This window comes from Ovis aries, chromosome 1 (assembly GCF_016772045.2).
Source record: "Ovis aries strain OAR_USU_Benz2616 breed Rambouillet chromosome 1, ARS-UI_Ramb_v3.0, whole genome shotgun sequence".
In the NCBI taxonomy this organism is placed as follows: Eukaryota; Metazoa; Chordata; class Mammalia; order Artiodactyla; family Bovidae; genus Ovis; species Ovis aries.
In genome coordinates this window covers 263,607,413-263,750,576 of record NC_056054.1, presented here as the reverse complement: position 1 = coordinate 263,750,576, position 143,164 = coordinate 263,607,413, and the positions used below count along the sequence as shown (strand labels likewise).

The following is a 143,164-nucleotide window of genomic DNA, read 5'->3' as shown; positions in this document are numbered from 1 at the left end:
GAGGTGACCTGCAGAGGGGTAAGGATTGTGGTGGTCCAGAGCTCAGATGTCATTTTTCTGAGACTGCAGCATGGAGACATGCAGAATGGAGGAGGATGCTCACATGAGGGCTGGCTGTCTGGTCTACGTCTGTTGTAAAGCTGACCATGTCTGCCTGAGCCCTTGCACCATCCAGATCCATGCACTGTCTGCCTGTGCCCTCTAATTGCGGAGCCAGTGAGCATCTGTGTCTCTCCTGGACCCCACTGGCAGCAAGGTTCACTAGCAGGTGTTCACCAGGAGTGCAGTGCTGGGATTCAGCCCTTTACACTGGGCTAAACGCTCTTAGCTTCAAGTCCAGAACAGCCTGTGCCTGTCAAATCCTGCTCACCAGCTCTTTCTACTCTTAGTTTTAACCTGAAGGCCAGTCTGTCACAGCAAGCTTGACTTCTCACCATCCCGGCCACCCATGTGGTCCACTCCAAAGCCAGAAGACAGCACGCCTGCAGCAGGGGGAGCCCCTTGCCCCTGAGTCTTCTTGCAGCCTCCCCTTCCACTCCCCCATCCACAACCCTGATTTCTAATACCATGGATTGCTTTGCCTTTTTTGAACTTGATGCGCATGGAATCCTTTCTTATGTTCTCAGTTGTGTCTGGCTTTTTCATTTTGCATCACGGCATGCAATTCATCATGTTGTTGGGAGGGTGCCTTGCCTTACAGCTGTGCTGGCTGGAGCACTGGGCCACTGCATCTGAGTCTCTGTGACTGTCCTTGTGTGTGTCCTTCCTGATGCACACCTATGTGTGTCCTTCCCAGCATGCAAGTGTGTCCACTGCAAGCATGGATGATTGAAAGAATCAATGATTGAGTGGACGATTGATTGAATGATGAATGGACAATTGAATGATCAAGTGGATGATTGATTGAATGGGCAAATGGATGACTGAAAGGATGAATGGACGATTGAATGAATGAATGTAGACCTGGGTTTAGAATTTCAGGTTTCAATGTTTTGGGTCTCCCCTTTAGTTCCTAAGTCTTACGTAACCTTGGGCATGTCTGGCTTGTCCCCTGGCAGGCATGGGGCATACCTCTGCCCAGGATCACAGCAGGCTAGAGCAATCTGTTCTGAGAGGTCACTCTTTTGATTTTGAAAATGGTTTCCCCTCTGAGATTTTCAGCTTTGGGGCAGAGTGAGTCTGAGGACTTTGAGGGCTGTTTCCATGGAGATAGGAAGAAAATGATTTCCTGAGTGCTGACCACCACAGGAGGTGCTCTCATGGGCCATTCTGCTGAATTTTCACAGCAGTTACTATCATCATGCTTTCTGGGTCAGGAGCCTGATACTCGGGACAAACAGAGCTGTGGATTCCAGGGTTACACAGCTGTAGGCACCAGAGCCAGGGGTTGCATCAGTTTTTCTGGCTCCAACGTCCAATCTCTCCCATGTCAGTGGTTGTCTTGAGACAAGATGCTGTTTCCTTCGTCTTGATGTCCCTGAACTTCGTCCATTCCCACATGCAGGAGGTGCTCAGAGTTATGAGGGAGGATTCTGGGAAGAGGCCAGAGTAGGAAGCTGCAGAATCCGTCTCCCCACTTGGACCACAGCTGCTGCTGCTGCTAAGTCGCTTGAGTCTTGTCCGACTCTTCACGACCCCATGGACTGCAGCCCACCAGGCTCCATGGGATTTTCCAGGCAAGAGTACTGGAGTGGGTTGCCATTGCCTTCTCCGTGGACCACAGCACTGGCCCTGAATAATGCAACTGCTTTTGAAATCGAGTCCGTTGAAGCCTTATAATTTCAAGGGGGAAGGGCTGGGTGGTAAAGAGCGGTCAATTTTGGTAAAATTAAGCTCTTGCACAGTGGCATCTACCGAACCCCCGTCTCTAGCCCAGAGCAGGTGGCTATGCCCAGCCTCCTGCAAAGACCCTGGGATTTGATATGCGGAGTAGGACCCTGTCCTGCAGATTTGGGGGATTTATGTTCTGATGGCAGGTTGCTGCTCCAGTCACAGAGGTGTACCTTTCCCATCGCTGCAAGTCCCTCCCCCTCAGGCTGAAGCGACTGCTGGGGACTTAAAGGGCTGACATCCCCTTAATATCCTCCTTCGTTTTTCGCTTTTTCCTTTTCTTAAAGGTTAGAGATTAGAACATCCAGAAACAACTACACATATGGGGAAAACTAGAAAGTAACATATCCAGGGAAATGCTCAGAAAGGACCTTAGAAGACTAAGTTTATGCCACAGGTATAGCACAGAAACAGCCTACAATAATTAAAAAAACAAAATCAATAAAACAATCAACAGCAAAACGCTGGAAAAGAGGGGAAAATCTGAAGGGAAAGAGGGGAGAATATAATTTTCAGAGCTAGGACATTAGATTCAAATGTCCAGTTTAAAAAAAAAAAATCACAAGGCATTCAAAGAAACAGGTATATATGGTCTATTCAAAGGAAAAAAAAAAAAAAAACCAAAACAATAGAAACTGTCCCTGACATTCAGGGCAGATCTACTAGGCAAAGACTTTAAATCAACTGCCTTAAAGATGAAAAGGACTAGAGGAGGATGTAGAGAGAGTCAAGAAAATGATATGAGAACAAAATGAAAATATCAAAACAGACCTAAATAAAGACCAATAAAGAAAACCTAAAAAGAAGCCAAAAAGAAATTCTGGAGCTTACAACTGAAATGAAAAGTTTGCTCGATGAATGCAGAGGCAGATTTGAGTGGGCAGAAGAATCAGTGCTATTTTGGATAAGACAGTTGAAGTTGCCAAGTTTGAGTAACAGAAAGAAAAAAAGATTGAAGAAAAAAGTGAAGACAGCCAGAGGGCCCTGTGGGACACAATGTATAAAGATGTAATTCCTTGAAATTGCCAAGGAGAAGGAGTAGGGGTGGAGCTGTCAGGGAGCAGAGGTCTTCTATGTTACTGAAGTCAAGCTGCTGGAAATTAAATTTAGAGTGCTATAACTTTTGGATGCTACCTGTAATCCTCATGGTAATTGCAAAGACAATAGCTACAGGATATATGCAAAAGGAGATGAGCCAGGCATTAAATATTTCCTGATGAGAAATCAACTAAGCACAAAAGAAGACAGTAATGCCTGAAATCAGGGATAAAAGGGAAGCCCAAGAGTGGTTGCCATTTCCTTCTCCAGGGGATCTTCCCAACCCAGGGATTGAACCCAGGTCTCCCACATTGTAGGCAGACGCTTTACCATCTGAGCCACCAGGGAAGTCCATACAGCATATAGAAAACATAAAAGTGGCAGAGGTCCCTCCTTACCAGTAATTACTTCAACAAATTGCTTTTGGCTGAGCTGGGTCTCTGTTGCTGCTCGTGGGCTTTTTCTAGTTGCAGAGAGCAAGGGCTCCTCTCTTTGTGGTGCGGGGGCTTCTCATTGTGGCAGCTTCTCTTGTTGCAGAACACAGACTCTAGAGCAGGCGGGCCTCAGTAGTGCGGCTCCAGGCACTGGAGCCCAGACTCAGTGGTTGCGGCACATGGACCTAATTGCCCTGCGGCACACGGAATATTCCCAGAACAGGGATCAGACCCGTGTCTCCCACACTGGCAAGTGGACTTTTATGCACTGGACCACCAGGGGAGTTCCGTCAATAATTACTTTCAAGGTGCATGCATTAAATTCTGCAGTCAAAAGAGAGCATGGCAGAGCAGATGAAAATAGCTATAGGCTGTCTACAGGAGACTTACTTTAGATTCAAAGATATAAATAGATTGAAAGTAAAAGGGTGGAAGAAGATACTCCATGCAAACAGTAACCAAAATACTACAGGCTGTACTAATTAAAAAAAAAAAAAACACTAAAAAAGACTGCAAGAGGAAAAGAAAGACATTATATATTAGTAAAATGTTCAATACAGCAAGAAGCTCTAACAGTTATAAACATTTGTATACCTAATAATAGACCAGCAAAAGGTATGAAGCAAAAACTGACAGAATTAAGGATAGCTATATGGTAAGATAACTATCTTATTATCTTACTATCTAAAAATAACTATCTTACTATAACTATCTCACCATGGGATTCCCTGGTGGCTCAGAGGTTAAATCATCTGCCTGCAATGCAGGAGACCTGGGTTTGATCCCTGGGTCGGGAAGATCCTCTGGAAAAGGAAATGGCAACCCACTCCAGTATTCTTGCCTGGAGAATCCCATGGACGGAGGAGCCTGGTGGGCTACAGTCCACAGGGTCCCAAAGAGTTAGACACGACTGAGTGACTTCACTTTCACATGGTAAGATAGACAGTTCTATGGTAATAGACTTCAAACCCCTACTCTCAATAGTGGATAAAACAACTAGATAGAAGATAAGTCAGGAAATAGGGGACTCAATGCAAAAAACCAGCTAGATGTTGCATACATATACGCAACACACAGCAGAACATACATTCAGGTGCACATGGGAAAGTCTCCAGGACAGACCATGTGTTAGGCCACAGATTAAGTCTCAATAGATATGAAAAGATAGATATAATACAATAAGACTGTCCCTGACTACAGTGGGATAATGTTAGAAATTAGTAACAGAAGGAAAAACTGGGAAGTTCATGAAATTGTGGAAATTAAACAGCTCACTCTTAATTAATGGATCAAAGTAGTCACGAGGGAGATTAGACTATAACTAGAGACAAATGAAAATGAAACCACCACGTACTAAAATTTATGGGATGCAGCGAAAAGCCAAGAGGGAAATTAATAGCTATAAAATGCTTACATTAAACAAGAAAGATATCAAGTCAACAACCTTTCTAACTTAAGGAACTAGGAAGAAGAACAAACTAAATCCAAAGCTACCAGAAAGAAGAAAGTAATAAAAAAAAATTAGAACAGGGATAAACTAAAATAGAGAATAGAAAAACAGAAAATTCGTTACACCAAGAGTTAGTTCTTCAAAAAGATCAACAAAAATGGACAAACCTTCAGTTTGATAGACTAAGAAAAAGAGAGGGAGGATTCGAATTACTAAAATCAGAAATGAAAGTGCGAACTTGACTACAATTCTACAGAAATGAAAAAGATTTTAAGAGAATATTGTGAATAATTGTATGCCAGCAAATTGGATAACTTAGATGAAGTAGACAATTCCTAGAAACACAAAACCTACCAAGACTACATCACAAAGAAATAGAAAATCTGAGTAGACCTGTAACTAGTAAGGAGATTGAATCAATAATCAAAAAATTCCAACAATGGAAAACCCTGGACCTATTGGCTTAACTGGTAATTTCAACTAAATATTCAAAGAAGTAATATCAGTCCTCAACCTTTTCCCAAAAAATTGTAGAGTAGGGAACACTTCCTAACTTCCTAACTTATAGAATAAGACCAGCATTACCCTGATGCGAAAGTCAGAAAAAAAGAAGCTGTAAGAGAAAACTACAGAGCAATATCCCTTTTGAAAATTGATGTAAAAATCCTTCACAAAATACTAGCAGACTGAATTCAGCAGCCTGTTAAAAGGATTGCGCACCATGACCAAGTTGGCTTTATTCCTGGAGAGCAAGATAGTTTAACATATGAAAATTGATCAATGTACTACACTACATTAACAGAATGAAGGAACCTCCCCCACCATAATCATCTCAATGCAGGAAAAATATTTAATTAAATAGCCTTTCATGATAAAACGCTCAACAAACTAGAGGGAAGCTACTTCAACATAATAAAAGCCATGTATGAAAAACCTATGGTGCAAACCACATTCAACGCTGAGAGAATGAAATCTTTTCCTCTAAGATCAGAAACAGGCAAGGGTACTTTTGCCACTGTTATTCAACTAGTACTAGAAGTTCTAAACAAAGCAATTAGGCAAGAAAAAGGTATTTGAAATGGAAAGGAAGAAGTAAAATTGTCTCTATTTGCAGATGTATGGTGTTATATGCCGAAATCCCTAAGGATTCCACAAAAAAAATCCCAAACTCCCCAAACAACTGTTGGAATTAATAAATGAACTCAACAGAGTAGCAGGATAAAAAGTCAGCACACAAAAATCTGTGGCATTTCTATACACTAACAACTAACAATCTGAAAAGAAAATTACAGAACAATTCCATTCATAATAGCATAAGAAAAAAATCCTCAGGAATTAACCCAGAAAGTGAGAGCATTACACAGTGAAAACTACAAAACATTTCTGAAAGAAATTAAAGAAGACATAAATAAATGGAAACACAGTCCATGTTCATGGATTGGAATGTTGAGTATTGCCAACATGTCAATATTACCCAAAGTGATAGATGCAATAACTGTCAAAATTCCAAGAAATCTGTGCTTCTTGCAGAAATAGAAAAACTCATTGTAAAATTCACATGGAATCTCAGGGAAGCCCAATTAGCTGAAATAATCTCAAAGAACAGAGCCAGAGGACTCACACTCCTTTATTTCAAAGCTACAGAAATCAAAATATTGTGGTACAGGCATAATGACAGACATATGGATTAATGGAATAGAATAACCCAGAAATAAACACTTGCACATATGGTCATATGATTCTGATAAGGGTGCCAAGACCATTCAATGAGGGAAGGACAGTTTTTTTTAACACGTGGATTCGGAAAAACTAGATACCCACATGCAAATGAATTAAGTTGGATCCTTGCCTAAACCATATATAAAAACCAACTCACCATGAAGCAAAGATCTACATTAAGACCTAAAACAATAAAACTCTCAGAAGGAAGCACAGGGGTAAAATTTCGTGACTTTAGATTTGGCAATGATTTCTTGGATATGACACCAGCAATAAGAGAAAAGACACGATCAACAAAATAGACAAATTTGACTTTGTGAAAATTTTGTGCATAAACAGCCCTTCAAATGAGAGAAATGTGAAGCAGGCTTTGCTATGAAGGATGGACTACAGGCACACACGGGACAACATGTGGCGATGGTGCCGTGTCATGTGTGTGGCGAGATGAGAGCTCAGCTTCTGTTTCGGGCCGCATGAAGGTGTACAGCCAGGGCCCTCACCATGTCTGAGAGCTCTGCAACAGAGTTACAGGTGAGGCCTGTCCAATGGCAGCGGCAGCCCCCCTGCCCATGGCTGTGGGCTCCCTCTCGGGGTGCCTGTGAGCTCTCGGCCACTTCCCTCCCAGACCTGGTGAGCTCCAGGTTGGGGAGGGTGGGGTGGGGGAGAGGGGAGAAGGGTCCCTGGGCACCATCTCTTCTTCACAGCAGCTCCTCACTACTTCCCCCACCAAGCAAGGAGCCTCCAGAAGGGAAAGGAGGAAGAAACGTTTTCTTAGTGGAATTCGCTAGGTTTTAACAATGCGTTTCTCCTGCCCCTCTCTCCTCCCTATTAGACCTGACCCCCAACATACCTGTCCCCATACCTGCCCCCTGGACAGTGGGCAGGGGCATCAGAGGACAGCAGTGGCCACTGGCCTCACCCCTCCCCTCCCTGTCACCCCTGCCCTGTCCTTCCAGGAGTTTGAGAGACTTCTCCCTTGAAGTCTGCTGCCCCTCCCTGGAGAGGCAGTGCTTTTTTTCCACTGCCCCCCGTCAGGGGGAGGGGAAGAGGAAGGAGGAAAATCAGAGATTATCCCACAGAGGGGAAAGGTGAGGACTGAGAAAGGGCAGAAACAGGGAAGGCCAAGGTTGTGCCTGCATCAGGTGGGGTTGTTTGGGGTCAGGCCCTGAACATCATCCTTCTTGAGCATCTGTCAGGGAAAACAAGTCAAAGGGATCAAAAGGAGGAGCCACTAGGGCCAGAGGTAGGTCAGGAGGTGGACTCTTAGAGGGTAGGTGAGGGGCAGTTCTGGGGACTAGAGGTACTTCCTGGGGGTGGGGGAATGCAGCCACAGTGTCTCCCCCTTTTCTCCCCCACCCCTGCCCCTAGCTCCAATCCTGGCCTTTTCTTCTCATCCCTCTCCTCCCAACAGAAGCCATGGCCCTAGCCTTGGCATTGTATTCCTGTGTCCCCTGAAAGTTCCCCTCCCTTCACCCTCTCCTTTTGCAATGGACCCCATTACAATAAGTTTTAAATAAAAACCTGAAAAAAAAATTGTGCAAATGACACTCTCAGAGTAAAAAGGCAATTACAGAATGGAAGAAGATATTTGCACATCATATCTGGTAAGGGATTAATATAAAACAACGTGATTCATTAATAGATGAAGGACTCGAGTAGACATTTCTCTAAGGATATGTAATGGCTAATAAGTACATGAAAAGATGCTCAACATTGCTGATTATTAAGGAAATGCACATCAAAACTGCAGTAAGATACCACCTCACACCCATTAGGATGGGCGTTATAACCAAAATGAGCAAACAAAACAAGTGTTGGTGAGATGTGGAGAAGCTGAAACTGTGCCTGATTTGGCCAGTGAGAGTGGCTTCGACCCACCTCCTGCATCTCTTTGGCTGTGTTCGATCATTCTTTGCACTCTCTCTTTCTGATACAAAAAGATTTCAGGCTCATCTTGCTCCTTTCTCCTAAGTCCTAGCATCAGCTATTTCTCCAAGGGGTGCTGGTTCCACATACTGGAGAGTGGTATTTGGAAACCAAGATCTGGGCGCTGGATGTGCTCATTGCTATAGAGGCCTCTCGGGACAGAGCAAGGAAATAGGTGCCTGAATATACACCATTCTACATGGGTGCATTTCTATATAAGTACATGTTGCATCTTGGAACTCTGCATCAGGGCCCTACAAGGACCACACCCCATGGCTGCATCCTCATTTTGCTGGACTCCAAAATCCTGTGCCAGGTTGCTGACACCATGGGCTCACCAGCACAGACCCCTCCTCTCCCCGGCTGGTCCCCAGGTGCCCTCCTGTGCCCCTCAGTGTTGCCCTTCATGCAGCCCCCCACCCACACTCTGGGCTCCACCACTGCCTTGCCCAGTCTGGCTTTCAGACTTAATTATTAAGTGAGGGAGGGGAAGTAGCTGAGGACCTATTAATTTCATCCATGTATTTGGGCTTTTTATACTTTGAAAACATTTACCCAGCAGCTCACAAAGTTTGTCTTCCCTAAGGAATTGTTCCTTTTACTAACAAACAAGGACCTTCGTTATCTCTATTTAGTGTCTTTGCTGCAAAGCCACTTGGTATCAACACTGCGGTATCAGCTTTCTTTCTTGGTCTATTTCCAACTCTTCCCTTAATCCTTTTCTTCATTATATTTTAGGTAAGTCTCTTATAAACAGCAGATGGCGGTATTTTTTCTACTCTAAGAAACCTGTCTTATAGCTGACAAGCCCACTATATTTACAAGAAGTGTAATTACTGGACCCTTAGCACTAAGGCTGTCCATCTTGTTTGGTGTTTTCTATCTAATGCATCCATTTTCACTGGCGTCTCCTTTCGCGCCCCTCCCCCCCGCCCCTTTCCTTTAGATTGATTGGCTTTTTACCCATCTCTCCTCTCCCATACAGACACACCATTTCCCTCTTTCCAATATTCTATTTCTTTTCTTTTAGTACCACAGTTTGATAAAACACAGGATATTTGTTACAGAAGGAAAACCACGGTGGAATAACTACCTCTTCCTCGCAATGAATCACTCAGTCATGAAGGTGGGAAGGACAGGAGTGGTCAGGCTCAGCATCGGTCCAGCCTCTCCCACCAGGTGTGCCCCCTCCGAGTGGGCTGGGGGCTGGGGGTGTGTTTCTTCTGCTTCCCCTAAAGTCATTCATGGAAACTGAGCTACAGAGGGTGGGGTGGGCTTTTCCAGGGAGCCTGAGGTAGTGTGTGGGATGCGGATGAACACACTTGATTGTTTCTCTGGCATAATGTCCTAAGGAGAGAAGGAACAAATGACTCAGGTAGAAAGATCCTATTAAAATGAAGATGGGGATTTGTCATTAAAGAAAAATGACATTATTTAGTGTGATGAATGCTCAGCAGCATATGATGAAAATGACTGTCTCTCCTCCATGATAGAATCCTGATTTAGCTGGGCATGTGGCTGCCTAGCCAGAGGACTGCATTTCCCAAAAGTGAGAGGAAATGTTGTGTCCTAGCTTCCTTTCTGGCATGCAGTCGTGATGGCTGGTGCTCCAGCAGCCATTTTGGCCCACGAGGCACTGCACCAAGGATAACAGCAGGAAGATGCTTATTTAATAAACATATAAAAAATTATATGTCAAACCTTGCTCTAAATGTTTTACAAATATTAACTCATTTTGTCCTCATAGCAACCACACAAGGTCTACTGTTCTTAGGTCCACTTGCCCCAGCCCCAGAGTAACTCAGCAAGCCACAGATAAGAGGAACAGAGCAAGAAAAACCAATGAACAATTCATTCCCCACTGGCTTTCCATTCATCATACTCCTCCCATACCACCTCTTTTTAAATTTTTTCTTGCTCCAGCCCATCTTCAGATGTGAAAATTAAGTTTATTTTATACTTGGGTTCATTTTAAATTCCTCTTGCCTGATCTCTGCCTCATTCCTCTCTGTGGCTTTCCCACCATGCTCAGGTACTCATTTTAAAGCACACAGAGAGAAAAGCTAAATGACCCTGATGGTAATGATGGACTAACAGTTGACGTCTCAACAGCAAAGGTTTTTGTGTTAGTCACTCAGTCGTGTCCGACTCTTTGCAACCCCATGGACAATAGCCCGCCAGGCTCCTCTGTTCACAGAATTCTCCAGGCAAGAAGACTGGAGTGGGTAGCCATTCCCTTCTCCAGGGGATCTTCCCGACCCAGGGATGGAACCTCCGTCTCCTACATTGCAGGCAGATTCTTTACCATCAGAGCCACCAGGGAAGCCCAAATTATTTCACAAGTTTGCAGGGAAAAAAAGGACATTTTCAAATGAAAACAAAGGGAGTTAACCATCAAAGGAGCTAGACAGCCAGAGGAAGAATGCTCAGATGCAGAGAGAGACGAAAGGAGTGGTGTATGTACAGAGTAATGACTGTGAAAAGTAACAATGGTCACAGTCGACTTTGGGCTGTTAAAACGCCAGAGTAGATTCCAAGACACTGGGCAAAAATAACACACAAATGAAAGGCGACAACTGGAGCAAAAGACCCCGAGGTGTTCACATTTTGCAGGAGGGCAGAGTTAGTAATTTGAGATTTTGTTAATCTGAGTGTACGGTTAAAAACACAATGGCACCACTGAGAAACTAGAGCAGGGTTAAGTATGTACCTCTCAAAGAGTAGAGGAAAAAGAAATGGAGCAAAAAACCTAAACCCAGAGAATAAGGAAAAGCACATACCTGCAAGCAGGCCCTGGGAAAGAGCTGGGTCAGGGTGGGCACCTCGGCAGGCTGTCCTCAGCCAATCTTAGAACTGAAGTGACCGGAGAGGTCGGGCCAAACGGAGGGACCGAGGCTGCACCTGAGGATGGGCTGGGGTTGTTCTCTTCATTGCTTCCCGCAGGAACAGACTGTGTGCTGAGTCAATGCTTTTTCTTCTCAAGTAGATTGAGTCTTGAGAGCAGAGACCACAACTCACTGAAAATATACATAGCAATTAACCACAGGAATGAGTACAGTCACATTTAGTCCATTCAGTGTTGAGCAAATACCACCTTCTCTAGTTGCAAACATCTCACTGCCCAGAAGGGACCCCCGCACCCACTAAGAGTCACTCCCTGTCCCCCAGCCCTAGCCCGTCACCAGGCTGCTTCCAGTCTCTACGTACTGACTCCCGTCAGTACTCCCGTTTTTGACTCCCCACTCCTCACTCTGACGCCAAAAAATGTGGGTTTTTCCCCATTTCAACCAATTCTCCAGCTCTGACATGAGCTGTGCCACAGTTTAACTCAGGTCTGACAGCACACAGCATTAGCTAAGACCCCACAGATTAATGGCTCAGCCTCAAGAGATGAGCCCCACTGTGGATGCCAACCCCAAGGAGTGGGTCCCCAGGGGCCCACACTTTGACCTGGCTATAAATCAGGGGGTCCTACCACCCCCTCCTTGGTTTCAATCATTTCCTAGAACAGCTCACAGAACTCAGGAAGCACTTTACTCACATCTGCCAGTTTTTCATAAGGGCTACAGATGAACTGCCAGGGGAGGAGGTTCCCACGGTGAGGTCCAGAGGGGTCCTGAGCGCAGGAGTCTCTTCCCCTGTGGAGGTGAGTTACGTCACCTTCCCGTTGTTTGGTCAGGTCTACCTGGAAGATCTCCAACTCCTTCCGTGGGTTTTTTTAGTCTGGCTTCGTCACTGAAGCATGATTGACTAAATCATTGGCCGTTGGAGATTCACTTGCTCAATTCTGATGACCAGATGGATGCAATTCTGTTCCCTCCTTTAAAGCAGGGCAGCTGAGGCCCTGGAGGTTAGCAATGCAGGCTAAGTCGCTTCAGTCACGTCTGACTCTGTGAGACCCTATGGACTGTAGTCCTCTGTCCATGGGATTCTCCAGGCAAGAATACTGGAGTGGGTTGCCATGTCTTCTTCCAGGGGATCTTCCCCACCCAGGGATCAAACCTGTATCTCATGTCTCCTGCATTGGCAGGCAGGTGGGAAGCGCCACCTGGGAAGCAATAATCGATCCTGAATTTGGACCTGGCTATTTGGCTTCCCAGGCAAAACCCATAATCTCAGCAGAAATCACTGCCCTGTGGCCGGTGCCCTGGGAGCCCATCTTCACTGCCTCCCTCCCCAGCGCCTTCCTTCCACCCCCTTGAGGCCTCTTTTTCTCCAAGTCAGCGGTTTTCCAAGGACATCACCACAAGGTCATGCAAGAGAGATGTGCTTTGTGGCTCTCTCCAGCCTGCACTGGGACTCGATCTCTTCCTCCCAAAGCTCTCTCATCAGTGTTGTGCTGTGTGGCTAGTTGTGTCCGACTCTTTGTGACCCCAGAGACTGTAGCCCACCAGGCTCCTCTATCCATGGGATTCTCCAGGCAAGAATACTGGAGGGGGTTGCCCTGCCCTTCTCCAGGGGATCTTCCCAACCCAGGGACTGAACCCAGGTGTGATTAGAAGACTGATTCCCAGCGAGCTGTCAATGATGCATCAACTCACCAACTCTTTTTTTTTTTTTTTCCGTTAAAAAGCTTCCAATCCAATACTCTCCTATTCTGCCTTCTTAATATTCATGCCTCCAACTCTTGCATCAGATCAGGACCAGGCAAGACTTCTTTCTGCCCTGAGGTTTTCCATTTTCCCTTCTCCCAGGATCAGAGGCAGTTTTGATTTTTTTCTTGATTGGAAGTTACTGCTTGCACCCTCCTTCTTTCCATTTTGCATTTTAATGATGGATGTTTCCTTAATGGGAAAAATAAGTTTCTGATGAAAGACTGCAAACAATCTTTTTTTCTGTGAGAGACTTGGTGGCAGGAGGACCCCAAGTATTCCCTGAGTCGGGTGGGAACCTGCATCTCACATGGAAGGAGCGGGCTCTGCAGATGGGGCTGCACTGAGGAAAGTGCAGAACAGATCACACCAAGCAGAACCAGAGAGCACCTCCTAATCCAGTCCCAGCAGGCGAGAAAATGGAAAACCCCAGGGAAGGACGGCGAGTGGCGCGCACGTGTGTGTGCATACATGTGGCACACGTGTGACTGGGTGGGTGCACAAGTGCACGTGTGCATGTAGCATCTGGCCCCCTCACAGGGGAGGGAAGTGCATGCAGTGGGCGCTCTCACTTCCCAAGACGGTGGTTGCAACGGACAGAAAGCTGCCTGCCCCAGAGGCCGGGGGAGAGGGGCTGCCGAGAAGGCTGTGACGCCCTTTCCCGGCCTCTTTCCTCCCATAAGTGTTTTCCCCAGTGAAGTTCATCCTGCTTTTCTGGCTGCCAAGGGGCCCCATTTAACAGCACACTCAGTCTCAAAAGTGCAAAGGACACATTTTCTTGCATTTCTTCAGAATTTGCTGTCTCTCCTGAACTCAGGTTTTTCAGCTTGAATTTCATTTCCTTGTTTTCAGAAGGACGTACATTGCCCACCTCAAAGAGAGCGATCGCTGTTCAGTGGAGCCAACCTTCCAGCCCTGGGACTCCCCCTGAGTGTGGGCAGGACCCTCTGAGCTGCAGGGAAGCCCCGGAAGTCGCGGACAGACCCCGCCCCCTCCTCTGCACCCCCCAACCACCATGATGTTCTCTTCTGCTTGAACTCACTTCTTGCTCTTGGGCAATTGCTAAAAGCCAGTTCTCTGAAGAGTCAATTTGCCAAATGACCAAATCCCTGAATTTATGGTTTCTTTGAACTATTCTGTTTTAGCTGAGCAGTTTTCAATTTGTGTTCATATCAGTATACTCAGATTGTTCTTCTATCTTTGCCTCAGTGCCCTGGGGATAGAAGGATTTAAGAGATGGAGGGCTTTGGAGGAGACCCTGGGGAGTGTTTATAGCCTGTGACCTTGACTAGGAAGAGTTATGATCAACCAGCTCTTTATTAACATAATTGTTGTAAAACTGTTTATACTGAAGAATACATTCAAGACTCTGTTCAGTGATGCATTTTTCATAAATACACTTTTAAAGAGAGATTTATTCTTCCATTTTTTCAGTCTGACGGTATAAAAGAGGTTGCCATTTGCCTGTCCTGTATCCATTCTCATTTTATTTCCTTCAGCAGGTCTCATTTTGGAGGAGCACTCTTGGGCCAAGTAAACAACCCCATTTCCCTGCCTCCCTGATGGTGGGGAGTACTGGAAAAATCTAAGCAAATGTATCTGGGAGGAACCTCATGATGAAAAGTCCTGCAAAGAGACTCACCCAGGAGACATGCTCTTTGACCTTCAGCTTATTTTCTTTCTGCCTAGAATGTGGTCCCAATGGCTGGATCTGCTGTCCCCATATTGGGGCCATGAGATGACCTTGACGATGAATGCTGAGAGGCTGAATATATAAACAGACAACGGCCAGATCATATACAGAAAAGAACTCTGACCCACAAACTATAGGAACCAATCCTTTTATCTTACAACCGGCCTGCTATAAGTCAGACAGGTAGTGACTCAGACTGATATCTCTAGTAACCCATTATAGTCATGTTTCTAGAATGAAGCTGCTCAGTTGCTTCTACCTTGGTGACTGGAGGCAGGATTTGTGATGTGGAGCTGGGTGCCAACTGAGGCTTGGGTGTCTCTCCTCCTAGGAAACTGTAAGATGGTATATTATCCTCCTTGATGATGACTGCATTTCAAAGAGTCACCACTGGGGCCTTGAGGAGTTGTGAGACTGGCAAGAGGCTTATCTCATGTCTGACCCACAACTGCCAATCTGCAGACTTCTTCTTTTAAGAGATTTGTTTGTATTTGCCTGTACTGGATCTTAATTGCGGCATGCAAGATCTTCATTGAGGCATGTGGGGTCTTAGTTCCCTGGTCAGGGATTGAACCTGGGTCCCCTGCATTGCAAGTGTAGAGTCTTAGCCATTGGACCACCAGGGAAGTCCCCAGATTTCTTAACATGACAGAAAACAATCCTCTATTAACTTTAATCCACTCCTATAACCAGCTTGTAATGCAATATCCAACAGAAGTGCAGTTTCGTGCAGTTTTTCCAAGTCTAAAAAATTCTCGTCTTTGAATATTGCCTCTTCCTTACCCTCTTAGAAAATGTGTTAGAGCCTCTCATTGTATCTGCCTTGTCTAAAGTTTTCTTTAATAATTTTTAACCATTATCTGCCTATGTTATAGATCTAGCCTCCAGTTCATTAATTCTCTCTTCAGCTGTGTCTGGTTTGTTGTATAATCATTGTGTTAATTTTTTATTTCAATAAATCATAACAAATAGATCTAAAATTTTTGTTAGCTTTTAAAAAACATTCGGTTCCATGTGTTATGAGTGCTATTCTCTATACGCTATCTAGAAGAAGTCATTTTAAGTATAAGGACAGATTGAAAAAAGAAAGTGTTAGTTGCTCCATTATGTCTGACTCTTTGCAACCCCATGGACTGTTGCCCACCAGGCTCCTCCGTCCATGGGATTCTCCAGGCAGGAATACTGGAGTGGGTTGCCATGCCCTTCTCCAGGGGATCTTCCCAACCCAGGGATCGAGCCTGGGTCTCCTGCACTGCAGGCAGATTCCACCGTCTGAACCACCAGGGAAGCTCTAAGGACAGAACAAGATATACTGTGTAGATTAAAAAACAAAAAAAAGGCTGGAGTGCTTTTTGTTTTTTGACCCTGAGAAAGGTTTATTGCAGGACCAACCAAGGAGAACAGGTAGCTTGTGCTCAGGAAGCCCAGACTCCATGAAGCATTTCAGGGAAGAGTTTTTATGAACAGTTGGAGGAAGGGCTGCAGTGTGTGTGACCTTCCTCTGCCTGGTTGGTGGGGAGGGAACAGGGTGGTGTTCCATGCACCTCAATTATCAGGCTTCTGGTTCCAACCAGTCTGGTGTCTACACGCTTGTTAAGTCACTTGGTTGTGCCCAACTCTTTGTGACCCCATGGATTGCAGCATGCCAAGCTTCCCCCTCCTTCACCATCTCCTGGAGTTTGCTCAGACTCATGTCCATTGAGTTGGTGATGCCATCCAACCATGTTATTCACATGCTTGTGCTCAACCTGCAGTCACCGTCCTCCACCTGGGTGGAGGCCTTCGTTCAGTTTTAGATGCTATCAATTCCAAGGTTGTCTCCCAACGAAGTGTTGCTGCTGCTGCTGCTGCTAAGTCACTTCAGTCATGTCCGACTCTGTGCGACCCCATAGATGGCAGCTCACCAGGCTCCTCCATCCCTGGGATTCTCCAGGCAAGAACACTGGAGTGGGTTGCCATTTCCTTCTCCAATGTATGAAAGTAAAACGTGAAAGTAAAGTCCCTCAGTTGTGTCTGACTCTTTGAGATCCCATGGACTGCAGCCCACCAGGCTCCTCCGTCCATGGGATTTTCCAGGCAAGAGTACTGGAGTGGGGTGCCATCGATTTCTCCTGTTAGTACCAAAAAAAAAAAAAAAAATTGTCACAAAGAAATGGCACAGAAGATGTCCCCAGTGGTGTTGATGATGAGCAGGAGTTAGCGTAGCTGATTTCAGGACCTAATGAAACTCAGGTTCTTGATGTCTCATTGCAGAAAGAATTCAGAGACACAGTGATAGGTAAGAAGTAGATTTATTTAGAGAGAAAAACACTCCACAGACAGAGTATGGACTGTTGCAAAGGCCAAGCGTGGCCTGGAGTGTTAATATCAGACAGTGTCGATTTCAGTACAAGGACTATTACTAGAGATAAAGAGAAACATTACACAAATATGAAGGGGTCAAGTTATCAAGAAGATATCACATTCCTAAATGTGTCAGTCCTAACATCAGAGCTTCAAAACACATGAAGAAAAGCCTGAAAGACCTGAACCTTGAAATAAACCACAATTACAGCTAGAGATTTCTGCGCCTCTTGCTGAGTAACCAACAGAATAAGTAGACAGAACTTCCTAGGCCTGGAAATTACAAGGCTCTGAGGTAACCATGGCAACAACACACCCCAACCAGCCAGGCTCCTGGCCAGATGGCCCATGCCCCACACCAAGGTCTGCAGGAGGTGGTACGGTAAGGATGTCAGGTTTCCCCACGTTGAAGTATATGTTTAATACAATTCTTATCAAAATACGGACAGTATTTTATAGATACAGAAAATATGATTCTAAAATTTATATAGAAAGGTAAAAAAAACGAGAAGAGCCAACTCACTGGAAAAGATCCTGATGCTGGAAAAGATTGAGGGCAGGAGGAAAAGAGGGCAACAGAAGATGAGATGGTTGGATGGCATCACCGACTCAATGGACATGAGTTTGAGTAAACTCTAGGAGATCATGGAGGACAGAGGAGCCTGGCATGCTGCAGCCCATGGTGTCGCAAAGAGTTGGCCATGACTTAGCCACCAAGAAACAGCAAGAAAACTAACATAAGTGGGTGTGTGTGCTCAGACACTCAGTTATGTCTGAGTGACCCTGTGGCCTGTAGCCCGGCAAGCTCCTCTGTCCTTGGAATTTCCCAGGCAAAAATACTGGAGTGGGTTGCCATTTACTCTTCCAGGGGATATTCCCAACCCAGGGATTGAACCTGTGTCTCTTGCATCTCCTGCCTTGGCAGGCAGATTCTTTACCACTGCCCCATCTGGGAAGTATTTCAAAAAGCTAAACAGCTAAATATTTTTGAAAAAGAATGTAAGATGAGAGGAATCAGTCCATCTGATTTTAAGACTTTTAGTTACAGTAATTGAGATTGTGATATTGGTGAAGGCATAGATGCAGAGATCAAAGGAATGGAACAGAAAACCCAGAGATAGACCCCACACGAATATGCCCAACTGACTTATGACAAAGAGTAAAAGCAATTTCTTGGAGGAACAATAACCTGGTCAACAAATGGTGCTAGAGCAATTGGACATCCGTGGGGGAGAAAAGCAAGCCTCAGACTAAGCCTCACATTTCATGGGAAAGGGAACCCCAAATGGACTGGATTAAAATGTAAAGCCATATGATTTTCAGGAAAAAAATAAAAAAAGAAAACTTTCAGCATCTGGGGATAGGCAGAGAGTTCCTAGACTTTATATCAAAAGTAACATTAGTGATAGGAAAAATGGATAATTTGGACTTAATCAAAATTAAAAATATTTGGGGACTTCCCTTGGTCCAGTGGCTAAGACTACACTCCCAGTGCAGGGCCTGGATTCAATCACTGGTTGGGGAACTAGATCCCACATGCCACAACTAAGTGTTTGCATACTGGAATGAGAGATCCTGCATGCTGCAACCAAGACCTGTACAGCCAAATAAATTAAAAAAAATATTTAAAAAAATATTTGCTCTGTGAAAGATGCTGTCAAGAGGATGAAAAGATTGGCTGCAGATGGGAGAGAATATTTGTATACTGCGTATCTGACAGAATCTAGAATATACAGAGAACTCCCCAAACTCAGCAATAAAAACAGTAAAGCCACAACAATACCCAAACAGCTTTGAAAGTGAGCCAAAGACATAACACACATTTTGCTAATGAGCATACACGGAGCACATCTTTGCAGATGTGCTTAGCCATCACGGGCATGCAGACTAGAGCCACAGTGGCCTCTCACCAAAGCAAAACTGCACAGTGACAACACCAGATACTAAAGAAAGTCCGGAGGAACTGGGCCACTTGGCCATTGCTAGTGGAAAGGTGTAGGTATAACCGTTCTGGAAAATGATTTGACTACTTCTTATAAAAGCAAACATACACTCGGCACATGATCTAATAAATACACTCCTGGGCATTCATCCTAGAGAGATGAAATATCATATTCATGCACAGTATGTTGGTGAATGTCTGAGGCAGCTTTATTCATAACAGCCAAAAACTGGAATCAGCCCAGATGCCCTTCAACAGGCAAACAGTTAAACTGTGACATACTCAGTTTGTGGAGCACGACTCAGCCATAAAAAGGAACAAATTCCTGGGCTTCCCTGGTGGCTCAGCGGTAAAGAATCCGCCTGCTAATGCAGGAGACACGGGTTCGATCCCTGGTAGTGGTCTAATGAGATCCCACATGCCGTGGAGCAACTAAGCCCGGGCACCACAACTATTGAGCTGAATGTCTAGATCTTGGGAGCCACAGCTGCTGAGGCCCGTGTGTCCTAGAGCCCGTCCTCCACAACAAGAGAAGCCACTGCAATGAGAAGCCTGCACTCTGCAGCTAGAGAATAGCCCCTGCTCCCTGCAACTAGAGGAAGTCCACACGCAGCAACGGAGACCAGCACACACAAAAGTAGGTACACAAAAATCTCTTAAAGAGGAAGATATTCCTGTTGCACACAAGCACCTGGATTAACCTGCAGGGAATGATGCTGAGTTAACTAAGTCAACCCCCAAAGACCACGTACTGTGTGACTTCATTTATAGAACACTCATGACGCAATTATAGAGATGGAGAACGGACTACGTGTTGTCAGGGGGTGGGGGCGAGGTGGAAGGAAAGAGGGTGAGGCTGTGAAAGGGCAGCAGAAGGCTCCTCATGGGGGTGGAATGCTGCTTGTCTGGACTGTGTTGGTCAACAGGTCGACAGCTGGGTGGTGATTCGGTACAGATTTCTGTAAGATGTTACCACATCAGGGGGATCTGGGTAAAGGCCACATGGCAGCCCTGTGTGTTCTTTCTTACAGCTGCAGGGGAACTCACAATTGCCTCAAAATAAAAAGTTTAATTAAAAAAAAGTTCTTTTGGGGACGTCCTTTTGGGGCGATCCAGTGGTTGGGATTCTGCTCTCTCTGCCAAGGGCACAGGTTCAATCCCTGGTCGGGGAACTTAGGTCCCACAAGCTGTGTGGTGTGGTTAAAAAAAAAAAAAAAAAGTAATTTTTCTTGGTTGTAACATCAGAGAGAAGCTAATCTCATGGAGTGCACATGGTTCCTCAGCGTCCCAGAAATGGGAGAACTCTCAGTGAGGCAGACCAATTCTGCATCCCTTTGACCTCGCGGGGGCACCGGCTGACCCAGTCGGGTCCTGTCTCTCTGTCGACACTTGGCTGAACCCAGGGTAGACAAGGCACAGGTGGGGAAGCTGGAAGAAAACGCAAGGAACCTCAGGAACTTGCAGACGTGTTGATTCTCTCCTGGCTGGTGCAGCAGATGCAGCTGTAACTCGGACACACTTTACTCTCTAACGGCTAACATAGCACTAGGCTCGTCTCTCCTACTAGAGCGTCCCAGATGGCGCTTATATGGGGCCACACCACCATGCACGTGAGTAGCGCTGTAAATGATCTCAGCTGTTACATCACTATTTACAAAACGTGGGGCAAGAGAGCCTGACCACTGCCATCTTGGCTAATTTGCTCTCTCCCTCTAGGCCCTCAGCAATTCAGGCTGGATCAGTCTGGGGCATGAACATGCGAGCCCAGCAAGGCTCCCTGCAGAGAAAATCTTTCACCTGTTGGCTGTGAATGCTGCTTCTGGGGGCAGCCCACGGGCTGGGAGGGTGTCCCAGGGTGAGGACAGGCCTTGAGCTGGAAAGAGTCTTCGGGACTTTGGACATAGCCTGTGTACTGACTGGTCACTGAACCCTCGGCTGTGATGACAAGGGCCTCCTGTTCTGGTCACCACTGACTCCACTGGTATGGCATTCAAAGGGACCGAAGGAGATCCTGGGCTTCCCGGGTGGCTCAGTGGCAAAGAACCTGCCTGCCAATGCAGGAGACATAAGAGAGGCAGGTTCGATCCCGGGTGGGGAAGATCCCCTGGAAGAGGGCATGGCAACCCACTCCAGTATTCTTGCCTGGAGAATCCCATGAACAGAGGAGCCTGGTGGGCTACAGTCCATAGGGTCGCAAAGAGTCGGACAAGACTGAAGCAACTTAGCACACACACACAGGAGACTCAGCTGGAGGGGCTGGTGGGGGCCAGGCCCACCCCATGGAGGCCCCAAGAGCTACGGTGCTGTGTCCATAGCCTTAACTGGACCCCAGAAAGACCAGACCCAGGTGCCTCACCTTGAGTGGGGGGGGCTCCCTCCAGGAATTGGGGGTCTTCCTTCCCCAGGAAGCAGCACTCGGTGAAAGTGACCAACTGCCCCGGCAGCAAGGGGTCTTACCCCATAAGCCTGTGGATGCAGGCAGTGATGGACGACAAGGGGTCTTCCCCCATAAGCCTGTGGATGCAGGCAGTGATGGACGATGACTCACAGGCCAGCTTCAGTCAGAAAGGATGATACCCTGATAAAGACAGAAGCTCAGACCTCATGGGTTTACATCATCTTGCCCCTCTCCCTGGGGGCTGCTTGACTCTGTGGCAGCAGAGTTGTCCCCTCGGTTGTCAGCAGCCAGGTTTGGGATGCAGTGGCCTGAGCGGAGGCAGAGGAAGGTCCATTTCTGTTGAAACCGCCTGCAGCAGCGAGAGCAGCTTTTGCCACTGAGAGAAACCTTTATGAACAGGGGGAAACACGCTTTTTGGTCTTTCTGCAGTCATGTGTGCCTTCTTTATACCCCTTCATTTCTGAACAAAAGCAGACGTGTTTTTCCTAAAGACAAACACGTGGAGAATCTGTTCAGTTGGAGCAGCAGATAGCCCATCACAGCAGATCAAGAAAACTCCATGAGTTTTTTCCAGGGGGTTTTGTGAAGTCCTATCAGAAATGAGTGTCTCATCTTCAGGGAGATCCACGCATCTCTATTCCCACTCGCCCTTCCAAGCTTTCTTTAAGCCAGTATTAATGCTGTGCTAGTAACAGTTTCAGAGGAAAGCTTGACCAGTAGACCCGATGATTCCACTAGCTTAGCTGCATAAATAACATCCCTAGAATCTGCCTCTCAATTGTTCATCATTCACTCCCTCACTCGTGTTCATCAAACATCCTGGCACATCTCACCTGCCCAGGTTGGGTACCATCAAGGAGCAGAGAATTTGCCTCCCTTGCATTTCCTGGTTGCGGTCCTCACCCCTGCCCCAGAACTCAGGTGTTTTCTTGAGATACCAGTGAGGACAGCTCACTCGTCAGAGATTAGCTTCGGAGAATGAGATTTCTAAAAAAGGTTCCTAAGGCTTATTGGATTTTTTCTTGCAATTCTAATAAAAGGGCTGACCTGACCTGACCTAGAAGGTCCTGGTGGAATGAGGGTTCTGACCACCTGCTTGTATCAGGCAGGTGCCACGTAGGTGCAGAAGGTCATGAGCAAGTTTAGACTTCTAATGTGCCCAAGAGAATAAAAATAAATACGAGGCAGTTATTTAAGAAGCAGACTCAACCCTCATGTTTATTCCCACAGACTTCACACTTACCTCACTCATTTCAAGTTTGCATGACTGATTCTGGGCAGTTAAACCTCTAACTATGCACCAGCGATTCTCAGTAGAATTAAGCCCTCAACACCCGCTCCATAATCACGCTCTCATCTGGGGAGTCCTGGGGGACACCCCTTGTCTGCAGTCCCAGTGGGGAGTTCGGACTCCATGGCCTGCAGGGTGTCCAGGGTGGGGCTCCTGACCTGAGAGTGGGGCCGCTTTTACCTTTATGGGGCTGGGTTTCTCAGACAATAAAGAAAACCATTACCACCTACTTAGAGGCTTGGAGATGCCCCTGCTGACAGCTTGGGCTCTGGGTTCCATGTACAGGGGCTGTGATCCAGTCTTGCCAGCTTCTTACCTACCATCTGCCCAGCCCCTGAGTCTTGGCCAAGTTACCCCATCAACATATAGAATTGTTCATGGCTATCTGCTGATGAAAAAGTGATACACGTTCATTGTAGAAAATGAGGAAAGTGAGCTAGAAAAATATCGCTTGTCATTTCACCCAGAAGTAAGGTGTGAAATACCTTTTAACATTTTTCTTCAACACAATAGGGATTGGAATGTACAAACCATTTGTATCTGCCTTGCCCAATCTAACACTCTCTAATAAACACTTTCCAGTAAAACGAAATGCCCTGGAGACACAATTGTTCGGCTGCAGCATGTCAAAGCCTATAGATGTTTCCTGGTTTACTTGAAGTTTCTCCCTCTCTTAAGATGCTATTATCTGCTTGTCTTACGGCTGCCTGAAAACTCTAAATTTTTGAACTTCCCAGTCACCTTGCCCTCCCACCATTTGAAAGGCCAAATATGGCACTTTTTGTGAGCCTTTAGGGGTTCAATATAAAACCTTACATTCATTTTTAAGAATCCCTTGATTACAGGCTTTTGTTGCAGGATAATGTCTTAAAATCCTTTACACTTTAATTAAGTACCCCTGGTGGCTCAGTGGAATAAACAAACATGTATAAATTCTGGTGAGATGAAATAGTACTAGGCTTCCCTGATGGCTCAGACAGTAAAGAATCAGCTTGCAATGCAGGAGACCTGTGTTCAATCCCTGGGTCAGGAAGATCTCCTGGAGGAGGAAATGGCAACCCACTTCAAGTACTCTTGCTTGGGAAATCCCATGGACAGAGAGGGGCCTGGCAGGCTAAGGTCTATGGGGTTGCAAAAATCGGACACGAATGAGCAACTAACACACACACAAAATAGTACCAGTTGTAGCCTGCTCACAGGCTTGGCCAGCTGGGTGTAAGTCTTACCTGATTCTCATAGTTGGGACAAACAGACCCATCATTACTGGGGGCACACTGATAGCAGAGCCCACAGTGGGCCTGGGGCAGTCACTCCAAGGACCACAGGGAAGCTTTCAAGAGCTTTATTAGTTGAATCTCCTCAATGGACAATCTAGAATCACAGCCCTGGGATGTGACGATAACTTCTCAGCTGCTCTCCATAGGACTGGTCTTGTGCCTTCACACCTGAAATCAAGTAACTTGTGGGAGGGTTAGTAAAACTGATGGGGTGGGGAGCTTGGCGGTCGAGGAGGAAACAGGTGTCCAGAGGAGCCTGGAGAATAAGGCCAGCTGTGTTCTACACCACAGTCGTCCCCGCTCTGGTGGACGGCAAAAGGCCTTGTGTTCTTGGCAGCTCTGTCATGAAGAAAAATCTAGTTTTCCACCCCTTAAATCCAGGCATGGCCAAGTGACTTGCTGTGGCTAAGGGGACAGGGTGACTGTGAGGCTTGATCAGATTTGGAAAGTACTTGGGTCCTGGGGTTCACGCTCTCTCACTGCTGGGACCACATTGCTGCCATATCAACAAACCACACTTTGTTAACCTGCAACACCATGACAGACACGTGTGGCTACAACTTCAGCTGATGCCAAGCACTGCCAGATGTGTGAGCAAGGCCATGTACACCCAGCCAGCTCCAGCTGAGCTGGGACAGACCAACCATCCTGGCTGGTCAGCCCACGAAGCCCTGAGAAATATTAATAATAAATGCTGTTGCTTCTCCTTTTCTCCTTTTATAAACTATTTATTTATGTATTTGGCTGCACCAGGTGCAGCATGAGGGGTCTTCCCTGCTGTATGTGAGACCTTAGTTCCCAGATCTGAGTCCCCTGCATTGGGAGCATGGAGTCTTAGCCACTGGACCACCGGGGAAGTCCGAACATTGTTTCAAGCCATCAAATTTTAGGGCGTTTGTTACACAGCTAGATCTAACTGACACACTTCCCATTTGTATCCAGTTGGTTGAAGGTGACATTTCAGGTTTGAGTTTGATCTAGCAGAGGGTCATTATTTATTTTCCTGGATTTTTATGTCCCATCCATCCTTTTCATTCTGACCTGTTGCAATCAGTTCTCCTCTTTTGAGTCACGCTTTACTCAGTGCCCAGTCCTCTCAGAGAGACCCCACTGGCCCACCCCTGCTTCTGCCCTGGATCTGCTGGTCTCCTTTCCTTACAGGCACTTGCCTTTTACCTTCTTTGGATCCTAGCTCTTCTGAGGGAGCCTGATCAAGAGAAGATTCCCCCGAGTAACAGAGCTACCCCCTGCTAGGGGGTAACATCACTGATGGCCTTTTGCAGTGATGCCTTAAGCCATGAGAGGCAGGGCAGGCAGCTCCTGAGGGTACCTGACGCTCAAGGAGAGCTGGATACCACCCTCTGCAGAGCGCTTGGCACAGGCTGTTGAGTTAATTCTCACAACGAGCCAGAGAGGTGGAAATGGACAGATGGGAAAGCTCAGACTGTGAGGGCGTAGGGGGTGGAATTGTGTCTCCCCTCAAAGATCAAAACCGCTTATACCTGTGAGTGTGACCTGATTTGGAAATATCTTCACAGATGCCATAAGTGAAGGTGAGGTCAACCTGGGTTGGGCTGGGCCCTCATCCAAGGGCTGGTGTCCTCAGAAGGAGAAGGAAAGTTGGGTGTGGAGACCAGAGGAGAAGGCCATGTGACGGGGAGACAGATACTGGGGTGTTTGTCGCCCCATGAGCCAGGGACTAGCGAGGACTGCTGGCAGCTGCCGACCTGGGAAGAGCTGACGGAGGGTTCTCCCCTACAGTCTGCAGATCGACTGACCACAGCTTGATTTTGGACTTATGGCTGCCTCAACTGTGAGAGAATCAACTCTTTTTTTTTTTTTTCTTCTTCTTTTTTTGGGCAGTGCTGGTGGAGAAGGCAATGGCACCCCACTTCAGTCCTTTTGCCTGGAAAATCCCATGGACGGCCTGGTAGGCTGCAGTCCATGGGGTCGCGAACAGTCGGACATGACTGAGCGACTTCACTTTCACTTTTCACTTTCATGCATTGGAGAAGGAAATGGCAACCCATTCCAGTGTTCTTGCTTGGAGAATCCCCGGGACGGGGGAGCCTGGTGGGCTGCCGTCTTTGGGGTCGCATAGAGTCAGACACGACTGAAGTGACTTAGCAGCAGCAGCAGCAGTGCATCTTGAAGCTTTCGTAGAATTATTAATACTATTAAGGAAAACAGTAGAAATTAGTTGAGAGTTCTCATGACCACAAATCATTGCTGGACACTGCCCGGGAGGGACCATGTCCCCCTCTACTGCCTCTCTTCACACCTGTCCCTTTGTTCCTGAATGAAACCCAGATGTTCCTGTTTTTGCCCCGTTCACTGCCAGGTCTGAAAACTGTGCCAAGAGTGGATGTGTGCCATCGTTCCATCTTTGGGGCACTGTTCTTCTCAGCTGGAAGTGGGTTCAACATATGCTCACAGATGTGTGCACATACACATACTAACCGCCCCCCCCCACACATGTGCCTGTAAGTGTACCTTGCCCCCTCACGCTCACACACACAGTCACACACATGCTTACACAAACATACATGCCTGCAAGAGTGCGCTTCCCCCCACCACTCACACACACACACCTCGAAGCACTTTTCCTCTTAGTGATTGTCTAGGTGAACGACCACAATCTCAAAATTCATTCCTTCGATTGGTGTCTGAGACCGTAATCTGTTAGTGGTCACCAGAGTCGCCCCAGAGTGTGTGGGGTCTTGGCAAACCATTTTAGAACAATGATTAAAGGTCATTGCACACAACATGAGTCACCCCAAATCACTGGGGGCAGCAGGACCATGGGTTCCAGCCACCCTGTGTGCCACAAGCCGTGTATGGACCCCGGGGCTGCTGGACATGGCTCCTCTCTGGTTTCTCTGCTGGCCCAGAGCGCCGAGGGGGTAGACACCAAGGGGCCTCAGCGCACGTGAAGGGTGGGGGAGTGAGAGAAGGGCAGGGTGGTGCCTGCAGCGGGGGCCAAGCCTGTCCTGCTGGTGCTGCCATGAGGGGGTCCTGTTTTTTCAAAAGGAAGAGCCAGAACATAATCAGGGGAAGGAATTTCTTCCTACCTGTGTATGTGAAGGTTTGGAAAATACAGTTTGGTCCCCAAACCCTGGGCACGTCTGTCACCGAGAACCCGGGGCCACTATTTGGCTTTGGGGTCACTGAGAGTCCCGGGGTGTGAGGCACTGGGCATGTGTGCAGAGATTGAGATGGGAAAGTCCCTCTGCCCCTTATACCTCCCACCTCGGGCACCAAAATTTCCCCCATGGTGAGTCCTGCCTTTTCCATGCCCCATTTAATAAATAAAATTTATTTATTTAGAATAGTAAAACCAGTCGCTGTAGAAAATTTGGAAACTACAGGAAAAATAAGAAGACGTCTACCTGTCTGCCCGTTTCAGCCGGAACCTAAATCGGCTTCTGCAGCAGAGGCTCTGAGGCGGGGATTCGGTTTGGGCTCCTTGGCTGAGGACGAGTCAGGGGCCCCTGAGCAAGGAGGCCCAGCAGGGTGGACATGGCCTTGACTCCTGGGCATCTCCAAAGGGCCTCCTTCATCTCAGCACGTCCACTCTTGTCCTGATGCCCTCAGTCCTGTCTCCCGGCTCTCAGGGCCCCTCGGGGCTGGGGAAGCCTGGCCAGGTGTCTCTGGGGGGTGCAGCTGATGCCTCTGCCCAAGCGGACACCTCTGTGGAGACCACTGGTGCTGGACAGGCCTCTCGATGGACAAGCAGTGATCCGGAGAGAGGAGGGGAGGCTGCAGGGCTGCAGCACGTTCTGGGGCTGCCCAGGGTCCCCGTTTCACTCTGTCTTGAGTTCTCCAGTGTGCTGGCCCCATGCTGGCCGCCAGGACACAGTGATGGGAGCTGTGTGGGAAGGTTACAAGGTCAAGGCGTGGGCGGAGCTGATCCTCCAAGGCCTCTCTCCTGGGCATGTGGAGACCATCTCCTCCTGCGTCCCCACATGTCCATCTGTCCATCCGTGTCCCTCTGTGCGCGTTGGTGTGGTGATCCCTGCCTCTTATACAGACACAGCTGTCGTGGATTAGGATATACGCCAATGACCTCATTTTAACATAATTACCTCTTTATCCATCCTACCTCCAAATGCAGCCACTTTCTGAGGTGCTGGGGAGTGAGGGTTTCGGATGATAAATTTCATGGGACATAACTCAGCCTATGACAAGGGGACTCACCCCCCACCCTCCACCAGAAGCTGTCTCCTACCGGAGACACCCACCCCCGAGCTCCCGAGACTCTGTGGGACCCACTGGCCCTCTGTCTTCCCCGAGGTGGGTGGGAAACCCAGCCTGCCTCCGGGAAAAACTGCCTGAAGACACAGGGGACCCCAAATCCCTAGCACCCTTGCTAGACCCTCCTTTCCTAATGGAGAATGTCCCCCTCAAAATCCAGAGCGACGGGTTCACCTGCCCTCTAGACAAATTACAGTTAAATTCTTCCGGTTTGAATTGTAAAAACTCCCCTCACGGTGACACTGGAGGAGCAATAAGAGTGAAGTTTCATGTCTGGGGCCCTCTCCTGAGTGGAGGTGGGGAACCGGTGCCTCCGCTGCCCTGGGGTGAGGAAGGATGCAGCAATTCCTGTGGCCACTGACCCACCGGGCGGGGCAGCTCCGTGATGCCTGGCCCCGGAGAGCAGCCGCTCTTCTCGCCAGAGGAAACCTGTGAGCCCACAGTTCCCACCGGTGGCTGTTTATCTTCCTCTAATGGCTGTTTATTCAGGATGAAGTACTGTGTGTGTTTAGTGTTCATTCAACCCTCACGCTGAATGGATGTTCCCATGTGATTTAGCTAAAGACGTCATTCTGGCTTCAGATATCATGGGTGGAGGAGCCCACGGATGGGTGAGCCCACAGATGGAGAAGCCCACGGATGGATGATCCCATAAATGGAGGAGCCCACGGATAGAGGAGCCCACAGGAGATGTCCGTGGTCTGAGAGATGGGGTGGGGGTATTCAGCCACAGGGACACCATGCAGACAGACATCTCTCCTTTCTCCCTTCTTGGTGGCAAGGTCACAGCTGAACTCACAAGCAGCTGCATGGCCTTTCTGACGGCATGAGCTGGGTTCCCAGGGCAGAGCGCTCTCAGAACCAAGCCCCAGTGTTTGACCCATGCTCGGGGAAGTTCTTGGGGAGAGATACAGTAGAAAATAGCACTGTGTTGTCCCCTTGTATGAACACACTGTGGCGGAGCTGTGACTGGGGAGCAGGACGGGCCGGTTGTCTCGCTGTACGTGCTGCGTGCAGGTCAGGACACTGCTGTGTCTCCGCCACCTGCTCCCTGTGAGGCTCAGCTTTATCCTCCACTGAGATCAGAGGGAGGCCACCTCCTCCTCTCACCCTGCACTTGGTACGTGGTCTCTCGGCCAGCATGTGGGGTGTCCCTGGGCAGGAGGCCTTCCGGGTCCCGGTATGCAGGCTGACCTGGGTGGACAGGGCTCGTGGGCTCTGGGGCTGGTCTGTGCAGTGGGGCGCTGGCTGGCAGCTTCTCTGCAATTTAAAGCGGGGGACGTCTCCATGTGAGAGGCGACTCAGGAAGGGGCCTCAGCAATCCCATGGCTCAGCTCATGGCGTAGGATCTACCTGCGGTGTGGAAGCACTTCTGAAGCAGAAGGCTGGGAACAGCATCCAGTGGGCCCCTGATGCCCTAAGGCAGTGGTCCCCAACCCTTTTGGCACCAGGATGGGTTTCATGAAAGACGATTTTTCCCCGGACTGGGGAAGGCAAGGACGATGGTTCTGTCTACCCACCACTCGCCTTCTGCTGTGCAGCCTGGCCCCCTGGCCTGGGGGTTGGGGCAGCCGTTAAGGCATCCCATTAAGGAAGCCAGGCTGTTGACACAAACACCTGGACTGTCGCAGGCGCTGCCAGGAGTCTCTCCTCTTCTTTCTTGATTTCCCTGTTCCAGGACTTGGTGTAACCTACACCCAGTAAGGCAGAGGAAGTGTGTTAGTGTGTATACACGCAAGTGCACATGCGATTGTATGAATATGTGTATATGTGTACATATACACACGTGTACAACATGTATGACCACATGTGTCCATGGACATCTGTGATTATGTATATGCACATGTGTGTGGACATATGCCTTAATATGATCACATGTCCACGTATGCACAAGTGATCATGTTTACATTGCACACCTAAGCATTATGTGTGTGAGCACCTGTGCATGACTGTACATGCATGCTTATGTGTGTATGCATGGATCATACATGTGATTGGATGGCTATGTAAGCATGTGTATTGTGTTGTGTATATGCTACACATGTACGTAAGCACGTATGTATGAGGCCTCAGTGTACATGTAAGCATATGTGTATGGGGCGTCAGTGCATATGTATGTATGTTGCACATATCCTACATGTATATGTAAGCATGTGTGTACAGGGCTCAGTGTATATGTAAGCAATGTATGTATGCTGCATGTATACGTAAACATGTGTATGGGGCCTCAGTGTCCATATGTGGACACATGTATACATGTATGCAAGCACATGTATGCTTATGTAGCCATGTGTGTGGACCCATGCGTGATTGTGTGCAGATGTGCATGTGTGTGCACAAGTGTTAAATTCAGTAATCACCGTGGGAAACTTGATTGAGGCAGAGTTTGGTGAGCCAGGTATTCAGCACGCAGCAGACAGAAGGTGCTGTTCAGAGCACAGCCTCACCGATGGGGACAGCAGATGATAAAATGCCGGTACCCGAGGACACACAGGCTGAAGGCATCTTATCTAAACACCTGCTAAGTTTGGGTTGTAGTTTAACCTAAGCTGTGGTGGCTTTAGCAACATTAAAATGATAAACAAAACTAAGAAGAGATGTGGAACCCAAGGTCCCTCTCTGGTACAGAACTGAACTCAAGAAGAGATGGAACATTTCACAGCCCAAAAATGAATTATTCAAATAAGTAATATTCTGGAGTTCACCAGAGGGAACAGATGCTCCAAGGAAACTGAACCAACACACAAATGAAATGTTCACAGAGCTCAGACTATGCCAATGGCCCCTAAAGTCAGTTTTTAGAGCAGATGTTATCAGGGGGACAGAGATGGAACCCCCACCTCTGGGGAGAACTGAGGGGTCTAAATGCACAAGGGGAGGGGGTGGGCTGTGAACTAGATGGGGCTGGGTCTCCCCTTGTGGGCACCAGTCCACCCAGAACATCCTCAGTGCTTGTCCCTAAAACAGAAGCAGCAGCAGAAGGACCTGAGATGGGGCCCATCGTTCCCTGAGACAGGGATCCTGAAATGTGCTGAGTAAATAGGCTCCTTGTCCTACCTGCCCATTTTGATGTGGAATCCCCACCCCTGGAAACAGGCTCAAGCCTGTGGTTGTCTGTGTCCCACATGGATTTCTTGGCTCACACTGCCTGCAGCCTGACCAAGCCACCTCCAGTCCCGTGTCCCCGAGCACAGCCTCCAACATCCCCCTGGCAACTCACAAGGACAGGCATGTCCCCAATGCTCCGGGCACTGAGCTAACATCTAATGCCGAATTACATGGAGGCACTCAGCAAGTCACTCAGGCCATCGCTCTAAGACACACAGGTGAGGAGAGCACAGTGTCCTTGTCTCACGTGGGCACTGGGGAGATTCCTGAAGCAGCCCAGGATACCCAACTCCACCAAAAAAAAAAATCAGACCCATTTCTGTATAAGAATATATTATTTAAAAGACAGTTTAAAAATAAAAATTCTGTACAGCTTGTGAAGTCCTGTTTTTTTTTTTTTTTTTGTATCAGTGAACAAAATGTTCTTAGAAAACGATCTCGTGGTGGCAGGCACTCAGGACCACTTTTTCCTGCACGGACGATCCTGCGAAGCTCGGCCGGCTGGGTCCAGAGCAGCAGTCTGCAGCCCTCTGCTTTCTTCAGGCATGGTCTGCTTGGAAAAGGGAAAAGATGCTGGTTTGTGTTGGTGGGATCAAAAATGCTCTGGCAACACCACAAATCTCACGGCATCACACACAGTGAGCAATTTTTCTGTATCAGATTCTCTGCTCGTTGAACAGCTAAAACAAGAAGAATGGGATTATTACCTCTAGTTTAGAGATTGGGGCTCTGCGGCTCAGAGAGGTTGAGACACCTGTGGGTGTCACTCAGCTGGTAATGAGCAAAGCCTGGACTCATATGGTGTGACCAGACCCCATGGCAACTGAGTGAAGTGGTTTGCCTTCTGCCTGGACTGAATGAATAGCCAGGACCCAGGAGTGCAGAGGATGTGCTTGTAGTGACATAAGCAAAGACCTTATTTCTGAGAAGCTTTGAAAAATGTTTTCTCTTATAAGTGGTACCTAAGCTAATCGGATGAGATGGTTGGATGGCATCACCGACTTGATGGACATGAGTTTGAGCAAGCTCCAGGAGTTGGTGATGGACAGGGAAGCCTGGTGTGCTGCAGTCCACGGGGTTGCAAAGAGTCAGACATGACTGAGCGACTGAACTGACTGATGCTAATCATTGATCATTTTCCGCTAACTAAGGCATGACTCCTTTCAGAGCCTAATTGTAACGATTATATGCTAGGAAGAGATGTTCCATTTAAAAACATTTGTACATACAGATTTCTTCCCTTCCTTCCCTTCCTCTGTCCTTCCCAGCTTTTCACGCTGTCCCCGTTTCAGTCTGAAAACTAGTCAATCCTAAAGGGAATCAACCCTGAATATTCATGGGAAGGACTGAGATTTAGCTATTCATGCTGAAGCTGAAGCTCCAATACTTTGGCCACCTGATGTGAAGAGCCAACTCACTGGAAAAGACTCTGATGCTGGGTAAGACTGAAGGCAGGAGGAGAAGGGGATGACAGAGGACGAGATGGCTGGATGGCATCACCGACTCCATGGACATGAGTTTGAGCAAGCTCCAGGAGAGAGTAAAGGACAGGGAAGCCAGGTCTGCTGCAGCCCATGAGGTCTCATGGACCTGGACACAACTGAGTGACTGAACAGCAACCAAGACATCATTCAGAACAGCGTTACCTTCGCTCTGTCTTCCGAGGTCTCTGCTTTTCTCTCTTGACATGGCGCTCCCAGACATCAGGCTCTCAGCCTTCTGCTATGACCAGGACAGAGCACACAGGAGGTGACGGACAGTGAATGAGTGACTGCCTGTCTGCTCAAAAGCTTCCTGGGACAGGAGGTGCTAAGACATGTGAGCAGACGTGCCCTGGGGGCGCTTCCCAGCCACAGCTCTGCACGGTCCCCCTTCCCGGCCGTGGAGCCTCACCACGTGGCCTCCGTCCGGTCTTGGACAGTGAGCTCTCGCCGGCTGCAGGGGCAGCCCCAGAGCACTGGCTGGATGCTGAGTCCATGGCCCTGTCACCTCTTTGGTGGGTCAGCTCTTTCTGGGGGCAGGAAGGGGCCGTGGAGGGTCCTAGTGGCCTTCTGGGCAGCCAGCCTGGGACCTGGAGGCTGAGGCGTTTGCAGTGTCGGCTCGAGGCTGGACCAGGGGGACCAGGACCATCAGCCCTCCTGTCAGAGGCCGTGGCTGGGGGACGTCTCCTCTTACATCTGTTCTCTGCATCATATACTCTTAGGCTTTGGGGGTTTTGTCACTTCCTGGGAGGATAATCCGACTAGAGAAATTGGTTGCCGGCTGGGATTGCCCATCGACCCAAAAGCACCACGGTGCGTCTGGCATCGTACACAAAGGAGGTTGAGAGTAGAGCCACCTGGAGGCTCAGCAAGGCACTGTGGGAGTTCCTGGCTGAAAGGCAGGGTAGGGGCCCTGCCTGCAGCGAGTATGAAGAACAAATGGCATGGGAGGGGGCCCTCGGTGTGGGTGGGGTGTGCCAGGCAAGGCCCAGTGGGGACCAAGCCCACAGCAGCAGGGAGGTGGATCCCACTGCACTGGGCACCCGAGAGAAAGGGGGAGGGAGGGTGGATGGAGGGGAGGCCAGACTTGAGTGACTGGATGTCACAGGGGCAGGTCCCAGGGGTCCCAAGTGGGAGGGGGCCCTGAAGCAGGCTTCTCTGAAAGCCTCCACCCCAGCTCTGAGCCTCCCTGAAACACAGGACCAACCCCAGCAGCCAACTAGAGCCACACTGGGTCTTTCGATCCTCAAGGTGCTAGCAGAGTCCATGGCTGGGTGTGGTGGTGGCTTTTCCAGAGACAGGGAGTCTCTTCCATGGCCTTGCTTCTGAACAAAGTCGGCCCTGGGAGGAGGGGAGGGACTGCATGGGGCCAGAAACCTGCTCTGAGGGGATGCAGGTGGCAGAGGCTGTGATGTCCTCAAACCCCTGTGGACCACCACAGACTCCTCCCAAGGCTCTGTGTCTCCCATGCTGTGAGCTCCCTGAGGACAGAACACCTCTGCATCGGGCCTGGAGTCTCTGTGGGACAGATGCGCTCCGTTGGAGGCCCCCTGGGTGGTGTGGCCGAGCGGGGTGGGGCCTGTGGAGCCCAGGCCCTCACAGAGGCGACTCACCTCCCTAACGGCATCGTCCATCTGCTTCAGTTCCTCGTAGCGATCTCGGGACTCCCACAGAGGCTGCAGCATGAGCTCCTCAACCACAGGGAAGAGCTGTGAGAGAAAAGATGGCTGTCAACAGGCCGTCATCCTCGCAGGAAATGCATCGCAGGAAACCAGCCACCTGGGAGACGAGCTTCCATCAGGGTCACGGTGGGGGCAGAATCCAAGGTGCTCGAGGCTGGCTGCTCAATGGCTCCTGGGAGCCTGCGGGGACAGAGCTGTCGGGGACAGAGCACCCCACCTGCCTGTTCTGAGCCCCGCTGTTTCCTGTTCTCACACTTTCCAAGAGGACCAGCAGAAGCCGCTCCCTCCTTCTGCCTCCCAGAACCCCGAGATCCCACCGCGGACTCTCTTCTCCCAAATGCCAGCCTCGCCAACCTCACCCAGCAGACTCCGGGTAGCCATGGGTGGGTGGAGTGAAGGCACCCTGCACGTGGCCCGGGACCCCCTCTGCCCGCACCACGCTGGGGCCTGGCCCCGCCTGCAGCTCTGCCTCCCTCCTGCAGTGCCCATGGCCCTGGGTCCACCTGGTGAGCATGCTTTGTCTTTGAGACTCAGCTCTGAGGGGGCTGCCTCTCCCTCTGAGTGGCACCTCCTCAGTGCCAGGAGGCACATACCCTGCCTCCCTGCCCCCCGGGGCCCTGTGCACACAGCCCCCAGCCCCAACCTGCTCCTGCAAGGGAGGAGGGCAGGCCCACCATCGCCACTGCTGGCCGGCACCTGCTGCCTGTGGGATAAGGGTGTTGTGGGGCTTCAAGAAGGGTACGCTGAGGTAGTTCTGGAAGGTTGCTGAGAACAGCACGGCGGGGCCAGGCCAAGGCAGGCTGGGCTCAGAGGTGGAGGCTTGAAGAAGGTGGGACCAGGAGCCACGGGGCTCTCCGGTAAGGCCGAAGTGCCTAAGAGGATGGGCGACTGTCCAGCAAGGCGGGTGGTTTGCCCTGTGCTGGGGGCAGTGGGGAGCCATGGAAGATTCAGGAGAGAGGCAGAGACTGCTTCCTTACTGAGGATTAAAGTGGTGATCGCTGTGGGCGTGGGGCAGACGGGGGCGGGCAGGTCAGAAAGTCCTTCTGAAGGCAGAGATGAGAGGCGCTGACAAGGCCCTGCTGGTGCCCTGGGCGGGGGGGTTGGGGTGGCTCCAGAGACATGGTGGAGGAGGGCCGCCTGGCCCAGGGAGGGGCAGTGAGAGGCTCTGTGGTTTTGCGGCTTGGGCTGGGGGTTGGGCACAGAGGCCAGGAGGGGTGGCGGGTGGTCTGTTTGAACTTGCGGGTGTTAGGTGTGGTGGGCTTCAGGTGAGTGTCAGGTAGGCGGCTACGGCATATGTGTGTGTGTTTGAGTGTGTGTCCGTGTGAGTGTGTCCATGTGCCTGTGTGAGTGTGTGTCTGTGTGAGTGTGTGTCCATGGGAGTGTGTTTGTGTGTCCATGGGAGTGTGTGAATGTGTGTCCATGGGAGTGTGTGTCCAAGGGAGTATATGTGTGTGTGTGTTGTGTGAGCGTATGTCGTGGGTCTGTGTGTGTCCCTTTGTGTGTGTCCATGTGAGTGCACGTCTGTGAGTGTGTCCGTGTGTGTGTGTGTCCATGTGAATGCACACGTGTATTTTTCCCTGCTGGGCCAGCAGCTCGTGGAGGTGGTCATTCACCTTGGTCACTGTCTCAAACATCGGGATCAGGACGAACTTGATGAAGCCGATCTGGGCTGTGGCTTTGGTCACTTTGTCCCGGTCCATGAATGGGGCCACGGGGAGGCCCTCTGACTTCTCGCGGTCACTCTGCAGGGAAGGTACCGAACATGATGTTAAAGAAAGAAACACTCGTGGAATCTGGGAGCTTCAGGGATCACTGCTCTCAGAGGAAGAGAAAAACAGCTAACATGCTAGCAGAATCACCCGCATCACAGAAGGTAGTGACTACGTGGAAGATGAGGAGGCTCTAAGTGCCAGCCAGGGGCCCCTGAGCCTGCATGGTGTGTCCAGGGGAGGGGAGAACGGCTCCAGGCCCTGCTGGCTGCTCAGCAGCAGAGCAGCTTGTAGACCAGCACCCCCCAGCCTGCGACCCCTCATCCTGACCCCAGACTCATCAAGCTGCTCTAGAGAGAGGTTTATTGTCCCTTCTGACATTTTCCGTCTTAGGCTGGCTTTGCTTCCTGTCCCAGAGTGTCCCCAGCCATAACTGTTTGGTCTCATGCACCCAGGGGCTCCAGTCCCTGCAGGAGCCTCCCATCGGGTGGGGGGAGTTAATCAGTGGTAACAGGGTTGCTAACATGGTGACAATTTGACATCAGCTTTTCCTGCTCATCCCTGTCTTGTGTGTTTCAGATTACAACCCCACGCGTTTCTGGCGTGCCCCTGCTGTGAAGGCTTCTAGAAGCGCTGACACTGGCCACCTTGGTGCCTCTGTCACATTTCAAACAGGAACCCTGGGGCTAAAGAGCCCCGGGAGGTGTGGCCTGTGCAACACTCTTACCTGCATGAAATATTCCTCCAACAAACAGTCCACCCACGGTTCTGCCACCTCCATGGGGCGGACCTCGTTAGAGATGTCGCAGCATTTGATCAATATCATCTTCAGCTGAAAGAAGAGACCTGGACTCAGCTGTGCAGCATGGGACACACGTTGCTTGGCTCTGGGTCTGGGCTTGTCATCACAGGCCGGCAGGGAGGAAGGTGGGCAATGCAGGTGGAGAGGAACTGAGCTTTGCTGTGCCCCCTTCCCCCTGCAAGGGCACACTTCCCACTGTAAGGGGAGGAGAACGGGGCATCACCACACCCCCACAGATCAGACTCTTTCCTGGAGGGGCTTGAGTAGCAGGAAAGCGCCTTTAACACACGGACATTTTGTCTTATGAACCACATTCTGCAAAGCTCAGAAGTATCTCTTTGATCTTGACAATACATAAAAAATATAGACAGATAGCGCTGTCAGGAGGCAGAGGTTTAAACGGTAATGAGAAGAAACCCAGTGGGCCTTCTGAGCACTGAAGAAGTGCGTTATAAACATGGGGTGAAGGGGACCCTCACACAGCAGCAGGGAGTGTGCCCACCGGCCTCGGTGATAGGGACAGAGTAAAGGGAAAAGTTGTGATTAAATAGTTAATTCCCAGGGGGCTCAAGTGCTAAAGAATCCATCTGCCAGTGCAGGAGATGCAAGAGACATGGGTTAGATCCCTGGGTCGGGAAGATCCCCTGGAGAAGGAAATGACAACCCACTCCAGTATGCCTGGAGAATCCCATGGACAGAGGAGCCTGGCGGGCTACGGTCCATGGGGTCGCAGAGTCAGATATGACCGAACATACACATGCGTGCGCACACACACACACACACACACACACACACACGCTCTAATGGATTATACGTAGAGAAAAAAAATACGCGAGACCCCTGTAAGTTAATGATCACCCAAGAAAGTGAGTTTTCTTAACCACAAAACCAAGCAAGCTTGCTTAGCAAGAAAACCATGCTACAGAAGCTTGGGGACATACCCTCAAACAAAAAACAACGGTGGCGTGCGACCCACATCCTGCCCAGTGAGCTGAGTAAGTTAATGCCTCCTAGGACATACTCTGCACACATAAAAGACAATAATTTATGGAAAGGTGACATCTCAAAGTGAAAGGCCCTCACTGTACTGTGACCTGAGATCATTCTTCTGTGCTGCATGACCGTCCTGGCTTAAGCGTGTAGGGACAAGAAAACTCCCCCACCCCACCTGACGTGGAGGAGGAGCTCATGCTGGAAGCATGATGTCCATTCCAGAACGAGGAAGAAGGTGGTCTTTTCTGCTCTCCCTACGTTTCCTTTGACTATAGAACCGAGCCCACCAAGTTCTCAGGGGGTGGCATCCTCTCATCCACCCACTTGTAAGCCTCACAAGCATCTTGTCCGAATCTCTCATCTATAACTTTGCCTCTCATTGAATTCTTTCTATGCTGAGACATAAAGGACCAAGGCTACTTGGAGCCCCCAGAAACACCACCGGGGGGTTTCATCGGCACCCCATGGTCTGAACACCACAGGGGAGGCAGGGGTGGGAACCACAGCCCTGCTGGTTAAAGGGGGTGTGGTGGGCCTGTGAGAGCACAGTCACACAAAGGTCAGGGTGGCCCTGGATTCTGCCCTCTGTTCCCAAGCCTGGCACTCCCCCGTGTTGGCTGGGCCCCATTTGGGGCTGCCTTCGCCCACTTATCACATTCAAATCTGAAGGAGATGGAAGGATGGGAAAGGAATTCCTTTAATCAGGAGAAGGGGTCCTACTGGGGGTTGGGGGGCTTTCCCTGCTAAGCACTGGGACTTTGAAAATTGGTGTTGCTGATACCTAATACCTCACTCCAGGCGAGGGTATGCATTTTCCTTTGGTTTCTTGGCCCCCAGTCTGAGCTGGGGGGTGGGGCTCACCCACCAGCCCCCAGAGAAGGAAGAAAAGCCCACTCACAAGGGTCATGTGCTCCTTGTTGCTGTAGTCAAAATTCTCCATTTTTTCTTTGAAAGAGTCCATGATTTCTGCATGCCTCGCCATGTCAGTGGCCAAGATTAACGTGATCATTCCCTGAGAAGTGGAAGCAAAGAGTTAACACGGGGCATGATCCCAATAATTAGTGAGCACCCACTGTATGAGGAGCCCTCTGCTCACATCACTTTATTCAGACCTCATGCCAGTGCCAGGGGCGGGTACTGTCCTCGTTTTTATAAAGAAACTGAGACCCAGAGAGGCTAAGGAGCTTGCCCAGGTCACAGCTGGCGAGTGGAAGGCTGGGGTTTGAGCCCAAGGGTGCCTGATGCAGGCTGTGCCCCCAGAGAAGGCTGCGAGTCCAGGCCCACTAGGAGCATTCAGCTGCAGAGAAGAGGCTCAGCGTGTCTCCTTGTGAAGTCCAGACGGTTTTAGCCAAGGACAAATGTTTCCTGCCAGTTCACTAATCTAGATATACGGTTTGTTCCTCCTAGAACTTGTTGCTGGAGGTCAATGACCCATTTTCCAAGAGTATTTTTTTCTTATTATCTAATCTGTGTGTGGCTGTATGTGCATATCTTGCTTGGGAACAGTCTGATGATAAATAATAGCATTCTTCTATTAACAAGTTTGTAAGCAAAAGTGAAATGTTTTTAATACAAATATTTTATGATCTTGTTAACCAAATGTTAGTTTCGTAGAAGTAATTAGAAACCATGACCATCCATCAACCTACTCATCCACCCATTAATTTATCTGTCTACCCATCCATCCACTTGTTCACTCATCCAACATCCATTCATTTGTTCACTTATTTATCCATCCATCTATCCATCCAAGTGTCCATCCATCCATCCGTCCACCCACTTGTTCATCCACCATCCATCCATTCACTCATCTATCCGTCCATCCATCCATTCGCCCACTTGTCCATCCATCCATTCATCCATCCATCCCACAAATATTTACAGAGCACACCTCTGTGCTGGGTATGATCTATTTCTCCAAGAAAACAACACCAGAAACATCAAGTACGGAACTCAAATCAGTCAGTACAGATAAACAGTGTACTTGGGGAGGGGCCATCACTGGCTTTCTGAATTGTGCCATTTCTTGGTAAGGATTTAATTGTTATTAGTGAAGGATCTACTCTTGCGATGAGTTATCCCTCAAGATACTCAAGGACAAAACATTACTGAAAATTGGGACAATGGATTTTACCCCCAGAAAGCGTTAAAGTCAGTAAGGTGTCCGGGGCAGGAGCAGCAGTGTGTCCCTGTGTGGGCGGCAGGAGGCAGGGCACCTCCCTGGGGGCGTGTCCCCTCCTGCTCTGACTGCTCCTCACACGAAGGGAGGGGGCCAGCTGCCTGGATGCCCTGGGCTGAGTTCCTGGCAGGGCTCCTCACCTGGCAGTCATCAGGGGCAGCACACAGGAGGGCCCTGCACCAGGAATCGGTGACTCAGCAAGGCCTGTCGTTAAGCCCTGGCTGAGCACCGATGTCCTGGAAGTGAAAGGATGGGAATAGGCCTGCAGCTGTCTGCTAAGGCGAGGTTGTCGGTCTCCAGGAGGAGGGAGCGTGTCCTGCCCTGGGCTCTAGTGTGTCTTTATCAAGTGTGTCTGGAAGCCAGGCCACTGAGACACTGTGTGGACTCCCACAAGGAGGACGTGGCTCCCACCTGTCCGAGTCCCTGGGCTGCCGTGCAAAGTGCTACACGCGGGGGACAGAGCAGCAGGGAGGCATCTCTTCATGACTCTGGAGGCCACAAGTCTAGGAACCAAGGTGCCCCCTCTGAAGGCTCCGGGGATGGTCCACTCCCTGCCTCTTGCTTCTGGTAGCCCCTGGGCTCCGCGGTTTGTGTCCACACCCTCCCGTCTTCACCTCTGCTGTCACACGGCCTCTGTGTCTCTCCGTGTGTCCCTTACACAGACACTTGCCATTGGATTTAGGGTCCATGTGGATAATCTGAGCTAACCTCTAAAGATCCTAGTTTAATTATAGCTACATAGATTTATTCAAATAAGGTCACATTCGCAGCTCCTCGGGGGTCAGGAGGTGGACTTGACTAATTTTTTAGTGGGGGTGGCTATCATTCAACCCACCTCATCCCTCCAGGATCGCTCTGACATTGCCCTTCCTCTGAACATGCCAGAGGGTGGGGCACAGGGCTGTGCTCAGTGAGACCTGCTGTGTGTGTACGGGCAGTGTATGTGTGACTTTGGTGACTTGGAAGCCTCTGTCTCTGGACAGGTGGCCGCCACCATTCCCCGCCCCATGTGCACCCAGGAGCAGAAAGGTCTCTTCTCTGAAGTGGGATGCGAGGCTGGTTGGTCAGGGGCAGTGGGGGAAAAGGGCAGGGCCTAGGGGCAGTGGTTGGGGTTCTGCCGGGCTGGATGTCCCAGACGTGTCCGTCCAGGACCTGCTTTCTTGGGCAAGTGACCTTGTCTGTGTCAGCCTCAGTTTCCTGGGCTGCGAGATGAGAAAGGACGTATCTCAAAGGGTTAAATTAAATGGTAGTCATGACTTGAAGGTCCGTGAAACACTGCCCATGCAGGCCAAGCACACACCTCTTCCTGGGGCATTGTCACCTGGCCTTGGAGAAGGCGTGGAAGCAGGGCCGGCCCCCCAGGATCCTTGTGGGAGACTGGGAGCTCCTGGGAGCCTCAGGCACAGGGAGAGAGGGCATCTCCTCTCTGGTGGGGCTCACTGTCCCCCAGGGACCTCCACTCCCCAGTGGGCGCGGCATCACCCCACACACCTGCCTGATTTGCTTGAAGCCCTCTGGCGACACGTTGGAGAAGATGTTGCATTCGGGTTGGTTGAGAATCTGGAAGGCCACGGCGCAGTGATGGTTCTCTAGGGGCGAGATGTCGTTGTAGCGGACAGCCAGCTCCGTGCGGGCGTTGATCTGGTACCTGGGGTTGGAGAGCGAAAGAACCTTCGGGTACTTGCATTCACATGTGAGTGGGCGCAGTGGTGCAGGGGCATGCGTGCTGGCGCAGAGGCTGGAGGCGATGGGGCTGCTGGAGAGGATCCCACTTTGCTTGTGCCGGGAACTTACTCCTCCCGGCTCTCCTGGGTCTCAGCTGCCCCTTTGACTAGATACTCCCAAGTTGTTACAGTCTAACGGTGGACACCACCAATGAGCCTCAGGTCCTCCCTGAGGAGGTGCCCTTGAGGTGGTCAGGCCTTTGCCAAGGCACCCTGCAGACACCGTAGGATGTGGGAGGAAGGCTAGATGTTGTGGGCAAGGCCTGTGGCTGGCTTGTGCGTAGCATAGCATCTGAGTGTGAACTGAGGGAGTGGATGCCCATGGGGATACCTCCTCCTCTTCCGGGCAGGGACGTCCGTATTCTGGAATCTGCTCTGGTCCTGAGTAGCAATAGCATGCTTCCCAGACATGTTGGGCATCATTGCCCACATGGTAAAATTCGACACACAAACACACAAACTCCATAGAACAACCAATGTATCACTATGAACACAAACCAGCAGCACCCAGCCTGGATTCTGGCAGGGACATGGGGGGGGACTCTGCCTTCACCCCGAGGCAGGAGTGGATCAATGTTCCAGCAAAGCCTGGCCCATCTTCCTGGCCCCATGGCCTGCCCTGGACCCTCCCTGCCTCCTCGCGTCCATACCCTGTTCTTGCTGTCACTGCCCTTGTTCTGTCTCATTCCTGCTGGAAGCAGGCTGGTGGGGCTGCCCTCAGGGTAGTGAGATCCAGAGACTGGGCCGGGGTCCGCCCTTCCCGGTCCACGGGTGTGTGAACGTCCTTCCCTGCTGCAGGGGGCAGGGAGCTCTGCTGCTGCCAGGCTCTGCTGTGTAGACACAGAGGACCACAACGGGCTGAGGCAGCCTCCTGGGGTCTGGGGATCTCTAGGCATCTTTCCGGGAAGGCCCGGCTCTGGACAAAGTCCTCGGCAGGAAGGCCGAGTCCTACAGTGGTGGAGTGGAGCTGTGGGCTCAGGAGTGCTTCACTGACAGCTCCTGCTGGGAACTGGCAGGGGGCTGAGCTGAAAAGCTCAACTCTGACACCCAGAGTGCCCTTGATAAGAGAAAAGGACCATGTACATACGTGTTATTGTAGCCTGGATGATCCAAGTCATGGCAGATGGCTGCAGTCATCAGGACCAGGATGTCCATTTGCGAAAACTTCTCCTGGATCGGAGAGAGGATTTGGTGGGTGAGGAGGGGCTGGCAGGGGGGTGGGGCAATGACACAGGGAGATGAAGCTCCCCCAGCTCTGGCCTGGTGGTGGAGAATGCGCCTCTCCTTGGGGTGGAGGGCGGGCACCCACTTGTTCACTGATAAACTGGAGGGGCAGTGCTTCCTCAGGTGTTGGAGGAGCTGCTGCCCCAAGCTCCCCTCCAGGTGGGATGCCCCCCAGACCTACCCTAAGCTCCCTGCAGGCAGGATGCCCCCCAGGCCCGCCCTAAGCTCCCCACCAGGAGGGATGCCCCCCAGACCTGCCCTAAGCTCCCACCAGTAGGGATGCCCCCCAGACCTACCCTAAGCTCCCCACCAGCAGGGATGCCCCGCAGAACTGCCCTAAGCTACCCACCAGGAGGAATGCCCCCCAGACCCGCCCTAAGCTCCCCTCTAGGTGGGAAGCCTCCAAGACCCACCCTAAGCTCCCCACCAGGAGGGATGCCCCCAGACCGGCCCTAAGCTCCCCACCAGAAGGGATGCCCCCCAGCCCCACCCTAAGCTCCCCACCAGGAGGGATGCCCCCAGACCCGCCCTAAGCTCCCCTCCAGGAGGGAGGCCCCAGCCCCGCCCTAAGCTCCCTCCAGGAGGGACGCCCCCCGACCCGCCCTAAGCTCCCTCCAGGGGAGATGCCCCCGACCCGCCCTAAGCTCCCTCCAGGGGGGGACGCCCGCAGACCCACCTGCAGCCCGCAGCACCAGATCATGCTGTACATCATCTGGGCGACGCAGAAGCAGTGCCGGAAGTTGTGGAAAGGGTTGTTCCGGTAGTTGTCGTGCACGCACAGCTGCGGGATGAGACGGTCCGCCCTGTGCCCACCGCCCACCCTCCCCAAGCTCCCCGCACCTTCTCCCCGATGCCAACTCTCGACTCCCACCCGGTCCTCATCCAACTGCATTCCCGCTTCCTGGGGGTGAGGATGAGGGGCCCAGGGGTGTCCAAGGGCCACACAGGGGAAGGTGTCCCCAGGGGACCCACAGTGGGGTGTGAAGCTGGGGGGACGGCAAGGGGGCTGCGTGTGGGGTGCCAGGTCCCCAGCCACCTCAAACCTTCCACAGGTTTTTTAAAAACCTATTTGTTTATTTGGCTGTGTCGGTAGTTGTAGCATGCAGGATCTAGTTCCCCGACCAGGTATGGAACCCGGATCTCCTGCACTGGGAGCAGGGTCACAGCCACTGGACCACAGGGAAGTCCCTTTCCACAGCCTTCTAACATTTGGCTCTGAGCAGCATTTTATTAAAAGGAAAGATCTGCTGATAAACACACACACAGTTGCACATGCACACCCCTCCCCCACATGCACACCTCACACACACGCACACACACACTTACACATGGACACACGCACAGCCCCCCATGATGCAGGCACCAGCACTCACACACGTACTCCATACACACTGGCACACACATGTATACACCTGCATAGCACCCCCTCCCCCCACACACATGCTGCTTAGAACACACTCTTCACCTGACTCTCCCTGGTTCCTACTATTTTCTCGCTCACAGACAGAAGCTTAGGAGCAGAGAGTGTCTGGTGGGGGATGGGTCCCTGCAGGATTCTCACAGGAGTGTGGCCTTTGTCTGTAGGAAGCCCAGGCCCAAAGGAAGGTCCCCACGGTCCATTCCCGGGAAACTCGATGAAACTGTATTCAGGGGCCAGCAGGGGCCCACACTCACCAGCCACCTCTTGAGCGTGATGGGGTTGATGCTGAAGTCCCTGACCAGGCCCAGGTCGTGGTACATGTGCTCCAGGCAGCTCAGCATCTGCGGGCGCAGGGGCAGAAGGATGGTCAGCAGCATGGCAGGCTGGGCCCCAGGGGAGTCCTCCCCTCCCGGGGGCCCAGGACCAAAGCCTGTTGACTAGGCGGTTTCAGGACCCCCAGAAGGGGTGTGGGGGCTTTGAAAGAGCAGTCGGGGTTAGAAGTCAATGGCATTCTCTACAGGAGGGACAGTGACCAGATGAAATGACGCTATCTCCAAATAACCACACTGGAAGTGACTTGACTTATATACACAAGCACCCAACTCGGTGGGTCAGAATCCTGGCCTGAGGTTCTGAGAGACACCTCCAATTCCCGCAGACCCTGCACGAGCCGGAGGCTGGGAGCTGAGGAGCCGAGGAGCAGCACTGACAGAAACTCATCCATCCCAAACCCGTCTCTTTGGGCCCCCAGAGCCCCCGCTGGGACGACGCACTTTCTTATGCATGAACTGAAGTGTCTGGAAGGCGAGCTTCCTTCTGGGGAGCACTCCTTCCCAAACCTCATTTCACTGAGCCGACTTCTACAGAAATCCCTGTTCAACTTGATGTTGATTTTGCTTCCAGGCCCAGAGAGGATTTACTGTCACTGTTGCAATCTATTTAAATGCCACTCAGAACTTTGAAGCTTAATCAAGCCAAGAAGAAGATTAAATGATCTTTAAAAAGTGAGAGCTTGACAAAGTGGGCTCTGCTTTCTGAGAGAAGAGCCCAGGGAGATGGGAGGTCTCAGAGTGGGGCTGACTTAGGATCACCTTAGCAGGACACCAGCCCCTGTCCCCCAGCTCCCCGCCCTGGGACCCACACCTGTGCCCTTCAGCCCCAGTGCCTGCCCTGCCCTGGTGTCTGCACAGACTTCCCATCTGCTCTGTTCACCAGGCAACCTTCTCTTCCCAAAAAGGGTGTGTTAAGGACTGAATCGTGACCCTCCAATCAAGCTGTCGAGGCCCTGAGTCCCTCTGTGACTGTGTTTGGAGAGAGGACCATTAGGGATGTAATTAAGGTTATGCAAGGTCACCAGGGCAGGCGCTAACCTGCTAGGACAGGTGTCTTTATGAGAAGAGATCAGGACACAGACACGCACAGAGGGATGTCCCTATGAGGACATAGGATGAGACAGCTGTCGACACGCGGAGGAGAAAGGCCTCGGGAGGGACCATCCTGCCCACACCTGGATCTCGGAGGTCGAGCTTCCAGACTGTGAGAAAATAGCTTTCTATTTAACCCCCGACTCTGCGGCATTTGCTATGGCAGCCCCAGCAGACCTATTCAGGGAGTGCAGCTGAAAAAACACTTTTTCTTGTTACAAAATATATGAGAACTACAAACACTGCAATTCAGGGGAAGTTTTGCAAAGCCAGTCCTACAATGAAGGGTCAATGAGCTGGCCGTGGAAGGAACACCTCTGGGAGCAAAGACTTGTGTGGCATCACAAAGAACCCACTTGGGAAACTGGAAAACACTCCAGCCCTGCAGTGGGGGCCCAGGAGGATGTCCAGATGGAAAGTCCTTGAAGGGGCCACATGCTGGTCTTCCTTGAGGGGACAGCCCAGACACAGACTGGGTGCCAAGGTTTGGAAACCGGGGCTTTAAAGGAGCCCTTGACAGAGCGTGGGGAGTGCAGGGTTGTGGCGCGAGGGCTGGCGTCCAGGCTGGTGGCCAGGTCACCCCAGCTTGGCTGGCAGCATGAGCACCTAGTCAGGGTCTAGCCGTCCAGAGCTGCTCATGCCCCCACCGTCCTGGACCAGCGGGGCTGCGGCTCTCACACCCCTGCTCCCTGCCACACTGGCCCACTCGCGGCTGCAGGCAACCCTGCAGAGCTGAAATGTTTGCTGTGAAATCAGAGTCAAGAGGCGGAGGTGATCGGCAGACAAAACCATCTGGCGCCACTTATGTGGTGGCTTCGGAGCAGGAGGGACACGTCTGTACATCTGCTCCCATGACGGCAGCTGTGGACGCTGCGGCGGGTCCTGGGCTGGCAGCTGGGTGATGGTGAGCGTGGAGGACGCATGAGATGACTACGAGGTCCCGCCTTCAAGGTGGGGCTGGGCAGATGCAGCGCTGTGGGGAGCGCTCAGAGGCTGGTCCTCTCGAGAGTGGAGCAGCATGGGGTCATCTCCCAGTCTGGTCTGTGATCAGAGGATGCTGGGCTGGGCCCTGGGTGATGCAGGGCACATCACCCCTGCATAGAGGGGAGGAAGTGAACCACTGCCACCCGGGAGCTCTGATTTCTCGGGGGGTGGCCAGATGCAGTGCTGGGGGCCACTCGGTCTGCTGAAGCTTTGAGATGTGTCCTTGTACCTGTTCATCTTTGCTGCTCATACTCCAAAATTCATGGCACCCCCAGAGGCAGTGAGCACTTCTGGTTTGCCACTTTGGGCTGGGAGACACTTAACAGAAGCAATGGAACCCTCCCAAGGCTCCCTGGGGTCGTGGAGGTGTACTGGTGAAACCCTGGGGCTAGACGACGGCCACTCAGGCCAAGCACACCTGCAGGGGGGCTGCCTCCCTCCCCTTAGCCCTGCCCTGCCAACACCTGCTCATACATCCCACAGGTGGAGTGACGAGGGCAGAGAGGCTGCCTCCCCATGGTGGATGCGGGGATCCTTCCACCTCTGACACAAAGGTGGAGCGTTCCCTCTCTGGCCACAAGCAGCCTGTGTTCTGTGGAGACAGGAATGGCAGGCTTCTGCCATCAGGGCCCCAGCTTTGCTCTTTCTCCCTGTGGGCTGAGGTCGCCATGACTACAGGGAGCGTGAGATGTGCTCAAAGCGCACTTGCCCACTTGCTGAACACAGGGGTGCGTGTTCTAAGCTCCCATGGGCCCACTTGCTCATGGACAGGCCAGCAGGGTCCCCTCTTCAGCGGAAGCTACTGGGATAAGAGGTCGTCATGCTTCTCCCGGAACACCTGACTCTTCTCTTCCTGCCCTGCTCCACGTCCATCTTCGATCAAGCACTGATCCGGCAGGTGACACTTGGAAGAGCCCCTCCTCACTGACCTCCCAGCTCCGGTCCTGCGTGCTGGTTGGTTGGATGTTTTGGAGCACCCGTGCCATCCAGCTGCTCTTCTCAGGGTGGACCAGATGGGGTGGAGGTGAGATCTGTGCTTCCCCGCCCCTCTTGCTGGGGCTCTTCTTACCCCAGGAGACCACACGAGTGACAGTGGTTCACGCAGGAGAGTCTGGGGTACACGATCATTTCCCGGACCTGCAGGGAAGTCGCTCTGCCGCTCTTGTCCAACAGCGTGAGCCTTTCTGTGCTCCTGTGTGACCGAAAAGCTGGCGAGAATCCGCTGCTTTCGGTGGCCTGAGATCTATGCGGCTTTGTGATTTCTTGGGGTTCAGAGAGAAGAGGGTGTATCTGACATTATTAGGTAATAGACTAAACAAACAACCGTTGCCATGCTTGTGTTTTCTCAGCAAAAGGGAAATTTAAAAGAACTGTCGTACTGTAAGATGTTACTCTGAGTCCTTGAAGATTTCCCTGGTGCCTCACACAATAAAGAATTCACCTGCCAATTCAGGAGACCCAGGTTCGATCCCTGGCTTGGGACAATACCCTGGACAGAGGAGCCTGGCAGGCTGCAGTCCATGGGTCACAGAGTCAGACATGACGGAGCGACACAGCATGGGTCCTCAAGTCCTCACAGCTCCCCAGGCTGACCACTCTCAGCGGGACCTCAAGTGGAAGCCCCCTCCTGAAATAATCCCGAAGCCTGGAGGCTCACTCCCACGGGAGCTCGGCAGCTGCCCTGGGGGATCAGGATGTGGCCCGGTGGTGGGGTATGGGGGCGCTTCTGAGCAGCCAGATCTTGGTGTGAGGCTCCGCTGCTCACATTCTGGCTCAGGGCCTTCCCGAGCCCAAGGGGCACCTGGCTGCAAAACTGGGGAAGCAAGTTAAAAGGAAGAGAAGAGAAAGGAGAAGAGGGATGGGGATGCCTCCCGTCCGGTCCCCGAGGCTGGCGCCCATTCCAATGACTCACTCACCTCATTGGGCTCCCAGAGCCAGACGTCGAAGGTGGGCTTCCGCAGGGCATCTATGGTCTCAGGGGACAGCAGGTACTGGAGGGACAGGCAGTAGTGTGAGCTGGCTCCGGCCTCTATGCTGCACAAAGGCCTGCCACGCCTTCTCCACGTCGTCCCGACCCCTCTCAGGACACCTCAAAGTCCATTCTCGAGACCATACCCATGAGTTCTGGAGGGGGCAACACTAGAGGGACGGACCCCCCACTGGTGGGGGCTGGGGCTGGGGGAGCGCTTCAGGACTGAGCAGGGGCTGAGGGGGCGTCTGGGGGAGACACGGTGTTCACCCCTGATCGTGGTGGAGGGCATGTGGCCGTGTAAGCCTGTCACACTTGACAGTGCCCCACACCTGCAGAGGGTGACCCTTACTGTGTGCTAGTGACACCCCGAGAAACCTGACTTTAAAAAATACAATAAAGGGAAATCGAGGGGAAAGAGTCTGGCATGCATTCAAACGCTGGCTAAGAAGCTATTTTGAGGTTTGTGTTCGGAACCTGTCACTAGTTCAGCCGTGGGCTAACAGCACAGCTTCTGGGTTCTATGGAACACCGGAGTTTAGGTTACGCTGTCAGAGGAAACAGAAGATTGTGGACACAAGACAGTCACGGTGTTTGGAATTAAATCCAGTCATCTCCTAGGTCTTTCTGTCTGTGTTTTTAGAAGGAACCTCTTTGGAAGATGGGTGCCTTCTGTTCGGGACCCAGGCTGGGCCTTGTGACTCCCAGGGCAGGGTCCCAAGGGGTGCGCCGTGTATTCCTGTGGGAAAGGGCACTTGGGTCCACGTGATGACCTTGGACAATATTCAGTGTGTCTTTCATATCCGAGTCAGGGAGACCCCTTGCAACTCTGGAAGGCTCTCTGCTGCTGTGGGAACGGTGGCGAGTTGGGGGTTCGGCCTTGTGCATGGCCAGCAACCCCAGCCCCCTGCCCCCGTCTGGAGGATCTTGGTCTTGGCAAAGCCCAGATCTTAGTGGGCAAATATATAAAACTCAGTTGGGCCAGCATCCCGCTCAGTCTCCAGTTGAAGGCATTGTGAGATGGAGGACCACAGTCATGGGACTCGTCTTTTGTAGCTGTCTGAAGACCCTCCCAACTCCCAGGGCATTGCCTGCTCTAACAAGGGCCTCTCTCCTGTAACTGATACATCCTCTGTGACCCAAAACTAAAACTTCTCGTGATAATCACCTATTCTTCAGGGACGGGAGATGCAATGAAGCAGATTATAAATAATTTAGTTGAAAATGAAAGTTCTTTCAAGTAACATTTGAGCGTCAGAACCGTTTGTTCACCGAGGTGGCGATGGGGGTTGAGTGGATACCAGCGAGGAGCTATGATCTCCTGGCAGTGAGCTGTGGTCTGGGACCACTTCTGCTAAACAAACGTCAACGAGAAAATATATTCTGCCTAAGAATAACAGAAGCATGCCACGGCCAGGGCCCTGGCGAGAGCTGGCTTTGCAAACACGCAGACTGCAGTGGGGCTGGGAGGCCAGGGAGGCCCTGGGTGGGGCCAGAGGTGGGTGGGGGTGTGTGCCCTGAGGCTCTGGACACAGATGGTGGTTTCTTCACAGGCAGGCTGTCATCTTACCTTGGGGTAAGAGGGGACATCGCGTCGAGGCGTCAACTTCTTGTTGTTATCCAAAAAACTGTACTTGCAGGGACAGCTGGTCCTGAAGAGAAAAGCAAAGATTACTTCTGGCACCGCCACCTTGGGCTTGGTGTAGTCTGGGCAGCTAACTGTGGGGACCTCATTGGAGCCCAAACAACAAGCCCCAGAGGTGATGGGCATGTACACACTGCTATATTTAAAATGAGTAAGGAACAAGGTCCTACTGTATAGCACAGGGGACTCTGCTCAATGTTACACGGCAGCCTGGATGGGAGAGGGAGGGAGAATGGATATATATATGTATGGCTGAGTCCATTCGCTGTTCACCTGAAACCATCACAACACTGTTAATCGGCTCTACCCCAACACAAAACAAAACGTTTAAAATACATAAAAAAAGAGTTAGTCCATGAAGAAAACCTAGCACACTGCCCGCATGTAGTAGATAATAAATAACATAATTGACACTGCTAAGAAACACCCCAAACTCAATCCAACCTGAACCCCACAAACTGCTTTCGTCTTATTTGTTCCAGAAAGATAAGCCACAGAGCCAGAGATGTCTCACTACTAAACCCCAAGGACCCCTGCTGGACCTCCTGAGATGATACTGAGCTCTCAGAAAATACATCATCTTCACTTTAGAGAGGCTTCTAAAAATCTTTTTCTCATGATGTGGGTAAGACACGTTTACTCTAAAAAGTTAAAAAACCATAGAAGTTAAAAAACTAGTAAGTCCCATTTTACCCACTTCTTTCCTCTAAATCTCACGCCTGGAAATGCCTTCTGTTAAGTTCGGGGCATCCTTCCAGAACCTTCCTCGGCATGGACACACATGGGCAGCCCCCAGTCCTTCTCAACAAGGATGGAATTGTACGGAGCTCGCTCTCTGGCAGCTTGCCTTTTCCACTAATGTGTCACAAACGCAATGCCGATGCTTCAGAGAGCTCAACCTCTTCCAAAAGCACATGCTCCTTGGGTGCCAGGGTGCGGTGGACCACAGGCCATCAACCCCCTCCTGTGACGGACTCTGAGGACACCCCACCTTACACACACGCTAAATTTGCTGTCTGACTTCGTTTCACCGTTTAACATCGAGCAACAAGAACGGAACAAACGGAGCCCGCTGGTTTTGGAGGGAAGCCCCCTTCTAACGTCAGGGCCGAGTGCTGGCCTGTGGGGACACATCTGGGGGCTGCAGGTGGGCGCTGCTCCAGGAGTCTGGGCATCTTAACTCCTTGTGAAGGAACTCCCAGTCCCCTCAAAACAGGGAACCCCAGGGGTGTCTAAACTCTGCCCCCTCCTGCCTTGTGTGAGATTCCCAGATAGGGGACGGGGCCAACACAGAAACCCGTGCAGGTCTGTAAATAACGTTTCATCTCCTGGGAGAGCAATTCATATCGTATTGTAAAAGCCATAAAGAAACTCATATCCTTTAAGCCGCAAGCCTCCGCTGGGGAATTTACCTTAAGAAAAGAATTAGATGCAAGCAAACGGCTCAAAAGTATTTACCACAGCGTTATCTACTGCTGCAAAAACCAGAGTAGAAGCTACCTGAATGTCCCCCAGTGGGAAATAATTTAAATCATTATGGTATTGCGACAGGGAGGTCTGTTATATCATCTCTAATTACAAGTATTATATGTAGCTAGGGAATGTGGGGTGAAAAGGGAAAAAGAAACGTTGCCTACAGTATATCCTGAAAAGGAATAGAGAACAATTTACCAAGAAAAGAACCCATTCATTTGGTGAGTGAGAATGAGAGTTGGACCACAGCCTTCAGAATGTCTGAGGCTGCATTTTGATCTATTGATTGTTTACAATTCTGTAAGTGTAAAAAAGGTTACAACACGGTATTTCATACTTGTTTTTCAAAACTGGGCCTCTGTACACAGAAGAACATCTGGGAAGCTCTGGACTGGATTTCAGCTGGAAGCACTGTGGTTGCTGCAGTTATTATCGACTCTTCCCCACCACCAGTATTGTCTGCAGGTTAGAGGAGGAGGCTATACCACGTGCAAACTCAGAATAACACACCTGCTCCTTTTTGGAAAAAGGAGCTCAGTGTGATCTTCTCAGTGTGCCACGTCTTCCCTCCACCCGATGCCTGGGAGACTCATCCGAGGTGCTTGGGACAGCTTCGCGTGTGGAGGGAGATTTTAAGACAGCCGGAGCAAAAGAGGAACAAAGCGAACCAGGAAAACGCGCCAACCAGATGATGTCTGGGGTCGCCCTTGTACATGAGAACTTCCATTGACACACAGCTAAGCAGTGAGAACTTGTCTATGCTCTGAAGATCACACGCAGCATTGTCATTATTCTTCCCGTACTTTTAACCTCTTCTGAACCAACATCCGCACGCATGCTGGGCAGGCTGGTTGTGCACCTTTCCCAGGAGGGCTGCGTGAGCTTCTGCCACCCAGGATGGTTTGACTGCTGGGATCTCTCTGCTTGCTCAAAAACCCCAGCGTTGGGAGGTCCTGCCAGGGCCTGCCCACGTTGTCCAGGTGCCCCTGCCAGCTCCATCTGTGCCCGTTGCCACGGGAACCAGCATCCTCCAGCTGACAGAGCCTCTGGCATGGTGTCTCTCCTTTTCTATTTGGGGCTGGCTTTTGCTTTTGTGTTCTGCGCTCCCAGCCCTCCCTCTCCTGGGGCTCAGCCCAGTGGTCAAGGCCAGTGTTTGGGACAGAAGCAGAGATGGTAGGCTCCAGGGTCCTTGGATGCTGCCCTGAGGGTTCTCGCAGAGCCCCATTGGGATGAACCTTCCGGCTCCACTCTGTGGACAAGTGCTCAGTGGGGTCGGACCTTGCCCTACAGCTGGGTGGGCAATTCGCCTTCTTTCCTCTTGGGGAAAAGCCAAGAGAAACTCAAGGCCTGAGTCTCAGGGGACTCTTGCCCGCTCTGAGGGTGTCTGTGGGTCTGAGTCTGATCCAACCCAACCACTATCCTGTTATTCCCTGGGGGAAGATGGTTTTGGTCCATGCTGACCCTTGGCTCCAAGGCCACACTGTGGTGTGCTCATGGGTGGGTGAAGGTGGTCATCACTTCAGACTCACTGACCACCTGAGCGGGTACAGAGCTGGGCTCACCCAGATTGGGACCTTTGTTCCTCTCTCAGCCCCACCATAGGCAGGACCACCGCCCAGCTGGGCTGACATCGTCAGAAACAGCTGCTCAGCTGTGTGATCCCAAGTAACAAAGCTGGTCCCAGGTAACAAGCCAGGTCCCGGGATGCTGAATGGCCTGACCATCTGTGTGATTAGTTAGGATGGAACCCTGACATCAACAGAGACTGAGGGCAATGCAAAGGACTTACCCTCCGTCTGAGTCCATTTCTCCATATAGAAAAGGGCAGGGCTGCTTGTATGGGGCACAGGGGGCTGCCAGACTCCTGGGCCAGGGTCCCAGGTGGGTGATGCTGCTGCGGATCAGACCTATGCCCAGGAGGCTAGATTTCCTTTTTCCGATTGTGTCGGCAATGTTTGAGACTTCACGCTACTCTATTTTTGAACGAACAGTTACAATTACTCGTCTCTCACCTACATGGCTGCTGTGAAAACTGCTGGCTGAGATGACATCGCTCTAGACTTGGTTACGACACAGGGAGGGCGCCTCTTTGGATTACCGCGGCACTGTGAGCTCCAAGAATGCACTTCTGGCAGGGGCAGCATATGGAAGGGGCTTCAACACTTGGATGAGCCCAGCTGCCTCTGCCCCAGAGGAGCACCTGCAGGGGACATCTCATCTCCCCTGTGCTCTGAGATCAGGCAGGTCTTCTCCACGCGGTGTGTTATGTCCCCTATGTGTCCTCATACCCTGAGGTCCTAACAGCACCTCTGACTGTGACCTCATTTGGAACAGGGCTGTCACAGACGTAATGAGTTCAGATCGGCCATGCTGGAGGAAGGTGACCCCTCACCCAGTATGACTGCTGCTGTTCAGTTGCCAAGTCATATCTGATTCTTTGCCCCCACCCTCAGCCCCAACCTCCCCACCGACTGAGGCACACCAGGGTTCCCTGTCCTTCATTATCTCATGGAGTTTGCCCAAGTTCACATCCTCTGAATTGGTGATGCCATCCAACCAACTCATCCACTGTCCTCCCCTTCTCCTCTTGCACTCAATCTTTCCCAGCATCAGGGTCCTTTCCAATCAGTCAGCTCTTCGCATCAGGTTGCGCATCAGGTATTGGAGCTTCAGCTTCAGCATCGGTCCTTCCAGTGAATATTCAGGGTTGATCTCCTTTAGGATTTACTGGTTTGATCTCCTTGCAGTCCAAGGGACGCTCAAGAGTCTTCTCCAGCACCACAGTTTAAAAGCATCCATTCTTCGGGACTCAGCCTTCTTTACTGTCCAGCTCTCACATCCGTGTGAGTTGACTGGCAATAGGGGACACTTGGACGCAGAGATAGACACACAGAGAGAGGCCATGTGGAGACAGAGGCAGACCCTGGAGTGATGCTCTGCAAGCCAAGGAGCCCCAGGAATCACCAACACCCCCAGAAGCTGGAAGAGAGGCCTGGAACAGGTCCCCTGAGAGCCTTCCCGGGGAGCCCGGCCTTCCTGACACCTTTGTTTCAGACTTCTAACGCTCACAACTGTGGGAAATAAACTACTGTTTTCAGCCCTCCGTTAGTGGTACTTCGTTATAGCAGCCGCAGGAAACTAACACAACCTGGGTGAAATTCTGATTTTTCTCTTGCGATCCTAACGGCCAGTACCAGAGACCATACCGGAAGCACTGCCTCGCCCCTGCCCGCAGCGGGCTCTGTACAGACGAGGGCGCCTGCAGCCTGGCGGGGGCAGGCCTGGCTGGTGGGGGCTCATGACTCACCCTGGCTGTTCCGGGAAGGTGGCAGGAGTCAGTTATTTGAGAAGGGCTGAGAGGCTGCATTATAAACCCCTTCCTACTGCGCGCACCTTCAGCTAACCTGTGTGCCCAGTTGCTACATCACGTCTGACTCTGCAACCTCACGGACTACAGCCCGCCAGGCTCCTCTGTCGATGGGGTTTCCCAGGCAAGGATGCTGGAGCCAGTTGTCAGTTCCTTTTCCAGGGGATCTAGTTTGGATCTTCCCGACCCAGGGATCAAACCCGCATCTCCTGCGGTGCAGGCAGACTCTTTACCACCGCGCCACCTGGGAACCAACTACACCTCACAAAAGCCAACCTGTCTCCCACAAGTGCTCTGTGGGCTCCATGGATGCAACATGTTTGTGAGTGAGGCGATTCCACAGACGGAAGGTGCCGGATGGGGCCCAGAGTGCACCCCTGTCCCCTCTCGCTGCAGCAGACATGGCACTGGGCCACAGGCAGCCAGTCCCAGGCTGGTCTCAGAGAATCCAAACTAGATGACAAGTATGACGTGAACATGGCATGGTCCTGGGAAGACATGCCAATGCGGCTCTGAGCCCATCAGGCTAGTCCTGAGCCCACCCCAAGGCTGCCAGCCTCACTCTCTGTCAGGACCACCAGCTTCCCTGTCCCCTCCTGGCCCAAAGGCCCCGCACTCAGCCACCCTCCCCACTAAGCAGGTTGCCCTCGATTTTGAAAATTCCGGGAATGACCTTCAGGGTGTGAGGTGGCCTTGTAAGATGATCCAGTGTGTTTGCACAGGGCTGTGAGTGGGCCCAGGAGTCCTGCTAAGTCCCATTAGGCCCAACGTAAACTCAGCCACCTTAGTGGCATGGGGTTCTGGGGGTGACAGGCCACATTGTCACCACATGGGCTCTGGCTGGCTGACCGTGGGCATGAAGCAACCCCAGAGGGCAGACAGGCGGAGCTGGTCGCTTCAGAGAGCACCCATCACAGCCCTGCACACAGTCAGTGCCCCACACATGCACCATGTCCCACGTCATCTCAGCCAACGGGGCATCTCCACCCCCAACCTGAACCTCTGCTTTGACCCCAGTTTGGCCAGGGGTCCAGCTGCACCCGAAACCCCACTCTCCAAGAAGTGCTTGGGGTGTTTTTTTCATGGATTTCGGCAGCCTGGGCACCTCACCCTGGCTCCCCAGGGGCACGCATGGAGGGACGCTCGTTCTGAGGGACAAGTGACTTCTGTGTCTAGATTGTGGTATTGCTCCCCCAACTGGCCACTCTGCGCTGTTGCTAAGGCGCTTCAGTCGTGTCCAACTCTGTGCAACCCCCTAGATGTCAGCCCACCAGGCTCCCCTGTCCCTGGGATTCTCCAGGCAAGAACACTGGAGTGGGTTGCCATTTCCTTCTCCAATGCATGATAATGAAAAGTGAAAGTGAAGTCGCTCAGTCATGTCCGACTCTTCGCGACCCCATGGACTGCAGCCTACCAGGCTCCTCTGTCCATGGGATTTTCCAGGCAAGAGTACTGAAGTGGGTTGCCATTGCCTTCTCTGACTCTGCACTGTGAGGACGTCCATATGGAAGCGGGGCCTCTGAGGCCCCAGGACATGCGTCCTCTGGAAGCCAAAGGTCCTTCTCCTTTAATTGATCCCTTTTTCAAAATAATTGATGTCGACTTTGTTCAAGCCGAGGGTGTGAATCTTAACCATTTTCTGTAGGATGCTTCCTCTCTTCTTGTGTGACGTCATCCTCCCCGCCTCCCACAGCCATATCCTCTCTTTTATGAGAAGAAAGCTGTGTAACTAAAAAGCAGATCCCAGACAGTGCCCACTCAAGCCCAGCTGAACCAGATTCTTCAGCCTCGCTTCTGGGGAAAAAAAAGCCCAAGGCCCCCTCCGCCCCATATGGCTACGCAGTGCTCTCCCCGAGTCGTCTGCCTGCGCCTCCCCCGGTGCACACCTTACCTGTTGCTTCTGGCTGCCAGCTCCTCCCTCATCTTTTTAATGTCACTCTTGCATTTCTCAATCTCCACCACTTTTAGTCCTTCCACTGGGGACCAAGAGAAACAAGGAGGTTACCATGGATACACGCGAAGGATGGGGAGGCTGGTAACTGGGGGTTACCACGGCTCCCATGTCCACTACGCGGTGGGAAGGAGGGGAGGCTGGCTCAGACACTGGTTCCCACTCCCGCCCACCCTGCTGGTTCTCTGGCCTCCCACTCACTCAGCTGAAACAGCTGCCCCCAAACACACGCCTGTTCATCGCATTCAGGCCCATTGTCCCTCTAGGATGGAAGCCCCTCCCCCGCCCCACTCCATGAATCTCCACTCTGCCCTCACCCACTTCTTGCTTTCTCTCCATACCCCTAAGCACCAGCTGAGGATCTGGGACAGAGCGTCTTTTATCCCCCAAAGAAAAGGGGGGTTAAGTGTTCCCAGGGTATTAAAATGCAACGGAAGTTTCAGGGGGCAAAATCACAGCTTCCCAGCAAGAATGGAAATTTCATTAAGATAAGGAGCTCTGCACTTTAAGATCCTGTAGAGCAGTTAACCAGGCGAAGTCCAGACCTGAAATGGTGAGAAATGAACAGGCCAGGAGAAGGGCCCCAGGCTTGATCATACTTCCGGGGTGCTGGGGCGAGGGGGGGTCCCCTTAAGTCAGCACACTACTATTTTGTTTTCCATCAGAGGATGAACTGGCGCTTACACCCACAAGCGAGTATTCAACTTCAAAACGTACACACTTGGCAGGTGCATATTTAGCCCAGAAATGCTGCCAGCTTTGGAAAGGCTTTCTGACTAGAGTCAGTTCATAAGAAATAAAAAAGATGAGCTTTGTTACTTTGTAATCACACCTCGATTTTTATGCAAAAAGATACTACCCACGATGCCACGCATCCCCCTTTTCATCCAGCGTGGCTCTGAATATGGCTAAAAATAAAATGCAGATGATTTCTGAAAGAAAAACAAAGCAGAGCAGCTCGGTGACTTCCGCTGGTTTCCATTAATCCCCTCCCGCCGGGAGGAGCTGTCAGCAGCTCTGGAGCTCATGGCGGTGGAAATTTTCCCAGCACCGCCCTGGGCTCTGGGCAGACAGGCAGGAACTAGAACCTCCCTGGGCGGGTTTTCTAAACATTTCAGGGTCAGGGGCCGAGCGGGGGCCAGGCTTTGTGAAACCACGGCATCCTTCCGTCTGTGTGGCAGGAATCTGGAGGATGTGATCTTTGAATCTGGTCCTGGTGACTCTGCCATGTGGGATGCCAAGGCAGAGGCTCAAAAACCACCTCCTCCCTTCGGTACCAGGACGCGGGGCAGTGAGCTGGAGGGGTGGAGGAAATGACATAGGTACTCCAAGCTCCTGCTGGGACCCCACATCCTCCTCTGGGGTCGGAGGCTCTCAGCCTTCTCTTGCACCACCCTGTTACGAGGTGGACGGACTGGGTCCACTCCCAAGAAGGAGTGCAGCAACACACATCGTAAAGGTTTGCACTGGGGCCAGGAGTGTGCACGCCTCACACTCAGGGCATGCCTCAGCCTCGGTCCCACTGCAGATGCTCACCCCTCGGAGGAGGGGACTACGTTGCAGCCGTGTCTGTCACTGGGACATACAGTGGAGTCAACATCAGTGGCAGGAAGGGGCCCAGGAAAGGGCTGCTAACACGTGAAGGGCAGAACATTTCACAAAGGGGAATACAGCTGGAGAAGGGACCTGGCATGTGGCATAGACTTGGATCCAAAAAGGGAATCCATGTGGGGAAAAGACAGACCATGCTGTACAGTCCAAACCGGGCAGCGGTGCCCTGCCAGGCAGGGTCCACGGTTACACTCATTATGTTTCCAGCATCACTTTTCTGAATACAAAATAACCTATGACTACTACAGAAAATGGAGCAAATACAGGGCCTATCAAAGAAGAGTATTTAAAAATCTATCCATGAGCCCACTGGGCCAGAAGGGAATTCATTTACTATTATATGGTGTTGGAGAAGACTCTTGAGAGTTCCTTGGACTGCAAGGAGATCAAACCAGTCAATCTTAGGAAATTAATCCTGAATATTCATTGGAGGAACTGATGCTGAGGCTGAAGCTCCAATACTTTGGCCACCTGATGCCAAGAGCAAACTCAGTGGAAAAGACCCTGATGCTGGGAAAGACTGAAGGCATGAGGAGAAGGGGATGACAGAGGATAAGATGGTTGGATGGTGTCACCAGCTCGATGGAGATGAGTTTGAGCAAGCTCCAGGAGATAGTGAAGCACAGGGAAGCCTGGCGCGCCGCAGTCCATGGGATTGCAAAGAGTCAGACACGACTCAGCGACTGAACAATGTATTATATATATGTGTGTGTGTATCCCTCCAGGCATTTCTCTCCCACCCCCGTGCATTCTTAATATCTATCTATTTACTCTTATTTTTAAAAAGACAGAAGATTTTCCGGTCAATCCAGTGGTTAAGGCTTCGTCTTTCAATGCAGGGGGCCCAGGGTTCAATACCTGGTCGGGGAGCTAAGATCCAATATACCTTGAAGCCAAAAAACCAAAACGTAAGATAGAAACAATACTGTAACAAATTAGATAAAGACTTTAAAAATGATCCACATCAAAAAAAATTTCTTAAAAAAAAATTTGGGGATCATGCTGCTCTGTTTTCTCATTTGCTTTTTTCCATCATCAAGGTCAAGGATGCTCCTGTTAGCAGCTGCCCACTAGCTCACGGCTCTTGGTGGCTGCCTGATGTTTGATCGAGTGGATACTGGAATTGATGTAGATCAGATTCCTTGGCCATTTATTGGGGGTGATGTTAAGATTCAGTCTTTTGGGCTACATGGTATGATATCACTTATCTGAATCTCAGAGATCCAGAATTTACGGCAAAAATGTTTATGAAATGGAGTCTGGTTGCCAAGGAAATTGACGGTGAGCAATGAGGTGGCAAAAAGTGCATTCATCACTGGATGAGAAAACGTGCCATGGGATTAAAGCGCCAGAGCGCAGGGAGGAAGCCGGGAGGCACTGGGCGGATGCAGGCACGCACAGACCTGGGGCAGTCCCTCCCAGGCCTCGCTGGACACCAGGCTCCCTTTTGGAAAATCCTGGGGGAGCGAGAAGGCCGACTGTGCTGGCCCTCCCCCAAGTCCTGTGGCGACATAGTGAGGCCCCATGGTGGGGACGGATGTCAGCTGCCCATATCTCGGCCCACTCGTCAGTCCCAAACTTTAAACACAGCTGGGCACAGACCAGAGCCCCAGACTAGCGGCCTGAGCATCACATGGACTCTGCTGGCCTCTCTCGGACTTTAGAAGCGGTTCCATGGGCCTCTGCAGGTCACAGCCACCCTGGAGAAGAATGTTCAGGAATGATTCGCTAAGAGTGATGCTGGCTTCAGGAATGGGGCCTCAGTGGGCAGGAGCAAGAGGGTGGTCACGGAGGCAGCTCTGTCCTGTTCTCTCCCCCAACCAGCCCCATTGGGCTCTTCTGAGAGGCTACTGTGGGCAGGCCAGGCCCTGGTGGGGCTGCAGAGCTTTGGAAATGGTTTACAGACACGTAGGAATAGAGCCGTGTTTCAGCATTTCTGCCAAGAACTCTGCTAAGGAATCTGCATAAAGCACATTTCCCGAGCGACAAAAAGAAAAGCAAGGTTTGGTTTCAGTCTTTGGGGTCGTTTGCTCGACCTGGCTGTGAACTCAGGCCCCTGGGGCCAGCTCTCCAGTCTTTAGGTTTGGGGCCAGGCCTGGGCAGGGACTGTAGACCGCCAGGCTCCTCTGTCCATGGGGTTTTCAGGGCAAGAATACTGGAGTGGGTTGCCATGCCTTTTTCCAGGGGATCTTCCTGATCCAGGGATGGAACTCAGGTTCAGGTGGCGCTAGTGGTAAAGAATCCAGCTGTCGATGCAGGAGACTTAAGAGACACAGGTTTGATCCGGGGTCAGGAAATCCCCTGGAGAAGGTAACTGTTACCCATGCCAGTATTCTTGCCTGGAGAATCCCACGGAGAGAGGAGCCTGGTGGGCTACAGCCCATGAGGTCGCAAAGAGTCAGACATGACTGAGCGACTAAGCAGGTGGCACGCATGGGCAAGGACAAAGGCTGGATGGGAGCAGGGCTGCCCTGTGCCTGCAGGATGCCCGGGCCTGTCCTGCAAACAAGAAGAAAGGGAGGGAGGGAGGTGGGGGTGCCCTGGACGGTTCACCTCCAGCCGGGAAGCTAGAGGAGGCCCGGGGTGTCCTGTGTTTAAAACAGCCTTCCATCTAAGTGAGACCCCAGCCTCCCGAAGAAGGAAAACATTCTGTAGAAAAGGAAGGAAAGCCTTTAAGGTGAATTAAGAGCCACAGAAAAATTTATATTTGACTCCAAAAAAACACTTGAGAAGGTTAAAAAAAAAAGCAGGAAATTCCATTCAAACACAAGTCAAACCAATGTAACGTGGTTTACAGATGGGCAGTTCTAGCTGGTGCCTCTCTGGACCTCAGAAGCAGAGAACAGTCAGTAGCAGCTCAGACACAGCAGACATAGCACGTATGCGCGTGAGCATGGCGCTCATGTCTGTTCATATGTGTATGTATGTAAGGGTTTGTGTATTTTTGAGTATATGTGCCCATGTTTCTGTGTGTGTCTACATGTATGGGTGTGTATGTGCCTCTGTGTGTGTGTGTCTGTGTGCGTGTCTCTGTGTGTCTGTGTGCATGCCTCTCTGTGTGTGTGTGTGTGTGTCTGTGTGCGTGTCTCTCTGTGTGCCTCTGTGTGTGTGCCTCTGTGTGTCTGTGTGCATGCCTCTGTGTGTGCGTGCCTCTGTGTGTGTCTCTGTGTGAGTGCCTCTGTGTGTGTGTCTGTGTGCGTGCCTCTGTATGTGTGTCTGTGTGTGTGCCTGCGTGCCTCTGTGTGTGTATCTGTGTGTGTGCCTCTGTAGCTCTGTATTTGTGTCCCTCTGAGTGTTTGTGTGTGTATGCCTCTGTGTGTGTGTCTCTGTGTGTGTGCCGCTCTGTGTGTGCCGCACTGTGTGTGTATTCCTCTGTGTCTGTGTGCATGCCTCTGCATGTGTGTCTGTGTGCGTGCCTCTGTGTGTGTGTCTGTGTGTGTGCCTCTGTGTGTGTATCTGTGTGTGTGCCTCTGTAGCTCTGTATGTGTGTCCCTCTGAGTGTCTGTGTGTGTATGCCTCTGTGTGTGTGTCTGTGTGTGTGTGCCGCTCTGTGTGTGCCGCACTGTGTGTGTATTCCTCTGTGTGTATGTGTGTGTGTGTGTGTCCACGTGTGGCCTAGTGGAGCAGCCTGGCAGCCTTCACAGGCTGACTTGATTCTGGCAGCAGTGCAGGGTTGGAACTGACCTTCTGAGAGGCTGGGGTGACTAGTTCCCCAAGTGACTGATGGCAGAGGTCTGACGGCCAGATCCCTGTCCAGAGGGCCTCCCCTGTCCAATTCCAGGGTCCCTGGGATGTCTTTGGGGGAGGCACAGATGCTACGTCTGGGCAGCTCTTTGGAACTCATACCCTCCTGCCCTGGGGGTTCAGCTCAGGTGAGGCAACTGTGGTCATTTCCGTGTTAACGGTGGAGCCTGGGGAGCCAGGGAGCGGTCAGCCACAAGCGCCAGGAGAGGACAGGCCTAAAGCCAAGTGGAGTTCAAGGGGCACAAGACCCACCTCCTGCAGTGTGTGAGCCCCCACATTCCTGTGCATGGTGGGCAGCCAGGAGGAGGTGGGGGTGCTGGGGGCTGACATGGGCAGAGGTACTAAAATGGGGCTGGGGGTAACCCAAAGCCCAGAGGGCCCCCCAACCCCAACGATCCAGCTGACCAAAGCGCCTGGAACCCTAACCCTGACCCTCTCCTCCCCCTGAGAAATGCAAGCCCCCTCCATCCCTCCCATTCAGGGCCCAGGTCTCCGGTGCCAGAATGAACACAACTAGTGAAAACATGAGTAACTGTGATCTCGAGAGCCTGGACTGAGTCTTCCAGGTAACCTATGTGCATGGGTGTGACTCCTGTGTTTCACACAAGAGCCCTAGGAGGAGATTCGAGCTAGTTCTGGAGGATTTGGGGCAAGGACAGGCCGGGGAGACGGTTACTGGGGCTCTGTCCTTTAACGGTCCTCAATCCACGAGCCACTTGAAGGCAAAATACAGACACTTCTCTGCCTGATTGCTGCTCTCATGGCCAGAGACCGGAAGCCCTCGGTCTCACAGCTCTCGGCAGGAGTTCTGAAAATTAATTAACGGCTTCTTTAACCCGCCTGTGTACAAAGAATGGAAGGCCTGGGGCTGGCTTCTGTACAGGGAGGGGCCAGTGGAGCTGGAGGAGAGGAGGATGAAGCAGGAGGCACCTGCCGCCCCCCTCCACCCGCCAGGCATCTGCTCCCCAGGTGGTGACTGGAAGACGGCTCTTCTCTTAAGTGTAGGCAGTGACTCAGCAGTGAACGCTTTTTGTGATCTCTGCCTGAACCACTTCCCACGTGTGGACAGTTCTACCCCATGGGGCTTGGTGGGAAGTGGGGCTTGCCTCCCACTGCAGAAGATGAAACAGCAAACGCTCACAGCAGTGGGTTGAATTGTGCCCCCGTAAGAGACAGGCAATGACATGGGGAAAAGCTATGATGAATCTAGAGAGTGTAATAAAAAGCAGAGACATCACTTTGCCAACAAAGGTCTATAGAGTCAAAGCTATGGTTTTCCAGTAGTTGTGTACGGATGTGAGAGCTGGAGCATAAAGAAGGCTGAGTGCTGAAGACCGATGCTTTTGAACTGTGGTGCTGGAGGAGACTCTTCAAGGTCCCTTGGACTGCAAGGAGATCAAACACAGTCAATCTTAAAGGAAATCAACTCTGAATATTCATTGGAAAGACTGATGCTGAAGCTGCTTCTCCAATCCTTTGGCCACCTGATGTGAAGAGCCAACTCATTGGAAAAGATCCTGATGCTGGCAAAGATTGAAGGCAGGAGGAGAAGGGGACGACAGAGGACGTGATGGCTGGATGGCATCACCGACTAAATGGACATGAGTTTAAACAAACTCCAGGAGATGGTGAAGGGCAGAGGAACCTGGCATTCAGCAGTCCATGGGCTGCAAAGAGTCGGACATGACTGAGCAACTGAAGAAGGGAGAGGCTCACATCCTGATCCCCAGAACGCAAGTGTGACTTGTTTAGGAGATGGATCCTGAGAGCGGATCGTCCTGGGTGAGGGTGGGCTCAAAATCCAGAGAGAGGTGCCTGATGCGGGAAGGTAGGGGAGACCTGAGTGCAAAGGAGGGCAGGGGGAGGCTGAGTGCAGTGACGGCCACACGCCAAGCCCCTGGGCAGCCTGGGAGCCACAGCAGGCTCGGGACAGGGTCCCTCCAGGAGGAACTGGCCCTGCGGCACCTTGACCTCGGCATCTGGCCTCCAGACTGTGGGAAAATTCATTTCTGTTGTTCCAACCACCTAGTTTGGGTGCTTTGACATGACAGCCACAGGAAACTAACATACTCAGTTTCTCTGGCCTTCCCTGCAGTGGGCAGGGGTAGGGCGCGGGGTGTGTGTGTGTTGTGTGTGGGCATGGGGTCCGTTCTGTCCAGACTCTGGACCTGCAGCTGATGTTTGCAATAGTGGCCACGAGCTGTGGGGGGGTCCCGACACTGATCTTGGGATGCTGGGGATACTGTACATCTGGGGCTCAGATCCGCCAGATCCGAGTCCTCACAACATCAGCTCTATGTGGGGTATGGGGCATTGCTCCTGCTGTACAGCTACTGAGGAGCCTCGTCCTGACACTCTCAGCACCCAGGGGACCCCCCCCCCCCACCCCTGCCTAATTCCTCAGAGGAAAAACCTCTTTTCTGCTCAATATGGCCACAACTGGTGTCTGTGGCAGTGGCTACAAGGCCAGCTGCTACAGCAGCTTTCTAAACTGCTCTTCCTTGAGCTTCCCCTCAAATCCCCAGCTTCTCATTGTGAAAGGTGCTGGTGAAAGCCCTAGGATGTCAGGGCTTGTTGTTCAGTCACTAAGTCTTGTTCAACTCTTTGCAACCCCATAGACTGCACAATGCCAGGCTTCCCTGTCCTTCACTATCTCCCGGAGTTTGCTCAAACTAATGTCCATTGAATTGATGACGCCATCCAGCCATCTCATCCTCTGTTGACTCCTTCCCCTCTTTCCCTCAATCTTTCCCAGCATCAGTCTTTTCCAGTGAGTCAGTTTTTCCTATCAGGTGGCCAAAATACTGGAGCTTCAGCTTCAACATCAGTCCTTCCAATGAATATTCAGGACTGATTTCCTTTAGGATTGACTGGTTTGATCTCCTTGCAGTCCAAGGGACTCTCAAGAGTCTTTTCTAACATCACAGTTCAAAAGCATCAATTCTTTGATGCTCAGCCTTCTTTACGGTATTTACTTTTCCAATTTGCTGAATGAACTCAAGCAGGTCGCTTAATCTCTTTGGCTCTTTCTCTGTCAATGGGGAAGGTAGAACTGTTTTTGCAGCTCTAATGACCAAATGGATTAAAAAACGCTGCTGCACTTTGAAAAGGGTGACTGTAAATCACGATTCAAGTTCTTTAGGCGAATTGGTTTTGGACACAATCGTGATTTTTTTTTTTTTCTTGGAAAAAACCAAGCAGTTCATACAAGGTATGAAAAGCGGACCTTCAATGAGTTAGCCAGGTAGAGGCTGCGATGCCATCCTGATAGCCTCACGTCTGGAGTCTGTTTACTCACACCGCAAGTCAGTAAATGCAGTGCCCAGGAGCCATTAACCTTGACATTAGCCTTGACACTGACAAAGAGCCATCTCTTTGTGCCCTGGGCGGGGAATTGTGGACCACAAGGAATTCAAGCACTGCCTCTTATTTTACGGATGGGACACAAAGGGTGACTGCCTGGAAGCTGTTATCTTCCGGAGTTTTAGCTACTTGATCACTGAGTCAGGCCTTGGTGGTCATTCAGTAGACATCTTCCCCTAAAACTGTGAAACCACAGAGTATGGGTTGCTGTGTTCTCATTTATGTAGAAAGGGACACACACAAGCTCTTCTGCAGAGGTTCCTCTCCGGGCGGGCCCGGTCTAGGAAGCCTCGTGGTTTCCTCTGCGCTCTTATTGCAAATTACTGTGTATTTCTAACATGTTGCGAGTTTCTGGGTTACTTTTAAAACAGAATAAAACGCTTAAGATTCATCACTCTTCTAACCTTTGTTAACTTCAAAGGTAAGTACTGAGTATTTCACAAAGACAAGACATTCGTTCTGAGCCTCACCTCCCCTGCCATCATCACGCACCATGGCTTAAGTGGCTTAATTTAAACTAGGGTTAAAAGACACATCAGCAAAAAGGCATCAACATGCCACTCACATTCGACGCGTTTCTCTAGCACTGCCAAGTGATTTGCAACTTCAGCTTTCAGCTCGTTGATTTTAAAAGCTCTGGGAAGGAAAAAAACAAAACAACATAACTCCTCAAATTCTCCAAGCTAAAGTGGGTTCAGTCAACATCTGCCGGCTCCTTGCCATGGTGAGGCCCACGGTGGGCTGGTGAGGGGTCCAAACAGAGGAGTTGCTTTTAAGGAACTCCTGGGAGTTGGAGACGGGCAGGGAGGAGGAAGAGGACACACTCTGGAATTATCTCGAAGGTGTATTTTTTAAGACCGGAACACAGAGTGGGCATGATTACTCCCCATACCTGGCTAGTGAGCAGATGCTCTCTGGGGAGGACCTGGGTTCTCTGCTCACCCCTGGCATGGACCAGCACTCACCCCCGCCCCACCCCTCAACCTCACCAACACACACCCTGTGCCACTGGGCAGAGAACACCTTAGGCAGCTGGTGTGCCCTTCTCTGGGATCCAACCCATTCAGTTCAACAACTCTTGGGCTTTAAGAAAATACCCTGTGCCTTCTCCCCATTTCAACTACCCGGGGGCAGTAAGGTGCCATAGGAGGTAACTGAGAAAACGCAAAGCATTGACTCCAGAACGGCAGAATAACTCAGAATGAAGAGTGAGCCAGAGATCCACACGGGATCTCTGCTGTCAGTTCCTGTAGGCTGAAGTCCTCGCCCCAGAAGAGCCAGCTGAGGACATTCTCAGCAACACGGGTTCTTACTCTGAAAGCACCAGCAGGAGAGCATCTCCTGGACCCCAGGCATGCTGGCTTAGTCACAGAATTCCCCAAAGGACCCCACCGGGCAGGTAGCTTCTCCGGGGAAGTGATGGCTGAGAGCCCGCCGGCTGAGATAGCCTCAAGGCAAAGGGCCCACCCACCAAGAAGAGAAAGAGAACCCAGCCCTGGAAAGGATGCATCCAGATTCTGTACCTTGAGAACTGCTCTGCCACCTGGGTCAGCACGTTCTGGATCAGTTCTTCTTTCTCTGCAGATGAGAAAAGAAAGACTGATGGAAAAGGGTGCACTCTGTGGACCATGGGCTGAACCCCAACACCGTGCCCAGGAGCTGCCTGGGTACCTGGGAGGAGGGGTGCTCTGGCCACTGGTCAGCAGCAGGGCCTCTCCTGGGCCTCAGGTTTCCCGTCCAGCTTCAGAGGCCCTTTCCCCTGGGACAGCTCTCAGTGGTGCCTCAGCAGAGTGGCCGGGGCTGTGAACCTCCTGCAGTCAGCACCAGCCATAAAAGCAGGCAGGACTGGTCTTTAAATACGGGACACTTTCATGCGGTGACCTGGTCCATTTTATGGGGGCAATTACTATGACGGAAAGTTCAAGGCATATTTTGAGTGCAACACACACTGTTCTCACGGTAGGTCCCAGAGAGAGGAAGCAGCTGGGGTGAGCGAGTTTGTCCCTCTGTTGCCTGGCACATAAAACTGGGCTGGGCGGCTGGGTTTACAAGGTTCAGACCCCAGGCTGTATGTAGCTGCCCATTTTCCTGTTTCCTGACCGGGCCCAGTTCAGGATGCCTCATAGAAAGGTGCGGAATGCATGGCACCATTCCAGCCACTCTATGCTCTTGGGAAGGGTGGGCTCTCCCCTTGGTTCCAGGTGACAGTTTAGTTCACACCCTAAAACTCTGGGGACCTAAACAAGGCTTCCTCCTGAACTCATGTAAGCTTCCATATAGCTTCTAAAACCGACACAAATCAAAACCAAGCCAAGCCTGTCCAGACAAACAAAATCCGCAATAATCCAATTTGGCAACAGGGCTCAAAAGCTAAAAATGTTCACGTGCTCTGATTTATTGTTTCCAATTCTAGGAAAAACCACATATATGGACACAAAAGATGTTCATCACGACGTTATTTAACACGGTGAAGACTGTAATGGCCTATATGTCCATCAAATGGACATCACTTATACCATTTAAATGTGGTATGGTGTATCTGTACTGTGGAAACATATTCTGCTACTAGGAATAATATCTTAGAAAAATGTTCATGCCTATTATAAAACTAAGAAAGTCATAATACAGTGTGATTCCATTTCTTAAAACTTGGGCGAGTATACTCCAAAATAATAATAGTAGTTACTTTTTGGTTGTAAGATTATATATAAGCTTTTTTCCTTATTTTTGTTTCTCTATATCTAATATACTTCTATAATAACTTATGTTAATTTCACAGAAGTATTTAAAAAAATAATCTAAAATAACCTCTAGGACCTGCCAAAGGAAAGAGTAGGCCAGATGACCCATGGTTTCCTCCGGCTTTAGCATCCTATGACTTGATGAGAAGAAGGAAAACGATGTCCCATCATATCTCTGGGAAATGCAAGGGTAAAAATGTCAGCCAGGAAACTTTATTGAGCCACATGTTGAGCTGATCAAAGTTCTATCCTTCAGAGAGGACCAGACCCCCCAGGGAAGAAAAATGGTGGCTCCATTGACAAGACCCACCAGTGAGAAGGCTTCACAGGCCTCCTTGGTGAACTTAGTAGTATTTTAGATCACTTACTCTGAAATCCTGGGCAAAAGTGTATCACATAACCTTGAAGAGTTAGTGGTCTGTCTCAGTCTTGAGATATATTTAAAAGTCCATCAACAGTTGCAGAATGCACATTCTTTTCAGGTGCCTCTGAAGTGAAGTCAAAGTCGCTCAGGTGTGTCTGACTCTTTGCGACTCCATGGACTCTACAGTCCATGAAATTCTCTAGGCCAGAATACTGGAGTGGGTAGCCTTTCCCTTTTCCATGGGATCTTCCCAACCCAGGGATCAAACCCAGGTCTCCTGCACTGCAGGCAGATTCTTTACCAGCTGAGGCACAAGGGAAGCCCTGTGCCTATGAAGCGTATACCAAAATAGACCATAGGTTGGTCTACACACACACACAAAACCCACAACAAATTTAAAAGAACCACAACCAAACAGAGTATGGTTTGTGACCTTTAAGAGAATCAAACTAGAAATCAGTAACAGAAAGATCTTCAAACACTTTGAAACTAAAGGACACACTTCTAAGTAATACATGGGTCAAAGAGGAAATCTTAGGGATACAAAAATAGACACCGAATGATAATTGCATTACAGAATTTTGTTGTTTTCTGCCAAGTAGAATGAGAACGAAAATACAACACATGAAAATTTAGCGGTGGGACACAGCTAAAGCAGTGCTGAGAGGAATGTTTATAGCACTGTATGCTTGCATTCTCAGAGAGGGAAACTCTTAATGCCATAATCTAAGAACCTAGAGAAAGAAAAGCAAAAATAAACCCCCAAGGACAGCAGAAGGAAGGATATAATAAAAAGCAGAAATCAGTGAAACAGAAAACAGAAAAGCAACACAGGAAATCAATGAAACAAAGGACTGGTTATTTAAAGATATCAACACATTGACAAATCTCTGGCAAGACTAAGAAACACAGAGAGAAGACACAGATCACCAGTGTCTGGGATGAAAGGGGAGACAGCACTACGGACCTTGCAGACCTCAAAAGGGGCAACAAGGAAACACGAGACATGACTCTAAACACAGAATCTTGATATCCTGGACAAAAATGGACCAGATCCGAGAAAAGTGTGACCCACCGCACTCCTCCAACATGAAGCACACGATGTGAACAGTCTGCAACTCATAAGGAAACTGTCCTTATTTTAAAAAAATCCCTCCAAAGAAATTTCCAGGCGCAAATGGTTTCACTGGAGAATTTTACCAAACATTTAGGGAAGAATGAATCAGTCCTTCAAGAATTCAACAATGTCTTCTAGACAACAGAAGAGAAGGGTACGTTTTTTGATTCACTTTATGAAGCTAGTATTAACCTGATACCAAATCTAACAAAGACAACAAAAAAAGAAAACTGCAAGTCAATATCCGCCATTAATATAAATGCAAAGATTCTTAACAAAATATCAGCAATTAGAATTCAGCAAAATATAAAAATAGAATAAGTGAGTTCAACATGGTCACAGTATACAAGATAAATATACAAATTGACTGTATTTATATACATTAGCAATGACCATGTAGACACTGAAATTAAAATCACAGCACCATTTATAAACACTTGAAAAAATTCAAATAACTTAAGTGTAAATAAAACATATGATGAAGCCGTGTGTTGAAAACTACAAAACTCTGGTAAAAGAAAGATATAAATGGTGAGACCTACCATTTTCATAAGAGTCTTGTGAGGGTGAAAGAGGAGAGAGAAATTGCTGGCTTAAAACTCAACATTCAGACTAAGATCACGGCATCTGGTCCCATCACTTCATGGCAAATAGATGGGGAAAAAGTGGAAGCAGTGACAGATTTTATTTTCTTGGACCCCAAAATCACTGTGGATGGTGACTGCAGGCATCTGTGGAGTTAAAAGACACTTGCTCCTTGGAAGGAAAGCTATGACAAACCTAGACAGCATATTAAAAAACAGAGATATCATTTTGCTGACAAAGGTCTGTAGAGTTAAAGTTATGGTTTGCCCAGTAATTATGTATGGGTGTGAGAGTTGAACCATAAAGAACATGAGCACTGAAGAATTGATGCTTTTGAACTGTGGTCCTGGGGGAGACTCTTGAGAGTCCCTTGGACTGCAAGGAGATTAAAGCAGTCAATCCTAAAGGAAATCAACCCTGAATATTCATTGGAAGGACTGATGCTGAAGCTGAAGTGTCACTACTTTGGCCACCTGATGTAAAGAGTCAACTCATTGGAAATAACCCTGATGCTGGGAAAGATTGAGGCCAGGAAGAGAAGGGGCTGACAGACAATGAGATGGCTGGATAGCATCACGGACTCAATGGACATGAGTTTGAGCAAGCTCCGGGAAATAGTGAAGGACCGGGAAGCCTGGTATGCTGCAGTCCATGGGGTCACAGAGTCAGACATGACTTAGTGACTGGGTAACAACGACAAAGGCAAAGTGGACTCTAGATGTAAAATAGGAAACTATAAAACTTAGAAAGAAATGGAGGAAAATCTTCAGATTCTTGGGCTAGGCAGAGGGTTCTCAGACTTGACAACAAAAACAATCCATAAAAGGGAAAATTGATAAACTGGACTTTATCAAAGGTAGAACTTTTCCTTTGGGAAAAATTCTGCTAAGAGATAAAAAGCTATATAGTCTGGGGAAAAAAATATTTGCAAATCATGTATCTGACAAAGACTTGAAAACAGACGGTGAAAAGAATAGGAAGAACTCAACAGTAAAAAAACAGAACAATTCAGTTTGAAAACGGGCAGGGCACAGACATTTATTCATCTGCTTGTTTTGGCTTGTGGGATCTTGGTTCCTGATCAGGGATTGAATCCCAGCCCCCACAGTGAACGCCCTGAGTCCTAACCACTGGACCACCAGGGATTGCCATGAGCAGACATTTTACTGAAGAGAAGATACAGATGGATGATAAGCACATGAAAAGATGCTGAGCTACATGAGTCATTGGGAAATGCAAAGGAAACCACACTGAAATATCACTGCACACTTATCAAAAAAGCTAAAAAAAATAAAAAATAAAAAAAGTGACAACCCCAAATGCTGGAAAAGATGTGGAGAAACTAGCTTACTCACACACTGCTGGTGGGAATGTAAACCAGAACAGCTATTCTGGAAAAGGGTTTGGCAGTTTCTTAACAAAACTAAATATACAATTACTGTATGACCTGCACCTGCCCTCTGGGACAGAGAAGTGACAGGTTATGTTTACACAGAAGTCGGTACACAATGTTCAGAACAGTTTTTATTTTCAATTGCCCTAAACCAGAAACAACCCAGATGCCCTTCAGTAGATGAATGAATAAACAAACTGTGTTCCGGCCACACCATGAAATATTACTCAGTAATAAAAAAGATTGAACTTGTGATACACATAATAGCCTGGATGCATTTCCAGAGAATTATGCTGAGTGAAAAAATTATGCTGAGTCAATCCCCAAACTCACTCATTTATACAACATTCTTGAAATGACAAAACTATAGAGATGGAGAACAGATTAGTAAGTGTCAAGGGTTAAGGGGCGGTGGATAAAGGGATCTGGATGATACTATAGAAAAGACACTTGCTCCTTGGAAGGAAGGCTATGACCAACCTAGACAGCCTATTAAAAAGCAGAGACATCACTTTGCTGACAAAAGTCTGTATAGTCAATGGTACAGTTTTTCTAGTAGTCAGGTATGTCTGTGAGAGTTGGATCAAAAAGAAATTTGAGTGCCAAAGAATTGATGCTTTCAAACTGTGGTGCTACAGAAGACTCTTGAGAATCCCTTGGACAGCAAGATCAAATCAGTGAATCCTAAAGGAAATCAGTCCTGAATACTCACTGGAGGACTGATGCTGAAGCTGAAGCTCCAATACTTTAGTCACCTGATGCAAAGAGCCGACTCATTGGAAAAGACCCTGATGCTGGGAAAGACTGAAGGCAGGAAGAGAAGGGGGTGACAGAGGATGAGATGGTTGGATGGCATCACCGACTCAATGGACATGAATCTGAGCAGACTCCAGGACAGTCAAGGACAGCGAAGCCTGGCATGCTGCAGTCTGTAGGGTCACAAACAGTTGGCGACAACTTAGCCACTGAACAACATAGAAGGACAGCACGAGGGCCCCTTGGGGGACGGGATGCTCTGTGCTTGGACTGCAGCAGTGTCTGGGGTGAGATCTTACTGCCATCTGAAGGATGTTACCGTACCAGCAAAAAGGGTACGGGGTGCCTGGGTCTCTGCATTTTTTCTTACAACTGCATGTGATTGTATAATGACTTAAAAAGAAGTTTAACAAAAAATTTAATAGATAGAATGGAAAGAAAAAGTTAAGGAGTAATTTTCCCTTGTCTTTTGAGGTGGGCTCCTTTGAACATTACAGGATTTTTTTAAGATTTTTTTTTTTTGATGTGGACTATTTTTTAAGTCTTCATTGAATTTGTTATAGTATTACTTCTGTGTTACATTTCAATTCTTTGGCTGAGAGGTGTGTCGGATCTTAGCTCTCCGACCAGGGCTCTAACTGCACCTCCTGCACTGGAAGTCTTAACCACAGGATTTTGATGCTGAAATTTAATTTCTACTTCAAGCACTTCATCCCATACCTTCCTTTTCCTGGCTGAATTCAAGGGTCAGATATTCACATGCCGGTCCATGTAACAGCTACACCTCAGCCCATGTGCCACCCATGTCAACAAATCTGATGTCTTCAGAAAGGGCACAGGCACAAAGGTAAGCTGGCAGGGAGAGAGCCCCAGGGTGCCGGTGCCCAGGTCATGGCACTTATTCTGCTGCCATCTCTGTAATTTCGCCCAGAGCTGCTTCTTCAGATCCTGCACAATCTACATTCCTGGGTAAGGGGAAAGGGCAAAGAAAAAAATGCCTCTGTGCAAAAGGCCAACCACACCCACACATCCATAAACACAGCCTGTTCAGGAAGTGGGTGCCTCCCCCGCCCCACCCCAGTGCACTGGAATTCCTGCCGCAGGCCACTGCTTCCTCCCAGGGGAGTTCTGAACTTAAATTGTGTGTAGAATACTCTGGGCAGAGCCTGGCCGGTGGTGCGCACTCCTGCCTTAGCTGTCACCACTGCTATACTATGTCATTAAAGGTTGCCAGCATCCACAGGTGGTGTCATTCTGTCACTAAGGGTCCCTGACAGCCACAGGTGCTGTTATGTCACTAAGGGTCACCAATAGCCATTGTTGTTCAGCTGCTAAGTTGTGTCTGACTCTTTGCTACCTATGGACTGTAGCACGCCAGGCTTCTCTATCCTCCACTATCTCCCAGAGTTTGCTCACATTCATGTCTATTAAGTCGATGATGCTACCTAACCATCTCATCCTCTGCCACCCCCTTCTCCTTTTGCCTTCAACCTTTCCCAGCATCAGCCTTTTCCAGTGAGTCAGCTCTGCATCAGGTGGCCAAAGTACCCGCGCTTCAGTTTTAGCATTAGTCCTTCCAATGAATATTCAGCATTGATTTCCCTTAGGATTGACTGGTTTAATCTTGCAGTTCAAGGGACTCTCAAGAGTCTTCTCCAGCATCACAATCCAAAAGCATCAATTCTCTGATGCTCAGCCTTCTTTATGGTCCAACTCTCACATCCATACATGACTGCTAGAAAAACCACAGCTTTGACTCTATGGACCTTTTCCGGTAAAGTGATGTCTCTGCTTTGTAATATGCTGTCTAGGTTTGTCATAGCTTTTCTTCCAAGCAGCAGCAGGCATAGGTGTTGAAACATGACTAAGGGACCCTGGCATCCACAGGTGTTGTTCCATCACTAATGGTCACTGAGCAGCTGTTCTATCACTGAGGATTGCTGGCAGCTACGGGCTCTCTGAAACCTTCTCTTGCTTTGAGTGCCTTCCCTGGTGTGTTCAGGGTCCCTGGGGTGACAGGCTGAACTCTGGGGGGGGGGCAGGGAACCATGTCCAGGCTGAGAAGCCGCAGCATCCTTCCTACAGTGTCCTGAAGGTGCTTTTCAGTTCCCCAGGGCCTCTGGAAGCCTCGGGTAGCCCTTAATTCCTGGATTTAGGGGCAACAAGTAGTTTTCAATTGCATATATGAGTCAGTCCCAACTTTGGTGGCCAAACCACACTGTATCAGGAAAAGCTGACAGTATGTATGTGCGTGCTAAGTCACCTCAGTCATGTCTGACTCTTGGCGGCCCCATGGACTGTAGCCCACCAGGCTCCTCTGTCCATGGAATTCTCCAGGCAAGAATACTGGAGTGGGTTGCGATTTCCTTCTCCAGGGGCTCTTCTCAACCCAGGGATCGAACCCCCATCTCTTCTGCATTGGCAGGTGGGTTCTTTACCACTAGCGCCACTTGTAGGAAACCCACTCTTTGCTAGACACTGCGTGGCATATACAGAATTTTAAAAATTAAAGTATATTCAAGTGCTTCTGCTTTGAGAGTTTTAGATAGCTTTAAGAATAAGCAGCCACAGAATGTAATTGGTATAGCCCCTATGGAGAACAGTATGGAGGTTCTTAAAAAAACTAAAAACAGAGCTAATATAAGACCCTGCAATCCCACTCCTGGGCATATATCCAGAGAAAAATATGGCCCGAAAAGATACATTCTCCACAATGTTCACTGAAGCACTGTTTACAATGGCCAAGACATTAAAACCACCTAAATGTCCATCGACAAAGGAATGGATAAAGAAGGTGGGGTGTATATATATATATACACACACAGTGGAAGACTACTCAGCCATTAAAAAGAATGAAATAAGGCCATTTGCAGCCACATGAGTGGACCTAGAGAGTGTCATACTGAGTGAAGTGAGCCAGACAGAGAAGGAGAAATGTCACATGGCATCCCGCATATGGAGACTCTAAAAAGAAATGATACAAACGAACTTAACTTACCAAGGAGAAAGAGACTCACAGACTTAGAAAACGAACTCATGGTTGCCGGGGTGGGGGAAGGGATAGTTGAGGACTCTGGGAAGACCATGTGCACACTGCTATATTTAAAATGGATAACCAACAAGACCTGCTGTATAGCACATGGAACTCTTCTCAACGGCATGTGCCAGCCTGGATGGGAGGTGGGGGAGAATGGAAGCATGTATACATATGGCGGGTCCCTTCACTGTTCACCTGAAACTATCACAACATTGTTAACTGGCTATGCCCCAACACAAAATGTCATTGTTGTCAAAATAATAATAATAAAATAACCATCCACACCAGGGATGCTGGCAGTTCAAGATTGGACATGACTGGGGGTCTTTGCGAGGGGTCATGCTGGTGTCCTACTGGACTGTTGAAAAGCCTTTGGAAGTTTCTGAGATAACCGAGAGAGAAAGTAAGACTGAGAGAACAGGAGTCAGCAGAATGCCTGCTGGTTCACAGAATGGAGGCTGCGGCGGAGGCGGCCCACGGCCACGGGTGACCCACGTGTTCTCCAGAGAAGACTCTGCTCCGTGAGAACAGCTGACGTATCATCAGAAGTGTCCCCAGGTCTAGGACATGCTACTGAATGTCTAGGATGCTACTCCAAGCTCACCACGATTTAATGAGTGCCCACGGCTTTAACTAAGGCAAAGATTTAATGAAGGCCAAACGGTCAGCCGTCAGCACAGAGGTCTCGTCACCAGCCTCTGCAGGTCTGGGCTGCTCTCTCCCTGCTCACACCTAGACAGGACTGGCTTAAATATGCTGGGGGCCTCGTCCGCTGACCTCCTGGGTAACTGGCCCTGCTGGGTAGATGCTGGGGCTAGCAGAGTCTCCCACCTATTACGGAACAGTTGCGTTTAGTTCCAGAACCATCTTGCAGTCTGGCAGCATCTGAAATGGGTTTTATGGATATTTCCAGACTGTGGCTCTCTATCAGGGTGGCCCTCAACCTGACTTGGGCCAGAACTGAGGGATCAGGAGCAGCCCACCCCCTGGAGACTGGTGCAGAGTTGCCCAGTGGGGGTTGTGGGCAGGACTCTGCCTGTGGGCTGGCAGGATGGGTACCCTTCCCCATGGTGTTTCTTCAGCTGCCCCCGTGAGTGGCCAGAACAGCATCCATGCCTGCCTTCCCCCGGTGCCAGAGGCTGCTGCCCGACTCTGCTGCTGTGCACGCTTCAAGGAACCCGCCTCCGCCTCTCCCAGCCCTTCCAGGAATTGTTTGCTTCAGACAAATCTGCAGCGCAGAGTGGCATAAAAGTCAGGTTTAACTGATTGACAAGACAGCCAAACCCTCCAATTCCTACTTCAGAGGTCAGCTGAAGGCGATGCCCTGGCCAGCTAGGCCAGTCAGCGGACAGGTACTGCTCTCTCCATGCCGTGCTGGGCGGCACAGAACAGTGGACAGAACGCTGGACTGTCCATGGCCATTCCTCCATCCTCCGCACACCCAGGCTGGTTGGCACATGTACCATCCTTCCTGAGGGCAAATGGGAGACAACCACAGCCCTAATAACACTCTGGCCCCACACCTGTGTCTGCAGGGAGGCGGCCTGGGGACATCAGCACGGGTTCTGGAAACTCAACCCCCAACAGCGTCATGAGTAACACCTGTGGGCACGTGTGTGCTGCCTGGAGTCCACCGTGAGTCCCAGTCTCTCCTGATACATCTGTATAAGTGTTGCACAATATTTTTACTGTGTCTCCATGCTGTCAGTATGATGCACAAACTGTCTCACTTTATCCGTCTCACCCAAAGCCCTGAGCACCCTTCAAAAAATATACTTAACTGACTCCCTCCCAAAGCTTTTTCTAAAAACATGGATATTCCTTCATAAGGGCACGTTTTGCTTTTGCATTAGAGAAAATCACCCCCATCTGAGACCCTGAATATTGGGGGTGCATTTATTTCCAGAGCTGTGTGTAGGTAGGGCCGGGAGGGGACTTCCTGTCTGTCCCCTCCCACCCCTCCTTCTGAGGGTGGCATTGCCCCTCTCCAGGGAAGAAGGGGGGGGACTCACCTCTGCTCCACTTTTGCTCTCCTGGCCCCTCCAGCCAGCGAGGCCATTCTAGCCCCGGGCACAGTCATGGCAATTCGCTGTTTATGGAGGTCATAAAACAAAGAGCAGAAGGAGGGCGCTTCCTTTACAGCCCAGGAGCACAATAAAGTGGGATGATGAACAGTGGCCTGGCCTCCCTGCTTAAAGGGACAAGCACCGTTTCCTCTGTTTGTCCTGCCAAGAAATCACCCTCGGCTATTGGCGGCCAAAGGGATGTTCCAGGCGATGCTCAGTGTGGCTTCGTCTAGATGCTTTCACTTCCTGGTAGCCATTCTGATGAGACAAAGAAAGCGAAGGGGACCCTGGGGCCCTGGCGACCGTATCTGATGTGGGGAGAGTGTCTCCTACATAGCTGTCTTGGCTGAGCCCTTGCAGGCTCGCTGCAGACCCGCCAGCCCTCGGCGGCAGGAACTGGACTGTGTCCCCTTCCGTTCTGGAGCTGGGATTCGAGCTCTGCATAGCTGAGTCTGACCTCAGATGTCTGGGCACAATTCCTCCCTTTGCCCTCCTCTCCCTTTAGGCTCAGTTTTTGAGAAAAATGTCTCAGAGGGAGTAGCTCCTGGGACAGACAGCAATGCAACTTTATTGTTTCATGATTGCAACAACCACGGCCGTCTTTATGGAGCACTTCCTAGATTCCAGGCACTGTTCTGAATGGTTTGTACATGCTGATCATGTAAGGCTCCTAAGAGCCTGAAGCGGCTGCTGATGTAGCGAGAAAGCCTCGGTGTGACTCGGCCAGACCCCCTGGTGCACCCCAGGCATGTTCCCACGTGGGCTGCAAAGACAGGCAGTGTCGCCTGTGATTATATATCTTTTTCTTTTCCCTTATATTTCTTCTGATTTTTGCTTTATGTACCTTTGTTTCTCTGTTCTTAAGTGTCTAATAGTTTATGATGTCTATCTTCTTTGTGAATTGTACCTTTTATCACTAAAAATGTAAGAGAAAAGCAAATATTGTCTATTAATGCATATGTGTGGAATCTATAAAAACAGATGAACTTATTTGCAACACAGCGAGGGTGGAAGGTGGGGTGGGATGAAACGGGAGACTGAGACTGGCATATATACGCTACTATGCAGAAAAAACGTAACTAATGAGAACCTACCGTAGAGCACAGGGAACTTTACTCAATGCTCTGCGGTGACCTAAATAGGAAGGAAATCCAGAAAACGGGGATATAGTATACATGTGACTGATTCACTTTGATACACAGAAGAAACTAGCACAGCACTGTAAAGCAACTATACGCCAATAAAATAAATTAACAATAAAAGTTAAAAGGCATCAACATAAAAAAAATGAAGATGGGCAGTGTCTCGCTGACCCATGAGGGCAAAGACATTCTGCATACTGGCCTCCTCTCTGAGAACATTCCCCCGCCCTCTGCCACCATGGTGTGATGAGGGGGGTGGACTTTTGAGAGAGAAGGACACCCTCAGAGGAATCTGAAGCTGAGAAGTAGCCGCTGACTGACGGTACATGCTGGCGGGACTTTGTCCATTATGTGATAACCTCATGTGTCTTGGTGATAGGACACCCTGTGGGAAAGTAGCATTACGGTGAGGCCACAGGGAGTCCACCCTGGACCACTGTGTCTGGGCTTTGACGGTGTGCAAAATGACCCCAGAAGATGGGTGTCAGCAAGAAGTCTCTTAGGGTCAACTCTGATCGAAGAAGGTGATGGATGATGGAGGCCTCATCTGACAGGAGGACTGACAGGAGGACTCTTGCAAAACTCTATCAGAAACTGAGCAGAACCAAAGGTTCTCCCCCATCTGCTGCATAATTGTAGAGGCTGCACAAGATAAATTAAAAATAAAAAAACCCCAGATGACACAGAGGTTGAAATGAGCATGTACTTATAATTGCCTTTCATGTGGCAATTATAAGTATTGGGTTAGTCAGAAAGTTCATGGAGGTTTTTCCATAACATCTTATGGGAAAATACAAAAGAACTTTTTGGCCAACTAGGTGGCTCAGTGGTAAAGAATTTGCGTGCCAACATGGGAGGTGGGGGTTTTATCCCTGGGTTGGGAAGATCCCTAGGAGGAGAAAATGGAAATCAGCTCCAATATTCTTGCCTGAAAAATTCCATGGACAGAGGACTCTGGTGGGCTACAGTCCATGCAGTCACAAAGAGTCAGACAGGACTGCGTGACTGAGCATGCAGTACACCCAAAAACTAAACGCAAAGATTCTAGTGAGTGGTAAACAGATAGGGGATCTTAAGAGGAGAATCTATAAACAAGAACATGACATTGTTGAATTTAAAAATATATCTGACATTAAAAAATCATGGATGGGCTTATAGCAGTTTGAAGAAGAACAGTCAGGGAAATTGAGGATCCATCATCAGGAACTCTCCAATCTGAAGAGCGGAAAGAAAAGAACATTAAAAAAATAACAGAGCCAGTCACTTGAGGGATAAGAACAAATGTTTTAACTACATGTAACTAGTCTCAGAAAGAAAGGGGAGAGAATGGAGCATTAAATACGCTTCATGAAATAATTGTGGCAATGTTTACAAATTTAATGGAAACAAATTTATACACCATGGAAGCTCAACAAAGAACACCAAGCAGGATAAGCCAGAAGAAAATGAGGGCAAAGCAGGGTCTAAGTGCTGAAGCCCACGGATAAAGGAAAAACACCTTCAAAGTGTCCAGAGAAACGGGACACCTTTGCAGGGGAACAATGATGGAAGATGAGCCGGCTGGATGGCGTCATGGATTCAATGGACACGAGTCTGAGCAAACTCAGGGAGACGGTGAAGGACAGGGCAGCTGGCTGTCCTGCCCACATGGAAGCATGCTGCAGTCCATGGGATCACAAAGAGCTGAACACAACTGAGCAACTGAACAATAACAACAAAATGAAACAATAAAAGCTGACTTCTCACCAGAAACAGTGGAAGCCAGAAAAAAAAATGGACATCTTTAGACTCCTTCTAAATAGAAAAAAAAAAAAAAAACCCTGATTGCAGCAACCTATACCCTGAAAAAGATTTCAAAATGAGGGCAAAACAGAGGCAAATTCAGAGAGGCAAAAGCTGAAAGAATTAGTCACTAGCACTTTGTACTTCAGGAAATGTTAAAAGAAAAAAGAAAGATTTCAGGCTGAAGGGCTGTAACACTACTCAGGAGTCGGAATCTACAGGAAAAGGAAAAAAGCAGCAGAATTGGCAAAAAAAATTATCTTTAAGTTTCTTTTAATCATTTCTTCAAAAGACAGCTGGCTGTTTAAAAATCTCAATACTGTATTATGGAGTTTATAATGGATGTAAATTGTCTTAGTTGCTCCGTCTGCTGGAACAGACGCCCAGAGACTCAGTGGGTTGTAAACAACAGACATTTGCTTCTCACAGTGTTGGGGCTGAAGTCCAAGATCACGGCACCAGCAGAGTCAGTGTCTGGGGAGGGCCCACTGCCAGGCACATAGATGGCCACTGCTCCACTGTCCTCACAGGGCAGAAGGGACGAGGGAGCTCTCTGAGGTCTCTTTCGTTGTTTAGTCGCTAAGTCATGTCTGACTTTTTGTGGCCCCGTGGACTGCAGCCCACCAGGATCCTCTGTCCATGGGATTTCCCAGGCAAGAATACTGGATCTCCTTTATAAGGGCACTAATCCTGTTCATTGAAACTCCAGTACTTGGGCCACCTCATGTGAAGAGTTGACTCATTGGAAAAGACTCTGATGCTGGGAGGGATTGGGGGCAGGAAGAAAAGGAGACGACAGAGGATGAGATGGCTGGATGGCATCACTGGCTCGATGGACGTGAGTTTGAGTGAACTCCAGGAGTTGGTGATGGACAGGGAGGCCTGGCGTGCTGCGATTCATGGGGTCGCAAAGTCGGACATGACTGAGCAACTGAACTGAACTGAACTGAATTCTATTCATAAGGGCTCCACTCTCATGACCTACTCAGCGTCCAAAGGCCCCCCCTCCAAATGCTATCACACTGGTGGTTAGGATCTCAACATGTGAATTTGGGGGGGACACAAGCATTCAGTGTATAGCATAGACGTCATGTATGGATGTGAGAGTTGGACTGTGAAGAAAGCTGAGTGCTGAAGAATTGATGCTTTTGAACTGTGGCGTTGGAGAAGACTCTTGAGAGTCCCTTGGACTGCAAGGAGATCCAACCAGTCCATTCTGAAGGAGATCAGCCCTGGGATTTCTTTGGAGGGAATGATGCTGAAGCTGAAACTCCAGTACTTTGGCCACCTCATGCAGAGTTGACTCATTGGAAAAGACTCTGATGCTGGGAGGGACTGGGGGCAGGAGGAGAAGAGGACGACAGAGGATAAGATGGCTGGATGGCATCACTGACTTGATAGACGTGAGTCTGAGTGAACTCCAGGAGTTGGTGATGGACAGGGAGGCCTGGCGTGCTGTGATTCATGGGGTTGCAAGGAGTTGGACACGACTGAGCGACTGAACTGAACTGAACTGAACTGAACTGAAAGTGAACTGTGGCAATAGCTCAAAGGTTGTGGGGAGGAATTCTACTGTTGCAAAGTCCTTACTTTTTATGTGAAGTGGTACAACGTTAATTTTAAATAGACTAAAAAGTTAAGGATGATTTAAAAATGGGCAAAGATCTGAAAAGACAGTTCAAGGGAAAAAGATATCCATGTGGCAAGTAAACATATGAAAAGATGCTCAATAGCATCAGGGAAGTGCAAATTAAAACCATAATGAGATATCACTCACACCTATTAGAATTGAAAAATAGCAAAAAAAAAAAAAACAAAAAAACCAAAAACCCACATCAAAAACACCAACACCACCAAATACTAGTGAGGATACGGGGCAACAGGAACTCTCATTCATTGCTGGTGGAAATGCAAAATAGTACAGTCACTTTGGAAGGTAGTTTGGTGGTTTCTTAAAAAATTAAATGCACGATTGAGCAACTGCACTCCTGGGTATTTACCCCAAACAATTGAAACCCACAAGAAGGCAGAAGAAGAAGAATCCTGGATCCAAGATCAATAAAAGACAAATGACTGGGCTTCCCTGGTGGTCCAGTGATTAAGAATCCACCCGCCAGTACAGGGAACACAAGTTCAATCCCTGGAATGATTCCACATGCCTTGATGCAACTAAGCCCATGCACCCCAACTACCGAAGCCGGAGCACCCTAGAGCCTGTGGCTCTGCAAGAAGAGAAGTCACCGCAATAAGAAGCCCACACACCACAGCCAGAGAGCAGCCCTCTCTCATTGCACACAGCAAAGAAGAGCCAGTGCACCCAAGAAGGAAATAAATACAGGAGAAAACCAATGGCAACATTCACCCAAATGTTTACAGCAGCTCTGTTCATAGTGGCCCAGACTTTGACTCACTCAAGACATCCTTCAGTAGGTGAAGGAATAAACAAACTACAGGATATTCATGGAACGTTAATCAACACTAAGAAGACATGAGCTATGACGCTATGACAAGGTATAAAGGAAACTTCCTCAGTGAAGGAAATCAATCTGAAAAGGCTGCAGACTGTATGATACCAACTATAGATATTCTGGAAAAGGCACCACTGCTAAGTCACTTCAGTCGTGTCCGACTCTGAGCGACCCCATGGAGGGCAACCCACCAGGCTCCCCCGTCCCTTGGATTCTCCAGGCAAGAACACTATGAAGACATTAAAAAGATTCGTAGTTGCCAGGGGTCCAGGGGAAAGGACAGATGAACAGGTGAAGCACAGAGAATTTTTAGGGCAGAGAAACTACTCTGTATGACTCTGTAGTGGTGAATGCAGGTCATCATGCATCTGAAAACCCAGACTGTATACCACAAAGATTGAACCCTGATATTAACTATGGACTTTGGTTGACAATGACGCGTCAGTGTTGCTCACTGATTACAATGTATGTAAAGCTCTAAGGCAGGATGTTGATGGTGAGGGAGGCTGTGTGAGTGTATAGGGAGGGAATATGGGGGAACTCTTCGTGCTTTTCACACAACTTTGCTTTTTTAATTGGATCTTCAAAAAAAGAAAGCTTGTAATTAAAAAAAAAAGGTTAAGGATACATAGTGAAGTATAACAACCAACTAAAAGTTATGCTAAAAAGTAGAGGTAAAAGAGTCAATAGAAGAAATAAAATAGAATACAAAATTTATCCAATGAATCCAAGAGAAGGAAGAAGAGAAGGAACAGGAAACCAAACCCAAGATCAAAAAAAAAGGTACCATGATAAACTTAACCTTGAGCATATCAAGAAATACATTACACACAAATGAATATAGGTACTCTTGCCTGGAGAATCCCAGGGACAGAGAAGCCTGGTGGGCTGCTGTCTATGGGGTCGCACAGGGTCAGACATGACTGAAGTGACTTAGCAGCAGCAGTAGCAATACCCAAATTACATAAAACCTTTTAGAAAATAGAGAAAAAAGCAAACCTCCCAATATATTTTATAAAAACTTGACAAAGACATCACAAGAAAAATGGCGTAAGCCAACATCCCATATAAGCATGGATACAAAAACTCCTTGACATATTATTACAAATAAAATAGAGCAATATATAAAAGGAGAATACATCTTATATCAGAGTAGAGGATCGGTATACCTCTTGTTAAATTTCTTCCCAAATATTTTCCTAGGAATACTTCCTGAGAATACAAGTGGAATTATCCCAGAAATGCAAAGCTGTTTTAGCATTTGAAAATCAGTCACTATAATTCACTATCTTAACAGAATAAAGGAGAAAAAAAAATCATGTCATCCCAGTAGATGCAGAAAGAACACGTAACAAAACTTAACACCTGTTTATATATGGAGAAGGAAATGGCAACCCACTCCAGTACTCTTGCCTAGAAAATCCCATGGACGGAGGAGCCTGGTGCAGGCTACTGTCCATGGGGTCGCAAAGAATCGGACATGATTGAGTGACTTCACTTTCACTTTTCACTTTATATTGAGAAAACAACCTTTAGAAAACTAAGAATTAAAAGAAACTTCCTCAACCCATCTCAGTAGGTACACAAAGAACATCTGGCAAAATTTAACAGAGAATTTTGTCAAAGACCATTTGACAAAAAGAACTCTGATCCTCAATCTGATAAAGGACACCTACGAAAAATCTATATCTCATGTCACACCCAACGGTAAAAAAGTGGATGCATATTCCTTATGGTGGGAATGAGGTAAGGATGTCTGCTGTCTTGTATTGCAGTTTCAACCAATGCAATAAGACAAGTAAAAGAAATAAAACCCCCAAAGACTGGAATGTAGGAAGTAACACTGTCTTTATTATTAGAAGATATGATTGTTTCTATGGAAAAATCCTACCATTCTGTAAAATAACCAGAAATAAATCATGAACTAATAAGCAATGTCACAAGATCCTATGTCGATACACAAATATCTACGGAGGAGGAAGGGGTGTGTGTGGGGGATGAATTGGGAAATTGGGACTGACACACACACAGTATTGATCGTTGCTGTTCAGTCTCTAAGTTGTGTCCGACTCTTTGCAACCCTATGAATTGCAGCACACCATGCTCCTTTGTCCTCCACTGTCTCCTGGAGTTTGTTCAAATTCATGTCCATTGAGTTGATGATGCTATCTAATCATCTCATCCTCTGCTGACCCCTATCATTTGGCCTTCAATCTTTCCCAGCATCAGGGTCTTTTCCAATGAGTTGGCTCTTCGCATGAGGTGGCCAAATATTGGAGCCTCAGCATCAGTCATTCCAACGAATATTCAAGGTTGATTTCCTTTAGGATTGACTGGCTTGACCTCCATGCAGTCCAAGGAACTCTCAAAAGTCTTCTCTGGCACCACAGTTCAAAAGCATCAATTCTTTGGTGCTCAGCCTTCTTTATGATCCAACTCTCACATCCATACATGACTACTGAAAAACCATAGCTTCGACTAGATGGACCTTTGTTGGCGAAGTGATGTCTCTGCTTTTCAATATGCTGTCTAGGTTTGTCATAGCATTCCTTCTAAGGAACAAGCATCTTTTAATTCCATGGCTGCAGTCACCATCCACAGTGATTGTGGAGCCCAAGAAAATAAAGTCTGTCACTGTATCAATTTTTCCCCATCTATTTGCCATGAAGTGATGGGACAGATGCCATGACCTTCGTTTCTTGAAAGCTGAGTTTAAAGTCAACCTTTCACTCTCCTCTTTCACCTTCATCAAGAGGGTCTTTAGTTCCTCTCACTTTCTGCCACTGCAGTGGTATCATCTGCATATCCGAGGTTGTTGATACTTCTCTCAGCAACCTTGATTCCAGCTTGTGATTCATCCAGCTTAGCATTTCGCATGATGTACTCTGCATAGAAGTTAAATAAGCAAGGGGACAATGCATAGCCTTGTGTATTCCTTTCCCAATTGTGAACCAGTCAGGTGTTCCATATCCAATTCTAAGTGTTGCTCCTTGACCTGCACACAGGTTTCTCAGGAGACAGATAAGGTGGTCTGGTATTCCCATCTCTTTAAGAATTTTCCACAGTTTGTTGTGATCCACACAGTCAAAGACTTTAGTGTAGTCAATGAAGCAGAAGCAGGTGTTTTTCTGGAACTCATTTGCTTTCTCCATGATCCAACAAATTTTGGCAACTTGATCTCTGGTTCCTCTGCCTTTTCTAAATCCAGCTTGTACATCTGGAAGTTCTAGGTTCACATATTGTTGAAGCCTAACTTGAAGGATTTAGAGCATTACCTTGCTGGAATGTGAAAGGAGTGCAATTGTGCAGTAGCTTGAACATTCCTTGGCATTGCCCTTCTTTGGGGTTGGAATGAAAACTGACCCTTTCTAGTTCAGTGGCCACTGCTGAGTTTTCAAATTCCTTAGCACACTGAGAGTAGCACTTTAACAGCATCATGTTTTAGGGCTTTAAATGGCTCGGCTGGAATTCCATCACCTCCACTAGCTTTGTTAGTAGTAATGCTTCTTAAGGCCCACTTGACTTCACACTCCAGGATGTCCAGCTCTAGGTGACCGCATTATTGTTATCCAGGTCAAAAGGTCATACCTTTTTTGGTATAGTTCTTCTGGGTATTCTTGCTACCTCTTCTCAATCTCTTCTGCTTCTGTTAGGTCCTTACCTGCTTCTGTTTCTGTCCTTTATTGTGCCCATCTTTTCATGAAATGTTCCTTTGAGCTTCAGTTTTCTTGAAGTGATCTCTAGTCTTTCCCATTCTATTGTTTTTCTCTATATCTTTGCACTGTTCATTTAAGGAGGCCTTCTCATCTTTCCTTGTTGTTCTCTGGAACTTAGCATTCAGTTGGGTATATCTTTCTCCTTTTCCCTTTCATACTATAGACAAAATAGATAACTAATGAGAACCTACTATGTAGCTCCGGGAACTCTACTCAGTGCTCTGTGGTGACCTAAATGGGAAAGAATCCAAAAAAGAGGGGATATATGTGTACATAGAGCTGGTTGCCTTTGCTGTGCACTAGGGACTAACACACACCACACTGTAAAGCAAGTATACTTCAATAAAATATTCATTTTAAAAATATACAAATATCTCCTGTAGTTTTTATAAAAGAGAAGCAAACAAATGGGAAATTAAATAAGATCTCACTTATGCTAGAAAACAGAGAATGCTGAGAAACAGACTTAACAAGAAGTATGCAGGACCTTCATCCTGAAAGCTCTAAGTCTTGCTGAGTGGAGGGATGTACCATGCTCATGGCTGGAAGATTTAATATTGCTTAGATGTTATTGTTCCCAAATTAATCTATATATTGAATGCAATCCAAGTCTAACTCAGAGAAGACTTTTTGAAAGAAACTGACAAGTTGATTCTTCATTCTAAAATTTGTAGGGAAAAGAAAATGACCCAGGGAACCAAAATAATCCCCAAAGAAGTACAGATGTGGAAGATTACTGGATTCCAAGCTCTAGCAATTGAAGCTGTGTGGTCTTGGTGTCAGGACAAACAGATGCGCAAAACAGAACAGAGCCCAGAAAGGGACCCACACATGACTCGATTAATTTTCAACAAACATGCCAAAGTGGTTCAAAGGAAAAGGAAACTCTTTTTTAAAACGGGGTGCTATGACAACTGGATACATGTATGGAAAAAAAAATAGTCAACCCCTTACTTCACACCATACACAAGATTAATTTGAAAGGGGTCACAAATTAAAATATACCAACTATAACCCTAAATTTCCAGAAAATGTATCTTCATGACTTGGGGTAGAGAAAGGATTCTTAAAGAAGACACAGGAAGTACTATACATCAAGAAAACTTGCGTGATTGACTTCATCAACGTAGAAACTTCTGCTCATCAAATGACTGCTTCAAGAAGATGAAAAAGGTAAGTCACAAATTGGGAAAAGATATTTGCTATATACATCTCACAAATGAGTGCATCCAGAATATATGGTTTTCCATAAACCAGTGGTAAACACTGGGGCTTCCCAGGTGGCTCAGTGGTAAAGAATGCCTGCAATGCAGGAGATCCAAGTTCGATCCCTGGGTTGGGAAAATCCCCTGGAGAAGGACATGGCAACCCATTCCAGTAATCTTGCCTGGGAAATCTCATGGACAGAGCAGCCTTGTGGGTTACAGTCCACAGGGTCCCAAAAGAGTCAGACACTACTGTGTGACTAAACAACAAGTGATAAAAACTAGTACAACAGTCTAAAAAATGCACAAAATGCCTGGAATAGACACTTCCCAAAGTAAGATATTCAAGTACTCAACAAGCACAGGAAAACATGCTCAGCAATTATTAAGTCATCTGAGCAATGTAAATTTAAACCATAAAGAAGTAAGATTTTACGCCTACTTGAATGTCTAAAATTAAAAACACTCAGAATGCCTGGTGTTAGGTTGGATATGACAACCGGATCACACATACACTACTGGTGGGAACATGAAATAGTACTGCCACCTGGGAAAACAGTTAGCCATATGGACTAGCATCACTTCTAGGTATTACCCAAGGTAACTGATGAATGTGTGTATAAGAAGACATTACAATGCTCACCACAGCTAAACCCCAAGCTGGAAATGTCCATCCACAGGAGAATTACTGGCCAGCTATGGCGCGCTCATGAAATAGAATACTACTCAGCGACACGAGGAGATCAACCCAGTCCATCCTAAAGGAAATCAACCCTGAATACTCATTGGAGGGACTGAGGCTGAAGCTCCAATACTTTGGCCACCTGATTCGAAGAACCGACTCACTGGAAAAGACCCTGATGCTGGGAAAGACTGAGGGCAGGGGAGAAGGTTGTGACAGAGGATGAGAGGCTTGGTATCATCAATGGACGTGAGTTTGAGCCAACTCTGGGAGACAGTGAAGGACGGGGAAGCCTGGCATGCTGCAGTCCATGGGGTTGCAAAGAGATGGACATTGACTTAGGGACTAAACAACAACAGAGATAGAAAGTAAATAAACTACATGTGTGAATCTTAAAAACACGATCCTGAAGGAGAGAATGCAGGCATAAAAGAGCACATTCTCGTGAAATTTAAGAACAGGAAAGAGCAATCTGCTGGTGGTGAAAGAAGTCACACAGAGGCTTCTGATGGTGTGTGGGAACTGACTTGAAAAGAAGCACAAAGGAATCTTTTCTGGGGCGATGGAAACATTCTTTGTCTTGGCTGGGGTGGTGGCTGCGCACTTTCATCAAAGTTCATCACAGAGGACCCTTCACGTGTGTGCATCTCAGCGCACAGTTAGGGAGACATGGACGTATGCGTGGGGTGTGTGGCTGTCACAGACGCCTGGAGGCAGAGAGAACGGTTTGCCTCCCGGAGGTACTACATAGAGGTTCCTCGGTATTCGCAGGGGATGGGTTCCAAGACCCCGCCCCCCAAGGATACCAAAGTCTGCTGATGATTTTGGTATCCTGAGTCGGTCCTCAGCATCTGTGGATGTGGAGCCCGTGGACACCACCCGCCAGCTGGACCAGATTCTGTTGCCATCACGTGCGGATTCTGTGTTCAGTATCTCTGTTTGCTGCCACACTGCTGACACTGATGTCCTCAGTGTTCCTGAAGCTGGCTAGACCACCCCACAGATTGTGTGAACATGCGATTCCATAAAGCTACGGAAAACAGAAGTGGACTAAGCTCAGAAACCTCACAGGAGAGTGGGAGCACTTCATTTCACACGCTGAACCCTTTTTGTTTTCAAAAGAATGCAAGTAAAGATGACTAAGGCTAGGATGACCGAGCTGTGGGCCATGAAATTGCACTAAAAATAGAAAATATTATTAAGAACCATTATTATTGCTTCTAAGCAACATGCTTGTGCTCAAATGTCAAGCGTTAACTTGACTGGCAAGGGAAAAGCGAGCCAGACCTCCGTGTGTAGTTTCAGGCCTTAGGAAGCACTCCTGCTCTATTAAAATTCAACAATTCCAGAGAGATGCAGTCAGCCATGCAAACATGCCCTTTAGGGCATTTTAAATGATAGCACCATTTAGCGAGTGCTCCCCGAGTGGCAGGCGGCGTGCTGAGCAGTTTGCGTGAATTACTTCATTTATCCTCAGAACTGTGCATCCTGACATCTGCTTTTGCAGGGAAACGGCAGTGCAGTGTGGTCGGCTCGCTTTTCCTGAGGCCACTTCACCCAACTGACCACTGAACGAGGGTAGGTGGGCAGTCCCTGTTTCTTAGACTGGGATCCTCCAAAGCTGACCTGGAGACAAAGACTCGGGCGCCAGCAGGGCACTTGGAGGTGATCCCAGGAAAGCGGGGGGAAGGGGAAGTGAGGAGCAAAGGCTAAGCTGGGAAATGTGAGTGGAGGAGCAGGTACAGGAGAGCGCTGAGCTCATCGCTTTGCATCCCTTTGGGCAACTGCGTATTCGGTGGGTATCCGTCCCCCCGAGGGGCGGTCCATCACTCCCTCTCTTACCAGGAGGACCCTTCTTGGGGTGTCAGTCCTCAGAGACTATAGCCTGCCCCCTTTGCAGAGAAAGTCTGAAGTTAGGGGGCTTAACTCGGAGAAGGGAGTTCTTAGTTCACACACGCTCTTATCTCAGACCCTTCCTCCAAGGTGGCTAGGCTCTTTTGCTTTTTTAATTGATATACTTTACCTAACACAACTTATCTCAAAAATATCTCATTTCAACATGTACCATCCCCTGGAAAGTTTGCCCACAAAAGTTCACAGTTGCATCATTCACAGTAGCCAAAAAGTGGAAGCATCCCAACATCCATGAGCTGGTGAGTAATAAATACCCCGTGGCTCTTCCACAAGATGGGGTGAATGCCGACCTTCACTGCAACACAGAAAAACCCTGCCAACATCAGGCCAAGTGAAAGAAGGCAGGAAGGACCCCATACTTCATGATATGACATGTCCACAACAGGCCTGTCCGTGGAGACGGCAGGCAGATGAGCGGTTGCCAGGGTGAGGGGACAGGAGGAGCTGCTGGAGGCTATGGGGCTTCTGCTGGCTATGGGGCTTCTGCTGGGGGCGATGGAAACATTCTGGCATCAGTGGGCAGTGATGCTGGGACAAGAGTGAAACCGCTACGAACTACAGAATTTGTGCACTTGAAAATGGAGGATTTCATGCTATGTGAATTACATCTTGATAAGAAAACATGAAACATAAACATTATCCATGACACATTTTATATTCCTTTTCTCCATACTGGGCCTGCGAAATTCTGTGTGTATTTTGCCTTTACAGCACATCTGCCTCTGGTTGGTAGCTGGCCTTCCGATACGTGCGTTCCTCTCCCCGCGGCCCATGCATCCTAGGGGCAGCACTGGGGCCCCTCCCTGAAACTCTTTCAGCTTCCCGTTCAGTCCTGACTTCGGCAAGGGGCTCTGGCAGCCTTCAGTCAACAAGGGAAAAGGTCCCTCCTCTCCAGGGACCCCTCCTCCCCATGGGAGCTCTAATCACGGGGTTTAGAATGCAGTGGCCCTACTCCGACGGTTATCTGCCCTCTTCGCTCCCCACCGGCAGGTGGGGGTACCCAGTGGGTGCGGTGCACGGGTTGGAGGCTAAAGTCATGTATTCCAGAATTAGGAAAAGCCCACTGTTTAATCTGCTCACATCATATAAAAATGACAAATAATCTGACGGTTTTCAAAAGAAACAGTGCTGTCATCATAAAAAAAGATGCATGGAAGTTTTGTAGCTGCCGTTAACTTTTATTTTACTCATAAAAGGGAAAAACAGTCCCTCTGTGTGACTGTCTCCCAGGATGTGGCAAAGGGAACATTTTTCTGAAACGGAGTTTGGTAAACACAGACCTTCCCAGTGTACGGTGGTGGCGGGGGAGCGGGTCGTGTGGGTCCTCTGTTCTGGAGGACACAGCTGTTCCACGGCCCTTCCTCGTGGGGTGGGGGCTGTTTCCTGCTCCTAAGACAGGCCCTGCAGCCCCTGTCTCTTTTATGAAAAGCCATGCTTTGCACAAAACTCTTCTCTACACTGTTTCCTAATATCTAAATGGGCTTCCCTGGTGGCTCAGATGGTAAAGAATCTGCTTTCAGTGCAGGAGACCCAGGTTGGATCCCTGGGTCAGAAAGATCCCTTGGAGAAGAAAATGGCTGTGCACCCCAGGATTCTTGCCTGGAGAATTCCATGGTTCGCAGGGCAGCAAGACTTGGGGGGCATTTTTACACTGCTTGCCCCACCAGGACTGTCAGGAGCATTTATGGAAACGTGTGACTCAGCAAAGATGGCGGGGGTCTCTGGACAGGACAGGCCCAGAGGCCTGGTAGCTGCCTGTGAGTCTGGGCACAAGGCTCCCATGTCCTCTCCCGGGGTTCTTTTTCCCATCATTGTGTATGTGGCCTGATGACTAAAGGGCAAGTGAGACTCCTGACAGGTCCTGACTCAGGGCTGTGTGGCCAGGACCGGTCACCGAGCCAGGGTAAAGGCTGGAGGCCATGGGCAGCCGGTTTGGGTGGTACTGGATGGGAGGTGGAGGCTGTCTGCACAAGAGAGCCACAGAGTCAAAACTCCCACAAGCAAGCTCCAAAGGGCAGAGAGTCACACGGAAATCCTTCTGCCTTCTTCCCCTAGAGACAGTCCTGCAAATACCTGATTACACTGCCAGGCCCTGTCTTCCCTTCCTGAAGCTCATCCCTATCTCATCCACCTGCTCTTGTGTTTTTTTCTCCTCTTTTTTCTTAAAAGGCCCCTCTTCTGGTGGTGTCAAGTCGCGAGTATCCTTCCCAGGGAATCCAGTCCCCAGGGTGGGGCCTCAGGGCTCAGTTCGCAGTCCTCTCCTCCCAAGGGAGCTCATCGGGCCCGTGGCTGTGGAGCGCCACCCACGGAGGAGCTCATTAGGTCTGTGGCTGCGGAACACCCGCCACACTGAAGGTCCAGTGCCGTGGCATCACACCCAGCTCAGATGTGCCAGCTCCTCCAGGCCTGTCTACCAGACACTGAGGTCCAAGAGGCTAAACCACGTTCCCCCTGCCCAGACTGACCCTCAGCTCACACTCTCAAGGGGCTGCCGTTCCACCCTCGCCATGTTGTTGCTGTTCAGTTGCTAAGTCGTATCCAGTTCTTTGTGACCCCCGTGGACTGCAGCACGCCAGGCTTCCTTGTCCTTCACTAGCTCCTGGAGTTTGCACAAACTCATGTTCATAGAGTCAGTGATGCTATCTAACCATCTCATCCTCTGCCACCCTCTTCTCCTCTTGCCCTCAATCTTTCCCAGCATCGGGGTCTTTTCCAATAAGTCGACTCTTCGCATTTGGTGGCCAGAGTAGTTGAGCTTCTGCTTCAGCATCAATCTTTCCAATGAATATTCAGGGGTGATTTCCTTTAGGATTTATTGGTTTGATCTCCTTGCTGTCCAAGGGACTCTCAGGAGTCTTCTCCAGCACCACAGTGCCACCCTCTCCGTGGCTCAGGCCAGAACTCAAGGCTTCTCTGACAATTCGCTCTTTTGCATCCCACTTCCCACTTCCGGCCAGGAGATAAGCATGACTCTTCCCTCAGGACATGTCAGAGTCTGGTCACTCCTCACCGCCTCTGTTGCCCTCCCAACACAGGAATCAGGGCAGCAACTCCTCATGGGCCTCCAAGGCCTCCATGACTTTATCCAGTGTCCCCAGCCTCATCTCCAAATATCTGAGCTTCAAGGAGCTGGAATGCAGAATGTGTGGTGGTCAGAGGAGGTCAGTGGAGACCTCACAGGGATGGCGCCTCAGCCACCAGATGGAACTCTCTCTGGAGCAAGGGTTCTCCAGAACTGACCTAGCAAAGCTAAAAGACAAGTCTCAAAGGCATCAAACCCACTTGTAAGTAACTCAACTATCTGCCATGACAAAGCCCATGCTCTCTAATGGGACAAAACAAAACCCAGCTGACCCACAACAAAACAAAAAATGCAAACATGGATATACAAAGACATGAGAGAAAATATAATTGACTATTGAAAGCAAAAAATGATAACCATGTATTATGGAGTTTAGAACATGAGTAGGAGTAAAAAGTATGAGATAAAGCACAAAGAATGAGGCAGGAGAAACGGAAGCTCACTGTTTTGAGAACCTTGTATTCTGTGGAGTGGAGTAATATAATTAAAGGCAGACTGTGATGAGCTGATGCTACATATCGAACACCAAGAACAGCCACAAAGGGATAAAACAAAGAAGCACAGCTCATAAGTCAAGAGTGGAAGAAAAAAAAAATGGAATTAAGAAATGTTCAGCATCAAAAAGTGTAGAAAGAGAGGAAAATATCAAAAAAGAAAAATGAGACCAATAGAAAATGAATTACAAGAAAGTAGATTTAAATCAACTATATGGATAATTACATTTAATGTAAATGTAATATAATGTAAATGTAAAGCTTAAAAACTTTCAGTAGATTTAAACCCAACTATATGGATAACTGGGCTTCCTGGGTAGCTCGATCGGTAAACAATCTGCCTGCAATGTGGAAGACCTCGGTTTGATCCCTGGAGGAGGGCATGTCAACCCACTCCTGTATTCTTGCTTGGAGAATTCCATGGACAGAGGAGCCTGGAGGGCTACAGTCCATGTGGTCACAAAAGAGCTGGACACGACTAAGCCACTAACACACACACACACATATGGATAATTACATTTACTGTAAAGGGCTCAAAAACATAACCAAAAAGCTGAAATTGCCAGAACTAATAAGAAATCCACTTCAAATATAAACATGTTAAAAGTCAAAAAGAGGGAACGGGATGTAACTAGGAGCACAGAGTACAGGAAAGCCTGAGTGGTGATAGTAACATGAGGTAAAAAAGACGTCACCAAAAAGCACCAGAGGTAAAGCACAAATTTTTATAAGAATAAAGGGGTTGATTCATCAAGAAGACACAACAATCCCAAGGATGTACCCAATAACAGAAACAGAAAAAGCATGAAGCAAAACCCAAGAGAACTAAGAAATGAAATCACATATCCACAACAGGGTTGGATATTGCAATTCTTATCCTTCAGTAATAGACAGGACAAGTAGACAAAAAATAAGTAAAGATACAGAAAATTTGAACTACACGCTATCAACCAACTTGAACTAACTGACATTTATAGAATCTTTCACCCAGTAACAACAGTACACACTGTTTTTTAAGTGTATATGGAACAGTCACCAAGGTGGTGGCGTTAGCTGCTCAGTCGTGTCTGACTCTTTGCGATGCCATGGACTGTTGCCCGCCAGGCTCCTCTGTCCTTGGGATTCTCCAGGCAAGAATACTGGAGTGGGTTGCCATTCCCTTCTCCAGAGGATCTTCCCAACCCAGGTATCAAACCCAGGTCTCCTGCTTTGCAGGCAGATTCTTTACCATCTGAGCTACAGGGAAGTCCCAAGATACACCATGAATCTCAGTAAATAAAAAAAGACTGATGTTATATGGTCACAAAGGATTGACCAGAAATCAATACCAGGGACTTTTCTGGTGGTCCAGTGGTTAAGAATCTGTCTGCCAATGCAGGGGCAATGAGTTCCATCGCTGGTCCAGGAGGATTCAACATGCCACAGGACAACTAAGTCCACAAGCTGCAACTACTGAAGACCGTGCACCTGGAACCCCCGCTCTGCAACAAGAGAAGGCACTGCCTTAAGTCCATGCTGCAACTAGAGAATAGCCCTCACGCAGCAACGAAGACCCAGCACCGCCAAAGAGAAATTTTAAAAAAAGAAATCAGTACCAGAAAGATGACTGGAAAATACCCAAATATTTGAAAATTAAATAATATACTTCTAAATAACAAATGGATCAGAAAAAGAACTACAAGGTGTTAGGGACCAAACGACGGGCTCTAGGACCTGAGTCATGTTTACCAGAAAGAGACAGGATATGCGCTCATCCTGCCTGGCCAATCATGTAACGCCAGCTACTCCTGTAACTGAGACAAAGAACTGCCTGTATATAAGCTGCCATACTCCTTTGTTCGGGGCTCTTGTTGGATTCCCTTGTGTGGGATGAGACTTGGGCCCTAGAGCGCTAGAGATAAACTCCCTTCTTGCCCTTGCATTACCGTGGTGGACTTGCTCTCTCTCTCGGTCGGTTCGGAGATACGGGCTCGGAGCATAACAAAGGTAAATTAGAAAATATTTTAAGCTGAATAAAAATGAAAATGCAACACATCAAAATTTGTGAGATATAGCTAAAGTATGCTCTGAGGGAAATCTCTAGCTTTATGTTATTATATAAAAAAAGAAAGATCTAAAATCAATGAGCCAAGCTTCCTCCTTCAGTAGCTAGAAGAAGGAAAGCACATTAGATCTGGATCATTAGAAGGAAAGAAACTGCATGGAAGTATATATATATATATATATATATTTAATATATATAAACCACATGACCCGGTAATCCATTCAGTCCCACTGACTCTAAGGGGAATAAAAATGTTATGTCCCTGTAAATGCTTGTTCTTTGATACTCATAGTCGCCTTATTCATAAAAGCTCCCAACCTGAAATAACCCAGATGTCCTTCAACAGGTGAATGGATAAATAAGCTGCGGACCAGCCACACCTGGAATGGTACTCGCCAATAAAAAGGAAAGAAGGATACATACAAGCCTCAAAAACAACTTTGGGTCAAAAAAGGGTGCATTTTGTGTAATTTCTTCTCTATGAAAGTCTCAGAAAGACACATCTAACCTGTGGTCTCAGTGAGAGGGTGTGGCTGACACAGACCTGCAACAGAGGCACTGGGTTTAAGCAGGAAGAGGCACAAGAGAACACTTTTAGGTGATGAAAACATTCCTGGTCTTGGTTTTGGTGACAGTCGACAAGGATGGATAAAACTTTCAAAGCCTTATCAAAAGATACACTTAAATAGGAGCATATTATTACGCATGTCATACGTAAATAGGAGTGATCCAAGATCCAGAAGGCAATGGGACTTTAACAAACCAACACCACTGAGTCTATGAGGCATCCTGAGGGCTGGACTTCTCGCGTTACAGTCTGAATGGACAGCACAGGTATTGGGCCTAGGGAGACAGGAGTGGGGTGTCACCCGCGTCTGCTAGGTTGTCAGGACAGGGCATTCTGGGGGGCTGGGCACCTGGGGGGGACTCAGCATGGCTGCCTTAACAGCAGTATGTGACTTTACATTCTGTGACGGCACCGGGCTTCAATTCAACGCTTAACTCATACATATTCAATCCAGGGGCAGCCTACAGCTTCCTATGTCTTTTTAATTTAAAAAATGATAGCAAGGCCTTACCAGAGAGTTGCTTGATGGCCACGGGTCTCACTTTGTAGGGAGTTCTGCAAGAGAGAAGGCAGTTTCACTGTAAGATGCCGTCAAAGATGTCCACGCGCATCTGGCCCAAAAGATAAGCACTTGGGCTGAATTAGAATTCATCAGTGAATTAGGTCCTTTAAAAAAATGAGTTTCTTTGGTGGTTCTGAGCTTCTTCATTCAGAGAAATTCTCAACACTTTAAATATATTATTTCAACAATGGACCCCCTCTGTTATGTTCATATTTGGCTAATAAAACAAGCACGTTGAATGCGGCGGGGATGGCAGAGTTGCCTTGGTCCGCCTTGACACCTGGCTGATGCAGGAGGCTCTCCCACTTTGGCTTGGTTTGAGCTCCTGGTGACAGCATCCCCCATGCACACAAGAGAGGATGGTGTCAATAACTCAGGTGAAAATGCACTGGCACCTTGGTGATGTCATCACCAGTAATCAAGAGACCCACGGGGGTGGGGAGAGAATATTGGTGATGTCACCACAGATTGAAGGTCATGGTCTCTGACATACAAGGACCCCCCAGGGGGTGGGGGGAGATGATTAAGTCAATGGGAAACAGGCAAAGAATAGGAACAGGCAATGGTTGACAACAGTTAACAAAAATAAAGAGAGGCACCTCAACAAAGAGGCTATTTTTTTACCCAGTGGTTTAGCAAAATTCTAGAACCTGATGCCAAGAGTGCTACAGGGCACAGGGAATCAAGACTCTGACAAGTACTGCTGGTGGGAGTATGGACTGCCAGCACCCTGGGGAGAGCAACCGAGCTGCATGGAGTCAAGTTTAAAATCCACTGTCTCATCAGGTGAATCTAGGAATCAAAGCATTGACTCTTTTGATTCTTATGGCAGCGGCCTCCAACCTTTTGGCACCAGGGACTGGTTTCATGGAAGACAGTTTTCCACGGACGGGGGAGGTGAGGGGGGGACTCTGGGATGATTCAAGTGCATGACACTTATTGTGTACTTTACTTCTAGTATTATTACATCTGCTCCACCTCAGATCACCAGGTATTAGGTCCTGGAGTCTGGGCACCCCTATCCTACTGGGGTATCTTCATATGCCGCTTGTTCATTCATTCAGCACAGTTTTTTCACCGAGTGCTCAGTGTGGTTGGGTTCTGGTAACATAACAGCGAACCAGACAAAAAGGCTTTGCCCTCACGGACCCGACGTTCCACGGTCGAGTACACCTTGAAAGGACATGGCTGCTGCCTTTCGAATGAATAAGAAATACTCAGGCTCGTCTCCACTGGGGGTGGAAGATGCATCAGCTGAACTGTGGAAGGTCGCAAGGTTGTTAAAGAGATGGAGACAGTGTACAAGTACTGAGGTGGAGGGATGCCCACGACACCTCATTAGGGAGATGAAGCAAGAGACAGGGTCACAGGCAGACAGCCAGCTAAGCCCTGGAGGAAGAAAGGGCAGGCGCTGGGAGGATGCGCACCAAACACCGAGCCTGGGTGTGAGTTAAGCCCCTTCAGGCACGCCTGGCTCTGTGTGGCCCCACGGACTTCAGCCCACCAGGCTCCTGTGTTCACGGGATTCTCCAGGCAGGAATACTGGAATGGGTTGCCGTGTCCTCCTCCAGGGGATCTTTCTGACCAAGGGATCGAATCCACGTCTCTTACATCTAACCTGCATTGGCAGGTGGGTCCTTTGCCACCAGCATTAATTGGGGTCATACCTGTGGTTTAATGGTTTCCAGGCCACAGAAAAAAATTGTCTGCAGTGTAAAATGCCGATAAAGTATAAAAATAACAGCTGCGTGGCACTATGGCTGATGGACAGACAACTCCACGAGGGTCTCAAATCTTGGCCTCCCAATGAGGGATTCCTCCTGGAAAAGCGTATGGAGGGGCAAGGCCCCCAGACCTCCTCATGGAAGCACCTTGCCTAGAGAAAGGGCCTCTTCCAAAGACCCCTGGAAGCTGGTTATTTGGGATGTGGATACCTTCACTACAGAGGCTTCACAGTAATGGCATCTGGGTCCTGGAAGATCACAGAGCACCCTCCTCAGAACCCATGCAGTGTGAAGTGTGGTCCCACCTGCTGAGCTTGTGGCGGGGAGGGGCCGGCCAAGGTAGTACCAGCAGTCTTGGTCCTCACACCGACAGGCTGAACAGGGTGACTTCATCTTCCCTGGTTCCCCCCACCCTAGCAGGCGTCAGCTTCATCAGCTTGCAGACTCTGGGAGACAGAGCTCCAGGAGGGGGGCTCGCTGAAACCCCATGAATGTGCATGGAGCTGACTGTGAACCAGTTGTGGCATGCTCCGGGCCATGTGTTGGCCCCACCCAGGAGAGGAGTGAGGGTCTGGGGTCTGGGTAACCAAGTGAGAGGCTGGAGAGCCACGGTGAGGTGACCGTCACCACCCCCCTCTCCTCCTCCCTCTGCACCCCTCCCCCATAAGCAGCACTGACGCTGGGGCCGTGGGGACAGAGGGAGCCTGGTGCTTTCCCTCCCTCCCCCTCATCCCGGTTTCTCTTTTCTCCCCCTCCTCTGTGGCCACAAGACTGTCTCTCCTCCCTTCCTCCCCACAGGCCTGATGCGGGTGCAGGAAGTGGTGGTGAACCAGCAGAGCAGGTGAGGGAGGTGGGTGAGGGGGAGAGGCAGAGCCGTGCATCCCAGCACACGCTGACCACAGCTGGGCCCTGCAAAATGACACTTGGCTCCTCCATCCTTAATCCTCTTGATTCTCAATGGCAGGGTGTTCTCAGAACCAGTCACGGCGCTTCCACAATTGAATAAACTCCTGCCTCGGCCCGAAAATGAGTTGCAGCTTCATTATTTCTCCCTCAACATAAACCACTTTCCACTTGCCTTGAACTTGTATTTGTCTTTTTCTGAAATGTAACTGTGTCTTTTCAAACACGTTTAGTGGGAGCCAGGATGGAATCCAGGAGGCGTTTTCCCAGCTGGCGTAGGTGGTCCCATACGCCACCCATGCAAGTGCTCAGCCATTCCATGCAGTGGACACCTTGCGCATCACAGCTTGGCTAAAACTGGACCTAAAGGAGCGATTGTGTCACACGTGTGCTGTGCCCTCCTCCACATGCCCTGCCCTGCACCCCATCTTTCCCTGAACTATTTAAGCGCCTGTTTCTCTCCTTTGATGAGGGTCTTGAAGCATTAGTGGCAGAAACAGAAGGTGTTCTCAGGAGGCAACGTGCCTGTCAGTGGGACATCATGGGACCCAGAATGTCCCCAGTCCAGCAAGGACCAGATGCTCGGTCCCTCTCAGCAGGATCTGAGCAAAGTTGGGACGTGTCTACTTGCGTTTGCTGGTTTTCAGGAATCGGGTGGTTAGCAATCAGCTTTCTTACCATTTCTGAAAGAAAGAGGAAGCCACTCAGCCCACTATTTGATAGGAGCCCCTCAGACTTAGGTGAATATATGCCAGGTTATTTAAATTGCTAGTCTGAAACATTTGCTGATCATTAAGGCAAGAAGTATTTTGAAGAGAGAGTCAGAAGGTCATGAAATTTGGCTTGAAACGAGCTGAAAAGATTAGTATAAGAGATGGGGCAACTGGGACCCTGATTCCTGATTGGTATCCAGCTGATCACCGTCAAGAGTCCTTGGAATTTGGAGAAAAGGCTGTGAAAGCGCCCCATGAGAGCATGAACTGGACAGAAGGCAGGTGAGGCGGATCATCTGGTGCCCCCAGGGAGCCCCTCTTGCAAGATGGTTCCTGAGTCTTGAGGCTGGCGGGGGTGGGGGGGGGGGGTGGACAGGCGCTGACCAGGCTGGCAAGGCTGAGGGGCTGCAGGGTCTTCAGAGACGGAGGAAGCTGGAGGGACACAACCTGACGTGACTATCTTCTGGGAAGGGGCAAAATTCATCCAGCACTTTCCAAAAAGGGAAACCCTGTGTTTGGACATGACCTTCTGGTCACCGCTGGGCTAAGCCCCCGCCCGGGGTCAAGGGTAGTTCCTTAGGTTTCCCGCACTTTACATCCGTGATTCTGGTGTTGCATGTTCGAATCACCTTTGTGGTTGTGGTTTAGTCCCTCAGTCCTGTCTGACTCTTTGCGACCCCAGGGACTGTACCCCGCCAGGCTCCTCTGTCCATGGGATTCTCCAAGCAAGAATACTGGAGTGGGTTGCCATTTCCTTCTCCAGAAGGTCTTCCCAACCCAGGGATCGAACGTGGGCCTCCTGCACTGTAGGCGGATTCTTGACCACTGAGCCACCGGGGAAACCCTGGAATTACCAGGTAAGCTTTAAAAATAAATCCCTCACAAATCTGAATTCACTAGGTCCTAGTGGGGGACTGGTCATCAGCACCTTTTTGAAGATCCCTGGTGGTTTAAACCTTTAGGCAGGGCTGACGGTCACTGTTCTGTTGGGCTAGATCACACTACGCACATATAAAATGGGCAGGACGGCCCAGGGGCAGCTGGAACGGTGGCACTGGAGAGCAGGAGGCAAAGGAGCAGATGGGAGACCTGGGTGGGGGCTCGGGTGTGAAACCTTGGGAATACTGCCTCTTCAGGGCTGAGAGCAAGAAAACAAGCACAGATGGGGAAAAGCTGGAGGGGGAAGCTCCAAAAATGGAAAAGGTCCACAACCCCACTTGCAGGGAGTGGGTGAAGGCAGCAGACAGAGATGCTCAGTGGTCAGAATGGTGATCAAAGGGGTCCCGGCCAACATCACCACCACCTGGGAACCTGCAGAAATGCCAGCTCTGGGGCCCCACCCCAGACCTAGGGAACCAGATGGAGGGGTTGGGGAGCAGGAGAGAAGGGGTTCTGCTTCAACCAGCTCCTGGGGATGCACATGAGGCTGGTGGCCTGGGGGCAGTGCATAGGTCTGCAAAGAGAAAGCTGTGGGGACCACTAATACCAGTTCCCAGCCTCTGCGCCATTAACCTTCAGGCAGGTGAGTCTGGGGTGGGGGGTGGGCCTGGCCCTGGGCTCGGGGACATGGAGCAGCAGCCCTGGTCTCTGCCCCCTGGGTGCTAGACACCTGTCCCCGCTGTGGCAGCCAAAACATTAGACTTCCCCCAGCGTCTCCTGGGGAACAAAACTGCACCCCATTGACAAGGGCTGGCACAGAATAAAGTGCCAAACGAGATATGATGAAGTGACAAAACAGAATAGACAACCTACAAACTGCTTTAACTAACTCAGGAAACACGCAGCTTTGCTCCATCAGAGACCAGATCGCACGGACAGGACACTTCCCCTCTGATGACATCATTTTATCTTGTGGACGTCGGGGGTGACAGATCACTCGTGCCTTTCCTCATGAATACAGATCTGGGTCAGGCTGGAGCTGGTGCTGCAATTTACAACAATGTCCTTGGAGTCTTTGGGGATTCAATTAGCATTCTTCCTTCCGGGGAGCCCGGAGCCGATAATCAGAGCGTAATCAGCGCCAGAGCACGTGGGAGCAGAAACTCCTGATGATGCAATTAAAAATTCAGGAGACTGATGGACACAGCAGGACAGGGAGGGGAGGCCTGGCAGAAGCACCCAGTGCTCAGGGCAGGACAGTATTGGCCGCCCACCACTGAGCTCAAAGGACAGTGGAGGTGGTTCGAACGTTACAGGACTTTGTACTTCCCGGGGTTTGTTACTGCCTTGGCTTTCTGCACCAAAGCCTGGCAGTTCTCACTGGCAGTCCTTGCCGGTGACTGGGCGCCCTGCACCCAGGCCCGAATGATAACTGACGTTTGCTCAGCTCAGATGTGCACACACCTTGGGTCGGGGGAAACTTTAGGGCACTTACATCAGAGGTCCCAAGGACTGCATCCCTGGAGCCTAAATATTTCTAGACTGCCATCAGGCAGCCAGGGGCCCTCCGGTGGCTGGGACGTGAGAAGGTCTGCCTGGGTACGCCCCCTCCTGCAGGCTGGAGCAGCTGTATCAGTCCACCCAGATGGCTGGGTTGACCTGTGTCGCTCAGAGGGGGATGCAGTGAGCAGCAGGAGCAACAGGCAGGGGTCCCCAGGGGTATCCCATGCCCAATCTCGCTCCCGCTCCCAGCCTTGCATGGAATGCAGTTTGGATTCTGCCTGGCCCCACTGAAAATATAAAGTGGGGAACACCGGGGACTCCGGTTGCTGGGCAGAGGGCGGGGCGCGAGTGGGTGGCCCTGCTCAGTCCTTGTCTTCCCTCTGGCCACAAGCGGCCAGGCTGTTCTACTGCTGTTCACAGATGTGTTTACTGCCCGAGCCTCTACCTCTCCGGCGTCTCCTGGTTCCGTTCCTCCAGTGCCCAGGCTTCCTCCCCTCACTGGGCAGAGTAGTCGGTGGGCAGCACTTAGACAACTCCAGGACTTGCTCAAGGGGTCAATGCCCAGTGTCACCAAGGGCTCTGGTCAGGGAATCTCCTGCTCTGGTGGACAGGGGTCGGCTCTGACGCTGTCACTTAGTTCTCGGCTTCCCCACGTGTAGCTACCCTCTCAGAGGGTGCCTGTGGACCCTCAGCAAGGTCCCTGGCCACGCTTAGAGCTGCTGCTTTCCTGGAAAGTGACAAGTTCTGCACAGTAACCAGAAGTCTCCTACCCAGACTCTCCCATCTTTGGTTTAAACGCGGATTTCCCTGCATCCGCACATTAAGAAAACAACCCTGGAGACTCCGCCGTGCCTGCAGAGAGCTATCAGTCATGGCGAGAAAGAGCTGATGAAGCCTGCCAGCCACTTACCGTTCTGAATTGGCGGGCATGGTGGGGTCAATGGAGACCATGGCATCATCCGTGGTCAGGAGGGAGATGGTGGTGTTCCTGGAAGACAGGAGAAGCCATTGTCTTCACCCCGATGTTGTCTCCTAGGTGCACACTTGAATCTGGGCCTCCCTTGAGGAACCTGAGCACCAGGCGGTCCTGCCCAAGGCACTCTGAGTGCTCAGCCCCAAGACTCTGGCCCTCAGCTGGGTAGCAGAATTACAGTTTGCGCGTGCAGTTTTAAGTGCTCAGCAGATGTGTAAGTCATTTGAAATGGGAATTGGAGAGAGTCTAATTTGTTGAGTTAGGAGGCTCAATAAAAACTGTGGTAAAGTAGAAATGAACACTTATATCAGCTGGTGATGAATTCAGGGTTTCCTTTTCCCTTTTATTTCCTGGGGGAGTCCATCTAAACAGGCAAAAAGCTCTCCTACTAAACAGTTTTAAGAGGATAAGTTGAATCTTCCTCTAACCTCCATCTCTGGGGGGCCTCTCACCCAAGGTGTTGGCTTAATCACATGACTTAACTCTGGTTTTCAGTTGTGTATTTTTAAAATTTGTGCCGTGGCAGTGACACCTGAATCCCAGGATTGTTCTAAAAAGAAATATATATTTATTTCTTAGCACACTGCTTATCAAAAGATGCCCCAAACTGTGGGCCATTTCTTGCTGCTCCAAGCTGCCCCTTGCTATAATTTCAGGCATGTAACCTATCACCTGACTCTCCTTTTCTCACCTGACTCTGAAAGGTCCTGACTGTCCTTCCTTCTCACCCTCCTTGACCTGAGTCGTAACTTTAAAGTTAATTGCAGGCCAAAGTTATTCCTGATTACCTTCTATAGTCAAGAAGTTAGGATAGAAAATTCACTTGCTAGAACAAATTGCTGATTGTGGTTCTCAAGGGTAGGTTTCTGGTCTTTTCAACTTATTTCTGACATCAGCTTTTTTCTTAAATGTTGGTCTGGGGGACCACAGCCTAAACACTACCACTCTTTTTTTATCCTTTCTCCCAAAACAAAAGAATAAATGAAAGAAAGAAAAAAAGAAACTTTTAAAATAGCAGTTTCTGCCTAATCCTGCCCAATGGTTCACTCCGCTAACACAGCTATGGTTGTTGGTGGGCAGCCAGCAACGGTGGCCGAAACCTCCAGGGACTCATCCATTGATTTGAAAGGTCCCATGTGCAAGGTGCAAGGTGAGTCCATCAACCTTTCCAGGCCTCCCATCCCCTACACTCAGCCACTCTGCCTCCCAGGTACCTGCCCCTCCAGGTGAATTTAAAGGCAACCCTCTGGTGGGGTGACTCTGAGTCACTCACCGAGGCAGGCCGGTAGCGATGCAGAACAGGTCCATAATATCACTGGAGTTGCAATACTTGCTAAAGACCACCTGCAAAAACAGAAGCACACGGCTGTGAGGGGTGGGCAGAGTGGGCAGCTGGTTTCCACAGTGATGTCAGATTCCAGGGGGTCCTCTCTGCTCCCGACCTGCAGGTTAATCTTACAAAGAAAAACCAAAATCACTGTGGGCTCTGGAATGCTATATGCACATCTCACTGAGTTGACTTATACAAGCTTGAGAAAAACATGACTCTCTTGTTCGTTGCAGAACTGTGAGAAACAATGCTGTCACCCAGGTAAACTCACTTACAGGTGACATGCTGCCCTGCGCTCCACTGGTGACGTCTCATGGACCATCACAACCTCGGCTTAATGATACCCCATCTTGCAGGGTGGGTGCGGGGAGCTCCAACGACCTCTGGGGCCATTATGTTAAAAAACAATTTTAAGGTCATTAGCTTAAAAATAAAAGATTGCCTTTTAGGATTTGGGGACTGGGGCTGCAGGACTAAATCAGACAGGGAATCACAATGAGAAAGGATGTGGTTGGAACCGTGGGTCCATACAGGGAACGAATTTCACGCAATGCAATTAAATCTGCACCCGGCCTGGGTGTCCAGTCCCCGCTGGACAGGAGAGAAACACGTTCACACCTGCACCTTTTGTCCGAGGGGTCTCGACTGTGAGCGTGGGCTCCAGAATTGCTCCCTGGGAGAGGGGGCTTCAAGTACAGCCTGCGGTTGTTCTCCAAGGCTGGATGGTGCACGGACAGTCCCCACCCAGGCTCCTGTTTTCATCACAATAGCTGTTTTCCTTCAGTGTTCTCCCTGGGAATGGCTGTAAGGCCCCTCTGCTCACCAAAAGGAGCGGGCAGAGCCACTCCACTGAACGTGGGCAGAGCCATGCTGAACAGAGTGGGGATTTTTCAGTGCCCAGAGCATCGTTTTTTTTTTTTTTTTCAGCCAGATCAGTCTGCATCTTTTTTTAATTGGAAAGAGTGAAATAGAGCAAGCAGATATTTTCCCCACAAACGTGGCCGTTCCCTGACTACCACAGCTCCTGTGTGCCACTGGCCTGGCAACGCTGAGACACAGCCAGCACCGCCATCCAGGCTGCCCACTCCACCCCCCACCCCAGGCGGTGTTTGCACTCCCCAGTGACGGGGCCACTGATGGGCACTGTCCACCCAGCGGCCACCGTCCTGGCTCAGAGCAGGTCCACCAGGACCCCCGCAGCACCCCTGCATTGGCCCTGCAGGCTCCCGCCCCAGCACCCTGCCTCAGTTTCTAGATCTCAGGCCTGGTGGTGCTGCCTTTCTGGGCAGAAGCCTTTGCTGCCCTGTGCGTCCACGGTAGAAGGAAGGTCCCCCTCCCCGCTGGGCTCCTGAGGTTCTGGAGTGGGTCCCTGGAGCCTGTGTCCTGGCCAAGCTCTCAGCCCCGCTTCACTCTAGTCCACAGGCACCCCCCCACCCCACCGCCCTCTCTGGTTCCAGGGGCCCGCTTGCCGGCGGCTCTCCTCCCCTCTCTTCCTCCCAGCCATCAGGACTTGGCGCAGCTTCTCCATGGGGCCTCCCAGCTCCACTGCCAGCAGGGTCTTGCCTCATCCACCGTGTTCTCAGGACAGCACACCTCCAGGGCCCCCGGCACAGGCTTTCATTCACGCCTTGGCTTTAGGGCTGTGCCCGTGCTGGGTGAGGTATGGAGTCCGGCCACCCCACTACTGACAAGGGGCCATTTCTGACTTTCCCGTTTGAACCTTTCTGAAGTTCATGTCTGTCTGGTGCAGACTGACTTTGTGGGTTTTCTCCAGACCCCAGTAAAGGGCAGGGGTAGGCAGGGGTGGAGGGTAGGGCAGCTTTGCCTGTGAACATCCGATTTGCTCAAAGATTCCAGAAAGGCACGAGGCGGCTTGCAGGTCATGACCAGCTGCTGGTCAGGAGTGTAGTGTGGCTCCAGGAAGTCATGGCTGAGCAGGCCCTCCCCAGGGAAGACAGACCCAGAGCCTGGAATATCCGGGGGACCTCGGCAAGAAGTGAGTTTGCTCAACTTTATAAGCACCGTTGTTGAAATCTAGAGGCGAGAGTCTTTTGTGATGGTTTCCTAGCCTCGGGATAGCAAATAATAGAAGCTGTAAAAAGCCCAATTATGAAGGCTTCCAGCAAAACAGGTCCAAGGAGCGCCCACAGGGCACACTGCCTTTCTTGCTGCCCCTTGTGACCGATTCAGCTCAACTCAGGGAGGAGACCAGCCTTCTCCTGTGTCCAGAACAGGCTTAGAGATTATTTTTTACACCGGGCTGGGGGGTGGGGGGCTGGAAGGAAATCAGGAATAAGCAGAAAAGACTGCATTGGGTGTCTTCCACTGCAGTGGGAAACCATGCTGTGTCCATTTGTAAATCCATTTCAGCATGCCTCGACTGTACAGAAACGCCCGGTTCTTTGATTTCTCTTTTGAACCAGCTGTGACATCTTACCAGTTTCCTCCTTCAGCTAAGACATTGTTAGGGTAAAATTCTTTGATGTGTGGCCACTTTACATGTGTGTTTGATCAGGCTTTCACCTTATTATTAAGAGCTGAGAAGCCTTTAGTGGGGACAACACCGGTAAGAAGCTAGGGGTGGAACACCACATGAACCCTAACATCAGCATCACGCGAATCTAACGTGGGACACGCCCGGACAGCCCAACCCTTTGCCAGGTGCCAGGAGAAGCTTCTGGCCTAGACGGATTGTTCCTGGCGTGGGAAAGCAGCCCGTGCCCCACAAATGAGTGGCTGTCGTGGGAAGATCCCCCAGGCAGCCTGGTCAGCGGGGCACAAGGCTCTCTGTTCCCACGCTGAATCATACTGCAAATCCTTTATCCTCAATCCAGAAATAAACAGCAGTTAAAAAAAAAAAAAAGTGTTGGTGAAATGAAACTTGTAAGTGAGATGTGGAGACAGCAAGATTAACAGAGGAATAAAGATTTTATATTGCCATCCGACTAGAGGCAGAACCGGCTGCCGTTCATCAGTAAGCACGACGGATCACCCCAACCCTTCCATGGGGTTTGACTGGCAGCTCCGCAATATGAACACAAGACAAGAGAAACAAATGAGAACCCAGAGGCCTCTTGTCTGCAGAACGCTGATCGTTCTGTGTATTCAGCTGGGACCTGTGAAGGTCACAGGGAACTCTGGTGCTGGAACCTACTGGTTGCCTGCAGAGTCAGGAAATGGGCACTCAGGGAGTTCCAACCACCTGCCAAGCCCCATTCCAAGGGATCCCCATGGGAAGCAACACACAGAGGTGGACAAGGGTCTCTTGGGTCCAGCCGGCAAGCGGTCAGGGAGCCAGGACCACAGCCCAGGCCTCCTTCTGGTCAGTGCACACATGTGACCCAAACACAGGCTCTTTGTGTGTGTGTGTGTGTGTGGGTGTGTGTTTAGTTGCTCAGTTGTATCCAACTCTTTGCGACTCACAGACTGTAGCCCGCCAGGCTCCTCTGTCCATGGGATTCTCCAGGCAAGAATACTGGAGTGGGTTGCCATTGCCTCCTCCAGGGGATCTTTCCGACTTTACTAAGCAATTTGGAGCTGGTGGCAATTGGGGTGAGTCCCAGGGTAAGGGACCCAGGCCGACCACAGTGGCCACCCGTGAGATCACTGCGGGAATGGCCCTGGAGAAGAGAGGGGAGGGAGGACAGATCACAGGGGGCAGGGGGAGCGGCAGGAGAGCCCAGTGTCTCGAGTTGGCACCAGCACGGCTCTGTTTCTTGGTACCGACAGCACCTTCACCAACACACTTAGAAACCAGCACTGGCAACTGTGCGACAGATGGTCAGAGCGCTGCCAAACCGTGTCCAGGTGGCCTCGGGGTTAGAGAGACAGGACGGCAGTTTCTAAAGGCTTGGGGGTGACTTTTTGTTCATTCTGAGTCTGGAGGTCTCCTTCAGGGATGGGATCCTATTGTGTTTTCCTCTCTGTCCCCTGGGAGACCCCCTTCAGAGGTTCATGGAGGGGAGGATGCAGAAAGCAGCCCCCAAGTTCCCATGTTCCAGCCACACATTGCTGTCCATGTGCTGAAAAGCAGGTGGACGGATGGTGTCCAAGCCCCCAGGAAGCTTAGATAATCGAGTTTCTGGTTTCGAGGTTAGGAGGATAGAGATTTGATCATTGCCCAGCGGAGCTCCTGGCGGGCACTCTGTGGTCTTCCTACAAACAAGCCAGAAAGGAGGGGTTTCACGTTCCTCGGGACAGGTTCCAACCAGGACTTCTTGCCAGGAGACACCGCTACGTGTTTCAGCACTGGGACACTGTACGGGAGAGGGGACCTGCGTGAATACAAAGTGGCTGAGATGACCCGGAGTGGAAACCGATTCTGATGGGGTGGGCAGGAAGCAGGACACAGGTCACCCAGCCCTGGGGAAGGGTGGGACTCTAGGCCTCAGAGGGAGCTGCACAGGCCCTAAGGTTCACCCACAGACGGGGGCAGCCCCACCCATGCATGCTGGACCTGTCCCAACAGGGAGGGTCTTCCACCTCCTGAGAGGGCCCTGCGTCCACTTCCCCACCTTGGCTCATGGACCCCTCCAGGGCTCCCCTGAGTCTGCCTCTCCATTCAGGCTGTGATCTGGCTCACCTGCCGTGTTTGCGTGTGTGAGTGCGTGTGCGTGCATGTGTGTGAATCTGAAGGGTGCAGAATTAAGCCCAAAGTGTACTATTTTTCGGGTTCCCCTGGTGGCTCAGTGGTAAAGAATCTGCCTGTCAGTGCAGGAGACATAGGAGACCTGGGTTCGACCCCTGGATCAGGAAGATCTCCCAGAGAAAGGAATGGCAACCCACTCCAGAATTCTTGCCTGGGGAATCCCATGAACAGAAGAGCCTGGTGGGCTACAGTCCATGGGGCCACAAAGAGTCAGAGGTGACTGAGTGACTAAGCAGCGGCAGCAGCAGTCCTATCTTCCAGTTTGGAGTGGCTGGTGCAGTGACCAGGCCATCAGTTCAGCAATGGACTCTGCTGTGGGGAAGCCTCCTGGACTGTGACACACAGGGTTTTATGCAGCTCAGACGCTGTCCGCTGGGTCTCTGACTCCACTCCCTGCCCCTGTCTGTCGGTACATGGCCGGCCAGCCCCATGACAGTCTTGGCTGCTATGAAAAGATGCTGTGTTCCGTCTTCACCAGTGTCAGCTCTGATTTTTGCAGTACGCACTTGAGGGTTATGGCCCCGGCACACACAATTTGAAACCCACATGTGAAACTCACACAGGGGAACTTCTTAAAAGAAAGTTTCCCAAAATGCTGGTATTAATGTCCATTACCTGCTCTCTGTCTTTTTGCTTCCCCCTCTTTAAGATGGCGGATGGAGGAGTCCAGGGCTGGCTCCCGGCAGTCCGGGCACAGAACGAGCCTGGAGGCAGTGGCTGGGGCGTTCAAACACAAGAAAGATCGGGTGTAGCATCCTTCCCTTTGGGCTCCACAGGTGAAAATGACTTGTCATGGTCCCTGCCCCATTAACTCTGGCCATTTCAGCATCTACTCGGCCCAAATGTGGCTGCCGAGGACACTATTTCCCTGCTGAGTAACTGGGAGCCCACATGCGAGGGGCAGTGGTTAAGACAGCAGAGCAACCTAGAAAGCTGAGAGAGAGCTAAGACAACCTCTGAGCACCCTCAGGGGCTGCGATGATCGCCCTTCCACATCCTGGTGCCCTGAGCTCGGTTTCCTAACTCTATCTGAGACACTTCCTTGCAGCTGCTGAGAACATTTCTTGCTGGGTTTGTCAAACTCTAGTTTGGGTTGGCTTAAAGTCAGTGACCACTGGAAGCTGTGGGTTTCTCACTCGACATTTGTGGCTCCATGCTATGAAATGCTCCCAGTCCTGGACAAATGAGATAACCAAGTGGCAATTTAGGTTTGGGCTGAGTTTTGCAGTCTGGGAAAGCCAAAACCCACTGCAATCACTAAAGAGAAGTTCAGTGTGTGGATGTTGGGCAGGGACCAGGCACCAGGCAGGACGAGGGCTGGTCGGAGACCTCCCGAGAGAGTAGTGTGTCCCTGGGAATTCTCTCTGCGAGGCCGGCTACAGTTTTTTTCTTGAGAGAGACATCTCACAGGGCTCATAAACCAGGATGGCATTACTTCCCTTTCAAAGTCATTAAACGTTATCTGTGTCAGGTAAGTTGTGCTTTTGGGGTTGGTTGTAAAACATGCAATTACGTTCATTGTCTTGCTGTGACGTTCATGCTGAATGTGAAATTTTTTATCAACTGCCTTAGCAACAAATTTCACAGAGCATCTTTGAACTTGGAGTAATGAATCTTGAGCAAAATCTTCCTAATTATAATTCTTGTGCAGTTTTTTTTTTTTTTCCCTGAAGTGATTTTAAACGGCTACAGCTGAAGAAGAGAGTGGTTGGGGTGGGGAGTCTGCAGACACCAGGATGTGAGGTCCTGAAGGAGGGAGGGGAGAAAGGGGGTTGTCCTTCCCGAGGGCACATGGCGAGCTCTGCTGCTCCAGGTGGTTCCCAGCTCTGTTTCCTCCTCTGTTGATCAGACCTGGAGGCTCTGGTCCCCTCCTTGCTCCATCCACGTGGACTATGGATCTCAGCCCCCAGCATCTTAAATTTAACACTTCACCACAGCTGTATTTACGCTTGTATCTTGATGAAGACGAATTATGCATGTCCCACTGACATCAGAAATCTCCACCCAACCAAACGAGGGTACTGACTTCTAAAAATAGCCACGCTGGCCTCCAAGAAATGGAAGGAAAATCATCACACTGGCAAGAACGACAAAGGGACGGAGAGCCCAAATCTGGAAGCAACCCAGATGTCCTTCAACGGGTGAACGTTAAGCAAACTCTGGTCCATCCGCACCATGGATGAATTATTGATCTAGACAGCTGAGACGGATCCCAAGGGATGTACGCTATGTGAATAAAAGTTAACCCCCAAAGCTTACATACTGGATGGCTCCACTCATATGACATTTCTGCTATGACAAAGTTAGAGAGAACAGACAGCGCTGGGGTGGGGTAGGGGTCGGGGTGGAGGAAGGAGGTGGGTGTGGTTGTGAAAGGGCTGGACTGTCTTCTGCCATAACTTTGGGGGAGGATACCAGACCCTACGCATGTGATTAAATTGTACAACTCCACAGACGCCCTCAAACAAGCACAAGGAAATGAGGAAGTCTGAATAAGGCGGGGGACTGTCCCACTGTAATATCCTGGCCATGACGCCAGACTGTAACTCTGCAGGATGTCACACTGGGGGGAAACGGGGCGAAGGGCCCAGATCCCTCCATGGTATCGCTTACAGCTACACGCTAATCTCCACGTTTCCCCAAGGGCTTATCCGATAAAGTGAAGACACCAGCTCTGGCTGGGGGTGGAGAGAGGGACACCCTTTGAGGAATACGTGCCCAGGTGGCCCTGCTGGGAAGAACTGTGGCCACATGTGTGCCCTCTGACCCAGAATCTCGTTTCCAGAAACAGATTTTAATCTAAATTTTAATTTTAATCTAAAACTAAAACTAACAGCAAACTTTAATAATAATAAGAGCATTTATGGGGACATCCCTGGTGGTCTGGTAGTTAAGACTCCACACTTTCAATGCTGGGGCCATGGGTTCGATCCCTAGTCAGGGAACTAAGATCCCACACGCTGGGCTGTGTGGCAAAAAAAAAAAAAAAAAAAAAAAAAACAAACCCACACATTTATGAAGTGCTAGACAGTGTTCTAGTCACTTCCCAGGCTTGGGTCCAAACCACTGCCTTGCACGGGCCCTTCACAAGCGAAGAGCTAGTAGAGGTGTTCCTTTCGTGTTCACTACTGCTGAGAAATGGAATTAAGCTAAACGTCTCAAAACAACAAAACAATTGCATCTTAACTAAGTCTCCACGATGGAACATTATACATTAAAATCATGATTTTGAACACTGCTGCTTCTGTCATGCTGAGTGACAATGATCAAAAGAAAAAATTATGTTAAAGAAGATGACCCTGTCCCTCTCCATCTTGCTGACAACACCAGCAGGAGAGGTCCTGAAATGTTCGCAGCAGTTTCTCCTCTCTGGTGAGCGAAAGGGTTCTTCTCTTTTCTTTTTTATACTGCTCTGTAGTTCTCAAATACTCTACAATGAATACGTGGGGTTTTTGTAACCAAAAAGGATCTAGATCTAGACGCTGATGTTAATAATCAATCACAGACCTGGCTTATGAATATTCCCTCCTAACAGCAGGCTGCGCTGCATTTACATAAGAATCTTGGGAGAGGGGAAAAAAAAAGGTCTTTACCATTTTTATTTGGAAAGAATACTCTGGCTTTAAGCCAAGAGGATGAGAAAATTAAATGACAGTTAGCCAGAGGACAAAATTCAGAATTTAAATAGCATTTGGAGAGGAATGGGGGAAGCTGCTGTGAGAGCCGGAAGCACCAGAGAAAACCAGAAGGGAGGGAGAGGCAGGGACCCTGTGGGTGGGGGGGACAGGGTGGGGAGGATGAAGCCGGGCACCTCCCGGGATGGACAAAGAAGCAGGTCCCAGGGTTCTGTGCCAGCTGCAGGGACTCAGGCTGAGATGGGGCTGGAGGGACTGGCCATGGCCCCTGGGGGACCCGAGGCCATGCACACAGAAGGGGCTGCACAGAAGGTGGTTCCCACCACCCTCACCACCACTCCCCACCAGTTCCAGTTAAGACTCACCGCCCACACAGCGGGACTTCCTGGTGAAGAATCTCTACAGCGTCAGACCCGAACCTAATGCCCGTCACACCCATGCATCTTCCAGACCCCATCCAAGTGAGGTTTTCAGTGACCAGGATGGGTGTAGGTAGAGTCCTCCTAGGGGGCTGCAGGGAGCCTGGGCGGGTCCCCCAGGGGTCCAGATCAGCAGGTGGGGCAAGACCATCTCCCGGGAGCTATGTCCCAAATTTGGGAAAGGGGGTGATTGAGCAGCACTGCTCTGGAGTGAGGACAGGGGGCGTTGGTCTGCCAGCGCTGTGACAGGTTTCCTTTCTTTAAGTAGGTCTATGTAAACTCCTTTAGATACTAATTATAAAGCAACTGTGTGTGTGTGAACCGTGAACTTCAGATGTTCAGGCTGGATTTAGAAAAGGCAGAGGAACCAGAGATCAAATTGCCAACATCCGCTGGATCATCGAAAAAGCAAGGGAGTTCCAGAAAAACATCTACTTTTGCTTTATTGACTACGCCAAAGCCTTCGACTGTGTGGCTCACAACAAACTGTGTAAAATTCTTTAAGAGATGGGAATCCCAGACCACCTGACCTATCTGTATGCAGGTCAAGAAGCAACAGTTAGAACTGGACATGGAACAACAGACTGGTTCCAAAAAGGGAAAGGAGTATGTCAAGGCTGTATAGTGTCACCCTGCTTACTTAACTTATATGCAGAGTGAGCGAAAGTGAAAGTCGCGCAGTCGTGTCTGACTCTTTGCGACCCCATGGACTGTGTAGTCCATGAAATTCTCCAGGCCAGAATACTGGAGTGGGTAGCCTTTCCCTTCTCCAGGGAATCTTCCCAACCCAGGGATTGAACTCAGGTCTCCAGCATTGCAGGCGGATTCTGTACCAGCTGAGCCACAAGGGAAGCCTTATATGCAGAGAACATCACACAAAACGCTGGGCTGGATGAAGCACAAGCTGGAATCAAGATCGCCGGGAGAAATGTCAATAACCTCAGATACGCAGATGACACCACCCTGAAGACAGAAAGTGAGGAGGAACTAAAAAGCCTCTTGATGAAAGAGAGAGAGGAGAGTGAAAAAGTTGGCTTAAAACTCAACATTCAGAAAAGTAAGATCATGGCATCTGGTCCCATCACTTCATGGCAAATAGATGGGGAAGCAATGGAAACAGTGACAGACTATTTTTTGGGCTCCAAAATCACTGCAGATGGTGACTGCAGCCATGAAATTAAAAGATGCTTGCTCCTTGGAAGAAAAGCTATGACCAACCCAGACAGCATATTAAAAAGCAGAGACATTACTTTACCAACAAAGGTCCATCTAGTCAAAGCTATGGTTTTTCCAGTAGTCACGTATGAATGTGAGAGTTGGACCATAAAGAAAGCTGAGCACTGAAGAATTGATGCTTTTGAATTGTGGTATTGGAGAAGACTCTTGAGAGTCCCTTGAACTGCAAGGAGATCCAACCAGTCAATCCTAAAGGAAATCAGTCCTGAATACTCATAGGAAGGACAGATGCTGAAGCTGAAGCTCCAATACTTTGGCCACCTGATGTGAAGAACCGACTCACTGGAAAAGACCCTGATGCTGGGATAGATTGAAGGTGGGAGGAGAAGGGGACGACAGAGAATGAGATGGTTGGATGGCATCACCGACGCGATGGACATGAGTTTGAGCAAGCTCCTGGAGTTGGTGATGGACAGGGAACCCTGGTGTGCTGCAGTCCATGGGGTTGCAAAGAGTCAGACATGACTGAGCGACTGAACTGAACTGAACTGTGTGTGTATGTGCGTGTGTGTGTGCGTGTGTGTGTGTGTGTGCGCGTGTGTGTGTATTAGTCACTCAGTCATGCTCAGCTCTTTGCAATCCCATGGATGTAGCCCACATCATTCTCTGTCCTCGGGATTTTGCAGGCAAGAATACTGGAATGGATTGCCATTCCCTTCTGCAGCGGATCTTCCTGCCCAGGGACCCTGGTCTCCTGCATTGTGATGGATTCTTTACCATTTGAGCCATTAGGGAAGCCCCTCTAAAGCAAGTTATGCAGCTGTAATAACTTAAATACCTACACATCTGGGGAGGGAGATGTCATCCTGGGTGTCAGGTCCACACAGTCAGCACCCGCGAGGCTGCCCACGACTGCTGTCCTGAGACCCTAGTGGCTCGGATCTACATGCCTCCTGGCCAGAGAGTTGTAGGGCCGCCCTGCTGGGGTTTTCAGGCCTGTCCATGGCTGCAGGATGGTCAGGCCAGGGCCCTCCTCATGCAGACTTCTGGGGGTCAATGAAATGAGATGAAGCTCACTGGTGCTGATGCCAATGTAAGCCTGTGGCTGCCAGCCTAAACCCCAATTCCAAACTCAGTGCTCACACAAGGAACCTTTCTGTTCCCAGTAATTCTCCAGTGGGGGCTGTACATTTGAATTTACAGAATAAATGAGTACTAATACAGTTCCAGAAAAACATCTATTTCTGCTTTATTGACTATGCCAAAGCCTTTGACTGTGTGGATCAGAATAAACTGTGGAAAATTCTGAAAGAGATGGGAATACCAAACCACCTGACCTGCCTCTTGAGAAATCTGTATGCAGGCCAGGAAGCAACAGTTAGAACTGGACATGGAACAACAGACTGGTTCCAAATAGGAAAAGGAGTACGTCAAGGCTGTATATTGTCACCCAGCTTATTTAACTTATATGCAGAGTACATCATGAGAAACGCTGGACTGGAAGAAACACAAGCTGGAATCAAGATTGCCAGGAGAAATATCAATAACCTCAGATATGCAGATGACACCACCCTTATGGCAGAGAGTGAAGAGGAACTCAAAAGCCTCTTGATGAAAGTGAAAGAGGAGAGTGAAAAAGTTAGCTTAAAGCTCAACATTCAGAAAACGAAGATCATGGCATCCGGTCCCATCACTTCATGGGAAATAGATGGGGAAACAGTGGAAACAGTGTCAGACTTTATTTTGGGGGGCTCCAAAATCACTGCAGATGGTGACTGCAGCCATGAAATTAAAAGACGCTTACTCCTTGGAAGAAAAGTTATGACCAACCTAGATAACATATTCAAAAGCAGAGACATTACTTTGCCGACTAAGGTCCGTCTAGTCAAGGCTATGGTTTTCCAGTAGTCATGTACGGATGTGAGAGTTGGACTGTGAAGAAGGCTGAGCGCCGAAGAACTGATGCTTTTGAACTGTAGTGTTGGAGAAGACTCTTGAGAGTCCCTTGGATTGCAAGGAGATCCAACCAGTCCATTCTGAAGGAGATCAACCCTGGGATTTCTTTGGAAGGAATGATGCGAAAGCTGAAACTCCAGTACTTTGGCCACCTCATGCGAAGAGTTGACTCATTGGAAAAGACTCTGATGCTGGGAGGGTTTGGGGCCAGGAGGAGAAGGGGATGACAGAGGATGAGATGGCTGGATGGCATCACGGACTCAATGGACGTGAGTCTGAGTGAACTCCGGGAGTTGGTGATGGACAGGGAAGCCTGGCGTGCTGCGATACATGGGGTTGCAAAGAGTCGGACACGACTGAGCGACTGAACTGAACTGAATACAGTCAGTTAACTGTTTGTATAAGCTTTATATTATAGGACTATATGTAAAGTTTTTGAGAAGAAAAAACCAGTTCTGTTGCTAAAGTTATACAAATCACTGCACTGACTGTTGGTCCTCAGGGCAGAGGGGGCACCTGAGAGCAAGGACAGTAAGTGAGTGACTGCCCTTAGCTGGCTCCCTCTGACGGAGTGGGCCCTGGATTGGCTGCAGCCCCTGAGGTTCCCAGAGTCTCACATGCCAGGATGACCCTGAGCTGGTGCCAGGGTCGTGTACTGCTCCAGACACATGCAGAGCAGAGGGGTGGATGGGGAGGAGTCAGAGGAGTGACTACAGGCCCAGCTTCTCCTTTTCCAGCTTGGCCCAGGGCAGGATTCTTAACCTTGAGGCTCTGACTCTTCCCCTGCAGAGTGAGCATTGTCATACCAGGGTGAAGGCTTCATCATGACATACAGAGGGCCCGGTACACAGTAAGTGCTCAGCTAAGTGGCAGCTGTGATTACAGGAGGGCCCCTTGAAATTCACAGATATCTTCCCTGGAGATGGAGAGGCACCCCCTTGACCGTGCCAAGGCCACTTCCCCAAGCAAGAGGCGCCGAGGACACACAGCCTTGACATCAACATGTCAGCATCTCTGGGTGGTTTCCTATGTTGGGATATCGGTGCCCAAGCATCTGCCTATGTCAGCATGCTGAGAACAAATTCTGCACCTGCTGGTTTTAGGTTAAACACCACCACTGCAATCACCTGAATCATCACCAACCCCCACCTCCACCGTCACCACCAGCATCCCCACTGTGACCATCACCATCACTTACTCCATCATCATCACCACCACCTCCTCCTCTGCCTCCACCATCACCACCACCATCCTGTACTCCATCATCATCACCACCAACACCTCCTCCTCTGCCTCCACCGTGACCACCACCATCTCTTACTCCATCGTCATCACCACCTCCTCCTCCTCTGCCTCCACCGTCACCACCACCATCCCCACCGTGACCATCACCATCCCTTACTCCATCGTCATCACCACCTCCTCCTCCTCTGCCTCCACCGTCACCACCACCATCCCGACCTGACTACCACCATCCCATACTCCATCATCATCACCACCACCTCCTCCTCTTCTGCCTCCACCATCACCACCACCATCCCGTATTACATCATCATCACCACCACCACCACCACCAACATCTAACGTGGTTGAGTTCACGTTCTGGCCAAAACCTGAGCCAAGCGTCTTACATCCTGTGACCCTGGGTCCTTGGAGGGACCTCCTAAGCTTGGAGCATCATCGTCCCCTCAGCTCTCACATGAGAGCTCTGACACAGAGAGAACCTGGCCTGGCCAGGTCTGTGTGGTCCTGTATATAAACTTGGCCACCTGGCTCCAAGTCCAGAGATGCGTGCAGTGCTGAAATGAGACTTTAACATTGGTCCTAATGGGAAGCAGAGGTGGTCACTTGGCCTCTTTTCTGCTGTCACTCCCCCTTAGCGGTGTCTATATTCTGTCTGCCTTGTTCTTAAATTACTGATATTTCTAACCACCTACTTGGAGTGAATATTGATTTGGACCCCACTCTTGGAAGAAGACAAACCAATCCAAATTCCTTTCCTTTGTCTATCAGACCATGATTCATTTTTATAGCTTTTATAAACTATTAAGCTTTTATAGGGCTCCGTCTTCCCTCAAAGCAAACCAGAGTATTTCAGTCTGGCCCCGATGCCCATGCTCCAGCTCCACGAGTTAGAATTTACCAGGCCAGCTGTTAGGAGAGCTGAACGCCAACTCAGTGGTGGTTTTGCTATCTTTGGGGGAATTGAAAGCTGAATTTCTATTTCTTTTTCAGCACCTGGGAATTATGAGTGTTTAATATATAAAACAAGCTACAAAGAGACCAAGATCCAAATCCCATATTTAACTTTCTTTTTACCTTCCCTCAAGAAATACACATTTTCACCAGAGGAAAGATTGTAGGCTATCTCCCCATCCATCCATGTATATCTGCGATTCCTCTGCCGTCTACCTCAAATTATAAATTACATACATAAAGGTGAATATAATGTTCATTCCATCCTGCCCCTTGTTTCTAGAGCATGTTACAACAGTGTCACATTCAGAATGGATCACTGCTAACCGCCAGGCAGGCAATCACAGCTTCTTTGTCTAAGATAAAATCTGAATTAGGCCTCATTTCTCTTTCCAATTTAAGAGGTATTTTTCTGGCCCTGTCATTTGAAAACATATCAAATAAAAACAAAAAACTACCGTTTATTACTATGAACCAGACACATTACGTACGTTCCCTGAAAAGAAAAAAAAAGAGAACTTTTATACATAATGGAAATGCTCTGTTACTACAAAAGCCAAAGGCCTGGCATAACGGAACCTCAGTGCCCACCTCCCAACTTCCACAATTAGCAACACGAGATCCATCCTGCCTTCTCTGTCTCCCAGCTTCTCCCTCCATCAGGGTTATCTGAAAGCTCATTTTGGACATATTATTTCGTGCTCGTGTTTCAGCGTGGGTCTCTAAAATATAAGATCTCTTTCTTAGGATTTAAGATAAGCCAGAGTACTACTGTCAGATGCAAAGAAAACTGACAACAATTTCCCTTATTATTTCTCAGATGTCAGAGATCTATCTTTCGGGCATGTTTTGAGGACCGTAAGTAATATGTCCTCCCTGACAAATAAATGACAAGGAACGCAAAGGGGATGAAAAAAATGGATAGAAAGAGGCCAAGGGTGACGGCAAGTAGATGCACCCTGTGGATCCTGACTTGAAAACAAGTGTGTGTATATACGTGTGTGTGTGTGTAAGAAAGAGAGAATGGTCCCCTTTTCTTGCCACTTATTTGTCTTCAATTCTTAAAGCAAGCTTTAATGGTGGGGACTGTTATTCCTATGTTGCAGATACTAAGGTTCAGGGGAGGAGCCCTTCTTCCGAGGTCACATAGCAAGTGAGCAGGGTTGAAAAGGAAGGGCGGCTGCCAGTCCAGTGGCAGGTGATGGTCAGAGCGAGGGAGCGGGGAGGAGCTGGCGGCTCAGTGTGATAAACCATCTCAGATGACGGAGACCAGCGGTGGGTGAGGCCAGGAATCATGGATGCACTTGGGAGGCAGCATATGCCGTGCAAAGCCTCCTGGAGCTGTGACAGGGTGAGCCTGGGGTGACTGCAGAGATAGGCCCCAAACCCCAACCTCGTTGCAGAGCCTGCAAGGCCGGGAGGAACCCGCCGAGGAAAAGCCTCCAGGCTGGGCATCGGGACCTGACTCTGTTCCTTCTCGAATAAACTATGTACTGCAGGCAAGTCTCCCAACATCTCTAGTTTCCGACATCTCATCCTCAGAGTGGACAACACCAGCTCCACCTGCTTCGGGGTGTTGGGGGGCTCCCTTGGGCAGCCTCTGCCCTAAGCCCCACATGCTGGGATGACCACCTCACCCCATGGGTGAGATTCCTTCTCCCCGAGAGGCACAGTCGCCACACGGGCCTGAAGCCAGCCCTCCTGGTTTACCGGCTCTGCTTCTCATGGACTCCAGGGTCATGGGCAAACGCCTTACCCTCTTCAATGCATACCTTCCTCATCTGCTATGTAGGGAAGATACACAGCCTCTATAGAACACTTCCCAAGACTTCTGGGATGTGTTAAGCGTGATCCAAACGTGTGCCAGGCAGGTACCAGCCCCATTTACAGATGTGAAAACTGAGGCCCAAGATCATACAAGCAGCATGGGACACTGGTGGAGGCAAACTCCATTCTGCTGAAACCTGGGCCATGGGAAAAGCAACCCAGGGGGTGGGAGGGTGACTTGAGGCTGATGTTCTGAAGCACATCACCTCTCTAGCATCACCTTCTCTGGGGTCCAACACACAGGAGGCCTTCAATAAACGTCTGTTAGGCAAGAGCATTTGAGAGGCACATTGGTCTCGCATGGCATGAATTAATACAATCAAATGCAGAGCAAGATCTGCTGGGGAAGCAGAGAGACATCTAAGCCCCTCCTGTCACCTGTTGCCAGGGGCAGGAGATGCGGTGATGTTCACATCACACATGAAACTAAGGGCAGACGGGACATGTCTGTGAAAGAGGGTTGGCCGGGAGGGTCGGGTGGACCACAGGAGCACGGGCATGGGCTGGGGCTGCAGGGAAGATGCGACCCCCTCGCTCTGCCCCATGCACACTCCAGACCAGCGATCCCGTGGGGTTTAGGGCACAGCGACCACATGCAGAGAGCCTGCGGAGCCCAGGAAACGTGGGGCCAGCTGAAGCTGGAATGTGTTTACAACCATGTAGCTGACATCCCTGCAGTCCCTGAATAATGGCCCACTCCCTCCAGTATTCCTGCCTGGAATATCCCATGGACAGAGGAGCCTGGCGGGCTATAGTCCATAGGGTCGCAAAGAATCGGACATGACTGAGCAACTGAACACACCCCACACATTGTTGTTGTTTAGTTGCTAAGTCGAGTCTTTATCATCCCATGGACTGTGGCCTGCCAGGCTCCTCTGTCCATGGGATTCTCCAGGCAAGAACGCCGGAATGGGTAGCCATTTCCTTCTCCAGGAGATCTTCCTGACCCAGGGATCAAAGCTGACTCTACGACATTGGCAGGAGGAGTCTTTATTGCTGAGCCACCTGGGAAGCCCATGCCCCTGAGAGTTACCCTCCCCCAACCCCGGGAACCTGTGAATACTGCCCTATAGTCTCTGCAGGTGTGCTTAGATCAAGGCTCCTGAGACAATCCTGGATGATGTGTTGCTGCTGCTAAGTCGCTTCAGTCGTGTCCGACTCTGTGCGACCCCATAGACAGCAGCCCACCAGGCTCCACCATCCCTGGGATTCTCCAGGCAAGAACACTGGAGTGGGTTGCCATCTCCTTCTCCAATGCATGAAAGTGAAAAGTGAAAATGAAGTTGCTCAGTCGTGTCCGACTCTTGGCGACCCCACGGACTGCAGCCTACCAGGCTCCTCCGTCCATGGGATTTTCCAGGCAAGAGTACTGGAGTGGGGTGCCACTGCCTTCTCCGCTGGATGATGTAGGTGGGCCTAAGTGAAATCACAGTCACCAGGGAGGCGGGGTGAGAGCTAACAACACACAGAGGAGACAGTGATGTGAAGAGTGTGAGGCAGACACGACCTGGAGGATACTGGCCTTGAAGACTGGAGGGCTATGGCCACAAGCGGAGATCTGCCCGCAGCCCCAGATGCGGGAAGAGGCAGGGAACAGATGCTCCCCCAGGGCCTCTGCCAACACCTTGACTCTGACCCCAGTGAAGCTCATTTAGGACTTTCAGCCTCTAGCACTGAGAAAGAATACATTTCTGTTCTTCTTGGTTATTCTGTTTGTGGTGATTTGCTACAGATGCCCCAGGGATCTGGCACCCCTGACCTTCATTCTGGGATGGCTGGAATCTCTTTTGCAGGTGATAGGAGTTCTTTAGAGAGCTGGACCATAAAGAAGGCTGAGTGCCGAACTGATGCCTTGGAACTGTAGTGTTGGAGAAGACTCTTGAGAGTCCCTTGGACTGCAAGGAGATCAAGTCAGTCAATCCTAAAGGAAATCAACCCTGAGTATTCATTGGAAGGACTGATGCTGAAGCCGAAGCTCCAATACTTTGGCCACCTGATGCAAAGAGCTGACTCAATGGAAAAGATCCTGATGCTGGGAAAGACTGAAGGCAAGAAGATGAGGTGGTTGGATGGCATCATCGACTCAATGGATGTGAGTCTGAGCAAACTCCAGGAGATGGTGAAGGACAGGGAACGCTAGTGTGCTGTAGTCCATGGGGTTGCAAAGAGTGGGACACGACTGAGCGATTGAACAACAGCGAGGAGTCCTTGATGCTATGTGAAGTGTGGAGTGCATACAGGACTGGGATAAAGCTTCAGGACTGGACCAGGGAAGGACAGGTTGAAGAGAGGAGACACTGATGGCTTGGAGGGTCAAAGGCTACAATTTCCCCACCTTCTGTAAGAGCTGCTGTGGGTGTGGGGCAGGGAGGTGGAGAGGCTGGAGGGAACAGTGCCCAGTTGGAGGACTTCCGTCCTGGTTAGGGATGTTCACCAGCAGGACTCAGCCATCCAGATGCTATAAACCCCCGCCTCCTCGGGCTCAGTGGGATCTCAGGGCCCATTTCCCACCAAGTCGGCAGCCGCCTTCTCCCCATGAAACCCATTTGTCACGGCTGAGCCACTCAGCACTCTTGCCATCTCTCTGGGTTACTCTGTTTTTTTGTTTTTTTTCACTTCTGGTGTCTTCATTGTTATAAATAATGGGTCACAGGCGACTGAAAATGCAGAAAGCGACGAACTAAAAGAATAAGAAATGTGCTGAGACAGGGCTGGAGGTGAGGACGTTTCCCAAGGTTTCGAATCTGCTCTCCTTCTCGAGCTCTAACCCCAGTGAGAGGCAGCTCGTGACCCAGAGCCCAGTGCTCTGCTGCAGCAGAACTCTGAATGTGGTCCCGGGGATCCACTCCAGGCTCAGGGCTCCTGGGTGTCCCAGGGCAGGGAAGAGTGCAAAAGGGAAGGTGCCGGGGAGGTCCTGGGGCCCTGGGGACCATCCACGAGGAGCCTGGTCCCAACACGCAGCCTCTCCCACCCTGTCTCAAAGCAGATGAAGAACGTGGGGGTTGGGCAAGGGCAAAAGACAAGAAGAAACCACGTGAAAATGAGACCTAGGGCCAGAAGGCGGGAAGGACCCCTCCCTCCAGCTCATGTCAGACCTCAGCAGACATGGGAAGCAGGCATCCGGTTCCATCATCACTTCCTGGCAGGAATGAATCGGGGATCGGGGATCTGGGGTGTCTAGGGAAGCTGTGCCTTTCAGCCTTTTCCAGAGAAGGGTCCAGGCTTTCTGGGCTGTATTCGGAGAAAAGTCTTTAAGGAGGTAATTAAGTTAAAATTAGGCAACTGTATGAGTTTCCTGGGGCTGTTGTATTCATTGGCCAAGATCTTTTGGGTTTTTTTGTACAATGATGTGAAAAACCAGGAGGAAATCTTTGGTCAACCCAATAACAAGATACCACAAAAGGGCAGCTTAAACCCACAAAAGTTCATCCTCAGCTCTGGAGGCTGAAGTCTGCAGTAGAGGTGGCGGTGGGTTTGGGTCCTTCTGAAAACTCTCAGGGAGGATCCATGCTCTCTCTCTGCAGTTTGGACAGTGGCCAGCACCCCCGGGGCTCCTTGGCTTGTGGATGCATCAGCCCAGGCTTTGCCTCCACCATCTGTTCTCTGAACGGGCACACCTCCCTCTTCTTCAAGGACAGTCAAGTCCAGCCCCATCTCATCTCATCTTGCTTACATCAGCAAATAACCTATTTCCAAACATAGTCCATTCACAGGTTGTTGGGGGGGCGGGTGCGGTCAGAATATGGCCGATCTTTTGACACAACTCACCAAAACATTGGGAACCCACAGGAACAAGGCAAGATGAGGTGACAACGTGGGCGGACAGGAACTGGCCAGAGGAACCTGGGCCATCACACAGACACCCTGGTGAGCAACGGTGATCACATCGAGATGGGAGGCGGGGAAGGCAGGCTGCTGAACACAGCTGGCCGTGGGGCATGGGGGAGCCGACGAGCTTCCAAGTGCAGTGGAGAGAGGCCTTCCTTCTTCCCTCCATCCCCTGCTGTATTTCCTTTTCTTTTCATTGTTTGAAATTTCATTAGAAAAATTGAGCATGCAACGTTATGTGCCACCTGGATGGGAGGGGAGTGGGGAGGAGAATGGATACACGTATGTGTATGACTGAGTCCCTTGGCTGTTCACCTGAAACTCTCACAACATTGTTAATCAGCTAGCCTCCAATACAAAATAAAAAGAAAGAAAAAGAAAAACTAGTTTTCATGCGAGAAAACAAACGTCTCTGGGCATGGGCAATGGTAGCCTCCAACCCCACTGTCCAGCTTCTTATCCAGCCAGAGGCCAGTGTCCACCACCCAGAGAAAACCCCAAAGGGCCCCCCTACAGGTGCTATAAGTGCCTCCAAAGATCAGGGTTTCTGCTCGGTGCTGCTGAACTTTCAGGGGTGCTTGTCCTCGAGGTAACACTGGCCGGGCAGTGTCTCCCGGGCCACACTGAGACCCACATTGTCCCAGGTTGCACGGCACCCATGTCAACCAGCATGTGGAGGCCGTGTGACCCGAGCAGCCTCTGCACCGAGCCAAACAGTTCCTCTCGGGTACACTGCTCCTAAAGTCTAATGCCTGGGGCTCACGGCACTTGGTTGAAAGCTGATACCCCCATGGCTCCTTCTTCCAGAAGCCAAGCCTGGTGTTGCAGAGGAGGGTGGGAGCTGGAGGGGTCACCGCAGGGCTGGAGACGGAGTCAGAGACCCCATACCCAGAGAGGGCCCCGGCTACAGCACCAACATGAGAGACCCAGGGTCCTCCATCCCAAGAGAGGCCCTGGGCTTCGGGGAAGGGACTGGAAGGAGAGCGACTGGGCATAAGATGAGTCGGGAAAACCAGGGTGTGGAGCTCCACACTCCGTCACGTTCCGGGGGGGGGGGAATATGGGGGCGCAGGGAGCAGGGGTCAGGTGGAAGGAAGTCTCAACATGTCCGTAGTTCAGAACATCAGCTGCGTCTGGCAGTTCATGAAGCCCACACCCTCCAGACTTGTTTACCGAAGCCCACAGACTCGGATCCCGATGATCAGAGCTTAACACCCTAGGCGCCTGGGATGGGCACCTGAGTCTCACGCTGAGAAGGGCCGCCCTCGGCCTCCACCCACCCACAAGGCTGCTGCTCCTCCGCCACCCAGGCGTCACCTGCACAGGTGTGTGCTCTCCACTCCCCGAGGCTGTGACCCGTCTCATCCACCTTTTCCATCAGTGCCACCAGCGCTGCTTCAAGAAACATTCCTGGAGGGAATTCACTGCTTCTACATGTTTCCCCATTATAACTTGGCCACCAGAAGTGCCCTCCACACCCTCATTCCTTGGAACATTCTGTGCGTCTCTGCCCAGAGGGCACAGATGCCATCTCTCATCTCTGCTCTTTGTGGCTCAGCCTTCACAACGCCACATGCAGAATCGGCCTCCCATGCATGCTGGGCCACGGCTGCACATCCTGGCGGCTCCAGGGGGCATCCTGGGCCATCCCTGGAGTCACGCGTTTCAGTGCTCCTTGTATTTGCTCCCAGCTTTCGATTTTTCTGTTATTAACAGCGACGGTAAGACATTTGAGGCTTACATAAGAAGCTTCATTGAGAGATTTTTTTTTAGAGTATGTATGACCATTAATTTTGAGTCTTTAAGCACTGCCCATATCTCAACTTTTCCCCCTGTGAAGCTTACATAACACAACTCTGAGCAAAAACATCTTGGGGGCTGCTCCCCAAAGCACTCTGGAACTGGGGCGTGCAACAGACAGGCTCCAGACAAGCCACCAGCCACACCCGGCTGCTGCGGCTGACAGTCAGCCTTTACGTAACAAGGAACGGCGCTCAGCGTGAGCTGCTTTTGCAAATGTAAACTGCAGGTGGAGAGATTGCTGAAGATCTCTAGATGATCGTGTCAAATGCATGGCCTCTTTTTCTGTGATTTGTAACGCTGTGAAACTAAAAACAACAACAAAAACTCCCCAAGGCAGAAGCTGTGAGGATAAAGGCAGCCTGAGTCACTGGGTTCCGCTAACTGTTCTGCTTACAGAATGAATCAATATGATGTGCAGCTGGCCTCAGGGATGCCTGAGTCCCCTGGACAGCAGCCGGGTTCCCGGAGCCTGCGGGGCTGGGCATGGTGATGGGAGGGTGGTGGCCGCTTGCCTTGCGGCTGTGTTCTCTCTGGGCTAAACTGAGGAGGATCTGCCTGTGACAAATGGTCCTAACTCCCACCATCCACGGGCGGGCTCTGACTTTGTCTCCCTGAAGCTCCCCTACCCCGAACCCCCATAGGACCAGGCAGCTCTCCCAGGCTGCACTCGAGGGGCGGAGGGCCTGGGTTTGGGGGTATAGTTAGTGGACAAAGGAAGACAGCAAGTTCCCCCAGGCTACAGGGGCCAGTGACTGGCCAAGCATGCTCCACACACGGCTCACTTCCACAAAAAGGCTTCTTCCGCCTATAAAATTACTGTTAAGTGTTTGTGAGTATCTCTACAACTCCTTCCAGCAGAATAAATGAACCAGAGGCCTAGAAACGCTAATGCAGCTGGAGCGTGTGCAGACACGCAGGCTGCCCCGCGTCACTACCCGGGCTGGTGGTCCCGGTGCATCCAAGCCGAGAGCCTGCACTGGGGGGTCATGTCCCCTCTTCCCACCCTCCCTCCTCACTGCAGTCCCCACAGAGTGCCGCCTCAAACAGTCGGAGGATAAATGAAAGGCGTTCCTGGTCTCGTCTTTCCTGGAAAGAATGGGGGAAGGAGTGTGGCCTGGGGGCCAATCTGGGGAACACAGTCACCAGTGTCTTTGAGCGGGATGCACCCGTGGGGCTGGCCCGGCCCTTCGTTCCACGGGGCATGCCTGGACACGGCCCTGGGCCTGGAACAATGGGGAGACACACAAGGCCAGGGGTCTCGGTAAGGCTCCCCCAACAAGACACAGAGATCTGGCAACTCAAATCCGTGACACAGATGAATAAAAATAAAAACCACGTGACCTTACAGAGCACATACCATGCGCCACCCCATTTCAGCACAGGGCATACACACTTGAATTTCATCACAGCCACCCTGCAAGGTGGACGCTTGCTTCCCCCCAGCACACAGATGAAGACACTGAGGCACGTAACCTGCCTGCACACTCACGGGTACAAACGCACACAAACTGCACCCCTCCCTGAATTGATGCTCTTGACGCTGATGTCATGCTGCCGGTAAACGGACTGAGTGTAATCGCAATCGGAAAAGCATCTGTCTTCCCTGAACAGTTTACTCTCATCCCCGCCTGCAATACATCACACTTCATGGACCACGCTGCAAACACCCGCCCGAGATGAACACAACCAGGTCTGGAAAACGGGAGGACTCTGGGAACACAACGTTTTCCAGAAGACACAATAATGCACCACTGCAACAGACCTACTCTTTGCAAACTGAGGAGAGAAGAGGGGAAATGATTCAGGTTTACAAGATAGCAGGCAGATTCACTGATGAATAAATGGGTCAGCAAGATGTGGTCCATCCCCACACGGCAATCTGACTCAGCCTTAAAGAGGAAGGGCATTCTGACACCTGCCACAACTTGGATTAGCCTCAAGGATGTGATGCGCAGGGAAAGAAGCCAGCCATGAAAGGACAAATACTATATGACACCCCCCCTCTACAGGGGGTCCCCAGAGAAGTCAGATTTACAGAGACAGTAGACAGAGCCACTGGTGCCAGGGTCTGTGGACAGGGACAGAAAGGCAGTGTTTAGTGGGGACAGAGTTTCATTTGGGGAAATGCGGAAGTTCTGGAGATGGATGGTGGGGATGGTTGCACAACGGTGCGAATGAATTAACGCCTCTGAACGGTACACGTAAAATGGTGAAGATGGTAACATTGTATGTTATGCGTATTTTACTACAATTTTTAAAAATTAAAAAAAAGTATTAGGCAGGGAATCTGAACCCAAATGAACAGAACATTCAGGGTCTTCTTTAATCGTGTCTAGACTGAGTTAAAAAGCAGACACATCACTCTTCCGACAAAGGTCTTACACAGTCAAAGCTATGGTTTTTCCAGTAGTCATATATGGATGTGAGAGTTGGACCATAAAGAAGGCTGAGCGCTGAAGAACTGATGCTTTCAAACTCTGGTGTTGGAGAAGACTCTTGAGAGGCCCTTGAACTGCAAGGAGATCAAACCAGTCAATCCTAAAGGAAATCAACTGCGAACACTCATTGGAAGGTCGGCTGCTGAAGGTGAAGCTCCAATACTTTGGCCACCTGATGCTAAGAGCTGACTCACCGGAAAAGACCCCGATGCTGGGAAAGATTGAGGGCAGGAGAAGAGGGTGACAGGGGATGAGATGGTTGGATGGCATCACCAACTCAATGGACATGAGTTTGAGCAAGCTCTGCGAGTTGGGGATTCACAGGGAAGCCTGGCGTGCTGCAATCCATGGGGTCACAAAGAGTCAGGCAGGACTTGGCAACTGAGCACCAACAGACAGAGTCAGGTGCCGAAAGTTTCTGTTTGGGCAAAAGTTCCCACTGGGTGAAGAGCTCCGGGAATCAAGAAGGAGATGTGGCACCTGGCGGAGGTGGTGGAGCCGGTGCAGGGGACAGGCAGGCAGGAGCAGGGCCAAGGCACGCGACCACACCATCGACGGCAGACATTACTTTTCTGAGACTGAAAATGCTCGGTGCCATCTCCAAGGCAGCTGAACGCACTGTGCAGTGACCCACAGCGCAGCTGTAAACCGGTGCCCAGGGAGACATGCAGGCACTTTTTAGACTCCTGCAGCTGTATCTTCAGGTGTGCATGGTCTTAGAATACACTTTTCACAGAAAGACTCACAACCCTGGAAATGCAAATAGCCACAAAAGCATGAGGAAACAGCCCGGTGAGCCGAGCAAGAGGCTCCATGTCAACGCCTTTCGAGCTGGGCCACTGATGTGCCCCTTCCACTGGCTGTGAGCCATCCCCGCCTGGAGCCCAGGCTTCTGTCCCACCCAGGCAAGGGCTGTGGGGCCCCTCTTCCATCTCATGGCCTGTCTGTCCCGAGTGGGGAGGGGTGGAGACGGAGCATGGAGAAATCCTTCAGTGGGGTGGGACTGGGCTACTTGTCACAAGGACACCTGAGGTCCCTCTGAGTCCTCTGGGGACCCTCTTAGACCTTCTTGCCAAAGTCTGCCCCCCCCCAGGCCCCAGGAGTGCAGCCTGCGAATCATAGACAGTAAACCCAGGACAGAGGTGCAGGGTCCCAGCCTGTAGTGACTCGAGGCTACCTGTCCACTCAGCTCCCGCTGCCCACAGCCGGGCTGGTGTCTGGGCCCCCATGGCTGGCACAGGGCTCAGCATCCTGGAGGCATCCCTTTCACCTCTTATCTGCACGTTGGTTCTGACAGGGCGCTCTGCCTGTGCTCCTCTTCCCTGATGCCCGGGGCTGTATTCTGCATGTTTCTGAGGCCAAGCAGCCCCTCAGCCCACAAGGGCTCTGGCGAGACCACTGGTGCCTCCGCCCAGGGCATGAGGTAGCCCTACTGCCAATAGGCATCGCCTCTGCCAGGCTGGAGAAGGAGCTGCCTGGGCAGTGGGCCCCGGGGCCTCAGGGCCTTGGCACTGCCCCCTCTTTGAGATTATCTGTCGTAGTGGGCTCACAGATACGGAACTGACACCGAGGCACTGCCAGGCTCCTTCCAGGGTCTCCGAGGGGATAGGTCCCGGGCACAGGGAGGGGGGCCAGGGGACAAGATGCACTCACTGAGCCTCTGCAGGGGGCCAGCTCTGCCCTGGGCTCCATGTGGGTGGTGTTCAGAGCCATCTGCATCACCCCATGGGGGGCAGGGCTCCAGCATCACACGCACCTCATCAAGGAGAAGGTGACCTCCCTGGGGGCTTCCCCTGGCAGAGCCGGGCACTGAGATGCTGTGTCCAGCACCAGGGCCTCCGCCCACCACGTAGGTGACTGCGGAGAGCAGCCCTGCCCCCTGCACTCGGCCTACAAGGTCTCCACATCATTATCCGTCAACCCCAATGGCATTAGTGGGGTTCGGGCCCCCAGCCAACCCCCTCCCAGGGCCTCCAGGTGTCAGGAAGTGTCTGGCTTAAGAGGCCTCCAACCATAGCCCGTGGGAAGGAGGGAGATCTGCAGCCTCCTGGGTTCCCTGTGGCCTCGGGCTAGAACGCATGAGACCCTGTGCCTGAGAGGCCATACTGGGGAGCACTGGTATGTTCCCTCTGGAGTCAGGTGGCTGCACTCTAGCGGCTGATCTATGTGGTGAAGAGAGACTGAAAATGGAGACGTGTCAATGTTCACAGCCCAGCTGGAGACAGGGTCATTGCGGGCGAGGGGCAGGGTCTCTGCCCCATGATGACTGGGGCCGCCCCCATTTACACTGAAACCCCCAGAGGGTGTGGAATGACCCCCTTTCTCCAGCTTCCTTGGCTGCAATTAGCTTGTGTGGCTGCTGCTGCTGCTGCTGCTGAGTCGCGTCAGTCGTGTCCGACTCTGTGCGACCCCATAGACGGCAGCCCACCAGGCTCTGCTGTCCCTGGGATTCTCCAGGCAAGAACACTGGAGTGGGTTGCCATTTCCTTCTCCAATGCACAAAAGTGAAAAGTGAAAGTGAAGTCACTGAGTCATGTCCAACTCTCAGCGACCCCATGGACTGCAGCCTACCAGGCTCCTCCATCCATGGGATTTTCCAGGCAAGAGTACTGGAGTGGAGTGCCATTGCCTTATCCATAGCTTGTGTTACCATTTCAAAATATCCTTTTAAAGCTCTTACATTATGAACATTTAAAGGAAGATAAATGACTTTGCCAACAAAGGTCCATCTAGTCAAGGCTATGGTTTTTCCTGTGGTCATGTATGGATGTGAGAGCTGGACTGTGAAGAAGGCTGAGCGCAGAAGAATTGATGCTTTTGAACTGTGGTGTTGGAGAAGACTCTTGAGAGTCCCTTGGACTGCAAGGAGATCCAACCAGTCCATTCTGAAGGAGATCAGCCCTGAGATTTCTTTGGAAGGAATGATGCGAAAGCTGAAACTCCAGTACTTTGGCCACCTCATGCGAAGAGTTGACTCATTGGAAAAGACTCTGATGCTGGGAGGGATTGTGGGCAGGAGGAGAAGGGGACGACAGAGGATGAGATGGCTGGATGGCATCACTGACTCGATGGACATGAGTCTGAGTGAACTCCGGGAGCTGGTGATGGACAGGGAGGCCTGGCATGCTGCATGGGGTTGCAAAGAGTCGGACACGACTGAGCGACTGAACTGAACTGAAATGACTTTGCTGGGACTTCCTTTGGAGGGTGACCAAGGGGAGCTGCCGTCCACCTGGTGGTTATGTGAGGACCCAGACAGCAGCAAAGCCCAGAGAACTATGGAGGGTTTTTCGGACGATCCCTGCACAGATGAGCCAAGACCCTGACGATGGGCAGGGAAGGGAGGGTCTGAGTGAGAGGCGAGCCAAGCAAACGTCTGAGGTTGAAAGGGACCCTCCACTGGGCTTGGCCAGGTGGCTGGACAGACATCCCAGGAGGGGAGACATTTCATGAGCCAGGGAAGGACTCCAGGCCTTGCCACGCTGACCACACTGGACAAGACTGTGGCAGGGGCGCCCTTCAACAAACAGAGGACAGGACTGCCCTGAAGATGAGCAGCCAGCCTGAAAGGCCAAAGCCTGTGTCTGTGCCAAAGGCCGGCGAGGCTGACGTCCTTGGAGGGAGTAGGGCTGGAGCAGGACGGGGTACATGGAGAGCCTGTAGCAGGGCAGGCAGAGCCAGGCCCCCCAGAGCAGGGAGGAGGGCCTGAGCCCCAGGGAAGCTGCTGGGGAGGGGATGGCGGCCTGGCCCTGAAGGTCCACAGGGGCTAACTGTTGGCTCCCGAGGAATCCAGGGCAGGGCCCGGGGCCCCAAGTGGCAACAGAGCCAGGTTGAGAGGAAGGCACCACATGGAGAGGAGCCTCGGCAGAGGAGGGCTTAGCTCCAGGGGCAAGAGGGGGAGCAGTCCCAGTACGGAGGTGGGGGGACCCAACCACAACCAACCGTCGGGAACTGGGAACAGCCTTCTGCTGACATTTCAACAACTTCCCAGGGCTCTGTCTGCTCTTCCTTCCAGGTTTTTCTCATTTGTTCCATTGTTTCAGGGCAGAAACAACCAAGCAGAACTCAAGCGGCCGATGCCCATTGAGACCTGGATTCCAGCTACAGAGCGAGGTGGGGATGCAGCTCAGAGCGGCCGAGAGCACCTGGTGAGGGGCTCTCCTGTGGCGGTGGTGGGGTGGGGGGACATCGCTAGACAGGCAATGCACCAATAGATCCCTTTCAGCGCCACTTATGATGGTCCCCAGAATGACTGCTCTTGCCCAGACAAGGCTTCTCACTAAGCCCAAGCCCAGGGCCAGGGATCCCACAAAGGCCTCACTCGGCCTCCCTCAGAAGGTGGGCAAACCCACACCCAGACGTGCCACCAGGCAGGAGTCTCTCAAGCTCCCTGATGCCAGTGGCATCATCTGTCTTGCCCCAAGCAACCCAGACAAGCCCAACCCTCCTCCGGAGGCGGGTGGGAGAAAGGAGCAGATTCTGAGGTGGGGGAAACCTTGGAGAGAAACAGCAAGCCCTCTGGGTGGGGGTAAGATGCATCAGCTCCAGAGGGGAGTCCTGACAGGAGGGTTCCCGGCTCCCATTCCCTCCACCTTCGGCTGGTGCCGAGCGGTACCAGGTCCCACCCGTGCCCCCGACAAGTGGCGGACCAGGAGACATGGACGGGTGTGTGGAGATGCAGCTGGCTGCGCGAGGTTGCCGCCCTGGCCTTTCAGCAGTCGCAGGCCGGGTCCTCCTGAGGCTGCCTGGCCTGGGAAAAGGGCCCCTTCCCAACCAGGCTGGTCTTCCCTAAGGAAGGAAGCCTCTTCATGGAAACCCACACGTAGCCAGCATCAGCCCATTCCACAAGCTGGGTCCTGCTGTGTCCCGTCCCTCACCGGGCGCCCTGCAACAGCAGCAGTTCAGTCTGTCCCTCCCGGGGGGAGCAGGATGGGGGAGGGTATGCAAAGGGGCCATGGCTTGGTGGGTCTCACTGAGCGCCATGAATGCCCCATTCACCCTGGACCCCAGCCCTCAGCAAGGAGCAGCTGCTCAGTGAACACTTGGGATAACTGAGTGATTTGCCCTGTCCACTCTGATTCCTGCAACAAGCAGGACGACGAGCATCCCCACGCGGCAGTGGAGAAACGTGACTGAGGGAGGTTAGGGAACTAATCCAGATCTGAGGGGCTGGAAGTGGAGGCCCCGAGGAGGGACTGGCTCCCTGCATGCCTCTTCGTCCCCTTGGAGGCCACTTCTGGGTAGACCCAGGAAGGACCCAGACCCGGGAAGATTAGCCCCGTCTGCCCACCCCGCCCCCAAGCCACCTATGCACAGCCTCTGCAGGAAAAGCCCGCAGATGGAATATGGATCCTTCAAGGGAACCCCAGACCCCTGTGGCGGCCCCGCACTGAGTACCTGGGCGGGTGATGTGACCTGTGTGCTCGAGTCTCCTTCATACCAAGGAAGCAGGGAGCCAGTCACCAGGGAGCCACCAGTTTCTCTAAGAATCTGGAACACCTACAGCATTATCCCTAGGGTACATCCTCAGAGGGGACGCTGGCAGGCCATCCCTTCGGACAACTTTAGATCTGCCCCCCAGGCCGTGCTGGAGCAGATACTGTCCGAGAAGCCGCTGCTCTGAATGTTACCTTCTTTCTCCCCTTTGGGGCCCTTCCTGGGGGGAACAGGAAGGACCAGAAGCCGGAGAACTGGAGGGACGGAGTGCAGAAACAACGTGGGAGCCGCCGAGGGCCGACGGTCCCCACCCCCCCACCCCCCCACCCCCTCGCCTCCCCAGGCTCTCCCCTCAAGAGTGACTTCCCCAGAGAGGAGAAGGGATGGATGAAAGGAAGACAGAGCACAACGGCATGCCGGGAACTTTGGGAATTAATCCAGCACCTGGGACTTTAAGAAACCGCGGCCACTGAAAACGTTTCTGTAGGAGCTCTCAGCCCAGGATTTAAAGTCCCAACTGAGCTGCTGGGTGTCAGTGTGAGGTAGGCTGGGGGTTAGGACTTCTAGCACACCCTTGGAACCCCAGATGATCCAGCTCTCCCCAGGGCTAAAGGTGCAGCCAGGAGCCCTCCCCCCCAGTCCCCTAGCACCAGCGGCAAAGGCAGAGGACACAGAGCAAGGTCAAGAAGCAGTGAAAGTGATGGCTGAGGTCTGAGGACCACGGTCTGCCTCCTCTCATTTGTATCAAAGGGCATGGACCAACCACAGAGAACATCACACCTGCTGTGTTCCAGAGGGTTCCAGGCACTCAGTCTACATGGCCTCCTTCACTGTTCACAACAGTCTACAAAGACAATGCTCTTGTCTCACCTTACTGGCCTGGAGGCCAGCTCAGGAGAGCTCAGGGTTAGGTGTCCAGGATAACAGAAAGCGGTGGAGTTGGCACTCCATATCAGATCTGGCCGCTCCTGAACACAGGTGCTCACTGTCTCCCAGGACTGCCTGCCTGGATGCTTTTGTGGAGATCACCAGAACCTCGAGTATCTCAGCAGCAAAATGTCCCCAAGGACAGCCGAGTCAAGCCCACCACTCAGCGCTCCCCTCCCTCAGGAGCCTGTCTTCCACTTGGCACCCACATCCCATTGGACTTCTCCAGGAAACCTTCAGGACATTCTTGGGAGGGAACTGTCACTTCTGATGCTGACAGCATCTCATCTCACCTCTTTCAAAAGATAAAAGGGGTCGAGCTTTGATAATTTTCCTCTGTTGGGATAGAAAAATTGTGTGTGCTTGTGTGTATGTGTGTGTCTTTGCCTGTGTGTGTACATGAGTGTGTTTGTATGTGTGCATCTCTGCCTGTGTGTGTGCATGTGTGTGTGTTTGTGCTTGTGTGTGTGCGCTTGTGTGTATATTTGCCTGTGTGTCTATATGTGGTGTGTGCATGTGTGTGCTTCTGTGTATGTGTGCATCTTTGCCTGTGTGTGTGCATGTGTGTGTTTGTGCTTGTGTGTGTGCCTGTGTGTATGTCTGCCTGTGTGTATATGTGTGTCTATATGTGGTGCACACCTGTGTGTGCTTGTGTGTATGTGTGTATGTTTGCCTGTGTGCGCTTGTGTGTCTCTATGCGGTGTGTGCACGTGTGTGCGCCTGTGTGTATGTGTGTGGACACATTTTACGTGCACACTGTGTGTGGATGCATGTGCACACGTGTGTGTCCATGTGCGCATGTCTGTGCACACGTGCCCATGCTGGAGCATGGGAGTACTCAGCGGAGGGCCCTTTCTCCCTCTGGGGAGGCTGTTAAATTCCTGTGCACTCACAGATGTCCAGTCCTGGAAGCCAGGGGACCTGGGGGAGTCCTGCGCCTGGTGACCACTTGCCCTCGCTTCAGAGCCCCTGCTCCCCATTATCTGGTTCCAATGAAGCGGGCTACAGGGTAGGGGGGAAGGGGAGCCCATACTTCTCCTTTCTTGGGATCAAGCAGGGGATGGGGCGAGAGTGAGGCTGCTGGCAGAGGGTGTCTGAGAACCCCAGACACCCAAGCCCTGGAGCCTGCTCTGTGCCCGGCTGGGGCATCTCCTCCTGCTTCCCGGCTCTGGGTGCGCCTTGAGAAGAGCAAAGTGAGCTGTGGCGGATGCACGGCTTCCCTGGTGTCCAGCTGGAGCATTTCCCTCACTGTGGCCTTCCTCTCCCCCACCCCCCAGGACCTCAGAGGGGGCTTAGGGAAGCGTCCTCCAAGCCAGCTCTTTTTGTCCCTCTCTGCCAATCAGAAGCAGGAGATGGTCTGAATGCAGAGCTCATCCGGAGGGTCATCAGGTCTCTCCGCAGTCCCCAGGAGGTGAAGCAGCCCGGGTCACCCCCTCCAGGCTCAGGGCTGCCCACCTGCTGGGATGGGGAACCGAAGGGGTGGGAGATGAAAGCCCCTGCCGTGCCAGCCTCCAGCGACACCCACCCCAACCTGCTCCCCGCTAGGCAGGAAGCGGTGCCCGGCCCCCGCAGGGGCTTCGAGCTCCAGGCACCACCCGCCCCCCCGTCCGGGGTGTCCGTCCCACGGGTCTGCCCACCGGCTCCTGGGGCGACTGTTCCAGGGTCCTTCCACCGGAAATGAAAGGCTTAATGGGCCAGCCTCGGAACGTCGGAACTCAGCCTAATCAGATTTGTTACAAAGAAAGCTCTGCCCAAGGAAAGGAAAAAATACTCCCCTTGCGGTCGCTCCTTTCCACCGGGCCGCGCGTGGGGACACCTGCCCCGCGGAGCCCCGCCGCCCCCCGCCCAAGTTGTCGGAGGCCGCAGCCGCCTCCGCGGATGCGCGGGCGCTGGACCGCGGACCCCTCCCCTGCCGGCGCCCCCTGGCCGGCCCCCACCCGCCACCGCGACCCCGCGCGGTCACCGGGGAGGAGCTGCCGGCGGGCGGGCACGGCGAGGGGCGCGCGGGGAGGGCGCTCGCAGCCCGGCGCGGGAGGCTGGGGAGGGGGCTACCTTCTGAATGCGTCCATCGATGTCCAAGTAGATGGCCTTGGGCCGGTAGCTGGAGGAGCCGGTTCCCATCTTGCCGAGCGCTGCACTTGGACTTTTTACTGTACTTTCTCGACGCCAGCCGCCGCGGGGAGGGCGGGGCGTGGGAGGAGGGGGCGGGCGGCGGGCGGACGCGGGGGCCAGCCAACCAGCGCGCCGCCGGGCGGGGCCGCGGGCTCGGCTCCTCCTCCTCCACCTCCCCTCCTTTTCCTTCCCGCCCCCTGTCTCCTCTCTCCCCGGTTTACACTCCGTTCTCCTCCCCTCCCACTTTAAGGCACGCCCCCTCATCGTCCCTTTGACTCCAGCCGCCTTGGGAATCAGGGCCAAGTGGGTAGCCAGTCTCCGATTGCCCTCTGGACAGGTGCTCATAGTGAGTGACTCCCTCTGACTGCAAAGCTAGTCGCTTGCCCACGTGACCGGATTCCCATAGCGACCCCCTCTGGCTGCAGGGCTGGTCACCTCTCAGGTGACTAGATTCCCATAGCGACCCCCCCTGGCTGCAGGGCTGGTCACCTCCCTGCAAAGACAGTGCTGCATTAGGACCCTTTTGCTGCCAGTGGATGCTCCATCATCCATCAGCAGGCACCTGGCTGGCATGGGTCCCTAAGCTATTTGTGACCCAAGGACCACTTCAGCCTGGGGGAATCCCCTGGGTCCATCTTTCCCTGCTGTGAGAGCCATCTTTATTTAATTTCAGTAGGAGATGGGAAAAGTTCCTTCTCCTTCAGGTACCTCCTTCCCCTAAGTTTGTGTACACCCTCGAGAGTGATCGCCTCTTCCAGCTGCACCCAGAGCTGAAATGGCAATTTTATTTCTGTCCTTGTGTAGCCACCCGCTATTTGCTGGCTTCAGCACTGTTCTGGTCGCCACCCCCCTTGTTAATTGCTACAGGGAGTGTGGGGGAAAAAAGGGAGGGATTACAGGCAGCTCTTGACCTGCAGATCCCAGTGGGGACTGCCTCTGCAGCTCCCCAGTTCTCTTGGGGGTGGGAACAAGTTTGGGGGAGGGCGGTGATGCTGAAGGGCTTTCAGCGCCTGTTGCTTTTGGAAGCCAGTGTAAAAACCAGACAGAGAATGCAATTATTGTTTCATTTTAAGAGAATTCCAAGCCACTGCTTTCCATCTGTTGAATGTCTGGGGTTTGCTTACTGAGAGAGTGTCTGGGGCACATGGTCTCCTTCCTCCCTGCCTGTCTGCCTGGGCTAGGCTGGCCATGGCCACAACCAGTGGTCTTTGCTTTTCCTTTTCTGACCATTTGGCCCTCACCAAGTGGATGGTCACTGGCTTTCCAGACTCCTCCTGGCTGTCTGGGGAGCTGGCCAGACTGGAGCCCTGTGCAGCGTGGGGGTCATCATCTTCAGATTTGGATGGTCCAGCATATGTCACTTCATGTCCCCTGCCTGCTCTGGGGTGAGGTGGGAGGGCTGATTGGCTCTCAAGGAATGATGATGGTTTTGCTCTTGTCTCCAGTGCAGTGACGGGACCATGTCAGAGCCTGGGCACCACATGGTTTGCTTTAGACGTGGCTGAGGACGAGAGGAGGAACTAGGAGGACTTTAGGTTGGAGGATCAAACCCCCTCGGTGGTCACAGCTGGCCACTTGACTCACAATTATGAAATGTATCAGATCCCCTGGAGGATGGTACGGTAACCCTGTCCAGTATTCTTGCCTGGAGAATCCCCTGGACAGAGGAGCCTGGTGGGCTACAGTCCATGGAGTCGCACAGAGTCAGACACGACTGAGTGACTTAGCATACACATGAGCATCCCCAAAGATTGGAGTGAGTGCTGTTATTACAGCTTAGTTTTGTTGTCAAACATTCTGATGTTCTCTGGGTTTATCTGGAGACTGATCTGCAGAGCTATTGTGCTGCCTGGCATGGAAACCTTATTGCCCGGCAGATGGCTCATTAGCCCGGTACTTATCTATCCTCCATGTCTTACTGTCATCTGACCTTGCTCACCCAGACAATATTATTCTAGAGCCCAAAGGCTGGATGCAGCTCTGTAGGGTCACAAGCACTGATCAGAGGTTGAGGTCCTGTGACACCACTGGTGGTGGTGGGGTCCTATACTGCCTGGCTGATTCTATATTCAGAATAGTAATTGCCCCATAAGTATCTGACTGACTAGGCTGTGTCCAGTTACTCCATCCCTGAGCCCCCTGGGAGCCAAGGTTCCTTCATCTATCAGTGGTGCCCTTGCTGTGTGTGGGCGCTGATTGAGGCCCTGGGCATTCAGTGGAGAATAAACAGAAATCCCAGGCCTGGAGTAGCTGGCGTCTTAGTGGGAAACAGAGGAGACAGTGTAAATAAATGCAACATGTAGCATGTTGGATAATAACTAGTACAAAGGGGAACGTCACGTGGGGAAGGGGTGTGCTGTGGGGTGTGCAGAGCTGACACTGGGAGGGTGGCTGGGCAGGAGCACACAGGCTTAGAGAGGGAGCAGGGGGTCCATTTCCACCAGAGGAAAGAGGCTTTCAGCAAAGGGAGCAGACCCAGGCAGAGGCCTGTCCCGTAGGAGTGAAGGGTGGGGGTGGTGGAGTGGGGCCTGCAGGGGGTGTGGGGTCAGAGAGCCAGGAAGTGGCAGGCCTCTGGCTGGGCCATACCAGGGGCGTGGTTCCACTCTCTTGGATAGAGCCGTGCAGGAGGCTGAGCAGAGGAGGGAGGTGGTCCTTTTGGGTTTAGCCGCTGCTGGGTGGAGATGCCCTGATGGGAAGGACCAAGGGGAGACCATAATCTTTGGAAGAGTGGCAGTGGTTTGGGCCATGGGGATGAGAAGTGGTTGGATTTTTTTTTTTTTTTTTTGGTTGTACTGGGTCTTCATTGCTGCACACAGGCTTCCTCTAGTTTTCCTCTAGTTGCAGCTAGCGGGGGCCACTCCTTTTGCCGTGTGTGGGCTTTTCATTGCAGTGGCTTCCCTTGTTGTGAAGCACAGGCTCGGGGGTGTAGGCTCAGTAGTTGTGGTACACAGGCTTAGTTGCTCCACAGCATGTACAGTCTTTCCAGACCAGGAATTGCACTCATGTCCCCTGCACTGGCAGCTGGATTTTTATCTGCTGAGCCGCCAGGAAAGTCCCAAGAAGTGGTTGGATTCTGCATTCAGTTTGGAGATCTTTTCACTCTTTCATTAAGGGTCAGTGCTTACAGTGACATTATATCTGTGTCTTGTCTCCCTTTCCTTCCGTAAAAATGGGATTCTACCTAAATTCATACTCTTTCACCCTGCACGGCCCCTGGTGTAAGGGTCCAGGAGCTAGCCCTCCCCTCTGCATACACCACATCTGTCCTGGGGTATTCTTGACCTCTATTCCTGATCCTGGCGTGGCCACCAAAATTGTAGTAAATGAAAGTTCCCAGAATCAAGGTAGAGCCCAAGGAAGCGCCTGCTTCTGCCGGGTGGTCCGGGGGCTGGGATGAGGAGCCGGGGTGGAGCTGGAGGCCTGGGGGGTCTCGTGGGAACTTGGCCACTGAGTTCAGAGTCCTGGGGGAGCCACAGGGAGGGACATTTCCAACTGTCTGCGGTGTCAGATTATGCCTGAATCTCCCAGGGATGGGGCAGAAGTCAAGGAGCTCATGTAGGTGAAAAGCCAGCCCCTCGGGAGGTCTAGCCTCCATCTCTGGCCCCCTGTGCTGAAACACCTTGTAGTGTCATCCAGCTTGCACAGGACCCATCCTTGTATGCAGAAAGTATTAGTCACTCAGTCATGTCCAACTCTTTGTGACCCCATGGACTGTGGCCTGCCAGGCTCCTCTGTCCATAGGATTTCCTAGGCAAGAATAATGGAGTGGGTTGCCATTGTATGCAGAGCTCACCCCTAATTGTCATAAGAACCTCATCAAAAAAAAAGAACTTCAAGTTAAGGTATCAGAGACTCACTACAGATTAGAAGGGCCAAGACTGTGGCCTGAGGAGCTGGATGCTGGTCTCAGGGTCCCACACCAGCCCTTCATCCCTGGCGAGAGGGAGCTGAGCCACAGTGAGGAGAAAGTGGAGGGCCTGCCCTGTCCCCCCAGGGAAGGTGACCTTCAAGAAGGATGGAGAGATGGAGAAGGAAATTCGGAATCCTCAGGAAAAGTCCAGAGCGGGTAGCTGTCAGTGGGAGGAGGCGTCTGTCTAGTGTGGCCAGGCCAGATCAAGCAGTGCCCCCGGACTGGGTGGGTCAGCGGGCTGTTGCTGGAACAAGCTCCAAGGGCAGCCTCTGCCTGTTCTCTCTTGGCTCTAACTGGTGTTTTTAATGACTATTCTGAAAATAATCCAACCACTTCCTGTGCTGATTCTTCTGATCCGGGCGTGTAGGGACCACAAAGTGAATTTGTCAAACAAGCAACATGCATTAGTGATTACTGCATACAAGGCATCGGGCAGGCCTTGCTCAAGGGATTGGAGCATGTTAAAAGGGGTCTGGAAGCACTACGGGAGAGGACTGACATCAACCAACAGGTCAAGGGTAAGATGCTTTACTTCCCAGGTGGCGCCATGGTAAAGAATCCGCCTCCCAATGCAGGAGACGAAGGAGACTCGGTTTCGATCCCTGGGTTGGGAAGATCCCTGGGAGAAGGAAATGGCAACCCACTCCAGTATTCTTGCATGGAGAATTCCGTGGACAGAGGAGCTTGGCAGGTTACAGTCCAGGGGATCACAAAGAGTCGAACACAACTAAGCAAGTGCACACACACACACACACACACACAGGATGCTCTTGGAGGAATCAGCCTGCTTTCTGTCTGTATAACAAATGGACACCCCCCCCCCTCCCAGAATTGCTCTCACCTTCTGGGAAAGCCATCTGCCAGGAGGCACCTAGAGTGAGAGAAAGGATATGCCCTTTAGCCTGTCTGAAGCTTTCATGCACAGGCAGTGTCAGTTTTGGTGGTACAATATTTGATTTATGCACATATTGACTTACTTCTTTTTATGGTTTTGTTAATTACAAAATTATTACTAGTTGTCAATATTTCAAGTGGCACAGGAGAGAAGGCACAGCCCCACCAGGTCAGAA

At 50.5% G+C, this 143,164-nt stretch overlaps 1 protein-coding gene, 1 long non-coding RNA gene and 1 other non-coding gene across 9 annotated transcripts; all 3 read right to left on the bottom strand.

Moving 5' to 3' along the window:
• Positions 1-6,362: 6,362 nt before the first annotated feature.
• LOC121818578 (uncharacterized) lies at positions 6,363-12,149 on the bottom strand. The gene is made up of 3 exons (XR_006058549.2): positions 11,939-12,149; positions 11,178-11,414; positions 6,363-9,744 (listed from the first exon to the last, which is right to left on the bottom strand). It is a non-coding gene; the product is annotated as an uncharacterized LOC121818578 (long non-coding RNA).
• Positions 12,150-15,235: 3,086 nt separating this feature from the next.
• On the bottom strand, positions 15,236-15,308 carry TRNAA-UGC (transfer RNA alanine (anticodon UGC)). The gene has a single exon. It is a non-coding gene; the product is annotated as a tRNA-Ala (tRNA).
• Positions 15,309-31,611: 16,303 nt separating this feature from the next.
• On the bottom strand, positions 31,612-138,253 carry PDE9A (phosphodiesterase 9A). 7 transcript variants are annotated; one of them, XM_027960791.3, is made up of 19 exons: positions 138,125-138,253; positions 105,727-105,797; positions 104,391-104,468; positions 97,708-97,751; positions 67,564-67,618; positions 66,606-66,676; positions 57,263-57,347; positions 50,457-50,538; positions 48,834-48,908; positions 44,764-44,850; positions 43,766-43,870; positions 42,953-43,035; positions 41,633-41,789; positions 38,861-38,974; positions 36,895-36,999; positions 36,072-36,200; positions 34,390-34,485; positions 32,942-33,017; positions 31,612-31,845 (listed from the first exon to the last, which is right to left on the bottom strand). In XM_027960791.3, exons 1-19 carry the CDS (start codon positions 138,191-138,193, stop codon positions 31,835-31,837), a joined length of 1,593 nt encoding a protein of 530 aa, XP_027816592.1. In that variant the 5' UTR covers positions 138,194-138,253; the 3' UTR covers positions 31,612-31,834. The 7 variants fall into 7 exon arrangements, with proteins under 7 accessions (XP_027816592.1, XP_027816599.1, XP_060261838.1 ...); XM_027960798.3 differs by having other exon boundaries at positions 32,942-33,014; XM_060405855.1 differs by having other exon boundaries at positions 31,612-33,014.
• Between the last annotated feature and the right edge of the window lie 4,911 nt (positions 138,254-143,164).

Excerpts from the sequence above, each read along its gene's own strand:
- PDE9A (XM_060405849.1), bottom strand. The coding sequence starts at position 138,193 with ATGGGAACCGGCTCCTCCAGCTACCGGCCCAAGGCCATCTACTTGGAC. Across the intron at positions 50,539-57,262 it reads CTGGCAGCCAGAAGCAACAG|GACCAGCTGTCCCTGCAAGT; the intron begins GTAAGGTGTGCA and ends TTTTCTCTTCAG. Across the intron at positions 38,975-41,632 it reads GCTTCAAGCAAATCAGGCAG|GGAATGATCACGTTAATCTT; the intron begins GTGTGTGGGGTG and ends TCCACTTCTCAG.